Below are 130,932 nucleotides of genomic sequence, written 5' to 3'. Positions count from 1 at the left end.
GAGAGCAACAGAAATGATGAAAGGTTGAGAGAACCTGAGCCATGGGGAAAGGTCAAACAAACTGGGCATGTTTAGCCTTGAGAAAAGAGACTGAGGGGGGACCTGAGAACAGCCTTCACGTATGTTCAGGGGTGTTATAAAGAGGACGGGGATCAATTGCCTCCATGTCCAGAGAAGGCAGGACAAGCAGCAATGGGCTTAATCTGCAGCAAGGGAGAGTTAGGTCAGACATTAGCAGAAACTCTCTGACTCTCAGGGCAGGGAAGCTCCGGAACAGGCTCCCAAGGGAGGTTGTGGATTCCCTGTCACTGAAGGTTTCTAAGACCAGGTTGGACAGACACCTGTCAGGGATGATGTAGATTTACTTGGTCCTGCCTCAGTATGGGGAGTGGGCCTGGACTAGGTGACTTCTGGAGGCCCCTTCCAGCCCCACATTTCTATGATTCTCTGATAGCTGAGGACCCATAGCGGGAAGGGAAGGCAGAGAGCTACTAACAGATGGGTGTGGGAGGGATTAGCAGTATGTGGAGTAACTGCAGAGATTTGTGGGGCTAAGTAAGGAATGGGTTCAGGGGGAGAGAAATAGTCTGTGATCCCCGGATTTTGTTTTGGAGGGGAGAAGGAAGGAAGGTTTTGGGTTATCAAAAGCAGAGGGATCAAGTTGACGAAGAGGCACCATTCTGAGCCCAATGAAAAGAGAAGTGACTCATTTGGGACATTTTCCCCACATTCTGTTCCCTGGGTAGGACGGGACCCCCACCGGGTGAGGAAAGTCATTCCCTAGGCAGCAGCAGGAGATGGGGGCAGGTTTAGCTCCCAGCCTGTCTCTCACACTCAGCCCCAGGAGGTCTCAGGGATTCCCTCTGCACTCAAGCCAGGGGCAGCAGGAAGCAGCCTCTCTCCTCGGGCAGGTGCTGCGCTGCTGGGTGGGGTCTGGATTAATGGGCTTGGTGGGGAAGGGGCTCTGGGGACACAGCTGTGGTGGCTTCTCCAACATGGTGGGGCTGGGGCCCCCTGAGTGAAATGAATTCACTTCCTATTGAGGGCAAACAGCACCTGGGGGCTCCAGCACCGGGGGCCGGGCAGGGACTCACCTGCCAGCGAGGGGCTACAGATCAGGCAGCCGAGGAGACAGAGGCTGAAGTAGGCGACTGGCCGCATCTTCTCGCTTCCCCTGGGGGGAAAACACACCAGGGAGATGGGCCACGAGAGCCTGAGACAGTCCCTAGAGCAGCCCCCCTTCTCCCAGGGGCATTTCACAGCGGGAGGTGCTTTGGAGCTGAGGCTGCTTGCTAAGGGGCCTGGCTGGGCTGGAAGGGCCCCAAGAGGGATCCCATCCCTGCCCTGAGGGACCCACCTTGGAGCCCATGTCCCTGGTTCCAAAGGGCCCTTCTGCCTCTAGTCCTCACCGAGCCGTGCCCCAAGGACAGAACTGGGCACCCAGCAGGGAGCCAGACCCCAGCTCCTCAGTAGCTGGGCTCTGCAAGCAGCACCACCAGGGACTCCCCAAACCAGGGCTGCAGATGGGAGGGAGCTGGGGGTCAGCAGGGAGAAGAGGTCTCAGGCAACAGGGTCCCATTTGCAGAGCAAAGCAGTTCTCAAAAGGGGCATTTGCCATCTCCCGCTGTCCCTCTCTACCCAGTGCTGGGGCTGGCAGGTCCCCACGGTAGCAACTTACATGGAACTTGGAGAGAGGAGCACAGCTGGGAGGAGGGGAGAGTTTGGAAGAGGCACCTGTGTCACCAGGAGGGAGGTCAGTCTGTGTGCACGTGGCTGGAATGCCAGCCGCAGGTGCAGCACCTCTGCAATAGTTCTCTGACTAGAGACCAGTTTAGTGTTAGAAACTTGGAGTCCTCTCGTGTTATCACCCAGCACCTGGTACATGAAACATGCACTGACCCCACCCCCGGGGCCTTTCCCCCACTAACAGGTGTTTGAATCACACTCATATTTCTATCTCCATGGACACTGAGTGTCTGGAAAGCCAACACTGTGTGGTTGGGCAGGGGTAATAGTTACTGCAGCCCATGGTGGGGGCTGGGATCCCCGTTGCATCATTATTAGGAGAAAGGATCCAATGGGAGAGCCGCCCTGCAGGGCAGCGATCCAGCAGGGACTGGACACAGGACTGGATGTTGGGCCCAGCTCCCGGAGGGGCAGAGAGCTTGCACAACTCTGCAGGGCATTAGGGTGCCACGTGCAGGACTGGCCTGGGTGGGAGGAAGGGGTGAGACAGACACAGCCCCAGGGTCGGGGGGACACACAGGACAAGCTTGGCCACCCACCGCATTAACAGAAAGAAAAGGAGTACTTGTGGCACCTTAGAGACTAACCAATTTATTTGAGCATGAGCTTTCGTGAGCTACAGCTCACTTCATCGGATGCATACTGTGGAAATTGCAGAATATCATTATTATATACACAGACATATACACATATAATAATGATATTCTGCAATTTCCACAGTATGCATCCGATGAAGTGAGCTGTAGCTCACGAAAGCTCATGCTCAAATAAATTGGTTAGTCTCTAAGGTGCCACAAGTACTCCTTTTCTTTTTGCGAATACAGACTAATACGGCTGTTACTCTGAAACCTCGCATTAACAGAGTAGCTGTCACCGGCCACCCAGATCAGGAGAAGAAAGAAGCTGGAGGAAGCCAGGGTCTCACCTGATTGTCTCTCTGGGTAGCTACTCTAGTGCAAAACCAGTTCCAGTGCAGCCTGTAGGAGAGACTGGCCAGGCCCGGGGCATTTATAGACCAGTCCGGGGAGGGGACCAGGTGTCAATACTGAACATGCAAATCTGTCCTGATGGCAGCTCCAATCATTTAATCCCCAGGCAAACAGATAAGAGGAGCTATGACCCAGCCACCAGCCAGGCTGCGACCAGGAGAAAGCATTTGTCAGGGCTGAGATAACAGATAAAATGAAAGCTATTTCCTCACCCGCCACCCCCAGCCCCCTCACCCCATCTGTCAGGACTGAGATCAGTGTGGCTGTAGGGAGCCCTCGTGCCCTGGCCCTGACTGAAAAGTTCCGAGCAGATCCCCAGGGAGTGTAAATCAGCTGGAGTCCCGCGGAAGTCAGTGGGCGGGATCCCCAGTGGGTACGGTCTGGTGTAGGGCGATTGGAGTCACTGGGGTCAGACCCCCAGCGGGTGGGCATTGCTCAGATTTGTTAGAATCACCGGGGCTAGAACCGCACCGAGTGTAAACTAGCCGCAGCTCCATGGGAGTCACACCAGCTGGGGATCAAGCCCTCATCAGTGCAGGGTAAAATGGCAACTTCCAATTCCTGGCCCTCAAGCCCGGGGAGGCACTTGGCCCATCATGCACCCTGTGCTTGGCTCATCAGTGCCCTGCATTGGGTGTTGTCATTTACACCTGTGCAAAGAGACTCAGAAATGCACCATCCTCCCTGGGTGATGATTTACACGTACCGGACGCTGGTGTAAATGGTGACGTGTGGTGCCAGGGACAATCAGGCCCATGAGAATTGGTCTATAACTTGAGGGTGCTGCCGGTGTCCAAAGTATTGGCCCTGTTCTGGGCTGCCCACGCTCCCTTGTGTCTGTCTCTCTGCTGCGTTTCAAGGGAGCCCATTACCAGGGTATGTAGGTGCTGACCATGGCCAAATGAAAGCGGCGTAAGACTTGCACCCGAAGTGATTCTGTTCTCACATTTCTGTTGCTTGGCTGCTTGTATCTGGGGCGACTGAGACTGTTTATAGGCCGGGCATAGCACGGACCCTGTGAAGCATGGCACCTGGCAACTTCACTCATCTCATTTCCAAGCACCAGCTGACTCCTAATGTGAATTTTATGCATAGATTGCAAGGCCAGGAAGGACCATTGTGATCACCTGGTCTGACCCCCCATAAAACCCAGGCCAGAGACCTGCCCCACAATAATGCCTAGAGCAGAGCTTTTAGAAAAACATCCAATGTTGATTTTAAAATTGCCCATGATGGAGAATCCACCACGACCCTGAGGAAGTTGTTCCAGTTACTCTCACTGGTAAAATTTCTGCCTCATTTCCAGTCTGAATTTGTCTAGCTTCAGCTCCCAGCCATTGGATCATGTTCTACCTTTGTCTGCAAGACTGGTGAGCCCGTTGCTAAATATCTGTTCCCCATGTAGGTACTTATAGACTGGAATTAAGTCACCCCTTAACCTTCTTTTTGTTCAGCTAAACAGATAAGGCAGGTTCTCTAATCCTTTAATCCTTCCCTTGGCTCTTCTCTGACCCCTCTCCAAATTATCAACATCCTTCTTGAACCATGGACACCAGAACTGGGCACAGGATCCCACCAGCAGTCGCACCAGTGCCAAACACAGACATAGATTAACCTCTTTGCTCCTACTTCAGATTCCCCTGGTTTTGTATCCCAGGTTTGCATTAGTCCTTTCGGCCACAGCATTGCAATGGGAGCTCATGTTCAGCTGGTTATCCAGCCCCACCGCGAAATCTTTTACAGAGTTCCTGGTTCCCAAGACAGAGGCCCCCATCCTGTAAGTCTGGCCTGTGTTGTGTGTTCCTAGAGGTCGGCATTTAGGGCCCCTGTGTTACCGCATATTGGAACCCCCGACTAGAGTCCTGAGTGGGACCTTTTTTTTAATCCTGCCATTCCACCCCATGGGACGGGAATGGGATTAAAAGAATAGTTCTCCCACACCGCAAACAACGTGAACGCCCTGGCAAGCAGGCACTGCTCTCCGTCCGCCGTGCTCTGAAGGCAGCGCCGCCACCATCAGCTGCACAGAAGTACGGGTAGGCTACGCCAGCCTTATTTGTGGGCTGCCTTCAGAGCTGGATGGCTGGAGAGTGGCGGCCGCTGGATGTCTGCCCCGCTCTGAAGGTAGCGCTGCAACAGCTCGGACGTCCAGGTGGCGAGGTATTCTATCGGCACCCTGACTTCTGCGCCCAGAGCTGGGTGGCCGGAGAGCCGTGGCTGCTGGCTGGCCACCAGCTCGGAAAGCAGCACCGCGGCCAGCAGGAGCTCAAAAGTAAGGGTGGCGTTGTACGGCGATGCCGCACTTCCTTCGGTGCCCCCGCCCGCAGCAGCGCGGAAGGCAGGGAGGGAGGGTGGGAGGGACTGGTACGGCTGCTGTTTCTTCTGCACTGCTTCTCGATGTGGCGCGGCCCTCAGAGAAGGGCGGCCAGGTAGCCGTGGCCACTGCCTGCCCACCCACCTCTGAAGGCCGCACGGTAGCCAGCAGCACGGTCAGAAGAGTGGCCCGGGACGTATCGCTCTCTTTATCTCCACACTGCTGCACGTGGGGGTGCTGCCTTCAGAGCTGGGCAGCTGGATAATGGGGGCCAGATCTGAAGCCAGAAGCAGCAGGGAAGTAAGGGTGGGCTGGGTTTAGCTTTGAAAATTCATGGCAATCAGGGGAGGTCCTGGACAACTGGAAAAAGGCTAATGTAGTGCCCATCGTTAAAAAAGGGAAGGAGGAGGATCCTGGGAACTCCAGGCCAGTCAGCCTCACCTCAGTCCCTGGAAAAATCACAGAGCAGGTCCTCAAGGAATCAATTCTGAAGCACTTAGAGGAGAGGAAAGTGATCAGGAACAGTCAGCATGGATTCACCGGGGCAAGTCATGCCTGACTAATCTAATTGACTTCTATGACGAGATAACTGGCTCTGTGGATGAGGGGAAAGCAGTGGACGTGTTGTTCCTTGACTTTAGCAAAGCTTTTGACACGGTCTCCCACAGTATTCTTGCCAGCAAGTTAAAGAAGTATGGGCTGGATGAATGGACTATAAGGTGGATAGAAAGCTGGCTAGATCGTCGGGCTCGACGGGTAGTGATCAATGGCTCCATGTCTAGTTGGCAGCTGGTATCAAGTGGAGTGCTCCAAGGGTCGGTCCTGGGGCTGGTTTTGTTCAATATCTTCATTAATGATCTGGAGGGTGGTGTGGATTGCACCCTCGGCAAGTTTGCAGATGACATTAAAGTGGGAGGAGTGGTAGATGTGCTGGAGGGTAGGGATAGGATACAGAGGGCCCTAGACAAATTAGAGGATTGGTCCAAAAGAAATCTGATGAGGTTCAGAAGGACAAGTGCAGAGTCCTGCACTTAGGACGGAAGAATCCCATGCACAGCTACAGACTAGGGACCGAATGGCTCGGCAGCAGTTCTGCAGAAAAGGTCCTAGGGGTGACAGTGGGCGAGAAGCCGGATATGAGTCAACAGTGTGCCCTTGTTGCCAAGAAGGCCAAGGGCATTTTGTGCTGTATAAGTAGGGGCGTTGCCAGCAGATCAAGGGACGTGATCGTTCCCCTCTATTCGACACTGGTGAGGCCTCATCTGGAGTACTGTGTCCAGTTTTGGGCCCCACACTACAAGAAGGATGTGGAAAAATTGGAAAGCGTCCAGTGGAGGGCAACAAAAATGATTAGGGGACTGGAACACATGACTTATGAGGAGAGGCTGAGGGAACTGGGGATGTTTAGTCTGCAGAAGAGAAGAGTGAGGGGGGATTTGATAGCTGCTTTCAACTACCTGAAAGGGGGTTCCAAAGAGGATGGATCTAGACTGTTCTCAGTGGTAGCAGATGACAGAACAAGGAGTAATGGTCTCAAGTTGCAGTGGGGGAGGTTTAGGTTGCATGTTAGGAAACACTATTTCACTAGGAGGGTGGTGAAGCACTGGAATGCGTTACCTAGGGAGGTGGTGGAATCTCCTTCCTTAGAAGTTTTTAAGGTCAGGCTTGACATAGCCCTGTCTGGGATGATTTAGTTAGGGGTTGGTCCTGCTTTGAGCAGGGGATGGGACTAGATGACCTCGTGAGGTCCCTTCCAACCCTGATATTCTATGATTCTAATTGACCCGTTGAGAGAAGGCAGACACGCCTTGGGACTCAGCAAGGTATGCGGGGACGTGCCTATGGACAGAACTCTGAAGTGTTTCCAGGCCGTGTGATGGGCAGCTTGTCCTTGGGACACAGCAAGCAGAGACCACACTGCAAAAGACTATAAAAAGCTGCTGCAGCTCCTCCATCTTGTCTTCAATCGTGCTTCTGACCTCTGGAGGGACTTGGCTACACTAAAGCTTTGAACCACTGACTGAATGACCCCTCCCAGCTGGGGATGTTCTCCAGAGACTTGATTTGAACCTGCCGTTTATTCCATCACTGCTACAAGCCTGAACCAAGAACTTTGCCATCACTGTCTGTCATCGATTCCATTTAACCCTGTCACGGAGTCCAATGGCGATGCTCTGGAACTGCTCCCCATGAAGCCAGTCAGGACTCTGGGGCGGTCGCCTTCCGGTCAGCAGCCTGTCTGCAGGACACACAGCTCACACGGCTTCCACCTTCCTGGGTCTGACCTCGGAGCATTCAGCATCCTCTGCCCCTCCGTGTGCTTCCCACAGCGAGTCCGCTCAGGCAGGGCTCCTGGGGAAGCCAGAGGTTCCTGCACCCCAACTTCGCAGTCAGACTTGACTCTCAGTCGGCCAGTAAAACAGAGGTTTATTAGATGACAGGAACATGGTCTAAAACAGAGCTTGCAGGTGCAGAGAACAGGACCCCTCAGCTGGGTCCATTTTGGGGGGCAGTGAGCCAGACAACCACGTCTGCCCTTCACTCCATGTCCCAGCCAAACTCAAACTGAAAGTCCCTCCAGCCCCTCCTCCTCTGGGCTTTGTTCCTTTCCCGGGCCAGGAGGTCACCTGATTCCTTTGTTCTCCAACCCTTTAGCTCTCACCTTGCAGGGCGGAAGAGCTCAGGCCATCAGTTGCCAGGAAACAGGGTGTTGGCCCTTCTGTGTGTCCAGACCCCTGCACACACCTGCCCTCTAGGGCTCTGCAATGATCATACACCCTTACCCCACCCCCTAGATACTTAAGAACTTCATAGGGGAACTGAGTCACCCCCACACTATTCAGAGGAAACATTAAGAACAGTCCCACTTTGTCACATCTCTCCCCCCTTCGAGATCGAACTGAGCGGGGTCACTTTAGCCAGTGACCTGGGGAAGTTCGAAGCCACCAACGTTCCCATGGATGCCCCAGCATCTCTCCCATTCCTTGGTAGGAGTTACACCAGGCCCTTCCAGTTTCACGCCCTCCCTTAGGTCGGGGGTGGTCGATAGCACTCACAGGCCGCATGTGGGAAGGTTTATGCGGCCCGTGCCCTTTGGCCACCCCAAAACCCCAGGGGGTCAAACTGGGATTGGGTCTTCTCCCCATCAAGCTGGCCAAACACAGCCACTTGGTTATAGGACGGTTTAACTTTCTTAACAGCTTTCACTTCATCTGAGACCTTCTCAAGGCTCTCCACACTGGATCTTTCAACAGGACAGTCAGTGGATCCATTCACAACAGAAAATTTCTGGCTGTTAGGAACTGAAACTGTCTTGATTAAATCACTTTCACACCCTTCAGTTGCAGTAAACTGCTTGCAAAGACTCCATGAGGATTCCTTTCCCTAGGGCTTTTCTATGCAACAATTCACCCCTCACAGAAATTCTGCCCTTACCCTCTTTACCTAGGGCTTGCTCTAGAGGAACACTTTCCTGAGCAACAACAGACCCTTTCTGGGTCTCCCTTACATCCAGAATTACCTCTGGCCCATCCGGTGGATTCCTACACAATCCCCTTTCAGGCAAACTGACAGACTTCCTAGAGAAAAGGTCAGAAGCATTCTCCTTCCCTTTGCCACACACAAGCTCAGGAATCTTTTCCTTCTTGCTACAGGTTTCCACACCCTCAGTAGGTAACACAATCACACACCTTCATGCTCTCCTTGTGCCCTGGCTAGGATCTCACCCTGACTAGACAGAGTTGCTCCACCCTTTCCCAACAAAACACTAGCAACAGGCAAAATACAAGCACCAGAATTGTCTGGGCTCTGGGATTTTACATAGACACTAACTGGATGCGACCTAGTTACAGGGCCATTCTCCTGAGCAGACCCAAACTTAGGACCCTTCCCTTCCTGGGCTTTAGCTGAATCCAGAACCAACTCTGAGACAACTGCACGACCCTCAACCATCACAGGCTGAAAGGCCCCTTCTGTCTGCTTCACAGACAAAGAAGAGCCGGACACACTTTCTCCTTTCCTAGACACCCAGCTTGGGATCTCATTCCCCTTGTCCCAGCACACAAGGCTGGTCACAGACAACTGCTTGGAGATCAGGGTAGCTCCCTCCATAGGCAAGTCAATACCCCTGACAGACACAGGCACATTTCCTTCCCTGTCCCAATTCTCCACCCAGCTAACAGGTAAGGTCCAGGGACACTCATCTTCCACTCTCCTCGCCTTCCCACCCTGCTGACTAGACACAGCCATCGGCTCACAAGGCTGCCTAGGCTCATCCAGACTTTCCTTACCAACACCTTGCCACTCCCCACAGATCCCCTGCCCTGCCTGTGTCTCCCCCCACTCAGCTGGGGTCTTATCTTCCCCCTTGCTCAGCACTGCCCTTGCTGTCCCAGTGAGGGTAGGCAGCGAGCTCGCTGCTTTCCTCACAGCATCAGAGCCAGCGTGAGCCCCTTCTCCAGTGTGCAAGGGCACAGGGAGCATCTCTCTGTCCCACCCAGCCCCAGGGGTCTGGTTACAGGCAGGCAGGTAGCCTGAGCCTAGCCGCTCCTCCCTGCTGCCAGCCAGGTCATCTGCATTTTCACTGACCATTTCCCTCTCCACCGATTGGTTCCCTGGATTCAAATTCAAACCCTTGGCAGTTACAGGAGCAGGGTCTGGATCCTGTCCCAAAGAGACACAGTCACCCCACAACAGGGTCTCGCAGCCGATATCCCGGAGAACCCCAACAACCAGCCAGCCTGACCCCTCCTGGGTCTGCACAGGGATCTGGGCAGTAGGCAGGGCGAGGGGCTTCATCCCTGGGACCCTTACCCAGCTCACCCAGCCCCTCAGCCTCTGAGACTGCACCACCCAGGGCCTGACAACAGTTCTCTCTGTCCCAGGATCTCGCCACCCCAGGAATGTCTCCCCATTGACCATCACCTTCCGCTCCCCCTGGGGGTCCGAGGGGCCCGACCCCAGGAAACTCCACACAGACACATAGGTTGGGACCAGGACTGGGAGCCCGTCCACCTCCCCATCCATCTGGCTGACGGAGTCTATGGCCTTGGGACCCAGCGAGGAAGCTAGACACCGGGGCTTTTCCGCAGGGTCCCCCTGGTTCAGATCTCCAGCCTGCTCAAAGGCAGTGAGGTGGGCATCCACATCCCCCCACTCCTTAACCAGGGGCAGCAATTTAGTCTCGAGGTTCCCTGCGGAACTGGCCCCCCAGGGTCTATCCCCACTCACCCCTGGGAGGTCCCCTAGGCCTCTCCGCTCCCCCACCGCCAGTTCATGCTGCTGCTGCTTCTGCAGCTCTTTCTCCGGCTCTCGCTGTCTCTCACAGTCCTCTTGCTCTCTCGGACTCAGCTCCAACCCATGCATCTCCGATCCCCGGATGGGGAACCCGATCGTGAAGACCCTCGTCTGGTCGGGGACAGGAGTCTTGGCGATGCCTGGCTCCCACTCCAGCTGCTCCCAGATCCTGCTATCGCCCCATTTGGGTCAGGAATCTGTTCCTAGAGCGGTCATCCTCCTCCAGCTGCACGATTAACTGTGCCTTGGTGAACTTTCCAATGCTCAACCCTCGCTTTCTGCACAGGGTTACAATGTCCTTCTTAAGGAAACAGTGACAGGCCGTCACTCCGCTCTTCCCACGTTGTTGTGGACTCACAAGCCTGTGTGCTCTCAGCTCCCCACGGTTTCCAGGGAGAACCCCAAGTATGCCAGCTTTTTCGAGGTCACCACCTCTTTGCCAGGGTCGAGCCGCAGACTCCTCCGCCCCTTGGACTGCTCGCTGCAATCCCCAGGGGAACCCTGTTACTGCAAAAGTCCTTCTCTCTCCCAGGGCCAAGCCGCAGGCTCCTCCACCCCTGAGCCTGCTCACTGCAGTCCCCAGGGGGACCCCATTACTGCACAGTCCTTCTCGCTGGTCACACACTCCCAGGGGTTTACCGCCCCCTGAAACCGCTCCTCTCTGAGCCTTCAGCACGCCTGGTCCTCGTCAATCCCCCTTCGTTTTATTGCTCCCCAGTCACTTACTGCAGGAAGCGCCATCCACGGGGTGCAGTGCATCCCACCACTGCCACCAGTTGTCACGGAGTGCCCGGCGATGCTCTGGAACTGCTCCCCATGAAGCCAGTCAGGACTCTGGGGCGGTCGCCTTCCGGTCAGCAGCCTGTCTGCAGGACACACAGCTCACACGGCTTCCACCTTCCTGGGTCTGACCTCGGAGCATTCAGCATCCTCTGCCCCTCCGTGTGCTTCCCACAGCGAGTCCGCTCAGGCAGGGCTCCTGGGGAAGCCAGAGGTTCCTGCACCCCAACTTCGCAGTCAGACTTGACTCTCAGTCGGCCAGTAAAACAGAGGTTTATTAGATGACAGGAACATGGTCTAAAACAGAGCTTGCAGGTGCAGAGAACAGGACCCCTCAGCTGGGTCCATTTTGGGGGGCAGTGAGCCAGACAACCACGTCTGCCCTTCACTCCATGTCCCAGCCAAACTCAAACTGAAAGTCCCTCCAGCCCCTCCTCCTCTGGGCTTTGTTCCTTTCCCGGGCCAGGAGGTCACCTGATTCCTTTGTTCTCCAACCCTTTAGCTCTCACCTTGCAGGGCGGAAGAGCTCAGGCCATCAGTTGCCAGGAAACAGGGTGTTGGCCCTTCTGTGTGTCCAGACTCCTGCACACACCTGCCCTCTAGGGCTCTGCAACGACCATACCCCCTTACCCCACCCCCTAGATACTTAAGAACTTCATAGGGGAACTGAGTCACCCCCACACTATTCAGAGGAAACATTAAGAACAGTCCCACTTCGTCACAAACCCATTCTTGCTCTCATCTCTATCATTTTTCTTTTATGCATAAACCTTTAGATTTTAGATGCTAAAGGATTGGCAAAAGCATGATTTGTGGGTAAGATCTGATTTGTATATTGACCTGGGTTGGGGGCTTGGTCCTTTGGGATCGAGGGAACCTTTGTTCTTTTACTGGGGTATTGGTTTTCATAACCATTCGTCCCCATAACGAGTGGCCCTGGTGGTGATACTGGGAAACTGGGGTGTCTAAAGGAATTGCTTGTGTGACTTGTGGTTAGCCAGTGGGGTGAGACCAAAGTCCTCTCTGTTTGGCTGGTTTGGTTTGCCTTAGAGGTGGAAAAACCCCAGCCTTGAGCTGTAACTGCCCTGCTCTGAGCAATTTGTCCTGAATTGGCACTCTCAGTTGGGTCCCACCAGAACCAGCATCGTTACACCCGGATCACTTTTTTTCCTTTCTTAAAAACAGGGACTATGTTAGCAATTCTCCAGTCATATGGTACAACCCCTGAGTTTACAGATTCATTAAAAATCCTTGCTAATGGGCTTGCAATTTCATGTCCCAATTCCTTTAATATTCTTGGATGAAGATTATCTGGGCCCCCTGGTTTAGTCCCATTAAGCTATTCGAGTTTTGCTTCTACCTCGGATGTGGTAATATCTACCTCCATATCCTCCTTCCCATTTGTCATCCTACCATTATCCCTAAGATCCTCATTAGCCTCATTAAAGACTGAGGCAAAGTATTTGTTTAGATATTGGGCCATGCCTAGATTATCCTTAACCTCCACTCCATCCTCAGTGTTTAGCGGTCCCACTTCTTCTTTCTTTGTTTTCTTCTTATTTATATGGCTATAGAACCTTTTACTATTGGTTTTAATTCCCTTTGCAAGGTCCAGCTCTACATGGCTTTTGGCCTTTCTCACTTTATCACTACCTGTTCTGTCCTCAATAAGGTAGCTTTCCTTGCTGATCCCTCCCATCTTCCACTCTCTGTAGGCTTTCTGATTTTCTTAATCACCTCTCTGTGATGCTTGCTCATCCAGCTTGGTCTACAACTCCTGCCTATGAATTTTCCCCCCTTCCTTGGGATGCAGGCTTCTGATACCTTCTGCAGCTTTGACTTGAAGTAATTCCAGGCCTCCTCCTCATTTAGATCCACAGGTTTTCAGTCCAATCCACTTCCCTAACTAATTTCCTTAATTTTTTAAGTTAGCTCTTTTGAAATCAAAAACCCTAATCACAGATCTGTTTTTGTTTATCCTTCCATTTAGTTTGAACTGACTTAGCTCATGATCACTTGAACCAAGGCTGTCCCCTACAACCATTACTTCTGTGAGGTCCTCACTACTCACTAAAACCAAATCTAAAATGGCATCCCCTCTTGTTTGTTCAGGAACTACTTGCTGAAGGAATCCATCAGCTATCACATCCAGGAAAATCTGAACCCTATTATTATTACTAGCACTCGTCCTCCAGTCTCTACCTGGGAAGTTAAAGTCTCCCATGATCATACAATTCCCATTAGTATTTACTTCATTAAAAACATTAAAGAGGGCTCTATCCATATCCACATCGGATCCCGGCGGTCTATAGCACACCCCAAGCACTATCCCAAGGGAGGCTCTAGTAGCTTTCTTCCCCCCAATGTGACTTTTGCCCAGACAGACTCTGTCTTATCCATCACTTCTTATTTCTTTACAGTCTACCTCCTCATTGATAGACAATGCTACTCCACCACCTTTGCCTTTATTTCAGTCTTTCCTGAACAGCACATACCCTTCAATACCTGTAGTCCAGTCAGGACTACTATTCCACCATGTTCCTGTTATCCCTAGAATATCTGGTTTCCCTTCCTGCACCAGTAGCTCTAGTTCCTCCGTTTTGTTACCTAGGCTCCTCGCGTTAGTGTACAAACATCTTAATTTTTGCTGTTTGGCCTCGCTCACATTCTTTACACAATTAGGCACAGACATTCTACTGTCAGTATCACCTTTTAGACTGGTATCCACACTACCCTTCCTCCTGATGTCCATTCTCCTACCCACGGCTGTATCCTCTCTTACTTTGTTTTCTTCCCTCTCAATGTTAAAATCCGGCGTGGAGATTACCTGGACATCTCCCAACCATCTCCTCCAGATTCCTAGTTTAAAGCTCTCTTAATCAGTTGTGCCAGCCTCCATCCTAGAAGTCTATTTCCGTTCCTACTCAGATGAAGTCCATCCCAAGAGAACAGTCCTCTGTCCATGAATGCTTCCCAGTGGCCATACATCTCAAAGCCGTCCTTATAGCACCAGTGCCTGAGCCATCTGTTGATAGTCATAATCTTGTCACACCTTTGTTGCCTTTCTCTAGGAACAGGCAGAATCCCACTGAAGATCACCTGAGCCTCGATTTCCTTAAGCGTCTTCCCCAGTCTGGCATAGTCTCCCTTGAAATGTTCCAGCGAGAATCTAGCCGTATCATTTGTCCTTCATAGAATCATAGAATATCAGGGTTGGAAGGGACCTCAGGAGGTCATCTAGTCCAACCCCCCTGCTCAATGCCGGACCAATCCCCAACTAAATCATCCCAGACGGGGCTTGGTCAAGCCTGACCTTAAAAACTTCTAAGGAAGGAGATTCCACCACCTCCCTAGGTAACGCATTCCAGTGTTTCACCACCCTCCTAGTGAAAAAGTTTTTCCTAATATCCAACCTAAACCTCCCCCACTGCAACTTGAGACCATTACTCCTTGTTCTGTCATCTGCTATCACTGAGAACAGTCTAGATCCATCCTCTTTGGAACCCCCTTTCAGGTAGTTAAAAGCAGCTATCAAATCTCCCCACATTCTTCTCTTCCGTAGACTAAACAATCCCAGTTCCCTCAGCCTCTCCTCATAACTCATATGTCCCAGTCCCCTAATCATTTTTGTTGCCCTCCACTGGACGCTTTCCAATTTTTCCACATCCTTCTTGTAGTGTGGGGACCAAAACTGGACACAGTACTCCAGATGAGGCCTCACCAATGTCGAATAGAGGGGAACGATCACGTCCCTCGATCTGCTGGCAGTGCCCCTACTTATACATCCCAAAATGCCCTTGGCCTTCTTGGCAACAAGGGCACACTGTTGACTCATATCCAGCTTCTCGTCCACTGTAACCCCTAGGTCCTTTTCTGCAGAACTGCTGCCGAGCCATTCGGTCCCTAGTCTGTAGCTGTGCATGGGATTCTTCCGTCCTAAGTGCAGGACTCTGCACTTGTCCTTGTTGAACCTCATCAGATTTCTTTTGGCCCAATCCTCCAATTTGTCTAGGTCCCTCTGTATCCTATCCCTACCCTCCAGCGTATCTACCTTTCCTCCCAGTTTAGTGTCCTCTGCAAACTTGCTGAGGGTGCAATCCACACCATCCTCCAGATCATTTATGAAGATATTGAACAAAACTGGGCCCAAGACCAACCCTTGGGGCACTCCACTTGATACCAGCTGCCAACTAGACATGGAGCCATTGATCACTACCCGTTGAGCCCGACAATCTAGCCAGCTTTCTATCCACCTTATAGTCCATTCATCCAACCCATACTTCTTTAACTTGCTGACAAGACTACCATGGGAGACCGTGTCAAATGCTTTGCTAAAGTCAAGGAACAACACGTCCACTGTTTTCCCCTCATCCATAGAGCCAGTTATCTCATCATAGAAGGCAATTAGATTAGTCAGGCGTGACTTGCCCTTGGTGAATCCATGCTGACTGTTCCTGATCACTTTCCTCTCCTCTAAGTGCTTCAGAATTGATTCCTTGAGGACCTGCTCTGTGATTTTTCCAGGGACTGAGGTGAGGCTGACTGGCCTGTAGTTCCCAGGATCCTCCTTCCCTTTTTTAAAGACGGGCACTACATTAGCCTTTTTCCAGTCGTCCAGGACTTCCCCCGATTGCCATGAGTTTTCAAAGATAATGGCCAATGGCTCTGCAATCACATCTGCCAACTCCTTTAGCACCCTCGGATGCAACGCATCTGGCCCCATGGTCTTGTGCTTGTCCAGCTTTTCTAAATAGTCCCGAACCACTTCTTTCTCCACAAGGGGCTGGTCACCTCCTCCCCATGCTGTGCTGCCCAGTGCAGTAGTCTGGGAGCTGACCTTGTTCGTGAAGACAGAGGCAAAAAAAGCATTGAGTACATTAGCTTTTTCCACATCCTCTGTCCCTAGGTTGCCTCCCTCATTCAGTAAGGGGCCCACACTTTCCTTGACTTTCTTCTTGTTGCTAACATACCTGAAGAAACCCTTCTTGTTACTCTTAACATCTCTTGCTAGCTGCAACTCCAGGTGTGATTTGGCCTTCCTGATTTCACTCCTGCATGCCCGAGCAATATTTTTATACTCATCCCTGGTCATTTGTCCAATCTTCCACTTCTTGTAAGCTTCTTTTTTGTGTTTAAGATCAGCAAGGATTTCACTGTTAAGCCAAGCTGGTCGCCTGCCATATTTACTATTCGTTCTACACATCGGGATGGTTTGTCCCTGTAACCTCAGTAAGGATTCTTTAAAATACAGCCAACTCTCCTGGACTCCTTTCCCAGTCATGTTATTCTCCCAGGGGATCCTGCCCATCAGTTCCCTGAGGGAGTCAAAGTCTGCTTTTCTGAAGTCCAGGGTCCATATTCTGCTGCGTTCCTTTCTTCCCTGTGTCAGGTTCCTGAACTCGACCATCTCCTGGTCCCTGCCTCCCAGGTTCCCATCCACTTTTGCTTCCCCTACTAATTCTTCCCGGTTTGTGAGCAGCAGGTCAAGAAGAGCTCTGCCCCTAGTTGGTTCCTCCAGCACTTGCACCAGGAAATTGTCCCCTACCCTTTCCAGAAACTTCCTGGATTGCCTGTGCACCGCTCTATTGCTCTCCCAGCAGATATCAGGGTGATTGAAGTCTCCCATGAGAACCAGGGCCTGCGACCTAGTAACTTCTGCGAGTTGCCGGAAGAAAGCCTCGTCCACCTCATCCCCCTGGTCCAGTGGTCTATAGCAGACTCCCACCACGACATCACCCTTGTTGCTCACACTTCTAAACTGAATCCAGAGACTCTCAGGTTTTTCTGCAGTTTCATACTTGAGCTCTGAGCAGTCATACTGCTCCCTTACATACAGTGCAACTCCCCCACCTTTTCTGCCCTGCCTGTCCTTCCTGAACAGCTTATATCCATCCATGACAGTACTCCAGTCACCAAGTCTCTGTTATTCCAATCACATCATAATTCCTTGACTTTGTCAGGACTTCCAGTTCTCCCTGCTTGTTTCCCAGGCTTCATGCATTTGTGTATAGGCACTTGAGATAACCCGCTGATTGCCCCTCATTCTCAGTATGAGGCAGGAGCCCTCCCCTCTCACGCTTTCCTGCTTGTGCTTCCTCCCGGTATCCCACTTCCCCACTGACCTCTGGGCTTTGGTCTCCTTCCCCCGGTGAACCTAGTTTAAAGCCCTCCTCACTAGGTTAGCCAGCCTGCTTGCGAAGATGCTCTTCCCTGTCTTCATTAGGTGGAGCCCGTCTCTGCCTAGCACTCCTCCTTCATGGAACACCATCCCATGGTCAAAGAATCCAAAGCCTTCTCTCTGACACCACCTGTGTAGCCATTCGTTGACTTCCACGATTCGACGGTCTCTACCCCGGCCTTTTCCTTACACGGGGAGGATGGACGAGAACACCACTTGCACCTCAGACTCCTTTATCCTTCATCTTCCTCTTGCTTCTAAAGTTTTTATAGAATGTTTTGTTGTTACCCTTTATGTCTCTAAGTAGTTTAATTTTGTATTGCAGCTTGGCTTTAATAATTTTTTCCCTGCATATTTATGTTGTTTGTTCATATTCATCCTTTGTAATTTGGCCTAGTTTCCACTTTTTGTAGGACTCTTTTTTGAACTTCAGGTCACTGAAGATATCCTGGCTAAGCCAGGGTGGTCTCTGGACAGACTTCCTGCCTGTCCTACACAGTGGGATAGTTTGCTCTTGTGCCCTTAATAATGTCTCTTTGAAAAACTGCCAACTCTCTGGAACTGTTTTTCCCTCATGCTTCCCATGGGACTCACCGACTAAATCCCTGATTTTGCTAAAGTCTGCCTTCTTGAAATCCATTATCTTTATTGTGCTGTTTTCCCTCCTACCATTCCTTAGAATCATGAACTCTACGATTTAATCATAGAATCATAGAATATCAGGGTTGGAAGGGACCTCAGGAGGTCATCTAGTCCAACCCCCTGCTCAAAGCAGGACCAATCCCCAATCAAATCAAGATCACGTTCACCTAAGCTGCCTTCCACTTTAAAATTCTCAACCAGTTCCTCCCTATTTGTCAAAATCTAGAACAGCCTCTCCCCTAGTAGCTTCCTCCACCTTCTGAACTAAAAAATGGTTGAGATAATGAAGAACTTTCCAAGAACTTGTTGAATAATCTGTGCCCTGCTGTGTTCTTTTCCCAGAAGATGTCTGGGTAGTTGAAGTCCCCCATCACCACCATGTCCCGTGCTTTGGATGATTTTGTTAGTTGTTTGAAAAAAGCCTCTTCCATCTCTTCTTCCTGTTTAGGTGGTCTGTGGTAGACCCCGACCATGACATCGCCCTTGTTTTTTACCCCTTTTATCCTTACCTAGGGGCTTTCAACAAGTCTGTCTCCTACTTCCATACAAATCTCAGTCCAAGTGTGTACATTTTTAATATATAAGGCAACACCTCCTCCCTTTTCCCCCTGCCTGTCCTTTCTGAGCAAGCTGTACCCTTCTATACCAATATTCCTGTCATGCGTATTATCCCACCAGGTCTCTGTGTTGCCAACTATGTCAGAGTTTTGTTTATTAACTAGCATTTCAAGTTCTTCCTTCTTATTCCCCATACTTCTTGCATTAGTATACAGATATCTAAGATACTGATTTGATTTCCCCCTGTGTTCTCTGTGTTCTCTCCCTTATCCCTGCTATAATGGACCATGCTCCCCCCTGATTCTGACCCTTCTCCCAAGTCTCCATGTCTTAGGCTTACCTGTGGGCTTTTGTCACCTGCCCCCTTCGTACCTAGTTTAAAGCCCTCCTCACTGGGTTAGCTAGTCTGTATCCAACTATGCTCTTCCCCTTCCTCGATCCATGGATCCCACCTCCGCTTAGCAGTCCTTCTTCCTGGAACTGCATCCCGTGGTCAAGGAAGCCGAAGCCCTCCTGGCCACACCATCTTCGCAGCCAGGCATTCACTTCCAGGATGCATCTGTCTCTGCCCAGGGCCCTACCCTTCACCAGAAGGATTGAAGAGAACACATCCTGCACTCCCAACTCATTCACCCTTACTCCCAGAGCCCTGTAGTCATGTCTGATCTGCTGAGCGTCATTCCTCACAGTATGTTAGTGCCCACATGGATGAGTAGAATGGGGTAGTAGCCAGAAGCCTGGATGGTCCTCGACAATCCCTCCATAACGTCTCAGATAGGGGCCCTTCACAGGCAGCATACCTCCCGAGATGCCATGTCAGGTCGACAAATGGCTGCCTATGTCCCCCTCAGAAGAGAGTCACCAACCACCACTATCTTATGTTCCTCCGGGGCGTGGTGGCTGCGATCCTCATCACTCGTTGCCAGGGCAGCATATAGGTGTGGCAGGCTGTTCATCCAAGCAGCTCTCTATCACCTTTGCCCGGCTTGTCCTCGTCCGTCCCTCCACGAACTCAGTCGACGCCAGACCATTTCTTTTTGTTGCGAGCACGTTCTTTCTATTTCTGGCCAAAGAGCTTTGTCATGGGGTCAGCCCAGCGTGTTTTTGGTATTGCCAGGGGTCGCTTGTGGCTTCTGGTTTTCCAGTCTCAGATGCAGGTTGTCCACCTATTGTTTTGCCTGCGGAATACACGACCCACCCTTCTCCGCTTCACGTCGCACATCGTCTGCACTACATCAGTCACCTCTCTACACCTTCTGATCTCCTTATTCAGTATGTGATCACAGAGCAATATCTTACACATTCGCCTTTCCATAGCTCTCGGGGTGACAGTGAATTTTTCTTCCTCTGCTTTTGTCATTCACCAGCTTTCCGCTCCGTATATAATTGCTGGAAGAACAGTGGAGTTAAACAGTTCTTTCCTTTTCTTCATGGGAAGTTCATCACCCATTAGAGATGTCTTTATTTTGTTGAAACTTGCCCACCCCACCTTTCTCCTCCTACTGCATTCCCCTTCGAATGAGTTGTCTCTGTTCAGCTGCTGACCGAGATAAATATATTTGTCACACTCCTCAACTACTTTCCCGTTTACAGTGATGATTCCTGCTGCACAATGCTCATATTTCCAAAAAAGCATGCCATGGAAGATATCATATGGAAGGTCATGATCTGCTGAAACCCATTGTTTTGTCCAAACATGTGTATGAAGGTATGAGATTCTGCTGTATGGTTGTTACTGAAATATGTTGTAAGTTTGACAGTCACTACTACTAGTTCCCCAGTGACAACAAGGGCGGTGATCCAGTCCCAGGAGGGTGTTAAGCAACCATTAAGCAGCAGGGGTGTTGTAAACAAGGGCTTTTACAGTGCTGTAAGAGGGCCGTGCAAGCATCACACAATAGGGAATTGCTCAAATCCGTGACACAGCAAAGCCCACCAGGACATGTCTGGGCTGGTGTTTTCCGGGCACATCGCCTGAGGATATAAAATAAGGGACAGTGGCATCATGCTTTTGCCTTTCTCCTCCCCCATCTACACTGGAAGTGACAAGAACACTGGGAAGACAAAGACTTGAACTGAGGAGACTAATCCCAGGCTTAAATGGAAAGCCCGTGTATTAAAATCTATCATTTACCGGTAACATCCAGTGGGGTGAGAAAAATTGCTTGATACAAATACTGCCTTGTATAATAAGGTTTAAGATTTAAACTGTGTGCTTACCTTTTGTTTTCTTTGGTAACTATCTCTGACCTTTTATGCCTACCACTTATAATTAAGGCTCACTTTTTATCATGGATATTTTTAGTAAAAGTAATGGACAGGTCACAGGCAATAAACAGAAATTCACAGAAGCCTGTGACCTGTCCCTGACTTTCACTAAAAATATCCCTGACAAAGGGGGTAGGCAGGTTCAGCACCCACTGCTGCTGGGGCTCCTGGGTCCCACACCACTGGGGTGCCTGGTAGCTCCAAGATCCCTGTGCTCATGGGGCTGGGCTGCTGTAGGGTCCCCTCGCCCCCCAGGCAGCTGGTAGCTGCAGGGAGTCCCTGCTTCCCATTGTGGGCGGGAAGCTGCGGGGGTCCCTCACTCTTTGTGGCGGCTGGATAACTGCAGAGTCCGCCAGCCTCCCTGCCACGGCTAGGCAGATGCAGGGTCCACCAGCAGGCTTCTGACTAGGGAAATACAGTATATTCCAGAGGTGCAAGTCTGGTGGCTTGTCATATTGCTGGTGCCCTTGTCTGTGTGATTTGTGAGTGGCTCTGGGAGCATTCACGCAATCTTGCTGTGTGTGGGACTCCACCTGCTGCTGTGTTAAGTGATCACTTGACCTGGAGGGGTTTGTTGTTTGTCACTACCAAAGCATTGTGAGAAGCAGCTCAGACTGGGGTCACAGTGGTACCCCAGTTCCAGGTTGTACCCCGGGGATCCCATCACAATGGATTCTTCATCAGTACGTTGGGTTGGTCGGGAGTAGGGGTGGAGCACTGCCTGTCTCCAGAAGAAAGCAGCAGCCAGTGTCATCCCTGTGACAGAGCCACGTCCTCCCCCGCTGGTGGCCTGACAGTCACTGGGTCACGTTCATCCGCTCTCTGCTAAACTGATGAGCCCAGTATTAAACATCTGTTCCCTATATCCATACTTAGAGACTGTAATCAAGTCACCCATTAACTTTGTCTTTGTTAAGTGAAATAGATTGAACTCCCAGAGGTCTGTCACTCTATTGCAGCTTTTCTAATCCTTTCATCTTTTTAGTGGCTCTTCTCTGAACCCTCTCCAATTTATCAGCATCCTCCTTGTATTGCGAACACCAGAACTGGACACAGGATGGCAGCAGCAGTCACACCAGGGCCAAATACAGAGGTAAAATAACCTCTCTACTCCTGCTTCAGATCTCCCTGTTTATACACCCCAGGATTAGAATGGCCCTTTTGGCCACAGAGTCACACTGGAAGCTCATGTTTGGCTAATTATCACCCATGACCCCCAAATCTCTTTTAGAGTCACTGCTTCCCAGGATAGAGTCCCCCATCCTGTAATTATGGCTGACATTCTTTGTTCCTTTTCCCTAGAGATCACGATGGCTGGCGATGGGGCAAGGACTGTTGGTGGCCAGCGCTCTGGGGTGATTCTGAAAATTCTCTTTCTCAGGTCTTGTCTACACTGCAATGTTCTGCCAGCAAAAGTTTTGTTACTGATCAAACGGCAGCATAAGAAATTCAGTCTTGTATGTTCACAATACACAATACACAATACACTCCCTCCGTGGGCAGAGCCCATCCGCACTTAGCCAGGAATAGGGCACCTGGCTCAGAACCAGAAAAAGTTCAGAAAAGAGCAACATGGAAATGATTTAAGGCATGGAACAGCTTTTGTGTGAGAAGAATGAATACGATCGGGACTTTTCAGCTTGGAAAAGAAACGACTAAGGGGGATATGATTGAGATCTATAAAATCATAACTGGTGTGGAAGTGTTATTTACTCCTTCTAATAATACAAGAACTAAAGATCACCCTCAACTCACTGGAGTGTTGGAACCATGTCCCATGCCTTGTGAGTGCCATTTAGTTGCAGGTGAGTCCTTCACTCAGGACATGCCGAGTACAGTTCTGCTGTCCTTGGTTCACACAACAATGATAACAAGGCTTTATTACTCCTGCCCCAATAACAAGGAGCCTGGGGATCGCACACCAGCCGAAAGTGACCACTTGGGCAAGCAATCCCATCCTGCTGAGCACCTAGGCAGGGTGGGAGTGCCCATGCAAGGGAGATCAGCTCCTGAAGTCCTTTTCCCCAGCTCACCACTCGATGTCAGGGGAGAGCTCATCCAGACGCAGCTTACACCAGTAACGCTGGAGCCAAGCGCGGTGAGCAGCTGGGCAGAGCGAGGGGGCCCTGGGCAGTGGACCCAGCACAGGGAGACGTCACCAGATCAGAGGCCCTGGCAGGCCAGACTCGGGGGGGCGGGGGGCAATGCTGGGGAGAAGGGTCCCAGCACCTGCAGCCTGAGGGCATCTGGGCACTGCCAGAGCAGGTGTCTGACCCGCAGTGTCACCGCAGCGCAGCCAGGGCCTGGAAATGTAGGGACAGGCTGTGAATCCCAGAGTCCCAGAGCCCCTAGTCTGTGGTATCCCCAGGCCCATCAGGCAGGTTCCTGGATCCTTCCACCTTTTCCATTTCCCCCTCATTTTTTTGCAGTTGCTGTTTAATAAGTTCTGTGTGGTTTAAACTCAATGCAGCGATTGCTGGGTCAGGGAAGTGGCTGGTGAGCAGAGATTACCCCTCAGAGGGGATACACGAGCTCCGTCCTGAGTCTCCCATGGTCAAGTACCCCAGGGAATCTGGGCCCAGCCTTGTCAGGGTGACAAGGACTCTGTCGCATGGGAGAGGGAAGTGGAGTCCTTGAGGGCATAAGAACATAAGAACGGCCAGACTGGGTCAGACCAAAGGTCCATCCAGCCCAGTATCCTGTCCTCTGACAGTGGCCAGGGCCAGGTGCCCCAAAGGGAATGAACAGACAGGTGATCATCAAGTGATCCGTCCCCTGTCACCCAATCCCAGCTTCGGGCAAACAGAGGCTAGGGACACCATTCCTGCTAGCTCCCTTTTGAACCCCATCATAGTGTTAGCCTTCACAGCACCCTCTGGCAAGGAGTTCCAGAGGCTGACAGTGTGTTGTGTGAAAAAATACTTTCTTGTGTTTGTTTTAAACCTGCTACCTATTAATTTCATTTGGTGGCCCCTTGTTCTTGTATTATAAGAAGGAGTAAATAACACTTCCTGATTTACTTTCTCTATATCACTCATGATTTTATAGACCTCTATCATATCCCCCCTTAGCCGTCTCTTTTCTAAGCTGAAAAGTCCCAGTCTTATTAATCTCTCCTCATACAGAAGCTGTTCCATGCTCCTAATAATTTTTGTTGCCCTTTTCGGAACCTTTTCCAAGTCCAGTGTATCTTTTTTGAGATGGGGCGACCACATCTGCACGCAGTGTTCAAGGTGTGGGCGTCCCATGGATTTCTATAGAGGCAATGTGACATTTTCTGTCTTATTATCGATCCCTTTCTTGATGATTTCCAACATTCTGTTGGCTTTTTTGACTGCCGCTGCACATTGAGTGGATGATTTCAAAGAGCTATCCACAATGAGGTCAGGCAGGCATCCGGGGTGGGGACTCAGATCCGTTCACTGTCCAATTCCATCAGGGTAGCACAGAAGCCAGGAAACTTCCCCACGAGAGTGGGACCATTCCCTGGGTACATTTGCCTCAGTTTCCCACCTTGCAGTCTGACTGTTGGATGGACAAATGTCCCTTAATGCACACTGCCCCATCCCCTCCACGCCCCATTGGTTTCCCACGTCAGAGAAGTCCCACAATTCAGGGGTGTCTTCGTGTGGCTTCACCTCCCGCCCCGGGGGTGCTGCGCAATGGCCCGGCTGCTGCTGCTCTCACTGTCGCTGCTGTCTCTGTCCCAGCCCCTTTGCCGTGGGCTCATCGCTGGCTCTGCCACATTTGCTGTTTCCCGCTTCTGCCTCGAGCTGCGATGCTGAGTTCTGAGGCTCTGCCAATTAGCCCGGCGCTTAGTGATTTCTCTGGGTAGTGGGGGACCCCCCTGCTGCTGCATCCTGTGTTGTCTTTGATCACGTTGTCTTTAAACAGAGTCCCCAGCCCCGGTAGGAGAGAACACCTGGCCCCACCTCCTCGGGCTCCTCCTGGATTGGGGTCCCTCGCCCCGCTCCGCGCGTGAGGGTCGATCAGGCAGGGTGAGTACGGTTCTGCCGCCTTGGATTCGTACAATGAGGATAACAACGTTTCACACCCCGCGTCCCAGACTAACCCGGAACAGCCCAGCTGAGCGCTGTGGTAAAGCAGGTCTGTCTGCCGAGCACCGAGGCAGCCCAGGCGTGTCAGATACGGTCTGCTCCTGAGGTCTGCTCCCCAGCTCATCCCCACAGGGCAGAGGGGAGCCATTCAGATCCCGCTCACATACACAGGGCTGAGTTTGTCCAGCTTGTGCTAAACCAATGGATTCTTGAAAGGAGCTGTACTGTGGGGGTCCCCTGCCTCTGGTACCCCGAACAGGCCTCATGTTTGTGGCTTTGCCAGGAGGCCAGTTAGGTTTTAAAGCTGAAATCTAACAAACTTCGTTTGCCAGTTTGGTGACTATTCTAGCTGCTATTTGAACGGGATTGAATCAGGAGAGCCCCTTTTCCTGGAGGAAAGACCTGGGGCCAGCACAATAAGGGGACGCTCTGTGAGAGGCTGTATGAAGGCTCGGGGCAGAGGAGGCCCCGTCAGTCAGGGACAGAGATAAACATGGCAGGGGAGAGGGGAAGGGATGTTCCCCAGGTCACGCAGAAGCCTCCGGCAGAGCTGGGACTGGAACCCTGGAGTCCTGGCTCAGTCTTTTCGGTTCTGTATTCCTGCTCTCGCCACAGGCTTTAAAATGCCGGGCGGACGGACCAGTGACTCTGCTATCCACAAAGACACTTCAGCAGGAATCCCGGGGACGCAGACAAAGGCACCGACGCCAGCCTTCTCATCAGACCTGCTGCCCGCACCGTCTCCTGGCCTTCGTCATCCTCATCCTGAAAACGTCCTGACCAGAGTGGGCCTAAAACACCATCCCAAGTGCCTCTGGTAACTCCAACCACCCCCTGGGATCAAACCAAACTTGAACAGGAGCAATAACAGCTCCAGCCCATCTCCACTAACGTCTTCTCTTTTACCCCCAAAACAGGACAGGAGGGATGAGCGCCCCGGGGGGGGGAGAGGGGAGCAGGATGAATGGGCCGTGTCTCAGGGGTAGCGATGTTTTCACAAGAAGGCCAGGCCCTCCTCATTCTTAATTCATTCCCTTTCCTGCCCCTGAAGCCCTAGCTCTGGGGTGCTGAGGCTGGAGTCAGGCGACACATGGAAGTGTCCAGGCCAGGATCAGGAACAGGAGGAAGGAGACACACACTGAGCTGAATGCTCCAGGGAAAGTTTCTTATCACGTCACTGTGCTGAGATCGCTGAGAAGAGCAGAGCATGGGTGCGACAGGGAGAGAAGGGGGCACAGCAGAGCAGGAGTGACACAGCGTAACACAGCGATGCTTTGCCAAAGGGGCTTTGCAGCCGGGGACACAGGACCTGGTCCTCCAGGGCAGCCAGAGGGACCGAATCCCCAGGTGCAGGCGAGCTGCCTCCCCTAGGGTTTGCGCTTACAAATGAAAGAGTGTCTGTGTTCACAGGGATAATCATGCCATTTCTGAAAACCTAGAAAGAAAAACAGAAATGACCCATGGGGTGGGGCAGGATGGGCCATTTCTGCTCGTACAGTGACCCCAACCCTGCCACATTCCATGTCCCTCGGAGAAGATCCCAGCTCCTGTGCACAGATTGGGGCAGCCCCATCCTGCTCTAGAACTGATCAATGAAATTGTTTTTAATTGTTCACTTTATTCATATAACTTCATAAGCAAAGTTTATGAATTAAACAACATTCATTCATAAAACCGGTTATCCCAATAACTGGCTAATTGAGTTTCACTTTCAATCCAATTGCTTCTTAAATCACTGAAATTTGCACTGCTTCAACATTGTAACTTCTGCTCACTGTTTGTCATTCCTTTAACTTGTCCCAAACTCCATTTTGAAATGCTCACTCCATTTTTGCAAAACCCTGCTGTAATCTGATGAGTGTAGTTTAGATGTGGGAATGAGGTATGTATGGATGATGGAATCAACCTCCAGCCCCAGCCTGTCCTGATGAAAGAAAGTGTAAACACCCAAGGGCTGAAGATGCAGACAACAGCCCTGACAAAGGAAGAGGAGTCCACCCTCAAAAGAAAAGAACAAAAGTACAATTGAAGAAACATCAAAGCCAGGTCCTAGGCTGCAAGTCATGTCTGCAGTTGACGGGGGATCAGTCACACCGGACCCAGAGGCAGCGTGACACAGCAAGACCTGTAGACTCTGGATTCAAACTAAAGCCTACGAAAAGGATGGGGGAGTTGGAAGACTTTGGAGGGGAACATTCTGCTGCCAACATGGAAGGGCATCGGTGCATGCCCAACAGAGACCCGGCCCTCACTTGTGCTCGGCTTTCCTGGCCAGTTAGCTGCCACGAGCCACGAGCCCAAGCCATGAACCCAAGCTACATTCAGGACTGGTAGCTATTCAGCAGCTGCAGAATATTTGGGTGTGTGTGTGTGTGTGTGTGTAAGTATTAGCTATTAGCTAGTGGTTATAGATCAAATTGTGTTATAATAAACGTGACATCTTGTCTTGTCCCCTGAAACAATCCTGTGTGGTTTTGTCTGCATAACACTGCAAAGAGATGCCGAGGCTCAGCGTGAAAGGGGAGACGCCTGGGCCATGCGCTACTCCTCCTACCTCCCCCACCCCACGTGCCCCCCACCCCAGCAAAGGGCAGAGGAGAGAGCGAGAGCCCTGCCCCGGGACTGGGGGCACCCGCTCAGGAACCGGGCTGCTGCCTCCTCCCTGCTGAGCAAGCTGCCCCACAACCAGGCCCCCTCCCTGTCCTGCCCGCCTGGGTCTGGCTACACCCATGGGAACATCTGTCCCAGGCCGGGCTCAGCCGCCATGCAGAGGGGATGTGTCCCTGCCCAGGAGTCAGTGTTCCCGGCTGCTGTGCGCAGAGCAGCACGTTCCCCCTTCAGACTCCGTGACCCCTCTGCTCTGGGGGTGTCTGTGTCCTGCCCCGGGCTGCCCCGGCAGTCGTATTCCTGCTGAGTCAGGCCAGAGAGCGCCTAGGGGAGGACAGTCCTGGGGCTGGGGTGGGTGGGCTCAGCCCCTCAGCAGCACCCCAGGGCCAGCAGGGAGCTCCGCGGCGGGGATAGGCCGCTCTCAGGGCCCTGTTCTCATGGGTGCGGGTTTCTGCTGCTGTTTGGCTCTATCCCCCGTCCAGTGACTGCGGCCCTGGCTGTGCCCATCTGCTGGCATCAGGCCTGACAGACAGTGAGCCTGTAACTCAAGACCGTATCATGATGCACACGTACCAGGGGCTCCGTTAAGGTTACATAGGCAGCCTTAGTCTGGCACTTTCCTTGGCTTTGGGACTTTCATGTTCCTTTAACATAATTTTATGGGTGCAATTTAGGAATAGTTTATAAAAGTAACAAAGAATTAATGTTTTAGTAAACTGTTAATCAATTATTACAGAGCCCAATGGTCAATTGGCTGCTTGTTACCATAGCGTGTGACTGTCTACCACACCCGGCTTATGGCAAGCCCAGGCCTGTCCCAGTGATAAATGGAATTGGTCTGAGCCCCGACCCTGCCCCTCACTCCCCACACCCACTGGCACTGCAGGCCCCACGTGGACACAGCACTCAGTGATCAGGGCCAGGCAGGGGATTCGTTGTGTATTTCGCTTCTCTCCTGTTCAAAACCTGCCTGCAAAGCGACCCCTCGTTATCCACCAACACTGACCAGTCCAGAGGTTCTCAAACTTGGGATCTGGACCCCTCATGGGGTTGCAAGGTGGTTACATGGGGGTAGGGAGCTGTCAGCTCTGTGGGGCTGACAGCCCCGAGCCCCATTACATTAAATGACCCCTCTCATTGTGAACGTATAACGGGGGGTCACACTGAGAGGCTTGCTGTGCAGAAGGGGTCACCAATACAAAAAGGTTGAAAACCACTGGGCTAGTCGCTGTCGCCGTCTGGGCTATCTGGAACTTCTTCCCCTCCCCACTGGCGCCGTGAGTACCCGGTCACGTACGCTACTGCCACGGGGTCTGCTCCCTGGCGGCAGCTTCTGCGAACCATCCCCTCCCGGTGCCGTTTTCCTTGGGAACAGTCGTTCGTGCTCAGTCTGTGAACATTCCGAGATGGTGCAGCACTTTCACAAGCAGCCGGCATGTGTGCAAATGCTTGTGAGTAACACGACCCCGCAAGGGGGCCAAATGCAGCGCGGGTGCCACATCATTGTGTGGATCAGTGTTTGCACAGCAGGGGTGCAACAGTGACTCAGAGCCATCCCCGTTTAACAGCTCAGCAGAGTCCCCCTCTGGGGCCAGGGGGGTGTGTGTGTGTGTGTGTGTACACATGTCTCTCTTGCCTGTGGCGCCAGGGGTGTGTGTGTGTGTGTGTGTGTACACACATGTCTCTCTTGCCTGTCACTGGAGCAGAGATGTGAACTGACGCAGGGGATCTGGTAAGTAGGAGTTTTACCAGGTCAGACAAGGGGTTCTCTCCTGACTGCCCTCCCAGAATGGGGCAGGGAAGAGAGAGGAGCAAGGATCGGCACCCCAGAGCGCACTGGGGACAACTCGGATCAGTATCTCAGGACCTGTGCGGTCAGAGAACTGCCAGGGTTCCCCTTGTACGCATGTGGGTCTGATCCACCGACTTACCTGGACTTTCTAACACTACACAGGCCTCGTTTAGGTTCTGATTATCAGGTTGCCCGTTATCCCAAGCATTGAAGCTGACCAGGGATTTATCGGCCCATCTCCAGCTTTGATTCTGCAGAGACAAAGGAGAGCAGAGCCCCTGTAAAACCCAAGATTACACAGCTAGGGACATGCCCCAGAGCCGAGGGGCCAGGGGAAGGGCACGGGCAGAGGCTGCCCAGTGACACTGGAGACAATGATCATTGCTATGAAATGTCAGCGCTGACAGCCAGGGCTACACTTACTGGCAGCTGAAGTTACACCAGGACCAGCCCAAGCCCTCGGAAGCATGAAAATAGCAAGTGAAGGGAGAGTCTCCAGCACCCCCTGCCCCTGCCATCCCCACTTCGCCAAGGGGAGTGCACCCTGTCACGGAGTGTGGGGGAGTCCAGGCCCTGCACCCCTCTTCCTGGGATTCACTGAGACTCTCAGCCAGCCAGTAAAACAGAAGGTTTATTGGACAACAGGAACACAGTCCAAAACAGAGCTTGTGGGTACACCCAGGACCCCTCAGTGAAGTCCTTCTGGGGGAGCAGGGAGCTTAGACCCCAGCCCTGGGGTTCCCTGTGTTCCTCCACCCAGCCCCAACCTGAAACTAAACCCACCGAGCAGGTTCCCTGCTGCAGCCTCCGTCCACATTCCTGGGCAGAGGTGTTACCTCCCCCTCCCCCTCCTGGCTCAGGTGGCAGGCTCTCAGGTCTCCCGTCCCCAGGGCACATTCCCAGGTCAACACTCCCCCCTCCCTGCTGTGTCACATCGTCACATCTCTCCCCCCTTCGAGACTGAACTGAGCGGGGTCACTGTGACCAGTGACCTGGGGAAGTTCGGGGCCCCCTCTCCGGGACAGCGCATCTGCTATCAGGTTGGCACTTCCCTTCACGTGGACCACGTCCATGTCGTAATCCTGCAGGAGCAGGCTCCACCTCAGGAGCTTGGCGTTGGCTCCTTTCATCTGGTGCAGCCAGGTCAGGGGAGAGTGGTCGGTGTAGACGGTGAAGTGTCGCCCGAAGAGATAGGGCTCTAGTTTCTTGAGGGCCCACACCATGGCCAGGCACTCCTTCTCGATGGCCGCGTAGTGTTGCTCCCGGGGTAGCAACTTCTTGCTCAGGTACACGATGGGGTGTCTCTCCCCCTTTTCATCCTCCTGCATTAACACCGCCCCCAGTCCCGTGTCGGAGGCGTCGGTGAACACCACAAAGGGCTTGTCAAAGTCTGGGTTTGCCAGAACTGGGCCACTGACCAGAGCCTCCTTCAGCGCCCGGAAAGCCTCCTGGCACTGCTCGGTCCAGACCACCTTGTCTGGCTTCCCCTTCTTGCATAGCTCAGTGATGGGGGTGGCTATGGCGCTAAAGTGGGGCACAAATCTTCGGTAGTATCCTGCCATCCCAATAAAGGCTTGGACCTGCTTTTTGGTGTGGGGAGCGGGCCAGTCTCTGATCACCTCCACCTTGGCCGGTTCCGGCTTTAGGCGGCCGCTCCCCACCCGATGGCCCAGGTAAGGTACTTCAGCCATCCCCACCTTGCACTTCTCCGCTTTGACAGTCAGCCCAGCCCCCTGGAGTCGGTCCAGCACTTGTCTAACCTGGGACACGTGGTCCTCCCAGGTCTGGCTAAAGACACAGATGTCGTCAATATACGCCACGGCAAAACTCTCCATCCCCCTCAGGAGCTGGTCCACCAGGCGCTGGAAGGTGGCCGGCGCTCCCTTGAGGCCGAAAGGCAGGGTCAGAAACTCATAGAGCCCCAGAGGGGTGATAAAGGCCGATTTCAGCCGGGCATCTGCATCCAGCGGCACTTGCCAGTAGCCCTTTGTAAGGTCCATGGTGGTAAGGTACCGAGCTCCTCCCAGCTTGTCGAGGAGCTCGTCTGGCCTGGGCATGGGGTAGGCATCCGATACAGTGATGGCATTGAGCTTCCGATAGTCCACACAGAACCGGACCGACCCATCCTTTTTGGGGACCAGCACCACCGGCGAGGCCCAAGGGCTGGCCGATGGCTGGATCACCCCCAAAGCCAGCATGTCCCGGACCTCTCTTTCCAGGTCCTGAGCAGTTTTCCCTGTGACTCGGAAGGGGGAGCATCTTATCGGCGGGTGCGACCCTGTCTGCACCCGGTGGACAGTCAGATTAGTGCGTCCAGGCTGGTTGGAAAACAGCTGTCGGTGCGGATGCAGCACCCCCCTGACCTCAGCTTGCTGGGCAGGGGTGAGCTGATCCGAGAGGGGAATTGTTTCCAGGGGGGAACCAGCTCTGGTCCCAGGGAACAGATCTACTAAAGGGTCATCTCCCTGCTCCTCCCACTGACCACACACAGCTAACACCACATTCCCCCTGGCATAATATGGCTTCATCATATTCACATGGTACACCCGGCGGTGGTGGGCCCGGTTCGACAGCTCCACCACATAGTTTACCTCATTGAGCTGCTTGACGACCTTGAATGGGCCCTCCCAGGCGGCCTGTAGTTTGTTCTTTCTCACGGGGATGAGAACCATCACCTGATCCCCGGTGGCGTAGGCCCGGGCCCGCGCCGTGCGGTCATACCAGACCTTCTGCTTCCTCTGGGCTCTGGCCAGATTCTCCCTGGCCAGGCCCATGAGTTCAGCCAGTCTCTCTCGGAAGGTCAGGACATACTCCACCACTGACTCTCCATCGGGAGTGGCCTTCCCCTCCCACTCGTCTCTCATCAGGTCCAGGGGGCCCCTCACCCTCCTTCCATATAACAGTTCGAAAGGCGAAAATCCGGTAGACTCCTGGGGCACCTCCCTGTACGCGAACAGCAGGTGAGGTAAGTACTTGTCCCAATCCTGCGGGTGCTGGTTCATAAAGGTTTTTAGCATCATCTTTAGCGTCCCGTTAAACCTCTCCACCAGCCCATTGGACTGGGGGTGATACGCTGAGGCCCAGTCGTGCCGGACCCCACATTTCTCCCACAAGCACCGGAGCAGGGCCGACATGAAGTTGGAGCCTTGGTCTGTCAAGACCTCCCGGGGGAACCCCACTCGGCTGAAAATGGTCAGGAGCGCATCTGCCACGGTGTCTGCTTCAATGGAAGCTAAGGGCACTGCCTCGGGGTAGCGGGTGGCGAAATCTACCACCACCAGAATGTATTTCTTCCCCGACCGGGTCGTCTTGCTGAGAGGCCCCACGATGTCCATGGCCACCTTCTGGAAAGGCTCCTCTATGATGGGCAAAGGTCTCAAGGCCGCTTTCCCCTTGTCCCGGGCCTTCCCCACCCTCTGACAGGGGTCACAGGATCGGCAATACTGCCGGACCGTGGTAAAGACCCCAGGCCAGTAAAAGTTCTGTAGCAACCTCTGCCGGGTGCGCCGGATTCCCTGGTGCCCTGCGAGGGGGATGTCATGGGCCAGGGACAGGAGCTTGCGGCGGTACTTCTGGGGGACCACCAGCTGCCTCCTGACCCCACAGGACTCCCCTTCCCCTGGGGGAGCCCATTCTCGGTACAGGAACCCCTTCTCCCACAGGAACCTCTCCTGGCAGCCTCTCCTCATGGTCCGTCCCACACTGAGGTCGGCCAGGTCCCTGAGCTTCTGCAAGGAGGGGTCTTTCCTCAACTCGGCCTGGAACTCAGCGGCTGGGGAAGGGATGGGGCCCGGTTCCCCCTCCGTGGCCAGGTCTGAGGCCGCAGCCTCTCTGAGCCGTGCCCCTCGGCGCTCCCTCCCCACCCGAGTAGGGTCTCGCGCCTCCAGTGTGGTACCCTCCCCAGGGTCAGGTCGCAGTGCCCCTCGCCGGCTCTGGCTACGGGTCACAACCAGGGCGGTCTGGGGATCACTTGGCCAGTCCTCTAGGTCTCCCCCCATCAAAACTTCAGTGGGCAAATGGTGGTGTACCCCCACATCCTTGGGGCCCTCCTTGGCCCCCCATTTCAGGTGTACCCTTGCCACGGGCACCTTAAATGGGGTCCCGCCCACCCCCGTCAGGGTCAGGTAGGTGTTGGGCACCACCCGATCTGGGGCCACCACCTCGGGCCGGGCCAGCGTCACCTCTGCGCCCGTATCCCAGTATCCATTGACCTTCCTCCCATCCACCTCCAGGGGAACAAGGCACTCTCTCCGGAGGGACAGCCCCGCACCCACCCTGTAAACCGAGCACCCTGAGTCCAGAGCCTCCAGCCCTCTGGCGGGGCTGGCTGGGGGTACTCTTCCCTCCTGAGCAGGTGGCAAACTGGTAGCCCCCCTTTCCTGGGTCGCCTGTCCCTCGTCCAGCTGAGTCCCTACCCAGTTAACCCTGGGTAGGTTGGGTCTGCTCAGTTTGTCCCTGAGCCCGGGGCACTGGGCCCGTACGTGGCCTCTCTGGCCACAGTGATAGCAGCTCAGGTCACGTTGGTCCCCTTGAGCAGGTCGGAGGGGCCCGACACCAGGCGTTCCCCTCGGGAGGGGGTTCTCCCCATTTCCCCGCTGGGAGGCCCCATGGTGACTCTCTCTCTGCATCGGGGGGGGCCTGTTCTTTTGGGACTCCTCCCGGCTACCCCCGACCGACTGTTCACAAACTCGTCGGCCAGCTGCCCTGCATGCTGGGGGTTCGCGAGCTTTTTGTCCACCAGCCACAGCCTCAGGTCGGAAGGGCACTGCTCATACAGGTGCTCCAGTACGAACAGGTCAAGCAGGTCCTCTTTAGTTTGGGCCCCCGCTGTCCACTTGCGGGCACATCCCTGCATCCTGTTGACCAGTTGTAGGTAGGTGACCTCAGGCGTTTTACGCTGACCCCGGAACCTTCTCCGGTACATCTCGGGGGTCAGCCCAAACTCACGGAGCAGGGCCTGTTTGAACAGTTCATAGTCCCCTGCCTCCGCCCCTGTCATCCGGCTGTACACCTCCACGGCTTTGGGGTCCAGTAAGGGGGTGAGGAACTGGAGCCTGTCTGCAGGGTCAACCCTGTGCATCTCGCAGGCATTCTCAAAGGCCGTCAGGAAGCTATCGATGTCCTCCCCCTCCTTCCGCTGGGCCAGGAAGCACTTATCAAAGCTCCTTGCAGTCTTGGGTCCCCCCTCACTCACCGCAGCCGGGGCCCCACTGCTCCTCAGCCTGGCCAGCTCCAGTTCATGCTGTCTTTGTTTCTCCTTCTCCTGCTGCTCATGTTGACGTTCCCTCTCCTTCTCCTGACGCTCCCTCTCCTTCTCCTGACGCTCCCTCTCCTTCTCCTCCTGCTCATGTTGACGTTGTTTCTCCTTCTCCTCCTGCTCATGTTGACGTTGTTTCTCCTCATGCTGACGTTGTTTCTCATGATCCTCCAGCTCCCTCATTTTCATCTCCCTCTCCCATTCCAGCCGCATCCGCTCCAGGGATGGGGAGCTCCGCCGGGAGGATCCCCTGCTGACTGCTGGGGTCAGGGTGCCCTCGGTATTCGCTGGGCTTCCCCCAACCCCTCCCCCAGGCATAGGTAGGGAGGGTCTCGGGATGTCCTGGGCAGCAGTCTGACCCCTCCCAGCCTGGTCAGGCCCCAGGGCCCACGCTGCGTCCGCCGGGCGGCTTCCCTCAGGGACAGGGATCGGGTCATCCAAGCGATCCCTCTCCTCCAGCTGGGCAATCAGCTGTTCCTTGGTGGACCTCCCGATGCGCAGCCCCCTCTGCCTGCACAGCTCCACCAGGTCGCTCTTAAGGCGTTTAGCGTACATCTCCCTGCTGGCCACTCGCAGGCCGGGCAGCTGTCCACGGTTTCCAGGAAAAGCCCCTAGTGTGCCAGTCCTTCTTGAGGTCACCACCTCTTTGCCAGGGTCGAGCTGCAGACTCCTCCGCCCCTGGGACCGCTTGCTGCAATCCCCCGGGGGACCCTGTTACTGCAAAAGTCCTTCTCTCTGGTCACACACTCCCAGGGGTTAACCGCTCCCTGAAACCGTCTCTCTCTGAATCTTCAGCACACCTGGTCCCCGTCAATCCCCCTTCGTTTTACTGTTCCCCAGTCACTTACTGCAGGAAGCGCCGTTCACGGGGTGCAGTAGATCCCACCGCTGCCACCAGTTGTCACGGAGTGTGGGGGAGTCCAGGCCCTGCACCCCTCTTCCTGGGATTCACTGAGACTCTCAGCCAGCCAGTAAAACAGAAGGTTTATTGGACAACAGGAACACAGTCCAAAACCGAGCTTGTGGGTACACCCAGGACCCCTCAGTGAAGTCCTTCTGGGGGAGCAGGGAGCTTAGACCCCAGCCCTGGGGTTCTCTGTGTTCCTCCACCCAGCCCCAACCTGAAACTAAACCCACGGAGCAGGTTCCCTGCTGCAGCCTCCGTCCACATTCCTGGGCAGAGGTGTTACCTCCCCCTCCCCCTCCTGGCTCAGGTGGCAGGCTCTCAGGTCTCCCGTCCCCAGGGCACATTCCCAGGTCAACACTCCCCCCTCCCTGCTGTGTCACATCGTCACACACCCCAACCTGCCCTCAGCTTCCACGTCCATCTCCAGCCCAGCCCGACAGGCAATCGCGGCAGCGTCATCCCACGCGCTGTCCCGCGGACCCACGCTGCTGACCCGTTCTCTCCCGTGTGCACCGACCAACACGACGACGCTCCCAAAGCCCATCCACAGGAGAGTTACTCTGCTCCCCGCTGCAGAGATCACGGAGTTAGTTCTGGGGGACGGGGGCGCTGGATGAAGCTGGGGTTCGCACTGCCGGGGATCAGGGCCTGCGGCCGAATTAGTCACCTGGCAACCCAACCAGCGCAGCCAGCCGGCTGCAGGCCACCGGACTGACTGCACCACCTGCCTGGGCAGGAAGGGCAGCTGGCCGGCTCTTAGCCCAGCAGCTCTCTGGCTGCTCAGTGTGTTCATGCCACGGCCGCGATCCTCCCTGTGCCTGCTGCTCCTCGCCGTGCTCCTGTCCTGCTCCAGCCCTGCTCCATGGCCTGCTCCTGCTTGTTTCCCAGCCTTGCTCCTGCTCAGTCCTGGCCGCCTCAGCTTGCTCCTGGTTCTGGCTTCCTTACCCTGACCTTTCCCTGACATTAATTCCCCAGGCTTTTGTATGGGGCCGTGTCCCTCGGTGGGCAGCTCCTCAGTGGGTGGGTGCAGGGGGAGCTGCCCAGGGGCAGAGGCCGTGCTGACATTGCCCCAGGCTCTGTTAACGCCCCGAGGGGTGACAGGCTGCGACATGGACCAGGAGGTCTCTGTCTCTGGCATTTGATCACAGTGAGAAGTGAGGAAGCCAAGAGCAGCCGGGCGTGTTTAGCAAGTGACAGCCTGTCGGCTGCAGGGAGCCTGGGGCAGGAGTCTGCTCCGTCGCTGCCCCCCGAAGCACCAGCCTCTCCCGTGCTCTGGTCCAGACAGGAGCGGCTGCACCAGGGAGCGTCTGTGCGGCCCCGCAGTGCTGCCCACAGAGCTCCCCCGTCTCCCATCGGTACCACCGGCGGCATTGCCCTCCGGCTTCCCGCCGGGCAGCAGGGCCAGCCGCACCCCCCACGAGCCACCAGCCCAGAGCTCTCAGAAATGGCCCATTCAGCCTCCGCAGCTGGTTGTGTGGATTACGTAGAAGATTTGTCCTCATGCACGTCCCACGTCACACACACGACCATACACAGCATCCCTGCCGGCGTCCTGCCCCTGAGTCCATGGGGGAGCAGCAGCAGCTGGGCAGGACCCCAGGGAGAGACACTAATTGATCCTGTCCTGGAAACCAGCCTCTTTGCTGGGCTAGAGACTGGACTGGAGCGCTTCCCCCCGCTGCCCCCCTCCCCCCGGCACTGGCCTGCAGAGCCCTGACTCGCAACTGGCCTGGCCCAGGGGCCAAACAAGAACCGCGGTTGCCCACTTTGAACTGTAAGTGATTACGCCTCTGTAGCTAGGGGTATCTGCCACCTTCCCGTTCCTACCAGCCCCAGGAACTGCCTTGTCCTGAACCTGTGTTGGGTGGGTATCGGGCCCCACCAGGGATCCCACTACAGGCCTGGAGCTGAAGCGCCTCTGGCCAGGGGATCCCCCCATCACTAAGCCCACTCTGAGGATGAATACACCCAGAGCGACAGCACTCCCAGGGCTCGGCTGCCCTGGCATTGTTCGCCCTGCCCGTGTGGCTGCCCCTTTCCCCGAGCCCTCGTCTAGACGTCTCATCCATGTGGGGCTGGGGCTGACTCTCGTGCCGGGTGTGTAAGGTCTGAGCACAACGGGCCGGTGTCGGGGTCCCTGGGTGCTTGTGTAACGAATGTGAATATTAATACCAGCAGTTTATACTCTGCCCCCGGTGCTGGGGATTGATCCGGTGACTGAAAACCCAGACGGTTACAGCCCCTTTTCACCCCGTTCCAATGGAAATCCTGCTCTGGTGGCACCCCCCCCAAACAACCACCTCACTGAGCAGAGAAACAGAACCCGGGGCACAGGGGGGCTGCCAGGGGCCCAGCGGGCACCGGGCACTCACCTGCTCAAGATCCAAGAGTCCGATCCAGACGGGACTGTTCTTTCTGTGGTACCGCTTGACATAAAGGGCCAACACATTATTTTCTCCCGTACTGTGAATGGAGACGAGATGGGCCCCGTTCCCATGGTGCCGGCACTCCACCTGGGCCAAGAAGAAAGAAAACCAGTTACCCCCCAGCCCCACTGCAGGGAGCAGCAGGAGCGAGTCCAGCCCTGTTCTGGGGCCCTGCCTCCCCCAGGCAGCAAGGGCTGTGAGGGGACAGGACCCCCTGTTAGCGCCTCTCCCCACCCCCAGCACCAATAGGAGAAGCCTCCCTCCTCCTGTGAATGTAGATGACAGGAACCACAGTTTCCCCAGCCCCTCCAGAGCACGAGCACAGAGAATTCCCAGCCCCATGGTCACATCCACATGCACCCAGCGCCCCCCCAGCATTACACGGGGCCACAGCCCCGCCATGAGGTCCCGGGCAGTGACTCCCTGGCCACATGCCAGCCAGCAGTGGGGATGGAACCGGAGACCTTCAGCACAGCCCTGCCCCCGGAGCCAAGGGAGCTGCTCTGGTAACACCGAGTAAGGAGCAGGCCCCTCGGAGCCGGGACCCCACTTGGCCCAGGCCGTCCCTGGCAGACACAGCACAGGACAGGCGCGTTGGGTCCAGAGGAGATCGCGCCCCACCGGGAGCTACGTTTACATTGTACTCTGCTCCCCAGCCTGGCCAGGGCAGGTTGATCCCTCATAGCCTGTTCCCGGGGCTCTGGCTGGGGCAGTGTGAAATGTGCCAGCCCTGGGCTCCCACCCCTCCCACCGGAGCTGATTCCCCAGCCCAGCCCGGCTCACTGACTCCGATACTGAGCCTAACCCTCCCCATCCCCGCAGCCTCCGGCTCCAGCCCAGCGCCCCTGAGCCCCGCTACTTCCACCCCCCGTCACCGCCTCTCACCTCAGCCTCTATCCAGGTTTTCTCTTGGAAGAAGTATCCATAGCAGTTGCCTTGGAAGGGCAGCCAGCCCTCGGGACAGGTCACATCTCGTGCCCCTGCAGAGAGAGGGGATTGAGGGGGGCAGTGGTGGGGACAGGACACCGCGGTTAGAGGCTGTTTCAGAGGCACAGCCGTGGCTTTCCCATTAGCACGAAAAACATCGGGAGCCCGTTTGGGGCTGCGTCTGGCAGGCAGGACCCTCCTGGCTCTGGGGCTGCAGGAAGAAGCTGGGTTTGCCCAGACCCCACGCTGGCAGAACGGAGGCCCAGGAACCCAGCAGGGCAGGACCTCTGGGTCAGAATGGGGGGTGGGCTCCTTTCCCATGGCTTCCTGGAGAAAGGAAGGAGCCCCCATATTATGGGGTGACTGATAGCTCTTCCCTGCCCTTGCCCCTGCCCCAGGGAGCCCCTTGGACTCCCAGCCCAAGGGAAAGGGGGAAATATGTAGCTGCCAGCCACAGTGGCCCACATTCTGGTGCAGCCCTTGGGCAGAGGGAATTCCTGCCACCCTGAGCTTCTCCCCCTCTCCCTTTGGGCCACGCGGGACAGTGGGGGCAGGGAAGCTGGAATGGAGGGGGAGGGGCAGGAAGATGACGGGAACAGCCAGGAGCAAGGGGTGAAGCTGAGGGAGTAATGAGGTTGGCACAGACTGGGATCAGAGAGGAAATTGGGAGCAGGGGCCCAGTACTGGATGGAAGGAGCTGGGGGATTGTAGGAGGAGGAAAGGAGAGAGAGGTGCCTAGGGAGATGCAATTGGGGCATAAAAAGGAGAAATAGCAGGGATCATAGAATCATAGAATGATAGAATCATAGAATCTCAGGGTTGGAAGGGACCCCAGAAGGTCATCTAGTCCAACCCCCTGCTCGAAGCAGGACCAAGTCCCAGTTAAATCATCCTGTGGTGCTGGGGCAGAGGGGAGGGGAACACTTGTGAAGGCATTTCTCTTCGCAGTTGGGGGGAAAGACAAGAACAGAAAATGTGGAAATGGCTTAGTGTCTTTTGTTTCAGTTTTCACCAAAAAGTTTAGTAACAATCGGACATCTAACTTAGAATGATAGAATCATAGAAGATTAGGATTGGAAGAGACCTCAGAAGGTCATCTAGTCCAAACCCATGCTCAAAGCAGGACCAATCCCCAACTAAATCATCCCAGCCAGGGCTTTGTCAAGCCGGGACTTAAAAACCTCTAAGGATGGAGATTGCACCACCTCCCTAGGTAACCCATTCCAGTGCTTCACCTCCCTCCGAGTGAAAAAGTTTTTCCTAATATCCAACCTAGACCTCTCCCCCTGCAACTTGAGACCATTACTCCTTGTTCTGTCATCTTCTACCACTGAGAATAGTCTAGAACCATCCTCTTTGGAACCCCCTTTCAGGGAGTTGAAAGCAGCTATCAAATCCCCCCTCATTCTTCTCTTCCACAGACTAAACAATCCCAGTTCCCTCAGTCTCTCCTGGTAAGTCATGTGCCCCAGCCCCTTGATCATTTTCGTTGCCCTCCGCTGGACTCCCTCCAATTTGTCCACAGCCTTCATGTAGTGTGGGGCCCAAAACTGGACACAGTACTCCAGATGTGGCCTCACCAGTGCTGAATAGAGGGGAATAATCACTTCCCTCCATCTGCTGGCAATGCTCCTGCTAATGCAGCCCAATATGCCATTGGCCTTCTTGGCAACACGGGCACACTGCTGACTCATATCCAGCTTCTCGTCCACTGTAATCCCCAGGCCCTTTCTGCAGAACTGCCGCTCAGCCAGTCGGTCCCTAGGCTGTAGCTGTGCCTGGGATTCTTCAGTTCTAAGCCCTGGTCTACAGTAGGAGCTGAGGTCGAATTTAGCAGCATTAAATCGATTTAACCCTGCACCCGTCCACACGACAAAGCCCTTTTTTCGACTTAAAGGGCTCTTAAAATCGATTTCCTTACTCCACCCCCGACAAGGGGATTAGTGCTGAAATCAGCCTTGCCCAGGTCGAATTTGAGGTACTGTGGACACAATTAGACGGTATCGGCCTCCGCGAGCTATCCCAGAGTGCTCCATTGTGACCGCTCTGGACAGCACTCTCAACTCAGATGCACTGGCCAGGTAGACAGGAAAAGGCCCGTGAACTTTTGAATTTCAATTTCCTGTTTGGCCAGCGTGGCAAGCTGCAGGTGACCATGCAGAGCTCATCAGCAGAGATGACCATGATGGAGTCCCAGAATCGCAAAAGAGCTCCAGCATGGACCGAACGAGAGGTACGGGATCTGATCGCTGTATGGGGAGAGGAATCCGTGCTATCAGAACTCCGTTCCAGTTTTCAAAATCCCAAAACCTTTGTCAAAATCTCCCAGGGCATGAAGGACAGAGGCCATAACAGGGACCCGAAGCAGTGCCGCGTGAACCTTAAGGAGCTGAGGCAAACCTACCAGAAAACCAGAGAGGCAAATGGCTGCTCTGGGTCAGAGCCCAAAACATGCCGCTTCTATGATGAGCTGCATGCCATTTTAGGGGGTTCAGCCACCACTACCCCAACCGTGTTGTTTGACTCCTTCAGTGGAGATGGAAGCAACACGGAAGCAGGTTTTGGGGACGAGGAAGATAGCTCACAGCAAGCAAGCGGATGTGACGAAGTGGAACTGTTCTTAATGTTTCCTCTGAATAGTGTGGGGGTGCCTCAGTTTCCCCTAGGCAGTTCTTAAGTATCTAGGTGGTGGGATAAGGGTGTATGATCCTTGCAGAGCCCTAGAGTGCAGGTGTGGGCAGGGGTCTGGACACAGAGAATGGCCGACACCCTGTTTCCTGGCACCTGATGGCCCGGCCATTCCCCCCTGCAAGGTGAGAGCTAAAGGGTTGGAGAACAAAGGAATCAGGTGACCTCCTGGCCCGGGAAAGGGACAAAGCCCAGAGGAGGAGGGGCTGGAGGGAGTTTCACCTCCCTCCAGCTGGCTGGGGACATGGAGTGAAGGGCAGCCGTGGTTGTCTGGCTCACTGCCCCCCCAAAATGGACCCAGCAAAGGGGTCCTGTTCTCTGCACCTACAAGCTTTGTGTTAGACCATGTTCCTGTCGTCTAATAAACCTTCTGTTTTACTGGCTGGCTGAGAGTCACATCTGACTGCGGAGTTGGGGGGCAGGACCCTCTGGCTTCCCCAGGACCCCGCCTGGGCGGACTCGCTGTGGGAAGCGCACGGAGGGGCAGAGGATGCTGAATGCTCCGAGGTCAGACCCAGGAAGGTGGAAGCTGGGTGAGCTGTGTGTCCTGAAGACAGGCTGCTCACAGGAAGGCGACTGCCCCAGAGTCCTGACTGGCTTCATGGGGAGCAGTTCCAGAGCATCGCCCAGGGACTCCCTGACAGCGGAGAAGCTGGTTTTCCCGACTGCCAGGAACTGTTTCTCACCCTGGACCTGGAGCCAGTACCCCCCGAACCCATCCAAGGCTGCCTCCCGGACCCGCCAGGTGGAGAAGAGACCTCTGGTGAGTGTACCTTTTAAAATACTATACATGGTTTAAAAGCAAGCGTGTTTAATGATTAATTTTCCCTGGCATTCGCGGCCAGTACAGCTCCTGGAAAAGTCTGTTAACGTGTCTGGGGATGGAGCAGAAATCCCCCAGGGATATCTCCATAAAGCTCTCCTGGATGTACTCCCAAAGCCTTTGCAGAAGGTTTCTGGGGAGGGCAGCCTTATTCCATCCACCATGGTAGGACACTTTACCACGCCAGGCCAGTAGCACGTAGTCGGGAATCATTGCAGAACAAAGCATTGCAGTGTATGTTTGCTGGCATTCAAACAACATCCTTGCAGTTTATGTACTCACTGCCCTGGTGGTTCGATCCCAAGATAGGGATATGGGTTCCGTCTATGGCCCCACCACAGTTAGGGAATCCCATTGCAGCAAAGCCATCCAGTATGACCTGCACATTTCCCAGGGTCACTACCCTTGATACTGGCCGATCTTTGATTGCGTTGGCTACTTCCATCACAGCAGCCCCCACAGTAGACTTGCCCACTCCAAATTGATTCCCGACTGACCGGTAGCTGTCTGGCCTTGCCAGCTTCCACAGGGCTATTGCCACTCGCTTCTCAACTGTGAAGGCTGCTCTCATCTTGGTATTCTTGCGCCTCAGGGCAGGGGAAAGCAAGTCACAGAGTTCCATGAAAGTGACCTTACGCATGCGAAAGTTTTGCAGCCACTAGGAATCGTCCCAGACCTGCAACATGATGCGGTCCCACCAGTCTGTGCTTGTTTCCCGAGCCCAGAATCAGCGTTCCACTGCATGAACCTGCCCCATTAGCACCATGATGCCCACATTGCCAGGGCCCGTGCTTTGAGAGAAGTCTGTGTCCATGTCCTCATCACTCTCGTCACCGCGCTGACGTCGCCTACTCGCCCGGGTTCGCTTTGCCAGGTTCTGGTGCTGCATATACTGCTGGATAATGCGCGTGGTGTTTAATGTGCTCCTAATTGCCAAAGTGATCTGAGCGGGCTCCATGCTTGCCGTGGTATGGCATCTGCATGGAAAAAAGGCGCGGAACGATTGTCTGCCGTTGCTCTGACGGAGGGAGGGGCGACTGACGACATGGCTTACAGGGTTGGCTTACAGGGAATTAAAATCAACAAAAGGGGTGGCTTTACATCCAGGAGAAACAAAAACAACTGTGACACAGAATGGCCCCCTCAAGGACGGAACTCAAGACCCTGGGTTTAGCAGGCCAATGCTCAACCCACTGAGCTATCCCTCCCCCAGGTATTTCAGGCAGGACCGAATCTCCATTAAACTTTTCAAGGTGCCCCTGACAGACCTCACCAAAACGATTGTCGGCCGTTGATTTCACGGAAGGAGGGAGGAGCAAATGAATCCAAAACAGATCTGGTCTATTTCTTGTTTTGATCCACTCCATCCATCTTTTACATCTTTGGCTGGCAGCAGACGGTGCAATAGGACTGCTAGCCGTCCTCATCTCCTGGCTGCTTGGCAGAAGATGGTGCAAAAGGACTGCCGGCAGGACTAAAGAGAATGACCTGGTCGAGTCACTCCTATTTCAGTCCCTGTGCCCATGTCTGCCCAGGCGCTCCTGACCGACCTTACCGAGGCGGCCAGGAGCACCTCGAACACGATGACGATGGTTTTCAGGCCTATTGCACCGTCTGCTGCCACAAGGCAATGGGTTGCTGCTGCGGTGTAGCAATGCAGTCCCACGTCTGCCAGCACCCAGGAGACGCACGGTGATGGTGAGCTGAGCGGGCTCCACGCTTGCAGTGGTATGGCGTCTGCACGGGTAAACCAGGAAAAAAGGCGCAAAATGATTGTCTGCCATTGCTTTCACGGACGGAGGGAGGGAGGGAAGGGGGACCTGATGACATGTACCCAGAACCACCGGCGACAATGTTTTTGCCCCATCAGGCATTGGGGTCTCAACCCAGAATTCCAATGGGCGGCGGAGACTGCGGGAACTGTGGATAGCTACCCACAGTGCAACGCTCCGGAAGTCGACACTAGCCTCGGTACAGTGGAAGCCCTCCGCCGAGTTAATGCACTTAGAGCATTTTGTGTGGGGACACACACAATCGACTATATAAAAACAATTTCTAAAAAACTGACTTCTATAAATTCAACCTAATTTCATAATGTAGACATACCCTAAGTGCAGGACTCTGCACTTGTCCTTGTTGAACCTCAGAAGATTTCTTTTGGCCCAATCCTCCAATTTGTCTAGGTCACTCTGGACCCTATCCCTACCCTCCAGCATATCTACCTCTCCCCTCAGCTTAGTGTCATATGTGAACTTGCTGAGGGTGCAATCCATCCCATCATCCAGATCATTAATAAAGATGTTGAAAAAACGTAGTGAACACTGGTGAAAATGAGGTAGGATCTGAGGCTAAAAGGGGAAAGAACAAAATTACTTAGACAAGTTACGTGTCTTCAAGTTGCATGGGCCTAATGAAATACTTCCTAGAATACTCAAGGAGCTGACTGAGGAGATATCTGAGCCATTAGCGATTATCTTTGAAAACTCATGGAGGACGAGAGAGATTCCAGAGGACTGAAAGAGGGCAAATCTAGTGTCCATCTATAAAAAGGGAAATAAGGACAACCTGTGGAATTACTGACCAGTCAATTTATCTTCAGTGTCCCAACAGATAATGGAGCAAATAATCAAGCAATCAATTTGCAAACGCCTAGATGATAATAAGGTGATAAGTAATCGTCAACATGGATGTGTCAAGAACAAATCCTGTCAAACCAACCTGATAGCTTTCTTTGACACGGTAACAAGCCTTGTGGATGGGAGCAAGTGGTAGACGTGCTATATCTTGACTTTAGTATAGCTTTTGATACTGTCTCGCATAAACAAACTAGGGAAATACTATCTAAATGGAGCTACTATAAGGTGGGTGCATAGCTGGATGGAAAACCATTCTCAGAAAGTAGTCATCAGTGGTTCACAGTCAGGCTGGAAGAGCATAATGAGTGGGGTCCCACAGGGATCAGTTCTGGGTCCAGTTCTGTTCAATATCTTCATTGGTGGTTTAGATAACGGCATACAGAGTACACTTATAAAGTTTGTGGACAGTACCAAGCTGGGAGGGGTTGCAAGTGCTTTGGAGGATAAAATTAAAATTCAAAATGATCTGGACAAACTGGTGAAATGGTCTGAAGAAAACAGGATGAAATTCAATAAGGACAAATGCAAAGTCCTCCACTTAGGAAGGAACAATCAGTTGCACACATACAAAGTGGGAAATGACTGCCCAGGAAGGAGTACCGCGGGAAGGGATCTGGGGGTCAGAGTGGACCATAAGCTAAATCTGAGTCAACAGAGTAACACTGTTGCAGAAAAAGGGAACATCACTCTGGGCTGTATTAGCAGGAGTGTCATAAGCCAGACACGAGAAGTCATTCTTCCGCTCTACTCCGCACTGATTAGGCCTCAGCTGGAGTATTGTGCCCAGTTCTGGGAGCCACATTTAAGGAAAGATGTGGACAAATTGGAGAAAGTCTAGAGAAGAGTAACATATATGATTAACGGTTTAGAAAACATGACCTATGAGGGAAAATTGAAAAAATTGGGTTTGTTTAGTCTGGAGAAGAGAAGACTGAGAGGAGACATGAGAACCGTTTTTAAGTACATAAAAGGTTACTACAAGGAGGGGAGAGACAAATTGTTCTCCTTAACCTCTGAGGACAGGACAAGAAGCAATGGAAACTTCCTAACTGTCAGGGTGGCTAAGCACTAGAATAAATTGTCTAGGGAGGTTGTGGAATCTCCATCACTGGAGATTTTTAAGAGCAGGTTAAACAAACACCTGTCAGAGATTGTCTAGTTATTATTAAGTCCTGCCTGGTGTGCAGGGGACTGGACTAGATGATCTCTCGAGGTCCCCTCCAGTTCTACATTTCTATGATTCTCAGGGTCAGGGTCACAGAGGGATGGGGTAGAGTTGTATCCCAGCAGGAGTAGGGAATGGGACAGTCTAGAGGAGAAGGATGTGATGGACAGATGATGTGCTGAGAATGAGACAGCCCAGCTGGAATCAGAGGCCGGATGAGGGAGAAGCCGGGGCTGGAGCAGAGCCATGACCAGCCCTTGGAAAGGGACCCCGTGGGGACACATCCAGCCAGTGGCAGGGGACCACGGGAGGGCAGGGTGGGAGCCTGTAGCTGATGGGGGCTGAGTGCCCGTTGCCCAGGGACTGGCCCCACCCAACCCTCATGGGAAGAGCCGACCCTGGGGGGCATTTTATCCACCTTCTTTCACCCACTCCCTGGGGAGGGGGCTGCAGGGCTGGGCTCCCCCTGGGGCAGTGACCCCGAGCAGCATGAGACGGGCAGTGGCTCTGGGAGCGACGAGGGAAATTAATTAAATTCCCAAAGGGCCGGGCAGGGACTCACCTGCCAGCGAGGGGCTAAAGATCAGGCAGCCGAGGAGGCAGAGGCTGAAGTAGGCGACTGGCCCCATCTTCTCGCTTCCCCTGGGGGGAAAACACACCAGGGAGATGGGGCCATGAGAGCCTGAGACACCCTGGGAGTGACCCCATCCTGCCATGGGGCATTTCCTGGGGGGAAGCGCTCCGGAGCTGGGCTGTTTGCTAAGGGGACTGGCTGGGCCGGAAGGGTCCTGAGGGATCCCAGCCCCCAGACCGAGGGGTCCAGGCTCACAGCCCCCCATGGGACAGGGGAGCTGTGTGGGGCCCGTCTCCCTGGGCTGGTTCCCACGGGCCCATCAGCCTGCGGCTCTCCCTGCCCGTCCTCTCCAGCCACGCAGGGCAGGGCAGGGCAGGGCAGGGCAGGGGCGTGGGGAGCTGAGCCCCAGGGAGAGGATGCTCAGCACCGACCCGGGGGACAGGGTGCGGGGGCCGCGCTGTGGGGGAAGGGGTGGGGCAGAGACGGCCCCAGGGACTCACCCAGGGCAAGTCCGGCCATGAGGCCCCATCACGGGCTCGGCTGCCACCCAGCGAGGAGGAAGGAGGGACGGGAGGGGCAGGGACTCACCTGTCTGTCTGTCTGGGTGGCGGGTCTGGAGCGATGAGGATCGGAGCTCAGCCTGTACAGGGTGCTCTCTCTCAGGGGTATTTATAGACCTACTGGGGGTGTGGTGTGGGGGAGAGAAAGGGGGGGAGGATGCTGAACATGCAAATCAGCCCGGCTGGCAAATACAAGGATCCCAACCCAGAGCAAACAGAGACTCTGTGACCTGCCCTTCAGCTGAACTGGGACCATCAGGAAGCCTTTGTTAGGGTGAGATCAAAGGCAGAGGCTTTGGGTAACGGGCCCATCCTTAGCCTCTGCAGAAACCTGATTCCTTCCTCCCCCCACATCGCTGCCGTCTCCCTCGGCCAGGCTGCAGCCGGTTCTTTCCCATCCCGGGGGTTCAGGGAGGATCAGGCCGGGGCTCTGTAGCCCAGTCTCCTGTCTCTGGCCATGGCCAGGACCAGCTGCCTCATGGGATGGGGCAAGAATCCCAGCAGTGGCAGCGAGGAGATAACCTGCTTTGGTGAAGACGCTGCCTGACCCCCAGTGCTCAGCGCCCAGCTCATGCCCTGAAGCAGGAGGGTTTATAGGCCATCCTGAGCTCTGGGATAGTTTTATCCTCACTGTTAGAGCTCTGCATGTTCTTGTTATCCAGGTGAATATCGAGACATTTTCTGAACCCTGCTAAGCTATTGACCTCAGTAATATACTGTGGCAGTGAGTTCCACAGTCTAATTACATGTTGTGTGAGAAAAGTATTTCCTTTCTGGTGCTTTTCAGTACTGGCCTGTCCCCGTGTGCTTGTGCTAGGAGACGGGCTGAACAGACATTCCCAATCTCCCTTCTCTAGAGCAGTGGTTATTCTGTATATTTTGCATGTCTCCTGTCATGCGTCACCTCTGTCAGGTAATCTGTCAATCTCTCTCCATGTGGACGTTGCTCCACCCTCGGGGCTGACCCAGACTGCGCACAGTGTCCAGATGAGGCCACGCCATTGATTTATAGAGCAGCACTGTAATGTTTCCGTAGTATTTTCCATCCCATCCCTCGTGCATCCCAGCAGCCTTTGCTTTTTTGGCCACAGCTGCACATTGAGTCTCTTCTCCTGACTAACCGCGATAACTCTGTGCTGTCTGCACGTTTTCCCGCCTCGCCGCGCACCCCCCTTTCCAGATCATTAAGAAATGTAGGAAACAACACAGGACCTAGTCGGGAACCCTGAGGCCCTGCTGTTAATCTCCTGTCATGGTGAACGTTGCCCAGTTAACCCTGTTCTGGGTTTCCCATCCCTTAGCCAGTGTCTGACCCATGACAATACTTCACCCCTCACCCCAAGGCCACTCACCTTCGTTAGGGCTGGGCCAGGAGCCTGGGTGAGGAGCCAGGGAGTCTGTCTGTGCCGTCAATGAGTTCTATAGTAAGTGACAAACGCTTTGGATGTACCTTCGCCAAGCTGCAATCTCTGTTCTGAGTGTGAGCGCCGGTTGTCGTCTCTCTTCTGTGTCTGCCCCTGTGTGTTGGACTGGAATGCCAAAGGGGGTGGCAGAAAGCTAACCAAAGGATGCCACCAACTTTGTGTCCAACCGCTGGCGTGTAACCGCTGTCGACAAAAGGCAGAGGGACCAGCTTAGCAGGGCAAAGGCTGCCTAGCACCACGGTCGCCTAGTGGGACTGACAGCAGGTCTGGCTGGTCACAACCTAGGTGATGCATCTGCGGGGGCACGCAGGGTCAATTGAGCCCGAGATTTGTGCTCGGCCTGCCGGGGGGAGAGAGAGGGGCTCCATTCTCCCGCCACACCTGCCCTCCGTCACCCTCGACCTCTGTCCCCAGCAGCGGGGCCTGAGGGGGAAGCAGAGACTGTGGTCTGCCACTGGCACCTCTCCAGCCGGGCTCTCTCAGGCGTCAGCTTCAGCCCTGCGAGAAGTGGCTGTGTCCCACTCCCCACCTGGGCCTGCCTGCCAAGGAGAGCAGCCAATCGCGCTGGCAGGAGGCACGAAAGCAGAAAGACAGAGCCCCTGCCCGACAGATAAGTCTGGTGGGGTGGGGAGAATGCGGTGGGCCCTGAGCTGGGCACAGGGTGGGGTGGGGGTTAGTGCCGGGAGCAGGTTCCTTGGACTCTGCTCAGCCGGTGCTGGCCCCAGCCATGCCCAGAGGCAAGTGCTCCCCACTCCTTTGTCCCCAGCTCCCTCAGGAGCCAGCGGAATTGGCTGCCCTGACCCAGGGAGGTGGGGCTGGAAGTATAATCAGTCATCACAAACCATAACAAACACAGATCAGTTTGTTTTCATGATAATCATGGACATTATTACAGGTGGGGTTATGCCTTTTCAGCCATGCAGGGCTCTGCATTGATTTGGAAACTGAGGTTTAACCTCCAAAAAGACCCAAACGCTCCCTGGTCAGGCCTAGATAATCAAACAAGTTTGGGGTTTGGAAGTCCAAGTCACGCTGGAGCCAAGAGGAGCTAAGAAAAGCATGGGAACAATTTGCAAATTGGGATCCTGCTGATTTTGAAAGTTGAGGGCTCTTCCTCATCGATTCTAGCACGTCTTCTGGATGTTTGCATGGCAATAAATACTTGGAGATTAAAGGATATTTAAAGGAGGCTTCCTCGGAATGTTTGCAAAGTGGCTAATGTTTCCCTTTCACCCTTCCAGCTGCCCTCAGGTCCCATTACACCAGGTACTTTGAAACGGGTCCATTTCTGACATTGATTTAGGTAAGAGGAAGTTTTAAAGGGCAGAACCAGTAAACCACTTAAGTAACTGATATTATCTGAACCCCTGACACAATTCTCTTTCCGGGACACTTATGGAGCTAAGAACCTGCAGAAGATTTTCATTGTCAACTTCTAAACTGGCCAGGGCTACTTCGCAAAGGAAATTCTGGGGTGAAATTGCTTCTCCCCCCACAAGCTCCTCCTACCCAGCCCTGTACAGACACTGTCAGTAGGAGAGGCACAGAGCCAGAGAGCTTGCTAAACATTGTTCAGGAAGGTCGGGGTGGACCTGGGAACAGGACCCTGATCTCCGACATGGCAGACCCATGTTTCAGCCACCAGACCACGGGGCCCTTCATCCAGCTGTGCCAGGCTCTGTGCTTTCCCAAACCAGCTGTAAAATGGGGATAATGATGTGACACTACACCCCATATTCATCATACTGGTATCATTATGATCTGATTATTACAAAGTTATGATGCATCTTGTACAAAATGTGCCCTGTGCGGTGTCTATGGAAAAGTGATGATTTCCTGTATATGATTATCCTATTTGCATGCATGTATCATTTTTGTATCTGAAGTTATGAATATTGACTGTGTGTCTGTATTTCAAATGAGCTTACTCTGCATAACACCCACAACGAGCCTTTCAGGTTCAACAATGAAGAAGCTAGACCAGAGATGGGCAAACTATGGCCCAAGGGCCACATCCGGCCTGTGGAAACATCCTGCCCGGCCCCTGAGCTCCCGGCTGGGGCGGCTAGCCCCCGCCTCTCCCCTGCAGCCATGCCACCATGCAGGGAGCACTCTGGCACTCCTGCCGGGCAGCACGGCTTGTGCCTGCCCACCTCCCAGGCTTTCCAATAAGCCTGTCCTGCCGCTCTGAGCGGCCTGGTAAGGGGGCAGGGAATCCTGGGGGGCAGTCAGGGAGCGGTTGGATGGGGTGGAGTTTTGGGGGGGCGGTCAGGGGATGGGGAACGGGGGGTTGAATAGGATGTGGGGGTCCCTGGGGGGGCCTGTCAGGGGGCAGGGGTGTGGATAGGGGTCGGGGCAGTCAGGGGACAGGGAGCGGGGGGGGAGTTGGATAGGAGGCGGGGTCCCGGGGGGCAGTTGGAGCGGGGGGGTCCCAGGAGGGGGCAGTCAGGGGACAAAGAGCAGGGGGGGTTGGATGGGTTGAGGGCTCTGAGGGGGGCAGTCAGGGTGCAGGAAGTGGGAGGGAGCAGGGGCCAGGCTGTTTTGGGAGGCACAGCCTTCCTGACCTGGCCCTTTGTACCATTTCACAACCCCCACGTGGCCCTGGGGCCAACAAGTTTGCCCAGCCCTGAGCTAGACAGTGCTACAATGGACCATGGAAGAACGTAGCCTTCCTGGGAATGCTTCAGACAACCTGTGGATAACGGCTGCTATGACTCAGCAAGACATGCCAGGGCATGTGACCAGACCACATGACACTGAACTCCATTTTGGTACCTGTATTTTTCCATAAACTGGGCTGGGAACCTGGCTTGCTGAAACAAAGGGTTCCTGCCATATGGAGATACTATATAAGGCAGGGAGTGACATCATGATTTGTCTTCATTCCCCCACAACTCAACACCTGAAAGAAGCTCTGGAAGACAAAGGACTTGAAATGGGGGAGGGGAACCCAAGCTGCAAGGCTGATGCAGCTTGTGCCTTAAGAATACGCAAGCCTGCTTGTATCATCAGTCAGGGTGAACTATTGCTAATTCAAATCCCATCTATCTAGTACATTAGAGTAGCTTGCGTTTTTGTTTATTTGCTAGGTAATCTGCTTTGATCTGTTTGTATCACTTATAATCACTTAAAATCTATCTATCTATCTTTCTACTTGTTTTATGTTTTATCTTAACCAGTGTGTTTTGAGTGAAGCGTATGGGAAAATCTCAGCTTGGTTAACATAGACTTGCTGCATATCTTCCCCACATCGAGGGGGAGCAAACTATATTAATAAGCTTCCACCGAATAGATCCCTGTGCAGTGCAAGACGGTATAATTCTGGGTCTATACTCCAGTAGGGGTGCAAGGCTGGGAGCTGGGAAATTGGCTGGTGTCTTCTGTTTGTCCATAAGTGGCTTAGGTAAAGCACTCAGGTAACTCAGTTGGGTGTGTGGCACCACCTGCTGTCATGTTGGGTGATAACAGTCCCTGGAGAGGCTGGCTGTGTATCATCAGCGGAGCAGCATAAGAAAGGCTAACCCAGCTGAATTGTTAGGGGGCACAGTGGTTCCAATAGCTCCCAGACTGCATCCCAAGGATGACAACCTGTCACAAATGATGCTTAGCTACCTTATAAGGTCAAGAGACTCATAGCATATGAGGCCAGATAATCACCTAATCATCTAGTCTGAACTCTTGTATATCACACACCAGGTGACTTAATGTAGCTACTCCCAGACTGAACCCAACAACTTGTGTTTGGCTAAAGCATCTTCCATAAAGCAGCCAGTCAGAGGTGACGCATGGGGTCACATTCCCCCCAGATTTTTGCCAGGGTTTGCTGTCCCCGCTTGGTCACATGGTGTGGCTGGGCCCCCTCCCCGCACAGCAGCTTCTGAAGCTGACAAGCTGGGAGTTGTGACTACGGGGAGAGGCAGCAGGAAACAGCTGGGAGCTGCAGAGAGGGGCCACTGAGGGTAAGAGGGGGGTGTGCCTGTGGGGCCCATGACTTTTCTGCACCCTCTCCAATTTTTCAACATCCTTTTAAACATACGGAACACAGGACTGGTTGCAATATCAGCCTCACCAGTGCCATATAGAGAGTAAAACACTCTCCTTGCTTCTACCCACTACTCCCCTGTTCATACACCTAAGGGTTGCCTTAGCCCCTTTTGCCACAGCAGCACCCTGGGAGCTTGAGTTGAGTTGCTTGTCTGCTATGGCCCCTAAATCCCTTTAGAGTCTCTGCTTTCCAGGACACAGGCCCCCATGCTCTAGGTGTGGCTGGCAGTCCTTGTACCTAGATATATGAATTTGCATTTGACCCATTTTGTTTGAATGGGCCCAGCTTACCAAACAATCCAGATCACTTTGTATGACTGCCATGTCCTCATCAATATTCACCACACGGACAATCTCCGTGTCATTCACAAGTTTTATCAGCTCCTGCCTCATACTGAGAAAGCAGGAAGATCAGCCAGTTATCTCAAGTGCCTATACACAAATGCAAGAAGCCTGGGAAACAAGCAGGGAGAACTGGAAGTCCTGGCACAGTCAAGGAATTAGGATGTGATTGGAATAACAGAGACTTGCTGGGATAACTCATATGACTTGAGTACTGTCATGGATGGATATAAACTGTTCAGGAAGGACAGGCAGGGCAGAAAAGGTGGGGGAGTTGCATTGTATGTAAGGGAGCAGTATGACTGTTCAGAGCTCCGGTATGAAACTGCAGAAAAACCTGAGTGTCTCTGGATTAAGTTTAGAAGTGTGAGCAACAAGGGTGATGTCGTGGTGGGAGTCTGCTATAGACCACCTGACCAGGGGGATGAGGTGGACGAGGCTTTCTTCAGGCAACTGAGGGAAGTTACTAGATCGCAGGCCCTGGTTCTCATGGGAGACTTCAATCACCCTGATATCTGCTGGGAAAGCAATACAGCGGTGCACAGACAATCCAAGAAGTTTTTGGAAAGCGTAGGGGACAATTTCCTGGTGCAAGTGCTGGAGGAACCGACTAGGGGCAGAACTCTTCTTGACCTGCTGCTCACAAACTGGGAAGAATTAGTAGGGGAAGCAAAAGTGGAGGGGAACCTGGGAGGCAGTGACCATGAGACGGTCGAGTTCAGGATCCTGACACAGGGAAGAAAGGAGAGCAGCAGAATACAGACCCTGGACTTCAGAAAAGCAGACTTTGACTCCCTCAGGGAACTGATAGGCAGGATCCCCTGGGAGAATAACATGAGGGGGAAAGGAGTCCAGGAGAGTTGGCTGTATTTTAAAGAATCCTTATAGAGGTTACAGGGACAAACCATCATGATGTGTAGAAAGAATAGTAAATATGGCAGGCGACCAGCTTGGCTTAACAGTGAAATCCTTGCTGATCTAAAACACAAAAAAGAAGCTTACAAGAAGCGGAAGATTGGACAAATGACCACAGAAGAGTATAAAAATATTGCTCGGGCATGCAGGAGTGAAATCAGGAAGGCCAAATCCCACCTGGAGTTGCAGCTAGCAAGAGATGTTAAGAGTAACAAGAAGGGTTTCTTCAGGTATGTTAGCAACAAGAAGAAAGTCAAGGAAAGTGTGGGCCCCTTACTGAATGAGGGAGGCAACCTAGTGACAGAGGATGTGGAAAAAGCTAATGTACTCAATGCTTTTTTTGCCTCTGTCTTCACGAACAAGGTCAGCTCCCAGACGGCTGCACTGGGCAGCACAGCATGGGGAGGAGGTGACCAGCCCTCTGTGGAGAAAGAAGTGGTTCGGGACTATTTAGAAAAGCTGGACGAGCACAAGTCCATGGGGCCGGATGCGCTGCATCCGAGAGTGCTAAAGGAGTTGGCGGCTGTGATTGCAGAGCCATTGGCCATTAGCTTTGAAAACTCATGGCGATCCGGGGAAGTCCCGGACGACTGGAAAAAGGCTTATGTAGTGCCCATCTTTAAAAAAGGGAAGAATTAGGATCCTGGGAACTACAGGCCAGTCAGCCTCACCTCAGTCCCTGGAAAAATCATGGAGCAGGTCCTCAAGGAATCAATTCTGAAGCACTTAGAGGAGAGGAAAGTGATCAGGAACAGGCAGCATGGATTCACCAAGGGAAAGTCATGCCTGACTAATCTAATTGCCTTCTATGACGAGATAACTGGCTCTGTGGATGAGGGGAAAGCAGTGGACGTCTTGTTCCTGGACTTTAGCAAAGCTTTTGACATGGTCTCCCACAGTATTCTTGCCAGAAAGTTAAAGAAGTATGGGCTGGATGAATGCACTATAAGGTGGGTAGAAAGCTGGCTAGATCATTGGGCTCAACGAGTAGTGATCAATGGCTCCGTGTCTAGTTGGCAGCCGGTGTCAAGTGGAGTGCCCCAAGGGTCGGTCCTGGGGCCGGTTTTGTTCAATATCTGCATAAATGATCTGGAGGATGGTGTGGATTGCACCCTCAGCAAGTTTGCAGGTGACACTAAACTGAGAGGAGAGGTAGATACGCTGGAGGGCAGGGATAGGATACAGAGGGACCTAGACAAATTAGAGGATTGGGCCAAAAGAAATCTGATGAGGTTCAACAAGGACAAGTGCAGAGTCCTGCACTTAGGACGGAAGAATCCCATGCACCGCTACAGACTAGGGACCGAATGGCTAGGCAGCAGTTCTGCGGAAAAGGACCTAGGGGTGACAGTGGACGAGAAGCTGGATATGAGTCAACAGTGTGCCCTTGTTGCCAAGAAGGCCAATGGCATTTTGTGCTGTATAGGTAGGGGCATTGCCAGCAGAGCAAGGGATGTGATTATTCCCCTCTATTCGACATTGGTGAGGCCTCATCTGGAGTACTGTGTCCAGTTTTGGGCCCCACACTACAAGAAGGATGTGGAAAAATTGGAAAGCGTCCAGCGGAGGGCAACAAAAATGATTAGGGGGCTAGAACACATGACTTATGAGGAGAGGCTGAGGGAACTGGGATTGTTTAGTCTGCGGAAGAGAAGAATGAGGGGGGATTTGATAGCTGCTTTCAACTACCTGAAAGGGGGTTCCAAAGAGGATGGCTCTAGACTGTTCTCAGTGGTAGCAGATGACAGAACAAGGAGTAATGGTCTCAAGTTGCAGTGGGGGAGATTTAGGTTGGATATTAGGAAAAACTTTCTCACTAGGAGGGTGGTGAAACACTGGAATGCGTTACCTAGGGAGGTGGTGGAATCTCCTTCCTTAGAAGTTTTTAAGGTCAGGCTTGACAAAGCCCTGGCTGGGATGATTTAGTTGGGGATCGGTCCTGCTTTGAGCAGGGGGTTGGACTAGATGACCTCCTGAGGTCCCTTCCAACCCTGATATTCTATGATTCTAAGAGATAACATGATTATGGTCTGTAAGTACATAAGAATGGCCACACTGGGTCAGTCTGTTTCCCAGGGTTTTCAGAACCCACAGTAGTGATTACTTAACTGTTTCACTCCAGGCGGTGTCAAGAATAAATCAATGGGAACACAGCAATTCTGTCTCATAAAAAGATTAAAGAAAGTAAGCGTGCTCTATCTAAAACTGCAGTTTCTTAGATTTAAGCACGCACAGACATAAGCTATAGGTTCAGAACATCCCAGATATCTACCTAAAATCTGCCACGATATTGAGTAATTAACAGTGGGTACATAATGTCCAGTTTCTCACCCACCAGGGAGAAAAGGTCTCAGGAAAACCCTCTTCCAAGATGGCTTCAGAGGACTGCTCCAAAGTACACTGCATTAGCTAGTCTGTTATAACTAATTTCTTCAAGACACATTGATCATAATGACCCCTATTGGCTCATCACTTTTCCTAACTTTCAATGAACTACTTATCAACAAACATTCCTAACAATCTTAATTATAATACTTCTATATCAAGGGCACCCAGATTCAAGGTTCTCATCCACCAAGGTTTTCATTCTCAATTGCTGACTTTTCTTTCCCCTCCTCCCATAGTGATTAGCAGAAATTGCCAGCTAGTTTTGACTTTGCCTCTAAAAGTTTGCTTTCAAATGAACACTCTGCTATGTGGTGTTCTAGTTTATTAATTCATGGTGGCTGAGTACACATGATATAGTTGCAATTAGCTTACTCACATTCTGGGGTACACACACTGCTCAAATCCAGGGCAGCAAGACCATCTAGCCCAGTGTCCTGTCTTCCAACACTGGCCAGTGCCAGATGCTTCAGAGGGAATAAACAGAACAGGCCAATTATCAAGTGATCCATCGCCTGTCGTCCACTCCCAGCTTCTGGCAAACAGAGGCTAAGGACACTTCAGAGCATGGTTTTGCATCCCTGCCCATCCTGGCTAATAGCTAGGGCCCTACCAAATTCAGGGTCCATTTTGGTCAATTTCATGGTCATAGGATTTTTAAAATCGTAAATTTCACGATTTCAGCTATTTAAATCTGAAATTTCAGGGTGTTGTAATCGTAGGGTCCTGACCCGAAAAGGAGTTGAGGGGTGGGGGGGTCACAAGGTTATTGTCGGGGGGCTGTGTTACTGCCGCCCTTCCTTCTGCGCTGCTGTTGGCAGGTGCATGGCCATCAGCGCTGGGCAGCCGGAGAGCGGCGGCTGCGGGCCAGGAGCCAGCTCTGAGGGCAGAGCCGTCACCAGCAGCGGGGCAGAAGGAAGGGTGGCCTGGTCTGGTATCGCCGCCCTTCCTTCTGCCCTGCTGCTGGTGGGGTGCTGCCTGCAGAGCCAACCGCTGCCACCCTGCATCTGCCCAGCGCTGAATGCAGTGCACAAGTAAGGGTGGCAATACTGTGACCCCCCCAAAATTATCTTGCGACACCCCCCCCACACACACACACACACACCCTCCTTTTGTGTCAGGATCCACAGTTTGAGAAACACTGGTTTCCCCCGTTAAAACTGTACAGTATAGAGTAAAAGCACACACAAGACCGGATTTCATGGGGAGACACCAGATTTCATGGTCCATGATGCATTTTCCATGGCCATAAATTTGGTAGGGCCCTACTCATAGCTATTGACGGACCAGTCCTCCATGAATTTATCTAGTTCTTTTTTTAACCCCATTATAGTTTTGTCTTTCACAGCATCCCCTGGCAATGAGTTCCCCAGGCTCCCAGTGTGTTGTGTGAAGAAATACTTCCTTTGTTTGTTTTAAATCTGCTGCCTATGAATTTAATTGGGTGGCCCCTAGTTCTTGTGTTATGAGGAGTAAATAGCACTTACTTTCTCCACCCCAGTCGTGATCTTATAGACCGCAATCCTATCCTCCCTGAGTCTCTTTTCCAAGCTGAACAGTCCCAGTCTTATTAATCTGTCCTCATACGGCAGCCGTTCCATACCCCTAATCATTTGTGTTTCCCTTTTCTGAACCTTTTTCAGTTCCAATGTATCTTTTTTGAAATGAGGTGACCATCTGCATGCACTATTCAAGGTGTGGGCATTCCATGGATTTATATAGAGGCTGTCACGGAGTCCCTGGGCCATGCTCTGAAACTGCTCCCCATGAAGCCAGTCAGGACTCTGGGGAAGTCTCCTTTCTGGGAGCAGTCTGTCTGCAGGACACACAGCTCACCCGGCTTCCACCTTCCTGGGTCTGAGCTCGGAGCATTCAGCCTCCTCTGCCCCTCCGTGTGCTTCCCACAGCGAGTCCACTCAGGCGGGGCTCCTCGTGACCCAACTCCGCAGTCAGACGGGACTCTCAGCCAGCCAGTAAAACAGAGGTTTATTAGACGACAGGAACATGGTCTAAAACAGAGCTTGTAGGTGCAGAGAACCGGACCCCTCTGCTGGGTCCATTTTGGGGGGCAGTGAGCCAGACAACCCCGTCTGCACTTCACTCCGTGTCCCAGCCAGCCCCAAACCGAAACTCTCTCCAGCCCCTCCTTCTCTGGGCTTTGTCCCTTTCCCGGGCCAGGAGGTCACCGGATTCCTTTGTTCTCCAACCCTTTAGCTCTCACCTTGCAGGGGGGAAGGGCCCAGGCCATCAATTGCCAGGAAACAGGGTGTCGGCCATTCTCTGTGTCCAGACCCCTGCACACACCTGCCCTCTAGGGCTCTGCAACCATCATACACCGTTACCCCACCCCCTAGAGACTTAAGAACTGCCTAGGGGAAACTGAGGCACCCCCACACTATTCAGAGGAAACATTAAGAACAGTCCCACTTCGTCACAGAGGCAACATGATATTTTCTGTCTGTCTTATTATCTATCCCTTTCTTAATGATCCCCAAAATTCTGTTTGCTTTTTTGGCTGCTGTTACACATTGAGTGGATGTTTTCAGAGAACTATCCACAATGACACCACGATCTCTTTCTTGAGTGGTAACAGCTAATTCAGACCCCATCATTGTATATGTATAGTTGGGATTATGCTTTCCAATGTGCAATGCTTCGCATTTATCAACATTAAATTTCACCTGCCATTTTGTTGCCGTTACCCAGTTTTGAGAGATCCTTTCGGAGCTCTTCGCAGTCTGCCTGGGACTTAACTATCTTGTAGTTTTGCAGCTGCAAATTTTGCCACCTCACTGGTTACCCCTTTTTCCAGATCATTTTATTTGGGGTATACATTTAATCTGAGCCTCTATCGTGTTTTTAAGAAAGTTTAAATGCAGCTTGCAGGCATTTCACTTTTGTGACTGTACCTTTTAATTTCCATTTAACTAGCTTCTTTATTTTTGTGTAATTCCCATTTTTGAAGTTAAATGCAACTGTGGTGGGTTTCTTTGGTATTCCCCCCCCCCCAACTGGGATATTAAATTTAATTACATTATGGTTACTATTACAGGGTGTTCATCTGTATTCACCTCTTGGAACAGATTTTGTGCTCCACTTAGGACTAAATCAAGAACTTCCTCTCCTGTTGTGGGTTCCAGGAGTAACAGCTCCAAGAAGCCGTCATTTATGGTGTCTAGAAAATGTATCTCTGCATCCCATCCTGAGGTGACATGTGCCCAATCAATATGAGGATAGTTGAAAACCCCAGCAATGCCCCTCTGCCATGTACATTGGCCAAACCGGACAGTCTCTACGCAAAAGAATAAATGGACACAAATCAGACATCGAGAATTGTAACACTCAAAAACCAGTCGGAGAACACTTCAATCTCCCTGGACACTCAATAACAGACTGAAAAGTGGCAATTCTTCAACAAAAAACATCAAAAACAGACTCCAACGAGAAACTGCAGAACTGGAATTAATTTGCAAACTGGACACCATCAAATTAGGCCTGAATAAAGACTGGGAGTGGCTGGGTCACTACAAAAAGTAATTTTCCCTCTGCTGATATTCACACCTTCTTGTCAACTGTTGGAAATGGGCCACTGTGATACAGCATGGCCAGAGGGCAGCAGGAGAGAGTCAGAAGGGAATCCACTTATTCCCTGCAGAGGGAAGAAAGTTTGCTATAAATTAATTAAAGTACCTGAAGCCAATTAAAGCACCTGAAGCCAGTCACCTGATAAAAACCCCCTGCTTCAATCAGCCAGGGGAAGGAGTTGAAGCAGAGTGGATTGGTGCTGGAGCAGAAAGCAGTTTGGAGGGAAGCAGAGAAGAGTTTGGAGAAGTGCTGAGGTGGGCTAAGAAGACCAAGACCCTAGGTAAAGGGACACCTGGTTAGTGCAGAGGGAGGGCAGGAAGCCCCACAAGGTGAAGGGCCGGAGAGGGAAGTAGCCCAGGGGAAGGAACCGCTAGTTCAAGTGGTTTATGGCTATCCCTAGGGCCCCTGGGCTGGGACCCGGAGTAGAGGGTGGGCCCGGGTCCCTCCCTCTCCACTCCCCTCCTCTAGGACACTAGTGGGGCAGTTAATTCCCCAGTTCAGGGGCAAGAAATGGTGCCCTGAATCCCCGCACAGAAGAGAAAGTGCGAGACCCATTATGGTAGTGCTGGCAATTTGCCACACCACCTTGATTACCTTGACCTCGTTAGCACTATAAAGGTAATTTTCCCTCCCTTGGTATTCACCCCTTCTTGTCAATTGTTGAGAATAGGCCACTTCCACCTTAATTGAATTGGCTCGTTAGCACTGACCCCCTCCCCCCCCCCCCCCCGACACACACTTGGTAAAGCAACACTCATCTTTTCATGTGCTATACTATATGTATTCTACTTACTGTATTTTTCACTCCATGCATATGATGAAGTGGGTTCTAGCCCACAAAAACTTGTGCCCAAATAAATTTGTTAGTCTCTAAGGTGCCACAAGGACTCCTTGTTGTTTTTGCTGATACAGACTAACATGGCTACCCCCCTGAAACCTGTATTTTTGTAGCCTCTCTAATCTCCTGGAGCATTTCACAGTCACCATCGTGGTCAGTAATATATAACCCTACTGCTGTATTCTTATTATTGAAGCATGGAATTTCTATCCATAGAGATTCTATGGTACAGTTTGGTTCATCTAAAATTTTTACTTCATTTGACTCTATGCTTTCTTTCACATACAGTGCCACTCCCCCACCAGCACGACCTGTTCTGTCCTCCTTATTTATTTGTACCCTGGTATTATCATGTCCCATTGATTATTTTTGTTCCACCAAGTTTCTATAATGCCTGGTATATCGGTATCCTCATTTAATATGAGGCACATGAGTTCAGACATCTTAATATTTTGATCTCTAGCATTTGTATACAAGCACTTCTAAAATTTGTCACTTTTTGGCTGTCTGCCATTATGTGATGTAATTGAATGGGACTCTCTTTTTTTTTTTATTTGTCTGTTTCTCTTCACTTCCTACCAGTACTTCATGAACTTCTATCCTCTCCTCTTTACTAGGACATAGAGATTCCCCATTAACCGTTCCTACATGGGGGAGAAGATTTCAGAGGTATAAGATGTATAGACATTGAAATATGCCTTAGAAATTGTGACATTCTATATCTTGGGGGAGCGTACTGTAACCCCATATTCCTCATTTTCATATAATCATGATCTTACCTACAAGGCATGCCTTATATATATCAGGGGAAAGGTTATGACCTGCTGAAAGTCATGTCTCTGTCCATAGATGTCTATCATTAATGCATATAAAGTTATGAGAATTGTGTTGTACGGTGGTCACTAAAACATGCTGTAAGTTGGGGAATCAGCCAGATACTAGCTCCCCAAAGGCAACAGCAAGGAAAGTCACCAACTCCTGGGCAGGGTGTGAAACAACCACCAACAGCCATTGTCCAGCCAGGGAGTAACAATGCAATGACTCACCTGCATGAGGCCACGCCAGGGGAATTGCTTAACCTTGCCTGGAGAGACTCGGCAATGGCCCCAGACATGACTGGACTTGTGCTCCCCAAGCACATGGACTGAGGGTATAAAACAGGCAGAGTGGACACATACTGGGCCCTTCTCCTGCCCCCACCTTTGCCGCAAGCAACCAGGACACTCAGAAGACAAGACTCCAACAAAGGAGATTGGCCCAGGTTTAAGGAAAAGACTTGTATACTATGGACTGCAATATCCAGTGCGGTGAGAAAAACTGCTTAATCTAGATGTTGCCCAGTCTAATAGGGTTGAGAGTTTAGACTGTGGGCTTATATTTTATTTTGGAAACCACTTTGACTTTTTCCCCTATCACTTATATTCACTTAAAATCTATCTTTGTAGTTAATAAATTTGCTTTTTTTTATTCTACCTGAAGCAGTGCATTTGGTTTGAAGCATGTCAGAGTCTCACCTTGGGATAACAAGCCTGGTACATAACCTTTCCCCTGGTACCTTACAAGGCATGCTTTATATGTAAGATCACAATTATATGAAAATGAGGAATATGGGGGTGACAGTACATTCACCCAAGGTATAGAATGTCACACCTCCCCTGTTAGTTTACTGCAAGAGGGTTAGTCACTGCGTAGCTCAAAGGCAGTTTGTGTTATAGTTCTCTGGGCACGTAATCAGCAGCCAGGTGATTTGCCTCAGCCTCTCACCCCACCATAAATGTCTCCCCCTTACTCTCACAGATATTGTGGAGCACACAGCAAGCAGTAATAACAATGGGAATATTGGTTTCACTGAGGTCTAACTGAGTAAGTAAACTGCGCCAGCGTGCTTTTAAAAGCCCAAATGCACATTTTACCACCATTCTGCACTTGGTCAGCCTGTAGTTGAACAGCTCCTGACTACTGTCCAGGCTGCCTGTGTATGGCTTCATGAGCCATGGCATTAAGGGGTAGGCTGGGTCCCCAAGGATAACTATAGGCATTTCAACATCCCCAACAGTAATTTTCTGGTCTGGACAGTAAGTCCTTTGCTGCAGCTTTCAAAACAGACCAGTGTTCCTGAAGATGCGAGCGTCATGTACCTTTCCCGGCCATCCCACGTTGATGTTGGTGAAATGTCCCTTGTGATCCACCAGTGCTTGCAGCACCATTGAAAAGTGCCCCTTGCGGTTTATGTACTTGCTGCCTTGGTGCTCCGGTGCCAAGATAGGGATATGCGTTCCATCTATCGCCCCACCACAGTTAGGGAATCCCATTGCAGCAAAGCCATCCACTATGACCTGCACATTTCCCAGGGTCACTACCCTTGATATCAGCAGCTCAGTGATAGCGTGGGCTACTTGCATCACAGCAGCCCCCACAGTAGATTTGCCCACTCCAAATTGATTACCAACTGACCGGTAGCTGTCTGGCATTGCAAGCTTCCACAGGGCTATTGCCACTCGCTTCTCAACTGTGAGGGCTGCTCTCTTCTTGGTATTCTTGCTCTTCAGGGCAGGGGAAAGCAAGTCACAAAGTTCCATGAAAGTGCCCTTACGCATGTGAAAGTTTTGCAGCCACTGGGAATCATCCCAGACCTGCAACGCTATGCAGTCCCACCAGTCTGTGCTTGTTTCCTGGGTCCAGAATTGGCGTTCCACAGCATGGACCTGCCCAACTGACACCATGATGTGCACATTGCAGGGGCCCATACTTTGTGAGAAGTCTGTCCATGTCCTCATCGCTCTCGTCACCGCGCTGATGTCGCCTCCTCCTCACCTGGTTTCGCTTTTCTTGCAGGTTATGGTTCTGCATATCCTGCTGGATAACACGCGCGGTGTTTATAGGCTTATAATTGCTGCGGTGATCTGAGCGGGCTCCATGTTCCCAGTGCTATGGCGTCTGCGCTGAAAAAAGGCGCAAAACGATTGTCTGCCGTTACTCTGACGGAGGGAGGGGCGACTGACAACATGGCTTACAGGGTTGGCTTACAGGGAATTAAAATCAACAAAGGGGGTGGCTTTGCATTAAGGAGAAACAGAATGGCCCCCTCAAGGATAGAACTCAAAACCCTGGGTTTAGCAGGCCGTTGATTTCATGGAGGGAGGGAGGAGAAAATGAATACAAAACAAATCTGGTCTATTTCTTGTTTTGATCCACTTCATCTATCTTTATACACCTTGCTGGCAGCAGACTGTGCAGTACGACCGCTGGCCATCGTCATCTCCTGGGTGCTCGGCAGAAGACGGTGCAGTACGACCGCTAGCCATCGTCATCTCCTGGCTGCTCATTAGAAGACAGTGCAGTAGGACTGCCAGTAGGACTGAATCGCCATGAAACGAAACTTAAAAGGGAAATGACCTGGCTGAGTCACTGCCATGTTTGCCCAGGCGCCCCTGACCTCACCGAGGTCGGTTAAAAGAGCACCCAGGACTACGGCGTCGATGGCGACCAGTCATACTGCACTGTCTGCTGCCAACAGGCAATGAGTGGCTGCTGTGTAGCAATGCAGTACCACGTCTGCCAGCACCCAGGAGATGTACGGTGATGGTTAGCTAAGCGGGCTCCATGCTTGCCATGGTATGGCATCTGCTCGGGTAACCCAGGAAAAAAGGCGCGAAACAATTGTCTGCCGTTGCTTTCACGGAGGGAGGGAGGGAAAGGGGGCCTGACAATATGTACCTAGAACGACCCGCAACAATGTTTTTTGCCCCATCAGGCACTGGGATTTCTACCCAGAATTCAAATGGGTGGTGGGAACTGTGGGATAGCTACCCACAGTGCAACGCTCCGGAAGCCGACGGTTGCCTCGGGAGTGTGTCCACAGTACGCCGACTAAATTCCGGATAAATGCACTAAGACCATTTGTGTGCGGGCACACACAATCGACTATATAAAAACGCTTTCTACAAAACCGACCTCTATAAATTCAACCTAATTTCATAGTGTAGACATACCCTTTGTTCAGCGCAAGCTTGACATTACTTTTAATCACAGATGGGTCACTACAAAAACTAATTTCCCCCTGCTGATACTCTCACCTTCTTGTCAACTGTTTGAAATGGGCCACCTTGATTACACTGGCCTCATTAGCACGACAAAAGTGATTTCCACCCCTTCCTGTCAACTGTTGAGAACAGGCCACTTCCAGCTTAATTGAATTGACTCTTTAGCACCGATCCCCCACTTGGTAAGGCAACTCCCATCTTTTCATGTGCTGTGTATTTATACCTCCCTACTGTATTTTCCACTCCATGCATCTGATGAAGTGGGTTTTAGCCCATGAAAGCTTATGCCCAAATAAATTTGTTAGTCTCTAAGGTGCCATAAGGACTCCTCATTGTCTTTGCTGTTACAGACTAACATGGCTACCACTCTGAAACCTGAACCCACACAGAAGCTGCAGACTCCAGAAACATGACTGGTTGTGAGGAGCAGTCTGAGCCTGGTGAGTCATTGGAGATAATGCCCTGGAAATCCTAGCTATCCAACCAATCCACAGACAAGGGTCTAACCAGGTTACCCCAAGGCAGGCTCCTAATGAAGACAACTACTTCAGTCTGCTCAATGTCGCTTCTTTGTTGGGGCTACTCCCAGCTACCTGGTAGTTCTGACAGTCTGTTCCTACTCCAGCCACGGCCAGTGACCTGGCTGTCCTGACACTGACACCCAGACCAGCCGTGTGGAAATGACTCTCCCCATTCTAGGGCTACGGGACTAAGGAGTTCTGATGGGATTTCATTGCAAAGATCACATCACTATTCCCGTCCTTTAATATATATATAACTTCTGTTTATCTTGTTGAGTAGTGAGACATCAAGGGACCATATTCTGACCTTTCACTAACTAATGCTGTATGCATTCCCTCCTTTCTGGGTCCAAGCAAACTAGCCTGAGAGAGATTTTAGCTATAACTTGACGCAATTGGCTTTGAGCAGAGAGTCTTTATTTAATCTCTGGGCAGGGGCACTGGAACAATGTGTACAGTGGGGGTGCTGAGACCCACTGAACCAAACTGTAAACTCTGGATATAAGGGAAACCACTTCAAGTGAGGGGGTGCGGCAGCCCCCCCAGCACCTATGCCTCTGGGGTGTCAGAGCCCCTCACGACTCCATTCCCTTAACTAAACAGCACAGAGCCTCCCCTCTGGGCCTGGCAGCACTGTGGGCAGTAGGGGGCAGGGGTGTGCATGGGTTTGGGTGTGCATAGATTTGTGTGTGCGCACATGTGTGTATGTGGGCGTGTGCGGGTGTTGGTTTGTGTGTACCCATCTATGCTGCGTGTTTCTGAAGCTTATGAGGAGTGCTAGTGATAATGCAAGATGCAGGCCTGTGTTTTCGCCAGAGATAGAACTTTGGGTCTTGTTTGCCCCTTTGATTTTAGATACTCTTGTATCTTATACTAATATGTGTGAACAAAGGACAAAGACACTGTGGGTGTTGCTTCTGCCTGGGGACAGGCATTTGTACCTTATGGTATGGGACCCTTCTGAGGGCCCTAAATGCCAACTGTACCTTCTCCTCTCTCCACGGTGGAATATCAGAGCTAATTTTGATTCCATTAGGAGTCTAGTCACAGGCTGCTGAGCTGAATTCACTTTGGGCCAATGGTGCACCAGCCCTGAGGCTCCCCTCCTACAAGCTGAAATCACTAAAGAGCTAGACGGGTTTGTCAGTATAATGGGAAGAGATAAGGGACAAGGGCTAAAGTGTTACTAGGTATGGTGGGAGTGTAATATACGAGCAGACACTGGAAGGCTGCCTGGCCCCTCTCTCACACCACGGTCAAGCCACCAGTTAGGAGAGATGGGACGGGGGGAGGCATAAGAAACAGTAAAAGCCAAAGAAAAGCCTGGTCTTGACCAGAACCCAACTAACTCCTTACCCCTCCCATGGGATACAAAAGAGATGGGATGAAGACCCCAGGGTCACCACCCTCCAAAGTGGAGCACAACCATAAGTTGTAAGGGGTGTGACTAGGAGCATGCACTGCAGGCATATCTGGGCCTGCTAAGGAGGAGGAGGTGGGAATAAGAAATGGGGACATGGGCAAAGGCTCTGTGGTGTCAGATCTATGGACAAGCTTGCTTGAAACTAACCCCAGTAAACATCACATTGCCTGCACTTTGGACTTCCGGTCCTCTGCTTCCTGTCTGCACGACAAGAACCAGGGGAGGGGGTGAAGGGAAAGCCCCTAACAAAGCTATGCCTCAAACTGGGCCCCGTGGGGTCTGGAGGGAGCAGCTGTGCCAGGTGAGATGCGGGATCCCCAGAGAGCACTAGGACTAGGGGGAAAGCAGCAAGGGCCTGTCCCCCGGGGCACTGGGGCAGTACATCGGAGCTGCCATGGTTCCCTGGATGGTGCACGTGGCACTGAGGCCCTGGCTCCCCTTCTCCAAGCAGCTCCACACGGGGCAGCTTGTTCTGTACCTGGTCAGGTTGCCCATTGTCCCAGGCCACGTACCTGAACCGGCACCATCGGCCCATTCCCAACCTCTGTTCTGTAGGGAGGAGTGTAGTGTAGTGGGGTGGCTGCCCCACTGCTGGAGAAGAGGGGTTAAAAGCAGTCCTGGAGAGGGCTGTGGCTGGGAAAAGCTAGGCTAAGAGGGGAAGCAGTTAAGGCCCAGCTGGCCTTGATAAGAGGCCTGTGGGCTAAAAGCTGAAGGAGTCCCTCTCTAGCTATGGAGAGAGAAGGGCTAGCTGCCTGGGAGTAAGGTACTTGAAGTGGAGCAGTGCTAGGGAAGGGCAAAGGGAGCTGGGGAGCTCCAGCCTGGTAAAACCCCAGGCTGCAGGCCTTGGTGAAGGCCTATGGAGGTACTGGGGTTGCAGAGGTGCAGCCTGGGGTTAGGCAGAGGCAGCTGGTCCAAACCCCCCTTGCTGATAAGTGGCCATTACAGACTGCAGTCTGCCCCAGTGAGCAGGGGCTAGATGGTGACTGGCAGTAGCCACTGAGGCAAGGTGGGTTTAGAGGGTTGGGGTCTCCCCTGGGAGGGGAGACCCAGAGCCTGTGGGGTGCTGCTGGGGCAGAACCCTGAGGTAAAGGGTAGCGGGGTCTAGGAGGGACATGGGGGCCTGCAGCAGGTGAGCCACCGGCCACTAGGAGGCGCTCCAAGGCTGGAAAGGAGCTAATTCCCAGGACGACCAGCAGGAGGCACCACACTGGTGAGTCTCACTTTGCTACAGGGAGGTTCTGGGGATCAGCCATGGCTGTCCTGTAGGGGTGGAGAGGGGAGCGTCTGACAGGCAGTGGCAGGGGGAAGAGCCCTAGACAGGCTGTGAGGAGAGGGGGCAGGCTCAGGTCACAGGCACCCCAGGCCTTGAGGGAGCTATTCAGCAGCAGTTAGCATATACAGGTTGCTTATTCCTGCTCCACTGGGCCAGGCTGTGTCAGCTTCCCCGGTGTCCAGCTCACAGCGAGGCAGGGATGAGAGCGACCTGGCCTGAGCTGGGGCTGGCGAAGTCTGTGCAAAGGCTGGTGGATTGGGGGACAGTCACTACCTGGCTTCGGTCCCTTGTTTTGCGGTGCAGGGTCCTGGTGGCTCCTCGGCTGCTCTGCGACCCCCAAGCAGTAGCCGTGGCCAAGAGCATTTCCCTGTCACTTAGCCAGCTGAGCAGGCAGACCAGGGCCCAGTGATCCCTTGTCAGCACCAGGCGGGATGTGTCTGCCCCTCCCTGAGGGAGCTGCCCCCAGCTAGCACATTGCCGTGTACCCATGCTCCGCACCAGCAGGTGACGCACTTCTGGATGCAACGGAGTTCAATACCAACGGCCTAACCATTGTCAAGTTTCCTGTCGTTGCCCCGGCAAAGGAGAGTTTTCAGGAGGGCTTTGAAGGACAGTGACAGGGCTTGGCGGGTATTAATGAGGAGCTCCTCCCAAGCATGGGGGCTGCGTGGGGGGGAAGCACAAAGCTCTTTCTTAGAACATTTTACAAGTGGGTGATGGAGGCTGACACCATGGGCCGATTGGAGGTCGGAGTCGATAGCGTGAGTGTGGGTGAGAGACGATAGGTAGGGTGGGGTTGATCCTGAAGGGCCTTGCAGCTGATGCTTGATGCTATGTCAAAGGGAAGCCACTGAGCAGTGATCTCCTCAAAGGGCCGGGCTAGGAGAACGATCTTTGCAGCAGCATTCACCTGCAGGAATCGAGACGATGGGAGCCAGGACAAGAGCTCTAGCTCTGTGGATGGATAGAAAAGGCCACGTCTTAGGGACGTAATGCAAAAAAGAATTGTCGGGATTGAGACCTAAACCTCCCTCTAGGGTCTCACAGCTAGGCTGAGTCAAAGATGGCTCTTAGGTTATGGCTCAGCATGACCAGCATGGTGGGGTGGGGCCCCAGGGATTAAGGAAGGAGGTAGTGGGGAGAGTGTGGGGTGGGGGGGAAGAGTAGGAGATCTGTGTAGTCAAGTGGGGCTTGAGCTGATGGCTAGAATTCATGGGGAGCTGTCAGCGGGACAGGCTGAGATTCCCCTTTGAGCAGAAGACGACCGGTCTGGGCACAAAGGTAGATCCGTGAGGTGTCGGCAGAGATGGCGGTTGGGTTGGGGTTTGTGGATGAGTTTACCCAGAGATACGGTGCAGAGGGAGAAGAGAAGGGGATGAAGGACAGAGCCTGTGGAATCCCCATGGAAAGCTGGAGGGCGGATGAGGAGGATCCTCCAAAGGACACATGGAAGGAGCCATTAGAAAGGCAGGAGGAGAACCAGGAGAGGCTGGAGTCAGGGAAGCCAAGGTTTCAAGAAGGGCATGGTTGACTGTGTGGAAAGTGACTGGCCGGGCCCGGAGGGTGGAGGACTGGCTCTGAGCTCTAGCTAGGCAGAGGTCACTAGAGACTTTGGTGCCAGGCCAGTGGTGTCGGTGGGGTGCAAGAGGCAGAGGCTGGACCGGAGAGGGGCTCGGCTGGAAATGGAGGAGAGGAACTCCAGAGAGCGACTGTAGACAGTGCATTCATCGAGCTGAGCGAGACGTAAAGGAAAAGAGTAAGGGGGGGCTGAGAGTGGGTGTGGGGGAGATCAGGGTCACTGGGGTAAGCGGGGGTTACAGCAGGTGAGACACTGCTACGTCTGACTGGGGAGAAGGAGGCGGGAGCTGTGAGATGGGAAGCAAAGGCCGGACGAGGGGAGGGGGAAGGTCACGTTGTATTTTCTCTCGGAAGGGAAAGCTGTGCACTGAACCCTCCCGGAACCACCCCCAAGCAGGCGGCACCGCCGTCCTCCCACGGGAGCCGCTCCTTGCAGTGGGCAGCTCTCCACTCTCCTTGTCCTGCCTGTCCCAAAGGCATCTCCTCCTACAGCAAATCCTGGGAACCCTGGACACTTAAACCAGGAACCGCTAACCTGAGCGAGGGAGAGACCAGACTGGCCAACCAGCTCCACTCCCTAGAAACCACGGCAACCCCTCTGGAAATCACCATCTCCACCTCTGAGTACCCTCACCTGGAAAAGGGAGGGGAGTTTGTCTGAGGGACCTCAGGGTCCAAGGTACTGGAGGGAGGCTGGTGCCTCTTCCATCTCCCTCCCCTGGGGCGGGGTTGAAGCGCTGGGAGGTCTGGATGGGCTGTGTGTCCTTCTGGGATTAGTTCGAGTAGGTGCAGCTGTCTGGGGTCTATTCAGTGAAATTCTGTGTCTCTGTTGAAGTGAGCGCTGGGATTGCCCGGCTAGATCAGCACTGAGGGCCATCCGTGGCTGTTCTAACTCTGGAGAGTCTCGCTATTCGCAGCAGAGTCCGATCCTTTTTGGTATCTAAGTTCTTGCCCTTGGTGAGCCGGGGGCATCTCCTGCAGCAAGCTTGCCCTGATTTCCCAGCAATAAGTCGATATTTAACTCAATAGGCCACCTGAGCTTTACATTCTAAAACATGAAATGGTCTCTTTCTGGCTCAACCCAAGAGCTTCCAGCCAGGCTCTGGAGTTGAGACGAGAAGAGCCCCCCGCCCCAGCTTCACCCAGAACTGGCGTTGGAATGAGCAGCAAGCCCTTTTATCTTGCCTTTTGGGCCCTGATTGGCTTCTGTCTGGCCCTGGCCCTTCTAGTCACTAGAGGACCAGACCTTGTTGGTTCCCTCAACATCTGAGCCTGGGTGGCTGCTCTAGCAGGGGTGCCATTTAGGGGGGTTCCTCCCCTCCGAGTGTCATACAGGAGGTGGGTGAGCTCCCAGGTGGAACTCTTAACCACAGCACAGCGTTAATGGGAATGTAGGCTCTGCAGAGGAGCAGTGCCCCTGGGGCAGGGAGCCAGTGTTTCTTTTACAAACAGAAGCAGGAGGATTACCATACGAAAGGGCTGGTGATTAAGGATCTAGAAGTCTAGCCTGTAAAACAGGAATCCCTGGAGGGGAGGGAGGAGGGTTTGTTTTAGAGAGAACACAGGGGACTCAGGATAAATGCAGCCAAGCCCTCTGAGCCAAGGTTCCATTCAGAAAAGGGGGAGATTTGGAGGTCTGGGTGAAAAGAAGGGGCCAAAAGCAAGGGAAGGGCCAGCAGTGGTACAGAGAGGTTCCCACTCTACCTGTGGCATTTATGTGGCCCCATCACTGTAGTATCTGAGCCTCACAAGGTGTAACCGATTTCTCCTCTCAGCCCCTCGGTGAGGTAGAGCAGTGCTGTTATCCCCATTGTACAGGTGGGGCACTGAGGCACACACAGACTAAAGGCCAGATTTTCAAAGGTATTTAGTCACTTAGTGGGATCTTCAAAAGTGCCTAGAAGGTCAGGTGTTTTGTAAACCCCATTAGATGCCTAGCTGCATCTTTGGGTGCCTAAAATGTTTTGAAACTCTGTCCTTAAGGCACTGGCCTGAGGTCCTACAAGAAGGCCATGCAGGGAGTAAAACTCAGGTCTTTCAGGATTAGCTCCCTACCTATCTCTCTGCTGCCTGCTGTGAAAAGAGGACTCTGATAGCTGGGAGCAAAACCAAGGTGGCCAGTTCTGAGACTCCAGCAAACAATCCCAGGAAGCTGGATGGAGGTCCTGGCTGACAGCATGAAAAGCAGCACAGAGGTCAGGAAGGATGGAGCAGGTGAGATGAGAGGAGATCACTTAACTCCCAAGGGGTGGCAGGTTCGGCCCCAGGCTGGGTTGTACAGCAATGGCTGCTGAGCATTTTTACATTTCAACTGAAAACTATTGTTTGGTCATTTTTTGCTCTGAGCTTGAAGAAAGGAAGGAACGAGAAAGTGTCGTATAAGTATCAGAAGTGTTTAAGCCTCAAATTCTTAGGGTTTTGGTTGTATCCAGGCCAATTCCCAAACAAAGAATAGAAACTGCATCCACAGAGTCCATAAAGTCAATGATTGTTGTCCAGATCTGTATTATTCACTAGACATCGTCTGTGTGCTGGGCACTGTTCAGAATATGCCAGTGAATGCAGTCCCCTAGGGTACGTCTACACTACCAGCTGGATCGGCGGGTAGTGATGGATCGGGGATCGATTTATCGCATCTCGCGTAGACGTGATAAATCGATCGCTCTGCCGTCGACTCCTGACCTCCACCGCAGCGCGAGGCGGAAGCGGAGTCGACGGGGGAGCGGTGGCTGTCGACCCCGCGCCATGAGGACGCCAGGTAAGTCGACCTAAGGTACGTCGACTTCAGCCACGCTATTCTCTTAGGTCGATTTCTCCCCCGCAGCGTAGACCAGGCCTTAAGTCCATGTGTCTAACCTGTGGAGCCCTGGAAAAGACGGCACAAATATTTAAGTATGAAGTGTGTCGTTATTAAGCACATATTAATATCCATGAGCGGAGGCGCTGATGGCAACAGACGTTTTACTGGATTAAGGACTTGAAGATTTGACCCTCCAACTTTCTTTCAAGAGGAAGAGCTGCCTGGAGCTCCTCTGCCCATTCGTTTTCCTTTCCTGCCTGCTGCGGCCCTCAGATACCACGGACGGCCTAACTTTTTATCTCAACTTTAAAAGGTGGAATCTTCTTGGTGTTTGGTTTTAAGTGTTCTGCTGTGAGAACTGCAGCTCAGTCACTGGAGAGTTGTGTTTCGGAGCCTTCGGGGGAGTAACTTGCCTTTAAACAGAAGGGAAAGCATGTTGCCAACTCTCGTGGTTTTGTCATGAGTCTCATGATGAGGATTGCTTTTCCTTAAAGCCCCAGCTCCTGGTGTCAAGTGATATGTGGTGATTTCAGCCTTCCTTCTTAAAGAAAAATAAAGTTTCTTGGCCTTGTGGCTGTGGAGAAAGCTTTGAAATGTGACCCCAGGACACCCGAAAGGCTCAAAAAGCAGAAGGCAAATAGAAAGAACCTTAAATCTGTTGTTTTTTACATGATCTCGTGATTTTAAAGCCAATCTCATGATTTTTGGGGAGCCTAATTCATGATTTTTGAACATTTTTGGGGTTGGCAACGCTGTGGAAGTGACCTGAAAGGGTCAGTTTCCCTCCTGTTCAGGGTCAGTTTCTAGTCTGTTATTTGTAGTGAGAGAACACCTCTAGAGCCCCAGGCAGGTGCAGTATAAACTCACGGGGCCTTGCCCTAGTAGGATGTTTCCAAAGTTAAATGATCTAGTCCATGCTTGGTCAACTGCAAAAAAGTGATAGAAAGTCCTCCAGACTTTTCTACAATTGCTCCAATTGTTGTATTCAAGAGTTAGTAACAAAGTAAGAATATACATTAAAATTTTAAACCTAACCAGTGTCCATTAAGTGACTTCTCACAAGATGTGAGAACATCTTAGTATTCGAAGGGAGTGGGTCTAATATTTATTTATTTCTCTTTTTATATTAAAAAAAAAAAAAAAAAAAAAAAAATAGGAATTAGATCGGGGTGGGCAAACTACGGCCCATGGGCCGGATCCAACCCATCAGTGGTTTGGATCTGGCCCACGGGATTGCCAGCCCCGGACCGGTCCTGGAAGCGGCCCGCACTGCGGCCCCTGTGGGGAGGAGGGGACGGAGGGCTCTGCGCGCTGCCATCGCCTGCAGGCACCGCCCCCCACAGCTCCCATTGGCCAAGAACCGGGAACTGCGGCCAATGGGAGCTTTGGGGGAGGTACCCGCAGGCTACGGCAGCGTGCAAAGCCTTCTCCCCCGCCATCCCCTCAGGGGCCGCAGGGATGTGGTGCCAGCCACTTCTGGGAGCAGCGCGGGGCTAGGGCAGGCAGAGAGCCTGCCTTAGCCCCGTTGCACGCCGCTGCCACTCCGGAGCCCCTCCTGCACCGTGCACCCTAAACCGCTCCTGCACCATGCACCCCTGCCCTGAGTCCCCTGCCACACCCCACACACCTCCTGCACCCCAACCCCTTGCCCTGAGCCCCTTCCTGCACACCACACCCCCTCCCATACCCCAACTCCCTGCCCCAGCCCTACATTCATGGCCCTGCATGCAATTTCCCCACCCAGATGTGGCCCTCAGGCCAAAAAGTTTGTCTACTCCTGAATTAGATACAGTGTTCCTTTCAGCTAATTTCTAAGTTATTATCGGGAGGGGAAAAAAAAAAACCCTAGAGTTTTTTTCAGGTGCCTAAGTAGCCCCTGCAATCATGGTTAAAGTCCTCCTTTCCTCCCCTCCCCCCCGCCCCCAGCAAAATCTGAAATGGTGCCCCAGCGCTCCAGGCCATTCTTGGATGTCTGAACTCACTGTTTGCCCTGGAAAGAACATCTTCTTTGGGCAACAGGGCCTCCATCAGGGGCAGCAGAGGCCTGGTGCACCCCTGCATACCCCTCCTGGGCAAACTGAATGGCCCACACTTAAATCTGAAAACTAGTGTAGAGGGCCAGATCCTCAGCAGGTGTAACCCACCATCAGCCCAGAGCACTTGGCTGCTCACGCTGGCTGGGGAGCAGCCCCATGCATGTGCTTTAGTGTTTGTAACACAGGCGTGAGCTGAGGGGAAATAACTGGCCATTTTCGTCAGGTGTGGCAGGGTTAAACGGCACTTTTCGCATTGGTACACAAGGAAGGATTGAGTTTCTCATGGCTGTTGGGGCGACATGCAAATGCTGAAGCTAAGGGGAGCAGAGTTCCTGTTACCGAAGTAAACTACATTTCACTTCCCCGTCCCCAGGCGCAAGCTCCTTCTCAGCAATGTTCATGCCTCTGGCCCTTCCTCCTGCAGGCACGGCTTTCTTAGGAATTACCTGGCATGAGTCAGCCCAAGTCAGGAGGGAAGCAGGGCTCTTTGGGGGACATAAGGCGTTTCCCTCACCTTCCCCAGTTGTTTCTCCGCATTGGGGTGGGTCGGCCCCCCCTTGGCTTCATCCTTAGAACCCCCCTAATTCCCTCCCGAGGCTGCATGGGAACAGGCTGAATCTGACTTGTAACACTGCTTTATGCTGCAGCCATATTACTGTGGGGCCGGAGCTTTGTCCCCTGTAATCAGCCATGTGTGACCATCTTTTTTTTTTTTTCAACTTCTTCTGCAATACCTTCCCCCCCCCCCCCCCTTTTGATGTGGATATTCGTGAAATCTATAGAGCACTAAATGGGGTCTGGAATACACCCTGGGGGCACTGGATGGGGCCTGGGACACTATTGACTGATGCTTGGAGCAGCTAGTCCTGGAACCCACAAGGGGAGAGGCAGTTCTTGATTTAGTGAAGCCCACAATCTGGTCCAAGAGGCAAATATAGCTGCATTCCTCGGTAATAGCAACCCTAATATAATTAAATTTAACATCCAGTGGTGATGGGGAAGAATGCCAAAGAAACCCACCACAGCAGCATTTCACTTCAGAAAAGGGAACTACACAAAAATGGGGAAGTTAGTTAAATGGAAAATAAAAGGACCAGTCCGAAGGGTGAAATGCCTGCAAACTGCATGGAAGCTTTTTTAAAAACACCCTAATAGAGGCTGGAATTAAATGTATACAATTTTGTTTTTAATTTGGGGTAAGAGGGTCAAAAAAGTGGCACCATGGCTAAACAGGGTAAAAGAGGAGGTTCAAGGCAAAAAGGCATCCTTTAAAAACTGGAAGTCAAATCCTACTGAGGGAAAATAGAAAGGAGCAAATATAAAAACATAATTAGGCAGGCCAAAAAAGAAGTTGAAAAGCAATTAGCAAAAGACTCAAACTAACCACGACTTTTTTAAATTATGTCAGAAGCAGGAAGTCTGACAGACCATCCATGGGGCCGCTGGATGATTGAAGTGCTAATGGACCACTCAAGGAAGACAAGGCTGTTGCGGAGAAGCTAAATGAATTCTTTGCATCCATCCATCTTCACGGCAGAGGATGTGAGGGAGATTCCCACACCTGAGCCATTCTTTTTAGCTGATCGATTTGAAGAACTGTCCCAAACTGAGGGGCCGAGAGAGGAGGTGGTTTTGAAACAAATTGATAAACTAAACAGCAATAAGTCACCAGAACCAGATGGTATTCCCCGAAGAGTTCTGAAGGAACTTGTTAAGGAAAAGTTAGCACATGTGACTCCATTTTGATTTGGGGCCCACCATTGTCTAAAAGCAAGCACATCATGCACCAGGAGGCGTGTTCCTTAGCTACTGCATTCCTGTGAAAATCCTCCTCCTTGTCTCCAGCCTGCCTTGACTCCCAGTATCTGTTCTTTGTCAGTCCCTAAACTCCCTATCTCCTGGCCTTTATTGTGAGGCCTCTCATCCTGATAATAAAGGTTACTGATGCATTGCTTTAGGACCATGCTGTGTAATTAACATACTGGTTTAGCACGAGGAATGCACCAAGCAGGGATAGGTGGTAGATAAGACAAGGGTTTGTTTATTGGCTAAGGTTTCCAATGCACGAGGGCAACATGCTTTGCTAAGAGGTATATAACCTTTGTATAATCTGTATTCGGGCTCCCCTCCTGGCTAGCAGGGGAGCACCACGCTCGAGCGTAATAAACTTAGTGTCTTTTGGGAACTCTGCAGTTGTGGACTTTGTTTATGTGCCTCAGCCTAGATTCGAACTGTGCGTGACCTACCAGGTGTAATTCGCAGCATTTGTGTGTGTGTCCTCTCAGGTATAATTCATAACAAACTCAAATGTGAAATTGCAGAACTACTAACTGTGGTATGAAACTTATCATTTAAATCAGCCTCTGCACCAGATGACTGGGAGATAGCTAAAGAGACACCAATTGATTAAAATTGATTCCAGAGGTGATCCCGGCAATGACAGGCTGGTAAGCCTAACTTCATTATCAGGCAAATTGGTTGAAACTCTAGTAAAGAACACAATTAGCAGACACACAGATGGGCACAATATGTTGGGGAAGAATCAACCCAGCTTTTGTAAAGGGAAATCATGCCTCACCAATCTATTACAGGGGTCAAAAAAACATGCACACAAGGGTGCTTCAGTGGATATAGTGTACCTGGATTTTCAGAAAGCCTTTGACAAGGTGTGACGAAGTGGGACTGTTCTTAATGTTTCCTCCGAATATTGTGGGGGTGCCTCAGTTTCTCCTATGCAGTTCTTAAGTATCTAGGGGGTGGGAGAAGGGTGTATGATCATTGCAGAGCCCTAGAGGGCAGGTGTGTACAGGGGTCTGGACACAGAGAATGGCCGACACCCTGTTTCCTGGCAACTGATGGCCTGAGCCCTTCCCCCCTGCAAGGTGAGAGCTAAAGGGTTGGAGAACAAAGGAATCAGGTGACCTCCTGGCCCGGGAAAGGAACAAAGCCCAGAGGAGGAGGGGCTGGAGGGAGTTTCAGTTTGGGGCTGGCTGGGACATGGAGTGAAGGGCAGACGTGGCTGTCTGGCTCACTGCCCCCCCCCCCCAAAATGGACCCAGCTGAGGGGTCCTGTTCTCTGCACCTGCAAGCTCTGTTTTAGACCATGTTCCTGTCATCTAATAAACCTCTGTTTTACTGGCTGGCTGAGAGTCAAGTCTGACTGCGAAGTTGGGGTGCAGGACCCTCTGGCTTCCCCAGGAACCCTGCCTGAGCGGACTCGCTGGGGGAAGCGCACGGAGGGGCAGAGGATGTTGAATGCTCCGAGGTCAGACCCAGGAAGGTGGAAGCTGGGTGAGCTGTGTGTCCTGCAGACAGGCTGCTCCCAGAAAGGCGACTTCCCCAGAGTCCTGACCGGCTTCGTAGGGAGCAGTTCCAGAGCATCGCCCAGGGACTCCGTGACAACTGGTGGCAGCGGTGGGATATACTGCACCCCGTGGACGGCGCTTCCTGCAGTAAGTGACTGGGGAACAGTAAAACGAAGGGGGATTGACGGGGACCAGGCGTGCTGAAGATTCAGAGAGAGACGGTTTCAGGGGGTGGTTAACTCCTGGAAGTGTGTGACCAGAGAGGAGGACTTTTGCAGTAACAGGGTCCCCCGGGGGATTGCAGCGAGCGGTCCCAGGGGCGGAGGAGTCTGCAGCTCGACCCTGGCAAAGAGGTGGTGACCTCGAGAAGGGATGGCACACTAGGGGTTCTCCCTGGAAACCGTGGGGAGCTGAGAGCACATAGGCCTGTGAGTCCACAACAACTTGGGAAGAGCGGAGTGATGGCCTGTCACCATCTCCTTAAGAAGGACGTTGTAACCCTGTGCAGAAAGAGAGGGTTGAGCATTGGAAAGTTCAACAAAGCAGAGTTAATCGTGCAGCTGGAGGAGGATGACCGCTCTAAGGGACAGATTCCTGACCCAAATGGGGCTATAGCAGGATCTGGGAGCAGCTGGAGTGGGAGCCAGGCATCGCCAAGACTCCTGTCCCTGACTAGACGAGGGTCTTCACGATCGGGTTCCCCATCCGGGGATCGGAGACGGACGGGATTAGAGCTGAGTCCGAGAGAGCCAGAGGACTGTGGGAGACAGCGAGAGCCCGAGAAAGAGCTGCAGAAGCAGCAGCAGCATGAACTGGCGGTGGGGGAGCGGAGAGGCCTAGGGGACCTCCCAGGTGTGAGTGGGGATAGACCCCGGGGGGCCAGCTCCGCAGGGAACCTCGAGACTAAATTGCTGCCCCTGGTTAAGGAGGGGGGGGAATGTGGATGCCCACCTCACTGCCTTTGAGCAGGCTAGAGATTTGAACCGGGGGATCCTGCGGAAAAGCCCCGGCGTCTAGCTCCCTTGCTGGGTCCCAAGGCCGTAGACTCCGTCAGCCAGATGGGTGGGGAGGTGGACAGGCTCCCACTCCCGACCCCAACCTATATGTCTGTGTGGAGTTTCCTGGGGCCAGGCCCCTCGGACCCCCAGTGGGAGCGGAAGGTGATGGCCAGCTTGTCGGGGAGAAGACCCAATCCCAGTTTGACCCCCTGGGGTTTTGGGGTGGCCAAAGGGCAGGGGTCGCAGAAACCTTCCCACATGCAGCCTGCGAGTGCTATCGACCACCCCCGACCTAAGGGAGGGCGTGAAACTGGAAGGGCCTGGTGTAACTCCTAGCAAGGAATGGGAGAGATGCTGGGGCATCCATGGGAACGTTGGTGGCTTCGAACTTCCCCAGGTCACCGGGTAAAGTGACCCCGCTCAGTTCGATCTCGAAGGGGGGAGAGATGTGACGAAGTGGGACTGTTCTTAATGTTTCCTCCGAATATTGTGGGGGTGCCTCAGTTTCCCCTATGCAGTTCTTAAGTATCTAGGGGGTGGGAGAAGGGTGTATGATCATTGCAGAGCCCTAGAGGGCAGGTGTGTACAGGGGTCTGGACACAGAGAATGGCCGACACCCTGTTTCCTGGCAACTGATGGCCTGAGCCCTTCCCCCCTGCAAGGTGAGAGCTAAAGGGTTGGAGAACAAAGGAATCAGGTGACCTCCTGGCCCGGGAAAGGAACAAAGCCCAGAGGAGGAGGGGCTGGAGGGACTTTCAGTTTGGGGCTGGCTGGGACATGGAGTGAAGGGCAGACGGGGTTGTCTGGCTCACTGCCCCCCCCCACAAAATGGACCCAGCTGAGGGGTCCTGTTCTCTGCACCTGCAAGCTCTGTGTTAGACCATGTTCCTGTCATCTAATAAACCTTCTGTTTTACTGGCTGGCTGAGAGTCACGTCTGACTGCGAAGTTGGGGTGCAGGACCCTCTGGCTTCCCCAGGAGCCCTGCCTGAGCGGACTGGCTGTGGGAAGCGCACGGAGGGGCAGAGGAGGCTGAATGCTCCGAGGTCAGACCCAGGAAGGTGGAAGCTGTGTGAGCTGTGTGTCCTGCAGACAGGCTGCTCCCAGAAAGGCGACTTCCCCAGAGTCCTGACCGGCTTCGTAGGGAGCAGTTCCAGAGCATCGCCCAGGGACTCTGTGACACAAGGTCCCTCACCAAAGGCTCTTAAGCAAAGTAAGCCGTCATGGGATAAGAGGGAAGGTCCTCTCATGGATCAGTAACTGGTCAAAAGGAAACAAATGGTAGGAATAAATGGTTAGTTTTCAAAATGGAGAGAGCTAAATAGCAGTGTCCTCCAAGGGTCTGTACTGCGTCCAATGCTTTTTCAACATATTCAAAATGATGTGGAAAAGGGGGTGAATAGTGAGATGGCAAGCTTTGCGGAGAATAGGGTTGTAAGCATGCTCCGCATGAGCTCTCTCCTGGCAGCTAGAGCCAAGCTGGGAGAAGACTTCGGAAACAGACACACACGCTCTGCCGAGGCGTTCAGCAGATGGCGCTGAATTACCAAAGCGATCAGATTTGGCTGGTGTTGGGCTACAAACCACTTTTAATGCCGGGGTGATGAAACGTTTTGATCCTTATTGGATGCATCCAGGGCAGCAGAATGATAGTTAGCCCGGATGGGGGGGTTCACCTTAGAAACTGAAGCTGGCTTGCGAAGCCAAATCCTAGTGGAGAGGAGAGGGGTGGGGATAGGTGTTCCCACCGTGGGGTGTGGACTCTGCATACAGAGCCCTAGACAGCATTTGATTCCCCTTCTCCCGTGTGTAAAGACAGAGCAGGTTGGACCCAGCTGAGAGTTCTTGTTTCTGTTCAGGGGTTGCTGGAGATGAATGAGGGGAACGTCTGCTGAACGAATGGCCCTTTAACACATCGCTCCCCTCTCCCTCCAGGGCCCCCACGCGCAGTTGGCCGCCTTGGCTAGTGAAGTGGGGAAGTCCACATCTGTTGGTTGCTAGGTGTCAATGTCCTGGTGACTGGATTTGCCATTGTCTTCTCAGATGCTCCATTGATATGGGGACTAAGGCCCAGACAGCCGGGCGATACCCACACCTGTGGGTATGAGCCTGCCTGGAGAGAAAACAATCCCCTTTCCACCCACGGGGGAACAATGCAGCATGTTGGGGAAACTGAGGCACAAATGGGACTCATAAAAATATTACAAAACCCATTGCCGTGTCAGCACAGCTATGTTCAGATTGTTTGAAAAGATTCAACAGCTTGAAAAAGATACTAAAGCTCCACCGTCCCGACACCTGCAGCTGAGAAATGTTTCATCCCCACCGGCTCAGAAAGGCAAAGCTAAGCAGGAAACCGCCAGAAAAACGTGGCGTCACACGAGGGTCTGCTTGCCACCTTCCCTAGCGTTAGTTTAAATTGTTACGTCGAGGGGAAAAGCACGGTCATGGGGCGGGGGAAGGCAGACGTGGGAATTAAATCAAGTCCAAAGGATGAGACAGGATCTGGAGTTGTGGCCCCCACGTGCCCGCTCATAAAAGAAAACTCCACTGAAATCCCTTACCAGGGTGTAAGACGGGAGCAGCTCCTCAAGCCCCTCCCTGGCGTCAGGCCCGGGGCACAACCCATACCCGACTCTCAGTGTCCCCTTTGTTTGGGCACAAAAGGAAGATAGTCCCTCAAAGCCCAGTTCACTTCTGGGCATAGTTATTCCTGTCCACGTACGAGAGTGCTTGTGATAAAACCGCTCCTCCACCCGCAAAGTACAACCGGTGCCGTCCAGCCATTCTCCAGCCTCCCTGCAGGGACGGCATTTCGGGGGCAGCCAGCCGAGAGCCAGGCTCCCCTCTGGACACAGTTTCTTAGCTCCTGTTTCAGGGCCCCACACTCCCACCCAGGCACTGGAGTTACCCAAGTCGCTCCTCTCCCATGACTCTGCTACCATAGCTCTCAAGCCGGGTCCCTGCGGGGTTCCACTCCCCAGCCCTCCCTGCCTGTGAGCCCTGCCCAGGGATCCCCCCCTCCAGCATCTCTTGTTCCCAAGCTCGGCTTCCCCGGACAAGGCTGGGTCTTTGCCCAGAGGCCTCTGCACGAGCTCTCCTGGAGCTTGGCAGGACTCCCCGGCTGTGGCCAGCTTCCACCAGCTCCGGCTCTTGTCACGGTTAGCTCTGTCCTGGAGCTCTGTCCCCGAACCCTTCCCAGCTCTCCACTGCTCCTGTCTCCAGCAGCTCTCCCCGCTGCTTGCTCTCTCCAGGGCTCCTCTTTCCTCCTCGTCAGCTCCCACCCACCTCTCCTGCCTCTTTCTATGGCCCCGGTGCCTTCTCCTAAGCCCAGCTAGGATGCAGCTGATATTCACAGATGCACTGGCCATGTCTCTCTTAAAGGGCCACTCACCCAACAGTACCGAACCTCCCTTCACTTTGAATACTTCTATGGTGCCGGGCAGGTAAATGCTGAAGAGTGTAAAAAAATGGGTGGATTTCGTCACACATGGTGGACCTGTCCAAAGATTAGGACTTTACTGCCAGGTAATCCACCGGGGGGAGGGTGCTGAATTTCCCCAAATATTCTGCACTGTATAAAAGCCACCAGAAGCCAATAACCCTCTGCTAGAGAAGTCAAGGTGGTGGAAGAAAGGGGCTTCCTCTGTATCTAATGCCTAGTTCCTAAACACACGAGCAATCCTGGCATTCGACAAGCTGCCCCATCCGGGCAGAGTTCTACAGGGAACAAGGAAAATGATTCTTACCCAACAGCCTGGTGGAATTTGCTGGCCAGACTCATCCCCCCACCAAGCCTGAGGACTTGTACCAAGGGTGGGCGAAAGCGCCACATTGCTCCCTGGCTCGCTGCCCACCGGCCTCGCTTCGCAGAGGCTGAAGACAAGTTTCTGTCGTGGACCGTGCAGGTGACCAGCCTGTTCTTGGGGGGACTGGCCAGTTAGTGCTGAGAATGTTTCTCTAATGGTTTATTGGAACTGCGAATAAATAAAAATAATTGAAAAAAAAAGACAAGACAGCATCATCCAGAGCCTGGGGAGGACTCAGGAGCAGGACCCAGCTCAGCTGCGGGGCCAGCAGAGGGGCAGAGGCCACAACAGATCAGCGGGCTGCGAGATCCCAAGGACAGTGAAATCCCAGAGGGAGGCAGGGACAATAATGCCTGGCGTGTACGCAGTCCCAGATGCTGCCAGCCCGGTACAGCAGGTTACCGAGGTGAGGTCAGACCCTGACGGGGGCCCACGAGGCGCTGGTCCAGGCTGGCAGGTTCTGGGTGCTCAGGTGACTCTTGCTCGGACCGATGTAGCAGACCCAGATACAATTTGGCCCCCAGTTAGGGAAACCCCCGTTACCAGTACCCAGAGCACGGATCTATCTGAAGTGGGGGGAAGGGGAGGATTTCAGGGGGCACAAACACCCACCCATGGAGAGGATGCATGAGGATGATTTGGACACGTTAAAAACGACTGGAAAAATGTTGTGGGGGGAGCTGGAGAGACACGAGCAGCCACCGTGATGCCACCACCACTGAGGGTGGCTACGGATATCGTGGGACCCCTCAGCAGAACGACCTGGGCAGGACAGACAGCCACACCCCACTGCCTGCCCACCCCTGGCAGAGGCTGTTTCTCCTGGGGCTGGCAGCCCGAATGGCTGGTACCCTTTTGACAGCATTCTGCTGGGTGGGCTTCCCCAGGGAGCCCTCACACACCAAGGAGCCCCTTCCCCAGGGCTTGTGGGAGAAGCAGGGTACCCGTGAGAGGATTCAGAGTCACCTCGGACAGGTGCGCCTCTGCGGGAATATCTACTATGCCTTAAATCCACACTCTGTCTTCATCCACATTAGCTTTCGAGGCCTGGTCTACACTACAAAGTGATACTGATGGAAACTGCCTTGTATCAGCGTAGTGTCTACACTTACATTGATCTCCCGCCAGTGCCCCATTACGCCGACACAACACCACCCCCACCTGCGGCGCTGAGCCCCGGTCGATGTGCGGAGGGTAGACGAGCCCAAATCTCCTTCCACACTAGATACGAGGAGCGAGTGCGACAAACAAGGGGGGGGACCCTGATAACGTGACATGAACTGCGCTGTGTGGAACGTGCTGGTTCTGAACTATTCAAACTATTGTTTGTGGTGGGAAACAGGAGCCAGTGGATGCAGTCAGGCCCTTGGGTGAGGCTGAGGATCTGAGCAGCTGCGCTCTGGGAGAACTGGACGGGTCGGCTGGGTGCCAGAGCAGCCAGAGAGGAAGAGGCTGAAGCAGTAAAGGCAGAGGATGAGGAGGGAGCGGGGCAAGCAAGGGAAAGACGCGGCAAGATGCCCCCCCACCCTGGAGCACCACTTTGTGGAGCAGGGGCACAATAGCAAGCCAGTGGCCTCAGGCTTGAGGCTCTCACACAGAGCCCTGCCCGGCCCTGAAAACCACGGGGTCAGAGGAGCATCTCCTGTCACTCCTGCAGGTGCCAAAAGCCAGGGACTCACAATCAGTTCACAAGAGTTGGCAACACTGTTGATAAGGAATCTTCCAACTATTGTTAGTTCCTCAAAACAAAAGCCTCCCGTTATTTACTTATGGATAACATTTTACAAGTTTACAAAATTGCTCCAGACTCATTGAGCCTCGTCATCAACTCGTGTAACGCCCCAAGCAGCCCCCTTGCTTGCCTGTGACCCCTTCTTTGGGGTGCAACGTCAACACAACTCAGGGCCTGCTTCCTCTGACCCCCAGAAGTTTCTGCCTGTGCGCCGCAGGGTCAGCTTGTGCTTTTGCAGCAGGGCTTGTTTGCAGGGCGCCGAGAGACGCCAGCCAGGGCCACTGCCTGGGATCTGGTCGGGCACATGGTGCCCAGTGAGGCTGGTGCCAAGCCCACCAGCCTGAGACATGTGACTACCAACGACTGGGATATCAGAGAGGGGAAGGGCTGTTCTCCAGGTCACACAGGAGAGCAGGGAAGGGAACACAGGAGTCCTGGCTCAGTCAGTTATCCCTGCTCTGTAAGATGTGCCTGGTGCATTGAAGGCAGGCTAGACAGGCCCCTCCCCAGAGAGCGCTGAGATGAGGCCAGGAGGGCTGAGTGCCCAGGGAGGGGCAGAGGGGAGTGGGATGGAGGGGCCGTGACTCAGGGGCTAATGCACGCAGAGGAGGATGCCAGTGTCCTGCGCTGTAGCGAAAAGGCCAGGGCCATGCTCCCTCCTGTTCATCCCCTGTCCGCCCCCGGGGGGCTGGCTCTGGGGTGCTCAGGACGGAGGCGGGGGCACATGGAACTGTCCATTCCAGAGACCAGGAGACGCACACAGGACTGAATGCTGAAGGGAACGTTTATTCTTGCTTCACTGTGTTGAAGAGGTGGAGACGAGAGAGCGAGCGGGACAGCCATGGTTCAGTTACTTCGGGGGAACGGCACCCGGCTGTGAGTGCTCGGGCTAGCCTAGCGCAGGTCTGAGCATCCCCACTGCAAAGCTCGACCGTGTGCTCCTTGTTCCTGCCCTCGTGTGCCTTGGGGCATGTCCCAGGGGGTTGGGCTGAGATGCTCCAGGGTTCATTCCCAGCCATTTGTGTCAGTCATGGGGAGCTGTGGGAAGGGCACTGCGGGACGGTCAGCACCCGGCCTGCGCCTTCACTGCAAAGGGGGCGGGTGGGAGCCCAAGCTGAGGCACCACTCGGGCTTCACCCCGCAGTCGCAGCCCTGCGAGCCAGCAGGGGTTCAGAGTGCAATGCTGGACATGCGGGAGGGCTCAGGGTGTGGGTGGTAGCAGGGTTTGGGCAAAGACAAGAGGGGGAGCCCAGGGTAAAACTACCCAGTCGATGCCCTCCTCTCCCAAGAAGGGGGCAGAGCAGAGCGGGAGTGACACAGAGTAACACAGCGATGCTTTGCCAAAGGGACTTTGCAGCCAGGGACACAGGATCTGGTGTCCCCGGGGAGACGGAGGGACCCAATTCACTCACAGCCCAGGTGCTGGGAGCCCCCAGGTGCAGGCGCGCTGCCTCCCCTAAGGCCTGTACTTGCAGACAAATGTGTTTCTATTTTTACAGAATTCGCTGACCCAGGTCATGAAACCTAGAAAGAAAAACAGAAATGACCCATGGGGTGGGGCAGGCTGGGCTGTTCCTGCTCGTACAGTGACCCCAATCCTGCCCATTCCGTGCCCCTCGGAGAAGATCCCAGCTGCTGTGCACGGCCTGAGGAAGAGGAAGGTGGAATGGAGCCCTGAGCACCCCAGATTGGGGCAGCCCCATCCCACAAAGAGATGCCGAGGCTCAGCGTGAAAGGGGAGACGCCTGGGCCATGTGCTACTCCTCCTACCTCCCCCACCCCACGTGCCCCCCACCCCAGCAAAGGGCAGAGGAGAGAGCGAGAGCCCTGCCCCGGGACTGGGGGCACCCGCTCAGGAACCGGGCTGCTGCCTCCTCCCTGCTGAGCGAGCTGCCCCACAACCAGGCCCCCTCCCTGTCCTGCCCGCCTGGGTCTGGCTACACCCATGGGAACATCTGTCCCAGGCCGGGCTCAGCCGCCATGCAGAGGGGATGTGTCCCTGCCCAGGAGTCAGTGTTCCCGGCTGCTGTGCACAGAGCAGCACGTTCCCCCCTCAGACACCGTGACCCCTCTGCTCTGGGGGTGTCTGTGCCCTGCCCCGGCTGTCACAGAGTGTGAGGGAGTCCGGGACCTGCACCCCTCTTCCTGGGATTCACTGAGACTCTCAGCCAGCCAGTAAAATGGAAGGTTTATTGGACAATAGGAACACCGTCCAAAACAGAGCTTGTGGGGACAACCAGGACCCCTCAGTCAAGTCCTTCTTGGGGGCAGGGAGCTTAGACCCCAGCCTTGGGGTTCCCTGCGTTCGACCACCTAGCCCAAAACTGAAACCAAAACCCCCGTGATGAAGCGGGACTGTTCTTAATGTTTCCTCTGAATATTGTGGGGGTGCCTCAGTTTCCCCATGGCAGTTCTGAAGTATCTAGGTGGTGGGATAAGGGTGTATGATTGTGACGATGTGACACAGCAGGGAGGGGCGAGTGTTGACCTGGGAATGTGGCAGGGGAGTTTCGCTGGGGACGGGAGACCTGAGAGCCTGTAACCTGAGCCGGGAGGGGGAGGTAACACCTCTGCCCGGGAATGTGGACGGAGGCTGCAGGAGGAAGCCTGCTGGGGGGGGTTTAGTTTCAGTTTGGGGCTGGGTGGAGGAACGCAGGGAACCCCAGGGCTGGGGTCTAAGCTCCCTGCTTCCCCAGAAGGACTTGACTGAGGGGTCCTGGTTGTACCCACAAGCTCTGTTTTGGACTGTGTTCCTGTTGTCCAATAAACCTTCTGTTTTACTGGCTGGCTGAGAGTCATGGCGAACCCCAGGAAGAGGGGTGCAGGCCCCGGACTCCCCCACACTCCATGACAATGATCGTTGCAGAGCCCTAGAGGGCAGCTGTGTGCAGGGGTCTGGACACAGAGAATGGCCGACACCCAGTTTCCTGGCCACTGATGGCCTGGGCCCTTCCCCCCTGCAAGGTGAGAGCTAAAGGGTTGGAGAACAAAGGAATCCGGTGCCCTCCTGGCCCGGGAAAGGGACAGAGCCCAGAGGAGGAGGGGCTGGAGGGGGAGTCGGTTGGGGCTGGCTGGGACGTGGAGTGAAGTGCAGACGTGGTTGTCTGGCTCCCTGCCCCCCAAAATGGACCCAGCTGAGGGGTCCTGTTCTCTGCACCTGCAAGCTCTGTGTTAGACCATGTTCCTATCGTCTAATAAACCTTCTGTTTTACTGGCTGGCTGAGAGTCACAAAGTTGGAGGGCAAGACCCTCTGGCTTCCTGAGGAGCCCGCCTGGGAGGACTGGCTGTGGGACGCGCACAGAGGGGCAGAGGAGGCTGAATGCTCCGAGGTCAGACCCAGGAAGGGGGAAGCCGGGTGAGCTGTGTGTCCTGCAGACAGGCTGCTCACAGAAAGGAGACTTCACCCAAATCCCAACTGGCTTTGTAGGGAGCAGTTCCAGAGCAGCGCCCAGGGACTCTGTGACACCCACTTCCCCCATCTCACTCCTCCTCCTCCCGCTCCTCCTCCAGCCTTTGTCCAGTTTCCCAGGCAAAGGTGTCACCTGGGTCCAACCCCCTCCTGGCTCAGGTGACAGGCTCAGGTCTCCTCACCCCAGTGGAGTCAGCCCCTGCTCTCCCATCCCCCGTGCAGACAGTCCCAGCAGAACTAGAGGACATCCCCGGGTCAGTCCACCCCGCTCCCTGCTGCCCCGGCAGTCGTTTTCCTGCTGAGTCGGGCCAGAGAGCGCCGAGGGGAGGACAGGTTTCAGAGTAGCAGCCGGGTTAGTCTGTATCCGCAAAAAGAACAGGAGGACTTGTGGCACCTTAGAGACTAACCCATTTATTTGTGCGTAAGCTTCCGTGGGCTACAGCTCACTTCATCGGATGCATCCAGTGGAAAATACAGTGGGGAGATTTATATACATAGAGAACATGGAACAAGGGGTGTTACCATTTCCCCATGTTTATCCCCCCCACCCCCCTCTCGCTGTTCCTCAGACATTCTTGTCAACTGCTGGAAATGGCCCACCTTGATTATCACTACAAAAGGTCCCCTCCGCCCCCCCTCTCCTGCTGGTAATAGCTCACCTTACCTGATCGCTCTCCTTACAGTGTGTATGGTAACACCCATTGTTTCATGTTCTCCGGGTATATAAATCTCCCCACTGTATTTTCCATGGTATGCATCCGATGAAGTGAGTTGTAGCTCACGAAAGCTTATGCTCAAATAAATGTGTTAGTCTCTAAGGTGCCACAAGTCCTCCTTTTTTTAGGGGAGGACAGTCCTGGGGCTGGGCTGGGTGGGCTCAGCCCCTCAGCAGCACCCCAGGCCCAGCAGGGAGCTCCATGGGGGGAACAGGCCACTCTCAGGGCCCTGTTCCCTTGGGTGTGGGTTTCTGCTGCTGTTTGACTCTATAAGAACAAAAGAACGGCCAGACTGGGTCAGACCAAAGGCCCATCTAACCCAGTCTCCTGTCTGCCGACAGTGGCCAGTGCCGGGTGCCCCAGGGGGAATGAATAGAGCAGGGAACGAAGTGATCCGTCCCCTGTCGCCCATTCCCAATCCCCGTCCAGTGACGGCAGCCCTGGCTGCGCCCGTCTGCCAGCACCAGGTCTGACGGGCAGCAGGCCTCCTGGAACTGCTACTTGTGCACAAGCTGCAGAGCAAGGCCTCTCAGGTCCTGGTCTGGGGATGTGCCTGGGGGCACTGAGCTCTGGGATACACCCAGAAACATTGTGCCCCCTTGATCGGCCAGGGCTCCCATGCCACACGCCCCATGATTCGTTCAGCTTCACCAGGCAGCTGGGCCAGCCGCTCTCCCGGTTCAGATCGCTCGTGGGTTCTGAACTCCGACGGCGGGCTCGGGGCATGGCCGCTCACCAGCGCCGCACGCCCGGTCTCTGCTCCCTGGCTGGGTGACGGAGACGTTAAGCAAGCGACTGGGACGAGCCCCTTGTGAGTTTCATGGGAGCCCTCGTTCATGCTCAATTCCTGACCATGCTGAGACTTCGGGGCATTTTCCTGAGCAGCCTGCGTCTGTGTCAATGCATGAGTGACCTGCCCCCTCCCCGGGCGCGACGCAGCCCCCCAGGAGCAACACCCCCCCCCAGGAGCGACACAGCGAGCACTCGTGAGCAACACCACCCCCCCACCATCCCCCAGGAGCACCATTTGGTGGAGTAGGGGCACAATAGCTGCTCCTGGCCATTGCCCTAAACACATCAGCAGAGTCCCTCAGCAGGGATCAGGGCCTGTGTACGTGCCACACCCACACACTGGGGACCGGGACCAGCACCCGGTCAGCATCTCAGAGGCCGTGTGGCCAGACAGCTACCTGGGCTCCCTCACTGACACACCTGGCTCTGAGCCTCTTCCTTACCTGTGCCTTCCTCCAGCGCCAGACAGCACTCCGCCTTCAGGGAAGGGAAAGAGTAGCTTCTGTGGCTATCCCAAGCATCGAAGTCCACTTCTGAGTCATCTGTCCATGACCATCTTCGCCTCTGCAGTCACATGGGTGAGAGGAGACCACAGTGACGCACCTTCTCGATCACAGAACCAGCCGAGCGTCTGGCCAGCAGGGATCTTGAGAGGTCATCTAGTCCAGTCCCCTGCGCAGAGGCAGGGCCATGTAACCCTAGACCATCCCTGACAGGGGTTTGTCCAGACAGTTCTTAAAACCCTCCAGTGACGGGGAATCCACAACCTCCCTTGAGAACCTGTTCCAGAGCTTCACTGCCCTCGGAGTTAGAAAGTTTCTCCTACTATCAAACCACCCCTGCTGCAGATTAAGCCCGTTGCTTCTTGTCCTACCTTCAGTGGACATGGAGAACAACTGATCACCGTCCTCCTTAGAACAGCCCTTGACATATCTGAAGGCTGTTATCAGGTGCCCCCTGCAGTCTTCTTTTCTCAAGACAGAATTTGCCCAGGTTTTTAACCTTTCCTCACAGGTCAGGATTTCTAAACCTTTGATCAGTTTTGTTGCTCTCTTCTGGACTCTCTCCTGGACTCTCTCCAATTTGTCCACATCTTGCCCAAAATGCGGCACCCAGAACTGGACACTATACTCCAGCTGAGGTCTCACAGCTGCTGAGCAAAATGGGGCAATTAGCTCCCATGTCTGACATACGACACTCCTGTTAACGCACCCCAGAATGATATTAGCCTTTTTCACAGCTACTTCACACTGTTGGTTCATATTCCATTTGTGATCCACTGGAACCCCCAGATCCTTTTCAGAAGCACTGCTGCCTAGCTGGTTATTCCCCAGTTCACAGTTGTGCATTAGATTTTTCCTTCCTAAGTGAAATACTTTGCACTTATCTTTATTGACTTTCATCTTGTTGATTTCAGACCAATTCTCCAAATTGGCAAAGTCATTTTGAATTTTAATCCTGTCCTCCAAAGAGCTTGCAACCCCGCCCAGCTTGGTGTCATCTACAAATATTATAAGTGTAAGCAGGGCTGAATGAGCTTTCCCCTGACATCTAGTGACAAGCTGGGGAAGAGGACTTCAGGAGCTGATCTTGTTTGCATGGGCACACCCACTCTGCCTAGGTGCTCAGCAAGATGGGATTGCTTGCCCAAATGATCACTTGTGGCTGGTGTTGGATCCCCAGTCTCTTTGTTATTGGGACAGGAGTAATAAAGGGTTGTTATCCTCATTGTGTGAATCAAGGGCAGCAGAACTGTACTTGGCAAACCCTGATTGAGGGACTCACCCACAACTAAATGGCACTCGCTAGCCAGGGGACAGGGGTGCCAAAGCTCAATGAGTTCTGAGGAAGGATGGGGAGGGGAAAGATACTTGTATCAGGAAGAGGGTGGGTGTCTCTCTCTCCTGCCTAATAGTCCTTCACTACTACCTAAGGCTAAGTATCGGACCTGTTTTATGCTAGTGTCTCTAATGCAAGAGAATGCCTGGTGTGCATTAGCAGGGAGGCCTCCCCCACTAACAGCTGAAATTACTGAGAGCTGGGTTAGGTGGTGGGACTTGGAGACATCCTGGTAGAGAGAAGTGGGTGGCTGGCAAAGTGAGCAAGGTGCAACATAGACACTCAAGCCCAGGATTCCCTAATGCAGGTCAGCTGACTCCAGTCCCACTAACCCTAGGTTCACAGAGCTCAGTAGACATAACCTCGGTGCTTACAAATTGAGGGTTTAATTATTTGTTCCAGCAGCTTCCTAGGTATTGAAGTTATTCTGACTAGTCTCTAATTCCCCAGGTCGTCTGTTCCCCTTTCTAAAGACAGGTGCTATGTTTGCTTTTCTCCAGGTCTCTGAGATCTCATCCATGTTCCACGAGTTCCTGGAGATAAATCTTAATGGTTCCGAGATTGCTTCAGCTAGTTCCTTAAGTACCCTAGGGTGAATTTCACCACGCCCTGCTGACCTGAATACATCTAATTTATCTAAATATTTTCTAATCTGTTCATGCTCTGTTCTGGCTCGTGTTCTTTCCCCTTATTGTTTATATTAATTGTGGTAAGCAGCTGTTCAAAATTAACCTTTTTAAAGAAGACTGAAGCAAAAGAGGCATGAAACACCTCAGCCCTCTTGGTGCTGGCGGTTGTTAGCTCTCCTTCCCTGCTATGTAATGGACCTACAACTTCCTTTGTCTTGCTCTTGCTCCTAATGTATTTATAGACCCTCTTCTTACTGCCTTTTCTGTCCCTTGCAAGGTGTAACTCATTTTTACCTAAACTCTCTGATTTTGTCCCTACGTGCTTGTGATATTCTTTTGTATTCATCTTTAGCTATTTGTCCATGTTCCCACTTTTTGTAGGATTCCTTTGTGAGTGGAAACTAAGATTAGTTAGAGAAGAGCCAGGGCCAGGCATGGCAGGGCCATGGGAAGTGGTCAAGGCAGAGGCTGGCAGAGGGTCACGGGCACCAGAGACTCTGATAGAGCCGACATTTACTAACTGTGATAACTACCCTGCTAACCGCACAGCAAGGAAACAATCCGCAGAGATAAAGGGGAGTCACTGCCAGGGCAGGCACCAGGCACTCACCCTGCCGTAGGTAGAGAGTCCGATCCAGACATTGTCACCGTCATCGTCGTCATGGTGCTGAGAGCGGGCAATGAAACCAGCGACTGCGTTGTGCTCTTCCTCGCTGTGAATGGAGGCGAGATGGGCCCCGCTGACATAGCTCTGACACCAAGCCTGTGACAAGGACGAGGCCAGTGCCCTCCATTGCTCCCACGGCTGACGGGAGCTGGAGAGCACCTGGCAGGAACCTGTGGCCCTGCCTCCCCCGGGCAGCACCTCGAGCAGAAGGGCTGTGAGGGGAGAGAGCCCCCAGTGCCTCTCCCCAGCCCCTAGCCATGGCCTGCTCCTGTGCACATCCCTCCTTGCACCCCACTCTGCAGAAATACCCCAGAGCCAAACCCCTCCTGACCCCAGCTGCCCAGATGCTGAGCACCGCGCCCTGCCCTCAGAGGGGGCCTGCTGTAGTAATTCAGGTGGAATATATGGGATAAAGGTTTTCACATGACCCAGTCACTGTCCAACATGAATCAGTGCTACACATGGTCCGGGGATCTGTCCCCAGAGACCTCCCCCTGCTTGGCACCGTGGAAAATGCTCTGTGCGACCCATGCCCTGGGCTGGGAACGTACTGACTGAAAACCACAGAAGGAAAAGAATCCCCCCGAGACACAGGTGCTGACTTCTATTTTCCCCAGTCGCTTCTCGGCCCCCGCTGTGCCACTAGGCCCCGCCCCCTCTCCACCCCCTCCCCCAAGGCCCCGCCCTCCCTCCACCTCTTCCCACCCCCGCTCCGCCCCCTCTCCCCACCCCCCTGCCTGCCCGCTGCTCGCTGCTTTCTGCTCTCCAGCCTCCCCCGAGCGCCTCCAGCCATCCGCCAAACAGCTGATCAGTGCCCCTGCCCAGCGGCTGTGGTCGGGTGGCCAGGCGTCCGGTTTTCGACGGGGACGCCCGGTCGAAGAGGGACCCTGGCGGGTGCTGACCAGGTCATTAAAAGTCCGGTCAGTGGTGCACCGGGGCTAAGGCAGGCTCCCTGCTTGCCCTGGCTCTGTGCGGCTCCTGGAAGCAGCCGGCATGTCCCTGCATCCCTAAGCGCAGGGGCAGCCAGGGAGGCTCCTCGTGCGGTCCCCATCCCGAGCACCGCCCCCACAGCTCCCATTGGCCCAGAACCACAGCCAATGGGAGCTGTGGGGCTGGCACCTGCAGGCGAGGGCAGCGTACGGAGCCTCCCTGGCCGCCCCTGCGCCTAGGAGCCAGAGGACACGTTGTGGTTCTGGGAGCCGCCTGAGGTAAACTCCGCCCACAGCCCACACCCTGAACCCCCTCCCACACCCCAGGCCCCTGCCCCAGGTTGGAACCTCCTCCCGCACCCAAACTCCCGCCCAGAGTCCACACCCTGCACCCCTCCTGCACCCCAACCCTCTGCCCCAGCCCTGAACCCCCTCCCACATCTCAGACCCCTCATCCCCAGCCCCACCAGAGCCCGCACCCCCAGCCTATGGCCCTCACACCATAGATCAGAGACACAGAGCACCCAGCCCCCCTATTGCCCCCCCACCACAGAGCAGAGACATAGAGCACCCAGTCCCCCATCGCCCCCCCCTGCCCCACACACACCACAGAGCAGGGACACAGAGCACCCAGCTGCCCATCAACCCCGACTGCCCCCCCACCCCACAAAGCACCCTGCAGCGCCGTTATGGCCAGGCTGAAGTTACCAGGCAGAGCCCAGCGTGACTCTCAGCTGCCAGGCTGTGTCTGCGTCTGGCAAGCAGAAAGCCATCACGTCACCAGAGCTGCAAGCACATTTGGTCTGGAAACCGGCCAGAGACGATACCCGTGGGGCCCAGAAAAGCCCCTTCTAGACCCTTTCTGGAGTATAAACACCCGCAGAGCTGCTGCTTAGCTCCATTCCTGTCCGAGCTTCCCCAGCCCGGGTCAGTTTGCCTTTCTCTCTGTCACTAGCCCAGCGATGGCGGTATGCTCTGCAGACTCTATCTCCCCGCCACGGGAAAGGCGGCTGCCTTTGAAACACCTCCTGGGGAACAACTCCCTGGCCACCTGCCCTGAAACCAGCCAGCAATGGGGATCGAACCGGAGACCTTAGCACAGCCCTGCCGACGGAGCTGAGGGAGCTGCTCTGGTAACACCGAGTAAGGAGCAGGCCCGTCCTGAGCGGCCTGCTAGAGGGAGACATGACCCCACCCGGGCCCAGGTCGTCCTGGGTATCCCTGTTAGACGCAGCGTGTGCCAAGCGTGTGGTGGCCAGAGGACAGAAGGGGCTACGTTCCCCAGCAGCCCCCTTCCCACGAGTGATGGGGAAAGCAGCCGTGGCCTGGGGATCCAGGAGCTGCAGGGAAGCTGGATTCAAAGCAGAGCGCCCAGGAGTCGTGGACAGAGCCACGTGTGGGACCGGCTGTGACTGTCGGACACTGCAGCCAGGGGCAGGGATATATGGGGCTTATGGGGGAGCAGCAGCAGCTGGGCAGGGCCCGAGGGAGAGACGCTAATTGAGCCTGGCCTGGAAACCAGCCTCTTTGCTGGGCTAGAGACTGGACTGGAGGCTCTCTCCCCTGGCGCTGGCCTGCAGAGCCCTGACTCGCGACTGGCCTGGCCCAGGGGCCAAACAAGAACTGCGGTTGCCCACTTTGAACTGTAAGTGATTAAGCCTCTGTAGCTAGGGGGTATCTGCCACCTTCCCGTTCCTGCCAGCCCCAGGAACTGCCCTGTCCTGGGCCTGTGTCGGGCCCCACCGGGGATCCCGCTACAGGCCTGGAGCTGACGTGCCTCTGAGTCGTGGCACACCGGGCACAGGACGGGCGCCCCAGGGCGTGGTGTGCTCTAGCACTGAGCAGCCCTAAGACCTAGGGCCCTAACGCTGAGCCCTCCTGCACCCCAGCTGGGTCCCCAGACCCTCACCTCAGCCCTTCTCCAGGTTGCCTCCTTGGGGAAGTATCGATAGCAGTCGTCTTGGAAGTGCAGCCAGCCCCTGGGACAGGATGGAGCTCGTGCGCCTGCTGAGAGAGGGGCCCGGGGAGGGGGGGGGGGGGCAATGGTGCGGACAGGACACCGCGGTTAGAGGCTATTTCAGAGGCACAGCCGTGGCTTTCCCATTAGCAGGAAAAACATCGGGAGCCCGTTTGGGGCTGTGTCTGGCAGGCAGGACCCTCCTGGCTCTGGGGCTGCAGGAAGAAGCTGGGTTTGCCCAGACCCCACATCGGCAGAACGGGGCCCCTGGAACCCAGCCCTGAGCAGGGATCCCAGCAGGGCAGGGCCTCTGGGTTTGAATGGGGCGTGGGCTCCTTTCCCCCTGGCTCGCTGGAGCAGGGAAGGAGCCAGTGCATTAGTGGGGTGGGGAGGGGGGATTGAGAACCCCTCCCTGCACCTGCCCGAAAGAGCTCCTGGATTCCCAGCGGAGGGGGAGATACAGACCCCAGACCCCATGGTCCCGCACCCTGCTGCATCCCTTGGACAGAGGCAATCCCAGCGAGGAACGAGCAGCTCAGTTCTCACCCCGCTCCAGGGTAGCAGGAGGCAGCGTGTCTCCCAGGGTGGGTGCTGAGCCACTGGCTGGGCTCCTGGTTTACGGACTCAGTGGGGAAGGGGCTCTGGGGCAGGGCAGTGACGTAAATTCACTTCCCACCACGGCAACCAGCCCCCAGGGCTTCCAGCGCCGGGGGCCGGGCAGGGACTCACCTGCCAGCGAGGAGCTAAAGATCAGGCAGCCGAGGAGGCAGAGGCTGAAGTAGGCGACTGGCCCCATCTTCTCGCTTCCCCTGGGGGGAAAACACACCAGGGAGATGGGGCCACGAGAGCCCGAGACACCCTGGGAGTGACCCCACCCCGCCATGGGGCATTTCCCGGGGGGAGACGCTTCGGAGCTGGGCTGTTTGCTAAGGGGCCTGGCCGGGCTGGAAGGGTCCTGAGGGATCCCAGCCCCAGGGGAGACCAGGCTCACAGACCCCCATGGGGCAGGGGAGCTGTGTGGGGCCCGTCTCCCTGGGCTGGTTCCCATGGGCCCGGCGGCCTGTGGCTCCCCCTGCCCCTCCTCTCCAGCAGGGCAGGGCAGGGCAGGGGCGTGGGGAGCGGAGCCCCAGGGAGAGGATGCTCAGCACGACCCAGGGGACAGGGTGCGGGGGCCGCGCTGTGGGGGAAGGGGTGGGGCAGAGACGGCCCCAGGGACTCACACAGGGCAAGTCCGGCCATGAGGCCCCGTCACAGGGCTCGGCTGCCACCCAGTGCCCAGCACCCAGGGAGAAGGGACGGGAGGGGCAGGGACTCACCTGTCCTTCTGTCTGTCTGTCTGGGCAGCTGGCCCGTAGAGCTGGGAACTGGAATTCAGCCTGTGCTGGGCGCTGGTCTCGATGAGTTTATAGCCCAGGAGGAGGAAGGGGGTAGGGAGGGGGCTGAACAGGGAAACTGAACTATCTGCCAAACCAGGTAATCCAAGCCCAGCACAAACAGAGATTAAGGACATTTCCCCACCCATCTGCTCTGCTGGGGGGGAAAGGGGGGAGGTGCAGGGCTGGGGGGAGGGGGCAGCTGGAGAGGCGTTATCACCCTCGGCTGCTCCCCACACTCTGCTGATGGGTCGGGCAGTCCCAGCCCTGGGGCCCAGGGGGAGCAGGCACCAGGCAAGTCTCATGCATCAAGGGGTCTGGTCTCGGCTTAGCTCCCCCCTGCTCCCCGGCCGCCAGCACTGCCCTGCACTGGGGGGAGCCCATGCTGCACCCGGACACGAGAGGCTGCTGCAGCCAGGTGCCTCTGGGCAGGGCCTTAGAGGGGCTGCGTAGGCCGCAGGGGGGGACAATCATTGTGGGGTGCAGGGACGGACATGGGGAGCCACGGGGGGATTGTGGGCAAAGGGAACCGAGGCTGACGATCAGGAGGATCTGTGGGGCTGAGGCACCGTCCCCCAAGGGAAGGGTGGGAGCCCTCGCCTGGACGGGTCAAACCCGGCACCGCCTGAGGCCAAATCTACACTTAAAACTTTTGCCATCAGCAACAGTGGTCAGGGTGGTTTTTATGGCACTTTAACTCCAGCCAAAGCCCCAGTGCGGACGCAGTTATTCCAGCTGAGCAGGGAGCCGGTAGCCTGTATTTCCGTCCAGGAATCAGTATAAACTATATCAGGAGACGAACATTTTGCTGGTCTAAGCTGTGGCTGCAGCTACACTAGGGGGTTTGCAGGTACGTCTGCGGCTGTACCGTCACCCCGGCAAACCTTCTCCGGTATAAACTAGGCCCCGGTCTCGACCAGGCGACACGCCACCACCAGCCGGGCGGGAGTGAGACCCAGAGCCAAGGGGATCCCAGGGTAGCCCGAGGGGCCGGCAGAGCAGAGCTCAGCAAAGCATCGCACTTGTGAATCCGCAGGGCGGGTGGGGCCAGCGGCAGCCTCGCTACGTGACATTGTGCGGCTGCAAGAGGCAAATCAACGTGCCCCTTCTGGGTCCCCTCAGGAGGCGCTAGCAGAGGCCCCGGCCAATCCCCTCACTCAGCGGTTCGGGAGCGAGCAGCAGCCTGTGCTCCCACCCAGGTGAGGGCTGGTGCTCCCAGGCTGGTGTGACACCCTCCCGCAGCCGCGCCCCAGCCCCCAGGAGGAGACGGTCTGACGCTGGCAGGAGATTGGCTCTGCGCCCTCCGTCGCCAGGCTCGGGGGGGGCACCGTGTGTGCGGAGCCGCCTGGGACATGACCAGCCGGCCCCGAGGACCCTCAGGGTGCACACAGCACTGAGCCTTGGCGACCTCTGGGAGCAGCTGGGCCGCGCTCGGTCGGCTGGGCCGGGAGTCTAGATGTAACGGGGCCGGCTGCATCCCCTGGCTACTCCCAGACCGACCCTGCCCTCGGCCTGATCCGGGAGCAACCGTCCTTTAACGCAGCCAGCAAGGCTGCTCCGCCTCCCCGCCCGCTCTGCACGCCCGCTGCACCTGTGCCAGCTGGAGGTGATGAGCGAACACAGGGCCAGTCCCTGCCAGGGATCCGCCCCCTCCCCCGGCGCCTACTCACCAGGGGTCTGCTCCCCGCCTGTCTCCCTCCCACAGCGAGCAGAAACACGCTTGTCATGGCTGACTTGCATTGCACATCGTGAGCTGGAGCACGGGGTCTCTGCTAGCAGGTGCTCTATGCCCCTGAGATGGGGCGCCCTCAGGAGGCCTGTGGACTCCCCACGAGCCTGTATCTGAGGGGTCTCCAGCCAAGTGTGCCCCTGCCCATCACACTGGAGTCAGGGAGCCCAATTCGCCGGGGCCGGGGCCTATCCAGGGGGAGGTAGTTTAGCTCAACCCTTTCGGTCGCCCATGGGTCACAAGCAGCTCAGAGCATGGCTGGTCCCTGAGGGCCACCAGGGTGAAGGTTCCTGTCCCAGATATCCTGCTGCCCCAAGGGCTCTTCACTCTCTTTCTGCACAAATATTTGCTCTCTTCATGCTGTTAGAAATTCTTTCCCAGTCACCCATGTCAGCTGCTTGCTGGGATTATGCCGTGTACTCCCCAGAGCCAGCCCTGGCATCCCTCCAGACCCTCTCAGGGAGGCCGTGTGAACATTCACAAATGCCTGCGAGGCCAGAGGCAGGTCCAGGGGAAAGTAATCGTAAGAAATTCCCTAATGCATCGTTAGCCTCCATAACTGGGATTGTGTGGCTGCAAATGGGGGCAGGGGCTAGAGGGGGCTGTGAGGAAGAGGGGCTACCTCTGAATAACACAGGCATTCCGATTGCTCTTGGGAAGTGGTATTATGAAAGACGGCTGTATCCTGAGTTCCTACGTGTATGTGAATCGACAGGGCCGGTAGCACGTACACCTCGCACAGGCGCAGAGGGAAATGCTTAAGATTAATAATGGTGCTTAAAGCTCACAAAAGCTAGGCTATAACAAGCAGTTGCAGCCTTAGAAAACCCCGTTCAGCTGATTGCGCTGGAGGGCAGGGAAGGTAGGTGCAGTGTAACGTTACCGGGAGGAGAACAAAAGAGGCCACGTGCTCGGGAGTGGGTAGGGGTGATGCTGGCAGGCCAGGTGCCAGCTCACGCCAAGGTCCCCATGCATCAATTGAACACTGACAAATACATGGTTGTAGTCAGCCTGGCTCACCTGCTTTAATCTTCTGACTAGCTCTCTTGTTCCCTTTTCCGATTCATAAATCGGTGGATAGTTTATTATAGGATTGGCTACAAGCCTTGTCTTCGGTGTGAGGTCTAAAGTGCAAGTGACTTGGAGTAAAGGACTGGTCCTTTGGGACTGGGAGTAACATGAATATTGCTGTGAGTTTTGGTGTAAGGGACCATCTTTCACGAGGCAGGCTCCCCTGGGTGGCATGACGGATCGGAGTACTCACGGGGACTGTCGGTGAGTCTGTGTTAAGGATGTTATAATGCCTGAGGAGTTCACACTTGGCGAACTCTATGACAGAACTCACTGCCAGTCTGGGGTTTGTGCTGGTTTAAACCCACAAGAAAAGGGGCTGGACAGGAAGAGGACGGAAGCATGGGCAGGAGATGGCAAGGACACCGAAGCAAGATGAGGGGCTCCAGGAGGGACAGGTCACCCAGTATGTAGCAGCTTCCAGGGGAAGAGGGAGCTGCTTGCTTTCCTGAGCCCAGATCACTCCAAGGGCTCTGGACAACCCAGGGGAGTCGGGCCCCTGCCCTGAGTGGTGAGGAGCCAGAGGCAAGGATGTACACTTCGTGTGTCTTGTTTGGGGTGCTCTGTACTCTTCTGTGCTTTACATGATTAAGTGTAAAAGATCACAAAGGTGTCTGACCGGGCCAAGTGTGGGCATGGCTGAAAAGCCCCGTGTCTGAGACGGGGCAACAGGTGGAGAGTTGGTGCCCAGGAGTGTGCCACAGAGACCAAGGGAGGAGCTTGTGCTGCAGCCTGCTGAAGCTCCAGGAGCGTAACACAGCTGGGGGGTGCTGAGCACGGGGGCCTGGCTTCCCCTCACAGCTTCCTCATGGGTGGCCAGCAAGGGGTGTCTGCTTGGATCTGTGAGAGGCCACTCGCAGTGCCCGGCGTGCTCTGTCCCTCGGCGGTTACTCGCTGGATGGATGATCTGCAGGGGCCGTGCTGCGGGCCCCGTGGGATGCGTGATGGGAAGTCAGGCTGGCGAGTGCACAGAGAAGGCGGCAGGGTTAGCTAAGGGCGGGGAGGCTCCCAGTTCCTAGTGCCACCCCTGACAGGACAGAGGTTGTGTGGAACCGTAGGTACCCTCACAGAGCAGGGTCTGGATGAGGGACCCTCAGCTCCGCACCACAGCCCCCTGCCACTTGTGCCAGCCACCCCGCTGTTAGCTGGCGAGCAGGAGGATGCTGGGAGCCAGGACTCCTGGGTTTCACACCCGGCGCTGGGAAGGGAGTGTGGGCGAGTTGCTAGGGCAGTGCTTCTAGGTGGGACAGCCAAGCCCATAGAATTGACATACTCCCAAGTGGCTACCCAAGTGACTGAGCCGTGAGTCCACGCCAGGCCCTGACCTGGCCTACCAAATTTCAAGCCATTCTGACTAGGCTTGTGGATTTTAGAGAAGATGCTCATTTCAGCACTGAAGAGATACTCGGATGCAAGTTGGACGGTGGAAGAGGCTATTGCCTTCCCTTCGATCCTGGCCAGCCCTGGCACAGAGTGAGGGGCTCACCCGCTGTTCACCGTTTCCAGGCTGAAAGCTGACTGCCCATTCCCTGGCTTTAGGGAGGGGTGGGGGGAAGGCTGGAGGGGGTGATGTGCATTCGGGGTGGATGCACCGGTGTTCTTGGTTTCGGGGGGGAGCAGCCCTTCCTGTCGCACTGTAACACGATGTCTAGGCTAGTTTGTGGCGCAGCGGCTCAGAGGAGAGGATGGGCAGCTCAAGGGCCAGGTCCTCAGCTGGTGGCCGGGAGCTCTGCGGGTTTACTGCAGTGGAGTGTCACTGTCTGACACCGGCCGGGGATCTGGCCCAGGAGTTGTACAGAGCAGCTTATTCCGCTGCCTTGCTGGCTTTGGCTCTCCCCTGCTGCCGGGACAGGCGCCGTGCTCTCATTTGGTCACCTCTCTCCTCCTCCACAGCAGGTTTTGGTCCTCAGACCCCTGGGGGCCCTCTGGACGCCCCGCTGCGGCTGGTGGTGGTGGTTCTTCTTTTTCTCAGAAAGCACCTTCAGGGCTGCCTTAATTGGTGCCTCTTGGGCCATGAAGCCCTCACCCTTGGAACTGCCTGGATTTCAGACGGGAAAGTCAGATTTGCCATCCAGAGCAGAGCAGTGACCCCTCTACCCCAGGGGCCTGTCTCCTGCCCATACTGCTCAGACCCGCGTGTGCCAGAAGACTGTCCCGCGGATGTGAGGGGTTACGTGAGCAATGAGCGTGTGACAATTCTGGAGCTGCCCATAATGGTTTATGTACACTGTTCCGATCACTGTGTGCAGGGATTAAGTTATTCAATAGCAGGAAAGGGGAGGTGGAACCCGATACAACACTGCCAGGGACAATGCACACACCATTCACTTTGAGGCCCTATCTCAGCCCTGCCAGACCGGTTTCCCCAGGAAGGACACAGTCCCTGTGCAGAGAAGGGATCCAAGACCAGTTAAAGAGACACTCCCTCCCTCAAGGAGTGAGGTAGGTTTTAGAGACTGGGAACCCAGAGCAGAGGGCTCGGTTCAGTATGGCGTCCTGGTAAGAAAATGACCACCGGTACACAGCCCACCTACCGGCAGGGCCACTGATGGGGGGCTGGGGCAAAAGGCATGCAGGAGTGAAATCAGGAAGGCCAAATCACACCTGGAGTTGCAACTAACAAGAGATGTTAAGAGTAACAAGAAGGGTTTCTTCAGGTATGTTAGCAACAAGAAGAAAGTCAAGGAAAGTGTGGGCCCCTTACTGAATGAGGGAGGCAACCTAGTGACAAAGGATGTGGAAAAAGCTAATGTACTCAATGCTTTTTTTGCCTCTGTCTGCACGAACAAGGTCAGCTCCCAGACTGCTGCACTGGGCAGCACAGCAGGGGGAGGAGGTGACCAGCCCTCTGTGGAGAAAGAAGTGGTTCGGGACTATTTAGAAAAGCTGGACGAACACAAGTCCATGGGGCCGGATGCGCTGCATCCGAGAGTGCTAAAGGAGTTGGCGGATGTGATTGCAGAGCCATTGGCCATTATCTTTGAAAACTCATGGCGATCGGGGGAATTCCCGGACAACTGGAAAAAGGCTAATGTAGTGCCCGTCTTTAAAAAAGGGAAGGAGGAGGATCAGGGGAGCTACAGGCCAGTCAGCCTCACCTCAGACCCTGGAAAAATCATGGAGCAGGTCCTCAAGGAATCAATTCTGAAGCACTTAGAGGAGAGGAAAGTGATCAGGAACAGTCAGCATGGATTCACCAAGGGCAAGTCATGCCTGACTAATCTAATTGCCTTCTATGATGAGATAACTGGCTCTGTGGATGAGGGGAAAGCGGTGGACGTGTTATTCCTTGACTTTAGCAAAGCTTTTGACACGGTCTCCCACAGTATTCTTGCCAGCAAGTTAAAGAAGTATGGGCTGGATGAATGGACTCTAAGGTGGGTAGAAAGTTGGATAGATTGTCGGGCTCAACGGGTAGTGATCAATGGCTCCATGTCTAGTTGGCAGCCGGTATCAAGGGGAGTGCCCCAGGGGTCGGTCCTGGGGCCGGTTTTGTTCAATATCTTCATTAATGATCTGGAGGATGGCGTGGATTGCACCCTCAGCAAGTTTGCAGATGACATTAAACTGGGAGGAGAGGTAGATACGCTGGAGGGTAGGGATAGGATACAGAGGGCCCTAGACAAATGAGAGGATTGGGCCAAAAGAAATCTGATGAGGTTCAACAAGGACAAGTGCAGAGTCCTGCACTTAGGACGGAAGAATCCCATGCACCGCTACAGACTAGGGGCCGAATGGCTCGGCAGCAGTTCTGCAGAAAACGACCTAGGGGTGACAGTGGACGAGAAGCTGGATATGAGTCAACAGCGTGCCCTTGTTGCCAAGAAGGCCAATGGCATTTTGGGATGTATAAGTAGGGGCATTGCCCGCAGATCGAGGGACGTGATCGTTCCCCTCTATTCGACATTGGTGAGGCCTCATCTGGAGTACTGTGTCCAGTTTTGGGCCCCACACTACAAGAAGGATGTGGAAAACTTGGAAAGCATCCAGGGGAGGGCAACAAAGATGATTAGGGGGCTGGAACACATAACTGAGGAGAGGCTGAGGGAACTGGGATTGTTTAGTCTGCAGAAGAGAAGAGTGAGGGGGGATTTGATAGCTGCTTTCAACTACCTGAAGTGGGGTTCCATTGAGCTCAGCTGTTCTCAGTGGTAGCAGATGACAGAACAAGGAGTAATGGTCTCAAGTTGCAGGGGGGGAGGTCTAGGTTGGATATTGGGACACATTATTTCACTCGGAGGGTGGTGAAGCACTGGAATGCGTTACCTAGGGAGGTGGTGGAATCTCCATCCTTAGAGGTTTTTAAGGTCAAGCTTGACAAAGCCCTGGCTGGGATGGTTTAGTTGGGGTTGTTCCTGCTTTGAGCAGGGGGTTGGACTAGATGACCTCCTGAGGTCTCTTCCAACCCTGATAGTCTATGATTCTATGAAAAGAGGAAGCTGCCACGGGGCTCTGGCAGCGATTTAAAGGGTCCAGGGCACAGCAGGGCACAGCAACTGTGAGTGGGGTGCACGGAAGGGGCAAGCACATAAAAGGGACTTTTGGGTTGCTGGACTTAAGACCCAGAGGGGAAAAGGACACTGCCTATCTTACTTGGGGGTGGGTCTTTTGCTCATGGTTTGTATTTATGAACCCTAGGTGTGTGACGAAGCGGGACTGTTCTTAATGTTTCCTCTGAATAGTGTGGGGATGCCTCAGTTTCCCCTAGGCAGTTCTTAAGTATCTAGGGGGTGGGATAAGGGTGTATGATCATTGCAGAGCCCTAGAGGGCAGGGGTGTGCAGGGGTCCAAGGGTATCTGGGAGGTATCTGGGCCTGAGGACCTCTGGTGTGAGTCCGGTGCAATGAACTGTAATCTGTTGGGGTCTTGGGGCAGTTGGCCTTTACATGCCCCGGCTCGTTACATTTAAAACATCGTCCAACTGACGGGTCACTGGGGCGAGGTGAATTGCTGGAGAACAGAGTGGTGGGACGATAAGGTGTCTGGAGGGTTCCTTGGGGGGTAGTTGGGGCCTTGGGCTGCCCCTGGTAGTAGGGTGTGGTCTGAGGTTGTCCCTTCTGGTATCCGCTCCAACTGCAACCGGTTTTTTTCTTTTCTGCCACCTCCACCCATTTGGCTCCAATCTCCGCCGCCTCGATTACAGTTTTGGGCTTCCCATCTAGGATGTATCTTTCTATTTCCTCAGGAACATCCTCTAAGAACTGCTCCATTTGCATTAGGAAGGGCAAATCTTCTGGAGATTTAACACTTGCTCCCGATATCCAGGCATCCCAATGTTTCACAATATGGTAGGCATGTCGGGTAAATGACATGTCTGGTTTCCACCTTAGGGCTCTGAACTGCCGACGGGAATGCTCGGGGGTTAGCCCCATTCTGACTCTCGCCTTGGCTTTAAACAGTTCATACTGGTTCATTTGTTCCTTAGGCATTTCAGCCGCCACCTCAGCTAAGGGTCCACTGAGCTGCGGCCTGAGCTCTACCATGTATTGGTCTGTAGAGATGCTGTACTCAAGGAAGGTCCTTTCGAAGTTTTCTAAGAAGGCCTCAGTATCATCGCCTGCCTTGTAGGTGGGAGGAACTTTCTGGGATGGGAAGTGGTACCTGGAGAAGGATTGCTAGGGTTTGTTGGTATATTCTGCTGAGCCTTTGCCTCCCCAAACCCTACATCCCCTTTCCTGGGGAAGGCTTGATAAAAATCCTCACCAATTTGCCTAGGTGAACACAGACCCAAACCCTTGGATCTTAAGAACAATGAAAAAGCAATCAGGTTCTTGAAAGAAGAATTTTAATTGAAGAAAAAAATAAAAGAATCACCTCTGTAAAATCAGGATGGTAAATACCTTACCGGGTAATCAGATTCAAAACATAGAGAATCCCTCTAGGCAAAACCTTCAGTTACAAAAAGACACAAAAACAGAAATATCCATTCCATTCAGCACAGCGTATTTTCTCAGCCATTTAAACAAAACAGAATCTAACGCATCTCTAGCTAGATTACTTACTAAGTTCTAAGACTCCATTGCTGTTCTGTCCCTGACAAAAGCATCACACACACACACACACACACACACACACACACACAGAGCTCGAGCCAGCTGTCGCGGTTGTTGTAGGAGAGCCATAGCCAGGGTAACGCATTCCTTCCTGCGTTGTGTGTAGGAGAAGTGCGTATCCGCCGCACAGCCGACCAGCTCCAGCTTCCCCTCCCGACACCTGGCTGTGGAGACAGCATCCACGAGCTCGGGCTCAGCGCTAACATCAGAGCCTGTTCTGGCCCACGCTGCAGCAGTCTCTGACCCAGACAGCGCAGTCCAGTCCCAGAGGCAGCCCCCACGGCACCCCAGGACCTGCATGCAGAATAGAGAGGTCTGGTGAACCAGGGGGTACCTGTGAGAGGATTCAGAGTCACCTCGGACAGGTGCGCCTGTGCAGGAATATCTACTATGCCTTAAATCCACACTCTGTCTTCATCCACATTAGCTTTCGAGGCCTGGTCTACACTACAAAGTGATACTGATGGAAACTGCCTTGTATCAGCCTAGTGTCTACACTTACATTGATCTCCCGCCAGTGCCCCATTACGCCGACACAACACCACCCCCACCTGCGGCGCTGAGCCCCGGTCGATGTGCGGAGGGTAGACGAGCCCAAATCTCCTTCCACACTAGATACGAGGAGCGAGTGTGACAAACAAGGGGGGGGGACCCTGATAACGTGACATGAACTGCGCTGTGTGGAACGTGCTGGTTCTGAACTATTCAAACTATTGTTTGTGGTGGGAAACAGGAGCCAGTGGATGCAGTCAGGCCCTTGGGTGAGGCTGAGGATCTGAGCAGCTGCGCTCTGGGAGAACTGGAGGGGTCGGCTGGGTGCCAGGGCAGCCAGAGAGGAAGAGGCTGAAGCAGTAAAGGCAGAGGATGAGGAGGGAGCGGGGCAAGCGAGGGAAAGATGCGGCATCACGCTTTGGACACCGTCTGGATGTGCAGGGCAGGGGAGGGAAGTCAGAGGGGCCTGAGGGACAGGATGGGTGCAGGTGCATGAGGGGGTGCAGATGAAAGGTGAGTTTGGCAGATTGGACGGGAAGAGATCCCAGACAAGTTGGGGGGCGCCCGGTACCTCACTACCATGGATCTCACCGAAGGCTACTGGCAGGTGCCCTTGGACCCGGAGGCCCGGGCGAAGTCTGCCTTCACCCCCCAATAGGGCTCGTCGAGTTCCTGGTCCTGCCTTTCGGCCTCAAGGGGGCACCTGCCACCTTCCAGCGCCTGGTGGGTCAGTTACTGAGGGGGGTGGAGGGCTTGCTCTGGCGTCATGGACGATATCTGTGTCTTTAGCCAGACCTGGGAGGACCATGTGTCCCAGGTGAAGAGGGGGCCGGGCCGCCTCCGAGACGCAGGACTGACTGTAAAGGTGGAAAGTGCAAGGTGGGGATGGCAGAGGTGTCGTACCTGGGCCACAAGGTGGGGAGCAGCCACCTGAAGCCGGAGCCGGCCAAAGTGGAGGCAATCAAGGACCGGCCCACTCCCCAGACAAAGAAGCAGGTCCAGGCTTTCACTGGGATGGCTCCGCTGACCATTCTTTGTGGGAAGGGCAAGGCAGACAGGACCGAGCCGTGCCAGAGAGCTCTCTGTGCGCTGAAGGAGACACTTATCCAAAGCCCGGTGCAGTTAACAAGCCCTTCCTGGCGTTCACCAACGCCTCAGACGCCGGGCTGGGTGCAGTGCTCATGCAAACTGATACTATGGGGGTGACACCCCATCGTGTACCTGCGCAAGAAGCTGCTGCCCCGGGAGCAGCACTATGCGGCCATCGAGAAGGAGTGCCTGGCCATGGCATGGGCCCTTGAAAAGCTGCAGCCGTATCTATTTGGGTGGCACTTCACCGACCATTCGCCCCTCATGTGGCTGCACCAGATGAAAGGGGCTAATGCCAAGCTCCTGAGGTGGGGCCTGCTCCTCCAGGGGTATGACATGGAGGTGGTCCATGCGGGGGGGAGTGCCAATGTTATAGCCGATGCTTTATCATGGAGCGGGAGCCCTGAACTTCCCCGGGTCACTGGCTAAGTGACCCCGCTCAGTTCACACTCGAAGGGGGGAGAGATGTGATGAAGTAGGGGATTTTCTTGTTTTTTCCAATGGTTTGCATGCAGAGGAGGTGGGACTCAGTTTCCCTGGGTGTTCCTAGTTTAATGAGGTGATGGGAGAGGGAGTTTGTTGTTACAGAGGACCAGCAAGGGAACTTGGGACCCCAACCACTGGCGTGGAGAATGGAGACCCAAGCGACTGGCGACCTGGAGGCCCAGCTTGGGAGTCACAGCCGGTTCTGGCCAGTGGGAGGACAAAGGGCTGTGGGGAGAGGACCCGGGTGACATGATCAGCCAGTTCCAGCCAGTGGGGAACAAAGGACGGAAGAGAGGAGAGGCTGAGAGGAGGCAACCCTGTTTACCTGGACCCTGTTTACCTGGACAAAGGACAGAGGTGGGGCTTGGGGGCCAGGTGACATCAGATGCCCAGCTGGGAAGCAGGGGGGGCTCGGGACTCAAGAGAGGAAGCAGGCAGAGCCCACCTGGATACAAGGGAGACTTAGATGTACCGTGCTGAGGGAGGCCAGGCCTGAGGCCCGGAGAGTTTCCTGTGCTGGGTTCAGATGCTCAATAAACCTTCCTGTTTTACCCTGCCCGAGAGTCACTCCAGTCTAAAGATCAGAGTTGCATTATTCCCTCTGGGAGTGGAGGCCTGGGGGTCCAGAGCCAGGGGACTCCCTGAGGGGGCCCACGGCGAGAGACAGGCGTGCTAAGGCTCAGAGAGGTGTGGTTCCAGGTAACCCCCTACAGAGAGAGGGCTGTCACACTGAAGGGGGTTCCCCCCAGAGACCATACGGGGCCAAGAGTGGGCACGACCTGTGAGTCCGTGACACCTGGATTCCAGGCGCCTCTTTCACACAGTTCCACCCAACCCACCTCTGTACCCTAACACTCGTGCGGGTGAGAGCCGTCCCACCTTGGGATGATCCCACTGAGAAGGCAGAGGACCAGGGAAGGGGCCTGTCCCCGCAGCCTGGCAGTGGCGTGAGCCAGGGGGCTTTGGGCCTCTAACGGTGCTTTCCCCTGCTCCTCGGCAGGTGTCTCCTGGGTGTTTCCCCTGGCCGCTCTGAGCCAGAACCCAGTTTTGGGGGCTGTGTTCCCAGGGGTACAGGGCACTAAAGAACACCCAGAAGCTGCCAGCGTGAACTCACTTCCACTGCCACAATGTATTTATTACATTTGGGATTTCCCAGTCAGGCCCTACCAGCCCCGGCAGCCGGCACATCCTCTGCGCCCTCAGTGCTCCCGCCCGCCCCGGAGCCCAGTGCAGGAGGCACTTTCTCTCGGGGTGCTGGCCCTACTGCTGACCTGCAGCTACCAGGCTGCTGAGCCGGGACAGTGGCAGCAGCCCAGCAGGTGTGTCTCGTTCCCAGAGTCCATGGCACTTAGTGTCTAGCCACCGCAGGGCTGTCCTCAGGCTGGGTGTCTCTCCTGGGTCGCTTGGCCTGCGCCCCCGGCACCGCTCACACACCGCCAGCTTCCCTGGGAACCACAGGAGGGAGAGAATGCATGAACTCAGCCGATTCTTTTCAAACTCTTGGGTGCAAGTTATCTGGTCCTGATGATTTAAAAATATTCCACTTTCCTAGTTCATAGAATCACAGAAATGTAGGGTTGGAAGGGACCTCAAGAGGTTTGTGCTGAGGCAAGACGAGTAAACCTAGCTCATCCCTGACAGGTGTTTGCTTCACCAGCTCCTAAAATCCTCCAGTGATGGAGATTCCACAGCCTGCCTTGGGGGCCTGTGTCACGGAGTCCCCGGGCGATGCTCTGGAACTGCTCCCCATGAAGCCAGTCAGGACTCTGGGGCAGTCGCCTTCCAGTGAGCAGCCTGTCTTCAGGGCACACAGCTCACACAGCTTCCACCTTCTTGGGTCTGACCTCGGAGCATTCAGCATCCTCTGCCCCTCCGTGCGCTTCCCACAGCGAGTCCGCTCATGCGGGGCTCCTGGAGAAGCCAGAGGGTCCTGCACCCCAGCTTCGCAGTCAGACGTGACTCTCAGCCAGCCAGTAAAACAGAGATTTATTAGACGACAGGAACATGGTCTAACACAGAGCTTGCAGGTGCAGAGAACAGGACCCCTCAGCTGGGTCCATTTTGGGGGGCAGTGAGCCAGACAACCACGTCTGCCCTTCACTCCATGTCCCAGCCAGCCCCAAACTGAAAGTCCCTCCAGCCCCTCCTCCTCTGGGCTTTGTTCCTTTCCCGGGCCAGGAGGTCACCTGATTCCTTTGTTCTCCAACCCTTTAGCTCTCACCTTGCAGGGGGGAAGGGCCCAGGCCATCAGTTGCCAGGAAACAGGGTGTCGGCCATTCTCTGTGTCCAGACTCCTGCACACACCTGCCCTCTCGGGCTCTGCAATGATCATACACCCTTACCCCACCCCCTAGATACTTAAGAACTTCATAGGGGAACTGAGTCACCCCCACACTATTCAGAGGAAACATTAAGAACAGTCCCACTTCGTCACATCTCTCCCCCCTTCGAGATCGAACTGAGCGGGGTCACTTTAGCCAGTGACCTGGGGAAGTTCGAAGCCACCAACGTTCCCATGGATGCCCCAGCATCTCTCCCATTCCTTGGTAGGAGTTACACCAGGCCCTTCCAGTTTCACGCACTCCCTTAGGTCGGGGGTGGTCGATAGCACTCACAGGCCGCATGTGGGAAGGTTTATGCGGCCCGTGCCCTTTGGCCACCCCAAAACCCCAGGGGGTCAAACTGGGATTGGGTCTTCTCCCCATCAAGCTGGCCAAACACAGCCACTTGGTTATAGGACGGTTTAACTTTCTTAACAGCTTTCACTTCACCTGAGACCTTCTCAAGGCTCTCCACACTGGATCTTTCAACAGGACAGTCAGTGGATCCATTCACAACAGAAAATTTCTGGCTGTTAGGAACTGAAACTGTCTTGATTAAATCACTTTCACACCCTTCAGTGGGAGTAAACTGCTTGCAAAGACTCCATGAGGATTCCTTTCCCTAGGGCTTTTCTATGCAACAATTCACCCCTCACAGAAATTCTGCCCTTACCCTCTTTACCTAGGGCTTGCTCTAGAGGAACACTTTCCTGAGCAACAACAGACCCTTTCTGGGTCTCCCTTACATCCAGAATTACCTCTGGCCCATCCGGCGGATTCCTACACAATCCCCTTTCAGGCAAACTGACAGACTTCCTAGAGAAAAGGTCAGAAGCATTCTCCTTCCCTTTGCCACACACAAGTTCAGGAATCTTTTCCTTCTTGCTACAGGTTTCCACACCCTCAGTAGGTAACACAATCACACACCTTCATGCTCTCCTTGTGCCCTGGCTAGGATCTCACCCTGACTAGACAGAGTTGCGACACCCTTTCCCAACAAAACACTAGCAACAGGCAAAATACAAGCACCAGAATTGTCTGGGCTCTGGGATTTTACATAGACACTAACTGGATGCGACCTAGTTACAGGGCCATTCTCCTGAGCAGACCCAAACTTAGGACCCTTCCTTTCCTGGGCTTTAGCTGAATCCAGAACCAACTCTGAGACAACTGCACTATCCTCAACCATCACAGGCTGAAAGGCCCCTTCTGTCTGCTCCACAGACAAAGAAGAGCCGGACACACTTTCTCCTTTCCTAGACACACAGCTTGGGATCTCATTCCCCTTGTCCCAGCACACAAGGCTGGTCACAGACAACTGCTTGGAGATCAGGGTAGCTCCCTCCATAGGCAAGTCAATACCCCTGACAGACACAGGCACATTTCCTTCCCTGTCCCAATTCTCCACCCAGCTAACAGGTAAGGTCCAGGGACACTCATCTTCCACTCTCCTCGCCTTCCCACCCTGCTGACTAGACACAGCCATCGGCTCACAAGGCTGCCTAGGCTCATCCAGACTTTCCTTACCAACACCTTGCCACTCCCCACAGATCCCCTGCCCCGCCTGTGTCTCCCCCCACTCAGCTGGGGTCTTATCTTCCCCCTTGCTCAGCACTGCCCTTGCTGTCCCAGTGAGGGTAGGCAGCGAGCTCGCTGCTTTCCTCACAGCATCAGAGCCAGCCTGAGCCCCTTCTCCAGTGTGCAAGGGCGCAGGGAGCATCTCTCTGTCCCACCCAGCCCCAGGGGTCTGGTTACAGGCAGGCAGGTAGCCTGAGCCTAGCCGCTCCTCCCTGCTGCCAGCCAGGTCATCTGCATTTTCACTGACCATTTCCCTCTCCACCGATTGGTTCCCTGGATTCAAATTCAAACCCTTGGCAGTTACAGGAGCAGGGTCTGGATCCTGTCCCAAAGAGACACAGTCACCCCACAACAGGGTCTCGCAGCCGATATCCCGGAGAACCCCAACAACCAGCCAGCCTGACCCCTCCTGGGTCTGCACAGGGATCTGGGCAGTAGGCAGGGCGAGGGGCTTCATCCCTGGGACCCTCACCCAGCTCACACAGCCCCTCAGCATCTGAGGCTGCACCACCCAGGGCCTGACAACAGTTCTCTCTGTCCCAGGATCTCGCCACCCCAGGAATGTCTCCCCATTGACCATCACCTTCCGCTCCCCCTGGGGGTCCGAGGGGCCCGACCCCAGGAAACTCCACACAGACATATAGGTTGGGACCAGGAGTGGGAGCCCGTCCACCTCCCCATCCATCTGGCTGACGGAGTCTACGGCCTTGGGACCCAGCGAGGGAGCTAGACACCGGGGCTTTTCCGCAGGGTCCCCCTGGTTCAGATCTCCAGCCTGCTCAAAGGCAGTGAGGTGGGCATCCACATCCCCCCGCTCCTTAACCAGGGGCAGCAATTTAGTCTCGAGGTTCCCTGCGGAACTGGCCCCCCGGGGTCTATCCCCACTCACCCCTGGGAGGTCCCCTATGCCTCTCCGCTCCCCCATCGCCAGTTCATGCTGCTGCTGCTTCTGCAGCTCTTTCTCGGGCTCTCGCTGTCTCTCACAGTCCTTTTGCTCTCTCGGACTCAGCTCCAACCCATGCATCTCCGATCCCCGGATGGGGAACCCGATCGTGAAGACCCTCGTCTGGTCGGGGACAGGAGTCTTGGCGATGCCTGGCTACCACTCCAGCTGCTTCCAGGTCCTGCTATCGCCCCATTTCGGTCAGGAATCTGTTCCTAGAGCGGTCCTCCTCCTCCAGCTGCACGATTAACTGTGCTTTGGTGAACTTTCCAATGCGCAACCCTCGCTTTCTGCACAGGGTTACAATGTCCTTCTTCAGGAGACGGTGACAGGCCGTCACTCCGCTCTTCCCAAGTTGTTGTGGACTCACAGGCCTGTGTGCTCTCAGCTCCCCACAGTTTCCAGGGAGAACCCCAAGTATGCCAGCTTTTTCGAGGTCACCACCTCTTTGCCAGGGTCGAGCCGCAGACTCCTCCGCCCCTTGGACTGCTCGCTGCAATCCCCAGGGGAACCCTGTTACTGCCAAAGTCCTTCTCTCTCCCAGGGCCAAGCCGCAGGCTCCTCCACCCCTGAGCCTGCTCACTGCAGTCCCCAGGGGGACCCCATTACTGCACAGTCCTTCTCGCTGGTCACACACTCCCAGGGGTTTACCGCCCCCTGAAACCGCTCCTCTCTGAGCCTTCAGCACGCCTGGTCCTCGTCAATCCCCCTTCGTTTTACTGCTCCCCAGTCACTTACTGCAGGAAGCGCCATCCACGGGGTGCAGTACATCCCACCGCTGCCACCAGTTGTCACGGAGTCCCCGGGCGATGCTCTGGAACTGCTCCCCATGAAGCCAGTCAGGACTCTGGGGCAGTCGCCTTCCGGTGAGCAGCCTGTCTTCAGGGCACACAGCTCACACAGCTTCCACCTTCCTGGGTCTGACCTCGGAGCATTCAGCATCCTCTGCCCCTCCGTGCGCTTCCCACAGCGAGTCCGCTCATGCGGGGCTTCTGGAGAAGCCAGAGGGTCCTGCACCCCAGCTTCGCAGTCAGACGTGACTCTCAGCCAGCCAGTAAAACAGAGATTTATTAGACGACAGGAACATGGTCTAACACAGAGCTTGTAGGTGCAGAGAACAGGACCCCTCAGCTGGGTCCATTTTGGGGGGCAGTGAGCCAGACAACCACGTCTGCCCTTCACTCCATGTCCCAGCCAGCCCCAAACTGAAAGTCCCTCCAGCCCCTCCTCCTCTGGGCTTTGTTCCTTTCCCGGGCCAGGAGGTCACCTGATTCCTTTGTTCTCCAACCCTTTAGCTCTCACCGTGCAGGGGGGAAGGGCCGGGCCATCAGTGGCCAGGAAACAGGGTGTCGGCCATTCTCTGTGTCCAGACTCCTGCACACACCTGCCCTCTAGGGCTCTGCAATGATCATACACCCTTACCCCACCCCCTAGATACTTAAGAACTTCATAGGGGAACTGAGTCACCCCCACACTATTCAGAGGAAACATTAAGAACAGTCCCACTTCGTCACAGCCTGTTCCAGAGCTTAACCACCCTGAGAGTTGGGAACTTTTTCCTGATATCGAACCTAGCTCTCCCTTGCTGCAGATTAAGCCCATTGCTGCTTGTCCTGCCTTCAGCGGGCGCGGAGACCAATTGATCCCCGTCCTCTGTATAACAGCCCGTAACATACGTGAAGACTGTTCTTGGGTCCCCCCTCAGACGCTTTTCTCAGGACTAAACGTCCCCAGTTTGTTTGACCTTTCCCCATGGCTCAGGTTCTCTAAACCTTCCATCATTTCTGTTGCTCTCCTCTGGACTCTCTCCAGTTGGTCCCCATCTTTCCTAAAGTGCGGCGCCCAGCCCTGGACACCGAATCCAGCTGAGGCCTCCCCAGTGCCAAGCAGAGCAGGACAGTTACCTCCTGTGACTGACGTACCACACTCCTGTTAATACGGCCCCGGACGATATTATCCCTCTTCGCAACCACATCCTGCTGTTGACTGATATTTAGTTTGTGAGCCGCTGGAACTCCGGACCCTTTGCAGCTGCTGCTGGTTAGCCCTCGTGCCATCCCTTGGACAGCCCAAGCCGCCAGAAGCATGGCGTGCCATGTAAGAGGGCGGCACTCACCTCTCGTGAGCGCCCTCGGTCCGAGGACATGTGCCTGCACGCTCTCTCTCAGTTCCCTCCGGCCGAGTCTGTATGGGAAATACAAATCAACCCCCTTCTGGGGTAACAGGGGTCCTATCTCCGTACCCCTCCATTGGCCTTCCTCTCCCTGTAGCCCTCCCTGGGCTCAGGTCCTTACTTAATCCAGCAGTCTGTAAATGGTCTCGGGCCTGGTCTCGAGCCGTACCCCCAGCGCTCCCTCCCTGGAGGCGATGTCTTCGCCCGCTCCGGGCCTTTCTGGCCCCAGCTCTCCAGCTGGGCCACTCAACAGTTCAGTTCCCCTTCCAGGTGTGCATCAAAGTCCAGGCCACTTCCCCGGTAGCCCAGGGACCCTAAGAATAGCAGCCATCTGCCACATCGCTTTAACTAAACTGCTGCAATTCCCTGGGCCATTTTCCTGCGGCCCCAGCACCTTCTCCACCCTTCCTTCAGGGCCTTGTCCTGGCTGAGTCCTAGCAGCCAGCCCGGAGCTCCCTCTTGCTCCCCCGGTCCTGGAGGTCCTTCGGGCAGCCAGGAGCACCAGCTCAACGTCTCTGGCTCGTGGCAGAGACTGCTCTCTGCTCTGCACTGCAGCTCCTGTTATATGGGCCTGCTGGGCCCCGATTGGCCGCCCCCTGCAGCCCCCTCGGGTGGGCTGCATCCCACGCAGCCTCTCTAGGCCACTTGCAGGACTCACTTCCACTGCTTCTTTCTGGGATGGGGTGTGGTAGGACCCTGAGGCCTCTAGCACGGTCACATGCCTCCATGATGTTCTGTCCTGAGTCAAGTCTGGGGTAGGGTGCTCGTGAGGGACAGGTGTCTGACGCCATGCAGCCAGCCTGGTTTTGGTTTTCCAGAGGGTCTTTTCCTGCCTTCTTTCATTGGATCAAAGTTGAAGATGGCTCTCACAGAGAAGTTGGCAGGCATTTGGAGTAGACGAACATACCACCTTAGACTGTTTGAGAGAGCAGGGCTTGGATTCATACCATTTGAGGGGTTTGATTTTTTGAAGATGCTTCTTCTAGATGGTGTCCAACTTCACTCAGCTATTCCCCATTTTGTATCTGTGCATTTGCTCTTTCCTTCCTAAGTGCACTTATCGATAGTGAATTTCATCTTGTTGATTTCAGACCAATTCTCCATTTTATAAAGGTCATTTTGAATTCTAGTCCTGTCCCCCAAGTGCTTGCACCCCCTCCCAGCTTGGTGTCACCCACAAATTTTACAGGCATACTCTCTGCTCCATTCATTAATGAAAATATTGAATAGTCCTGGCCCCAGGACTGACCCCCACTAGAGACATCCTCCCAGTTTGATAGCTAACTGGTGGTTCTACTCTTTAAGTATGGTTTTTCAACCACTTCTCCACCCACTTATCAGCATTTCTCCTGGACCCATTTCCCTAGTTGGCTTATGAGAATGTCACATGGGATGGTGTCAAAAGCTTTACTCAAATCCAGATAAGTCCTGTCTGCTGCTCCCCGCTCATCCACTAGGACAGTGACCCAGCCAAAGAGGTTGGTTTGGTGTGATTTGCTCTTAACAAATTCACGTTCGCTCTCACTTATCACCCTCTTACCCTCCAGATCTCTGCTGGCTTTTAATGCAGCCAAAGGCTGCTGCAGGGGTTTCGCTCCATTTCAAGGGCGGCGTGACAGTCACACTCTGCGCCAGGGCTTGGCCGGCCCAGCCGCCCTGTGACGGGCAATTTGTGAGTCTGCGTTCAAGCTTCGTCCCTGCATGACCTGCCCCGCTCCTGGCAGAAAGGGCTGAAGTGGGGGAACCTCTTACCTCCTGACCAGCTTGGGGCACCCGAATCCTCTTCCCTGGCAGGAGATTTGCTCCGAGCCGTAAGATTCCAGGAGAAGAGTCTCGGGAAAGGGAAATGACATTGGTTCGTGTCTGTGCCAGGGCCTGTTTGCCCCCCTGGGCTGCACTGCGGGGGGGGCAGCGCGGTCGGACCATCTCGGCCCTTTCGTGCCCCGTCCTGTACGTGTAACCGCCAGCCTCGGTTCCTCCCACCTAGCTCAGGCCGGGTTGCTTTCAGCAGGCGCGACCGGCTCCTTCACTCGCTGGCTGGAGAGAGGGGCTTTGGGAGGGGAGTTCGGGATATTTGATGGGAGTCCCTTTACCTTCTCTGGACCGAACTGTCTTTCTCCGTTTTCCCCAAGGCTGCTCCTGAGAGATGGGAGAGCGTTCCCGACAAATGCTTGCCCATCCTCGCCACCACGCTGCGACTGGCTCCCAAGGGCGGCTGGGAATCAGGCACCAGCTGCAGGGGGAGACCACGGGGTAACGCTTACCATGACGTGTGTTTGTAAGGCAGCCGTCGCTGTGCCGCCAGGGCACAGTCTATGTGGTTTGGAGCAAGAGAAATTAGCACTCTCCAGACGCAGGGCTGAGCTCTCCGCTCGGTGCTTACCTGTCCCTGGGGGTCCCCCAGGGGATGTCCTGGGATGTCTCCAACTCCAGTTTCGACTTCAGACTCGACCCCCAGATCCCCTACAGGTCCCACAGAACATGGGGATGGAGAGGAGCCCCCAGGGCATCCCGGCCCCTGGCATGTGGGGACAGAGAGGGGCCCCCAGGGCATCCCGGCCCCCAGCACGTGGGGATGGAGTGGGACCCCCAGGGCACCCCAGCCTTTGGAACGTGGAGACAGAGAGGGACCCCCGGGGCATCTCGGCCCCCAGCAAGTGGGGACGGAGAGGGACCCCCAGGGCATCCCAGCCTCTGGAACGTGGGGACGGAGAGGGACCCCCAGGGCACCCCGGTCCCTGGCATATGGGGACGGAGAGGGACCCCCAGGGCATCCCGGCCCCTGGCACGTGGGAATGGAGAGAGACCCCCAGGGCACCCCAGCCTCTGGCACGTGGGGACGGAGAGGGGTCATAAGACCTCCTGTCCCTCTCCCTGGCCCCAGAGCCCCAGATGGGCTGCCCTCACAGCCCAGGAGTTATGAAGCCAATGCCCCCCTGTGCCTGGCCATCAGGCTCAGCCTTCAGGCAGGGCAGTTGAATGCCCTGCACCCCTCGGGCCCGTCGCTGGCCTGGGGCTGCCGCTCGCCTCACGCCCGGGCGACGTACCTGTGTGGGGGAGCTGGTGGAGGAGCTGCCCACACTCAGCACCAGGCTGTGTGGGACGTGGATGGAGGGGTCCTTGGTGGTGATGGAGAGCCCCCGCTGCAGGATGTCTGCCAGCCGGCTCCAGAGCGTGAACACGGCGTCAGGGTGCGCCTGGTGCAGCCGCAGGTAATAAACCTTCCCCGTCACCACCTGCACCCGCAGCAGGCGCCGGCCGCTGTCCTGGACCGACAGCCTGACGTACCTCAATGGGAGGAGCCTAGGGCCAAGGGGAAGCACAGGTTGCCCGAGTCCCCAGGGACAGGAGCGAGCGGCTGGAGGGTGGCTGGGGCCCAGCGCAGGCTCTGGGGTGTGGACAGGGTCTGGCAGCGGGAGGGCCACGCCTGCCCCACAGAGAGCTCAGAGGAAGGGGGCCTCAAAGGGGCTGGCTGCAGAGCCCCGTCCCCCCGCACAGGGACCGGCTAATGAGGGAGGGGACGTGGCATGAATGGCCAGACGGGCTGGCTTACAAAGGGTTAATGGAAACGCCACTCCCCCATCAGCATGGCAGTGACCCAACTTGGTGCCTGGGGGGGGGTCTGGGCTTCCTCTCTGCAGGAGCAGGATGAGGGGGTGCTGAGGCCCCCCGGATTTAGCAGCACAGCGGCAGCGCCCCCAGAGACCCCAGCCATGTGGGGCCGGAGCCGCAGAGTGTCCCGGGGGACACAGGTGACAGACACAGTGTGTGCTCCCCCAGGCCCCATGGCCGGAGCTGCTGGCCAGGGCAGCGCTCGGCACGCCAGGCCCCCAGACTCACGCACTCTGCCAGGGCACTGGAGTCAGCAGGCTGCATGTGGGAGAGGGGCAGGGGCTCGCCCTGCCCTAGCCCCAGTGGGGCGGGATTCGGTGGGACCCAACGGGCTTTTCCACCTCAGATGTCTAGCAGCTAAATCCCAGCACCTGAGAGCTCCCGGCTAGGCTCCCCACCCCAACCCCGTTCCCCACCTGCGAAGGGCCACGGAGGGCTCCTGGGCTGGCCTGCCCTCCCGGGGGGGCTTCTCCCAGCACTGAGCCAGAATTAGCCCTTAGCCTGTCTGTGCCTCCATTTCCCACCTGCACGACAGGGCTAAGAGTAGCTCACCCGCCTGCCGCGGCCTGGGAGGAGACGTTAGTGAGGGTGTATGAAGGTCTTGGGAGCTATGAACACAACAAGAGTTGTCCTGGGGAAGGGCCGGGGCCGGTCACTCCCTGACAGGGGGATGGATCCGGGCGGGAACTGCCCCCAGGGGGAAGGGCCGGGACCCATCGGTCCCTGACAGGGGGTGGATCCAGGCAGGGCTCAGCCCTGGGGGAAGAACTGGGGGCCCTATTGTTCATGTCACTTAGGCTTGTTTGGGGTCCCGCTCTGGCGATCACACTCGAGGGGCTCGTCCTGCCCTGGCCCAAATGGGCCGGGATTCAGTGGGACCCAATGAGCTTTTCCACCTGAGATGTCTAACAGCTAAATCCCAGGACCAGAGAGCTCCCTGCTTGGCTCCCCATCCCCGCCCCACCCCGTTCCTCACCTGCTTAGGGCCATGGAGGGCTCCTGGGGCTGGCCTGCCCTCCCAGGGGGGGTTTCTCCCAGCACGGCGAGCCTGGCGATCAGAAGCACGTTGGGGAGGGGCAGGCAGGGGTCCGAGGACGTCACCCCCAGGGTCACCAGTGTGGGAGCGTTGTGGATATCCACCCAGTTCCCCTGCTTCGTCACCTGCAGCAAGAAGGCCCTGGGTCAACAGCAGGAGACGGAAATGTACCCTCATTGAGACGCTGCAGAACCCCCCCACCTCCGTTCCCTGCCAAGCCACCGGTGCCAGGCCCCGGTGGAGGGGACGGAGCCCATCACCGGCGCCAGGGTGCCTTTCCTCCAGGTGCTTCCACGGGCTCTGAGAGCTCGCTGCTCCCCTGGGTCTGAGGCTAGTGCCCAGTGAAAAACCATCACCATCGCAAAGCTGCTGGCAGCCCTGGCACTAACCGGTCCCCTTGGCCTGCTGACAGGGAAGGTGGAGGCTCAGCTCCTCTCTCCCTGGGACTGGGACATGGGGGGAGTGGAGGTTCAGAGCATTTATAAAGCTTTGGTTACTTATCCGCATCCCCACAGCCGGGGTTTGAACCCCGTACCTTCAGCACCACACCACAGGCCTATGACACTTGTGTGCAAAGAGTAACTCCACTCCCTACAGCAGCAGCAGCAGTAGGCTGTTATCCTCTAGCGGGCCAGCCACTAGAAAGGGATGCTAGACACGCTGCAGCGCCACTGCTCCCGGGGCCATTCTCAAAGGATCGCTGGGCACCTCTGGGCTGTGAGTCCCTCCCACCAAACGGCCCCAGCAACCGGCTCTGAACTGGTTACCAGCTGGGTTTCCGACGTGGCCCCTCATCTAGGCTGCTAGAAGGGACAAGACAGCAGGCTAATGCATGCCCTCGGTGTGTCCCACGGCTGCTGCCACCTTGCAGCCCTGGAGATCTTCATCTGTGTCCGTTCCCCAGCACCAAACTTGGCGCATAGGTGATACCCATGAAAGGGTTAATTCACCACACCCCAAGGCTCACTAATTAGCCGATGACAGTGGGTTCTGATGATCTCATCCTTCTAACTTGTGTTTTCATTGCCTGCCATGCATGTGTAATGGATTTAGGTCGGTTACAAGGGGAGGTGTGTGGGCTGCACTCGGGAGAGGGGAACCCTCCCCCCCTCCTTCCCCCCCCCCCCCCCCCGGTCAGCGTGAGCTCCTGGACCTGCCCTAGCCAGCTAGCGTGTGTGAGGGAGGAGAGCGCGAACACCTGGGGCTGGGGCTGGCTATGTACAGGGGCGCAGAGATAGATACAGAGGGCTAGAGGGCTGCTGGAGGGGGATGGACAGATCTTCCTACAGACCACACTCACATTCCGTTTTTGACCCACCCCCAACTGCCCCCAAAGAACCCAATCCCCCGGAAACTGGGCCTGCCCCCTCCGTCCCAGGGGAGGGTCCCAGTGCAGCCCAGAAAAGGCCTTTACTCCCCCCATGCCCTGTGCTGTGGGCAGAGAGCTCCCCCTAGGGGGTACTTGGGCTGCATTTCCCCCACTGCCCTAGGGGCGCAGACAACACCCCGGGACAGCTGCAACCCTCCTCCAAGCAGGGCCGGGGAGACACAGCTGCTGTGCCCAGGGGGACTCCTAATGCCACCGCAGCAGAGCTCCCGCCACCCACCCCAGGGACTCTGCCAGGCCTGGCGAAGGAAGCACAAGGCCCTAGAGCAGGACGCCTGGCCAGTGAGTTCAGATCCTAGCTCTGCCCCAGCCTTTGGGACCGTAACGCAAACGGGGGTAACATCTGCTGGAGCACAGGAGTTTGCTGGACACCATCCAGCCCCGAAAGGGGAGTTTGAGCCTGGGACGGCTTGCCATTAATTTACGGCTAGTGCCACAGCCCGGCAAAGGCGGTTAAAGCAGCAGGAGGCCGTCTGGGCCAGCTGGAAGTACCTGGATGAAATTACTTTCAAACACTGCCGACTTGGGGAAAAGGTTGTAATCTGGAGATCGGAGGAGCTGGCAGAGTATCCCACCTTCCACCCCGAGGTGCACGCCCGAGGCTGGGTCATGGGCCAGGAACGTGCTCACGCGGAAGCGCCTGCCGCCGGCCATGCAGCCCTCGGGAGCAGCTCGTTAGAGAGACAGCATGCTGCTTCTGTCTGCTACGGCCCCCCGGCTTTCCTAGTGCTCCTCTGCCCCACAGCCGGGGACAGGACTACGCTGAGCATGTCTGCAGACCGGCAAGGCCCCATCTGCCACCTGCCTGGGAGCCGGCAGGCAGCCGAGTTTGTGATGTCACAATAACTGGCAGGTGACCTGCCCTGGCTAGGGCCTGGGAACGGCCTGAACATCTGCAGGGCCCGGGAGTGGCTTGGCCGGCCGGCTGCAGCTCCCCCCACCCCTCCACTTGCAGCAGGGCAAACAGCAGCCCCAGCAGCTGAGGGGCCAAGCTGGGAGGGAAGGCAGGACGGGGGGGTGGGGGCAGGAGCGCTCTCCACTGGATTCAGCAATGAGGCGGCTGGTGGAAGAGACGCGAGGGGCAGCAGGGCAAGGGGAAGCCCCCCTACAGGCGTGTGTGGGTCTAGCCAGCAGCTTTATCCGCTACAGGGCAGGAGAGACCCATTAACAGCCGCTCCCAGGCTGCTGGAGGGAGTCTGGCGGGGCACCAGGCCACACCTGCACCTGCGGGCCCCGGCCTCGGGGCCGGCTCCAGGGCTCACCGCGAGGTGGGGCCATTCCTGCGTCAGGAGCCTAGAGCAGGCGGGGTGCAGAGCCCCACAGCCAACAGAGCAGGGCATAGGCACTGCCAGCTGCATACCAGCGAGGCCAGGAGCCTGGGTGCAGCTTGGGGGGCATGGAGCATTGGCCTCCCCCCACACTGCAAGCCTCAGGCAGGTGCAGAATTCCCCCTTCCCCCACACCCAACATGCAGCCCCATTGGCCTGACTGGACCTGCCCCCGCCATACAGAAGTCACACTACACCTACGGCAGGGGCTCAGCTCCCAGCCAGACCCAGGGACCCCAGCCGCCGTTAGGGAGTCCTCCAGCTCTGTGCATTAGAGGGAGCCACTAAGTCCCACCCCCACCATGGGGTATAAACCTCGCGTTACAGCCCCCACCCCGCAACGGAAACAAGTCTCAAAAGCCTTCCCCAGAACTAGAGGCAGGGACCCCAGACCCCAGCAGCACTCAGTCAGTGCACAGGGTGGGGGAGCAGAGGGGCCGGGGACAGCACCAGACAGCTGCAGCCACAGCCCACGACAGGCTCTGCAGGGCAAGAGACAAACGATCAGTGGATCCAGGCCTCGCACACGGCTTCCCCTGCGCTGACCCCCTGCCGAGAGTCCTCCCCCACCCAGGGGAGCCTCCCCACACCCAGGCGGGTGCCAGGAGCTCGGCTTCAGGAAGCTTTGGAGCAGCAGCTGGTACAGCATTCAGACACCAGCCGTTTTACCTTTGGCCAAGGTCCCTCTACTGGGAACCTCCCTCCCTCCCTCCCCCACCCCGGCCTGAAACCACCACACATTATCCCCCTACTCAGAAAGCAAAGAACCACCCCCAAGTCTGCTGAGAGTCCAACCCTGCCCGAATTCCTAGGCACTAGGGCTTGGAATGGGTCCTCCTGTCCCACGTCAATGGGACAGAATGGGGCCAGGGCCCCCCACTGCCAACCAGCCCTGCCCACCCCATCCTGCACAGGAATGGGGAAAGGGTGCTACAGCAAAGGCATTTCCACCCCACCCACCAACCAACCATGAAAACTGTCAGTGTTTGCTCTCGTGGAGCAGATCCCCTGAGCTGCACGAATGGACGCCCAGCCCTGCCAGGCCCCAGCGGGAGGGCAGCCCAGAGGCAGAGCTGGAGGGGCTCCAGCCAGCCCTTTCATTCAGGGGAGCTGCCACTTAATGATCACACTGAGGAGGTGAAAACAATGAGGAGTCCTTGTGGCACCTTAGAGATTAACGAATGTATTTGGGCATAAGCTTTCCTGGGCTCGAACCCACTTCATCAGATGCATGGAGTGGAAAATACAGTATGCAGGTATAAATACACAGCACATGAAAAGATGGGAGTTGCCTTACCAAGTGGGGAGGTCAGTGCTAATGAGGCCAATTCAATCAGGGTGGATGTGGCCCATTCCCAGCAGTTGACAAGAAGGTGTGAGTATTAACACAGGGAAAATTACTTTTTGTAGTGACCCAGCCACTCCCAGTCTTTATTCAGGCCTAATTTGATGGTGTCCAGTTTGCAAATTAATTCCAGTTCTGCGGTTTCTCGTTGGAGTCTGTTTTTGATGTTTTTTGTTGAAGAATTGCCTCTTTTCAGTCTGTTATTGAGTGTCCAGAGAGATTGAAGTGTTCTCCTACTGGTTTTTGAATGTTACCATTCTTGGTGTCTGATTTGTGTCCATTTATTGTTTTGCATAGAGACTGGCCGGTTTGACCAATGTACATGGCAGAGGGGCATTGCTGGCACATGGTGGCATATATCACATTGGTGGATGTGCAGGTGAACGAGCCTCTGATGGTGAGGCTAATGTGGTTAGGTCCCATGATTGTCTGCATATCTATTCAAGGGACACCGAGTTGGCAGCGGGGTTTGTTGCAGGGCTAGGTTCCTGGGTTAGTGTTTTTGTTGTGTGGTTGCTAGTGAGTATTTGCTTCAGGTTGGGGGGCTGTCTGTAGGCAAGGACTGGCCTGTCTCCCAAGAGCTGTGAGAGTGATGGGTCGTCCTTCAGGCTAGGTTGTAGATCCGTGATGGTGCCCTGGCTACTTTCTTTGTTGGGCCTGTCCTGTAGCAGGTGACTTCTGGGTACCCTCCAGAAGCAAAAGCCCAGCCTTGGGCCTCTTGCTGCTGGCTAGCGAGGCCAGGGAGTTCCCAAGCACAGCCAGCCTGGGGCTCGCAGACATGAGCAGAGGGAAACCCGCAGCCTTGTCTAGAGCAGGGCTCTCGCTGTGGCTCCCATCCCAGGGCCGAGCCAGTGTGGGCAGGCAGGCAGCTTCTGCAACCCCCCCCAGCATGTACAGAGCACAGGGACGGAGCATGTGGTGGGGAAGGGGCCGGGCTGTCCAGTGGCACCTGGAAACACCATGAATACAGGGCATCTGGGTTGGTCACTTGCCGCAGCCCCTCCAACAAGCAGGGGCACACGTGCTCTGGGCACGCCCCAGACTCTAGCAACCCCAGGCCGCAGCGTTCTGGAGGTCACATGTAGTAAGAGACTCAACGTCCTTCCAGGCAGAGAGAGGCAAGCACATGCTGCGGCCAGTGGGGCAAGGGGGTAGACGCCTTTGTACAGAAATCCTGCCCCCCAGAAAGCAGGTAGGGCCCCTCTTCCCTCTGAAAAGAGAATCTGGAGCAAATGGATCAAGGGCTCCAGGTCCCAGAAGGCCACTGCCCCAGAGACAGGAGAGCTGACCCCTCACAGCTGGGCAGTGGGGAGCAGCGCTGCTAAGAGAGGAGGCAGGTGGGCAGGGAGTGGGAGGTTCCTCGTGCAGCTGTCCCTCCCTTGCTGGCTCACAGCAGGCCCCAGGGGGAGGGGAGGCCTCCCAGGCCAGGTAGGAGGCACATTAACAAGGGCTGCTTGTTCCATCTCCCCCGCACAGCGCACACCAGCTGCAGACTCCTCTCTTCCAGCCCCAGCCCAGCGCCCACAGGGGGAGCAGATCAAGGCGTCTCCAGCCTTGGAGAGCACTGGCTAGCTTTGCAGCTGGGGCTGAAGGACTAGAACAGCAGATCAAGATCATCGCCCTTGGAGAGGCCTTTCATTAGGGCAATACCAGCGCCTCGAAGAGCTCAAGATTCCTCCCCCCCAAACACACACACACACACACACACACAGCTCCCTCCCCACAAACCCATGCCAGGCCCCTGCTCTGCAGCAGCCCCCACCGCCCTCACTGCTCAAAATTCACTCTAAGGGCAGACACGAAGCCTCCCATTCCCCACTGCCCCAGGACATTCTGCATGGTAGGGGTGCAGAGTTGGAGAGGGATCTGTGCGCAGGACACCTCCCCAGTGGCTCATGGTGGCCCTGCCATCAGCATAATTTTAGCAGGGACGTTATCTGAGTAGCCACCACCAGGCCAGAAGCTTGGTGCCCTCCGTCTCACAGGAAGGGCCACACCAGCAACGCAGCCCTGAAGAGCCAAAGCCAGAGTCCAAGCACCACGGTGAGCCCTCAGGGAGTAGTCCCTGTGCCCCCCCAGAGCTCAGAGGTACGAGCCAAAGGCTTTGTTTGTCCTTCGCTTCGCCTGTCCTTGGAGGATCTTCGGCTGCCCCTCAGCAAGGCTGCCCCCCGGTTCCATCCATGGGCTGGAGAGGCACCGCTCCAGGCCCTGAGGGGCCATCAGGCTGTCCAGGGAGTCCATCAATCCAAAGAGAACCGACAGCAGGGACAGCAACGCACCCAGCAAGTAGAGCTTCACCACCCACTGCATGGCTGGGCAGGAACAACCAGGAGAGCCTGCGCGGTTCTTGGGGGAGGGAAGGACTCTGCTCCCAGTCCCCGGAACACCACCAGTCTGCTCCTGGGAGGACAGAGAGATCAGTGTAAGCGACTAGGTGAAATCACTGCACGTTCAATGGCAAGGACCCACGTGTAGTCAGTGGATCACAGCTATCAGCTAGCAATATAAACTCGGCCTAGGCTTCTGGACCCTTTCGTGGGGGAGTGTGAGCCAAGCCTTTCTGGCTTACCAGATATCCTGTGACTGCGTTCTTGGAATGGCCCTGATTCGGTTACAGGGCAGAGGAAGAGGGGATGTGGCTTGCTAGAGCATACTCAGGATAACCAAGGAAAGTCCCATTCAAATAGGCTTTAGAGTTGTTGCTAATAAGTACGTAAACATGGTCTACAATCCAGTGTGTAACATGGAATTTCATATTTGCCCCTAAGTAATTACAGAACAAGCCAGAGGGGGTGTTGATAAAAGTAGGGGGTTATCTTGGGTATAAAGGGAATGCAGAGACTTCACTGGCCTGCTACACTGCAGCTGATCAGTGGAGTGTGGCCTTCTGTACTGACACGGACGTAACCCTGCTCCTTGGATGGGAGCTCCGAGTAGCATGGGTCTCATCTGCTACAGCAAGCAGTGCAGGTCTGCTTTGCTAGGTCCCTAAGGTAGCCTGTGAGCCGTCTGGAAATATTCTTACAGTCAGCAAGTTAGATCAGGGGTCTTGTCCTAGGACCACAGCAATGCCTTCCTCCTGCCCTGCCGCTCCCCTCTGGGCTAGCCTGCACAACAATGCAGTGAAAGACAATGGTCTGAAGTAAACAGGATAAAATTCAATAAGGACAAATGCAAAGTCCTCCCCTTAGGAAGGAACAATCAGCTGCACACATACACAATGGGAAACGACTGCCCAGGAAGGAGTACCGCGGGAAGGGATCTGGGGGGTCATAGTGGATCACAAGCTAAATCTGAGTCAGTGTAACAAAACAAGCAAATATCGTTCTGGGCTGTATTAGCAGGAGTGTTGTAAGCGAGACAAGAAGTAATTCTTCCGCTCTGCTCAGGCCTCAGCTGGAGCATTGTGTCCAGTTCTGGGCACCACATTTCAGGACAGATGTGGACAAACTGGAGAAAGTCCAGAGAAGAGCAACAAAAATGATTAAGGGGCTAGAAAACATGACCTGTGAGGGAAGATTAAACAAACCCAGTTTTTTCAGTCTGGAGAAGAGAAGACAGAGAGGGGACATGAGAACAGTTTTCAAGTACATAAAAGGTGGTTACGAGGAAGAGGGAGGAAAATTCTCCTCCTTAACCCCAGAGGGCAGGACAAGAAGCAATGGGCGTAAATTGCAGCAAGGCCGGTTTAGGTTGGACATTAGGAAAAATGTCCTGACTATCAGGGTGGTCACGCCCTGGAATAAATTGCCCAGGGAGGTTGTGGAATCTCCGTCATTGGAGATTTTTAAGAGCAGGTTGGAAAACACCTGTCAGGGACAGTCTAGCTAATACTCCGTCCTGCCAGGAGGGCAGAGGACGGACAGGACCTCTCCTGGAATTGTAGGGCTAGAGTGTCTCCAGCTATGGACTTCAATAAGCCCCCACCAGGGTAACAGCAGCCACTGGCCTGGGCCAAGCTGCCACTACAGATCTTCAGAGAGCCCTACCAGGAACCCCTGAATGTTTGTGGGCCCTTTACAATGGGCTCAGCCTGGGAAGCTTTTGTAACCATGTTCTCTCCGTTTCGGAGGTTCCACCCCCATTACAGATTCAGGCTTTGAAGACCCCTTTTCCCCAGGACAGTGGGAGAGCGGGCTGGTGTGGCTGCCCTGCCAGCCTGCGAGGCAGGGGGATTTACAGTCAGACCCGAGCTGGTCTTCGGTCACGTCTGCCACCGCAACGGCACGGAGCGACCCAGCGGCTGGGACAGCCCTGCCCCGCACCGGCGCCATTAGCCCGCCCCGCATCCCCGCTCAGCGGAGGCAGGAGCAAGAGACACCGTCCCCCAGGGCAGCTTTTGAAGCCTTCCAGCCCTCAGCTGGGGGGGGTCCCCTGCACTCCGTGTACCCCGCAGCACCAGTCAGGGGGCAGGGCCCCACGGCTGGGCGAGCAGAGGAACGGGCCCTGCAACGCAGAGAGCAGCAGGGACCAAGGCGACCAGCCCAGCAGCATCCCCCGGGACAGAACGGGGGGGCTGCCACGGGTCGCCCCGCAGCTCCCACCCTGCGCCCCGCAGAGTCTCCGTCGCTTCGCGGACAAGCGGCCGCCCCACTCACCGGCACCGGCTCCGGCTCGGCAGCCCCCGGGCAGCACCGGCAGCCCGGCCCCCCCGGGGCAAGCGCTCGGGGCGAGGCGGCCCCACGGGCCAGACCCCCCAGCCAGCGGCAGCCGGCTTCCCTCCCCGAGCCCGCGCGCTCCGCACCCCCAGGCTCGGCAGCCGCTCACCCGCCGGCCCGACGCGGGTCCCTCCGCAGCGCGCCCCGACCGCGGCGCGTCCAGCAGCGCCGAGCGCGACACTCAGCGTTCCAGCGCCGAGCGCCGAGACTTTATCCCCCGCCCCCCCGCTCTGCCTCGGGGGCGGGGCCAGCCAGGGGCTCCGCCCCTCCCCCAGGTCCGCCCTCCGGCGGTGGGGGTCACCCAGGCGAGCGGCCGGGGGGGCTGGCCCCGAGCTCGGCGCCTCCCACCTCCCTGCCCTGCGCCGGGGCCGGGGCCGGGGCCAGCCCCACCTGACCAGCACAGGTGTCCAGAGAAGGGAGCCCGCCAAGGGCGTGTGGGCCCCGGGCCCCTCTCCCCAGGGCGCAGGCTGGTCCCTGGACACTGCTCGGTTACATTCGCCCCTTGCCAAGTTTCCTCCCGCTCCCTCGTTCTCCCGCAGCCGCCTGCTGGCCCCCGGGCCGCTCCCCGGCTGGGGCCCCTGGGCACCCTGGCAGTGCGAACACTCCTCCCTGGCAGGCCCCCAGCCTGGCACCTGTGGGGGACTGGGAACAATGTCCCTGGAGTGAGCTTCTATCCACCCGGCCTGGCTGCATCGCCAGCTCAGCCCCTCAGAAGCCGGCCACCCCCCGGGGAGCAGCTGCCGGTGGGCCGGGGGGGGGGATGGATCCTGAGCGGTGGTGAGGCCCTGCCAGTCGCTCCAGCTTCCTTCTGTCCCTTCCTTTCCCTTTGCCTGAGTCTGCCTTGCTGGGCTGGTGTGGACGAGTCGCTCCTTGCTGCGAAGGGATTGCCTGCGGCGGGAGTAAGAGCGGACCAGGGTTAACACTGCACCTAGACCAACGTCCCCCACCTCTTTTCTCTCGCCAAGGAATCGAGTCCTAGTGCCAAGCAAGACGCGGGTAGAGTCGGCTACAAACCCCTCGGTGAGCCCCCCTCTTTTTCTTCACTTCAGCTAGGGCCTAGCCTGACCCAAGACAGGAAGAGATCCCAGCTGGGCACAGGGCGATAAATTCGGGTGCTCTGTGAACCGACAGCACCTTCCACCCAGAGATCTCAAAGCACCGCGAAGCTCTGATACCCGCTCACAGCCAACTCCCGTGGACGGGGTACCGTTAGCAGACCCATTTCACAGAGCGGGAAATGAGGGGCAGAAAGGTGACATGGCCGTAGTGCGGGTCTAGGGCAGGACCCAGGCAGCCTGCCCCCCACTCCTGTGTTTTCACCAGTGATTTATGGGTGGGCTCTTCAAATAAAAGGAGTCCAGACACAATCGGGGCAGGCAGATGCAGTCCCCTTCGCTGCAGTACAAGGGGCACATTGCCACATGCCGTGTGCGTGCACCGATGGGGTCAGGACGCCCCAGCTCATCTCCTTGGGCAGGGGAGGGGAGAACAGGAGGAGGTGGGACCCCCCCGAGTCAGGCAGCACGCACAGGCCAGACACATTACAGAGACCCCCCCACACACACACGCTTACTTTAACTCGCTTCCCCCCACTGCCCTGCAAGTGTGTGCGTGACGCTTGTGTTGCACACCTGCTGAATGCCAGATGACTGCATGTTACATTCCTCGGCACCCTTTGCATCAGCCGCAGCTGCCAGTCATGGCTCGCTTTCTCACGTCACACACAAGCCACGGGCCCTGCTTTCCTGGGACTTCCCTCTGCTGCGACCTTTCACCTACTGAGCTGGGCGGTTGCGTGGGAGGAGGTTTGGGGTCTCTCCCTTAGCAGGGGGAGCTGGGGAGACCGGCCGCAGGGGGCGGCACAGCCCCCTCCCATTGGGCTGCACAAAGGGGTCCCCTGAGCAGGGGCTGAGGCCCTGGGTTCTGAATTTTCTCCTTGTGTTTGCCCTGTGGGGGCCCCTGCAAAGCTCAGTTCTGGGGCCCCACCCTGGAACTGGGAGGAAGATGGGCCCCGTGGGGGAGTTGGGAGAGGCCCGGGGAGCAGGAGGTGACCTGCAGAGCCCATCCCGTCCCTGTTTGTGCCCAGTTCCTGCCCCCCGCAGGGCGCTCCGCTCTAAAGGTGGCCTCACTTCCCAGCTCCAGCTGGCCTCAGGCTCCAGCCCTTGTGCTCCCTATCTGACCCATTCCTTCCTGGCTGCAGAACGTCCTCGAGCCAGCGGGGCGATGGGGGTCAGCATGCAGTGCGGCAGCCGGGACCGGATCTGGCTTTCGGGGGGCCCTCTTGCTGCCTCGGGGGCCCCTACGACTGTGAGCTGCCTCTCCCAGGTCACCATGACTTCCTTTCAGGACAGCATGTGTACCATGCCTCCTGGACGAGCAGCAGAGTGCTCCCTGCCCTCCCCCCCAACTGCCCCAGAGCTTCAGGCCTGGGAAGTGGGGAAGGGGAAGGAGGCCCTGCCTGGCCCTCCTGCACCCAGCACTCACCTTTTACCTACTTCCAGCCTGCCCCTCAAGGTCCAATGCCCCAGAGCGCAGCCCGCCCCTCTGCTCCCCCTCTCCAGGGCACCAGCCCCGGCCCGCCTCCCAGGGCCTGACCCCCGGCCCATTCCTGCTCCAGGGAACAGCTTAAAGCAGGGTGACGGGACTATGGCACAGCCCCCTGTGGGGAGGTGGTACTGGACTGGCCGGGTGCTGGCACAACTTTGCACTGGTCACCCAATTGTGTCCTGTCACACAGATGCCACATGGCCCCATTCGGAGCTCCCTGGTTCTGACCTCCTGCCCACTGGAGGGCCTGGGCAGGGCAGGGCAGGAAGGGGCATTCGGGGGAGTGGGAGCCCTTGCCAAGAGCAAAGCGCCGGGGTGATATGGTGAACACTGAATCAGCAGCCACGTAACTGGAGCGAGTGGGAATAACATCCCGATCACTCAGCCCTGAGTCATGCCTGCCCGCGTAGACAGCCTGAGCAGCAGGTTCTCCCTCGGAGCCAGGCAGCTCCCTTCAACTTTCCCCCACAAGGCGGGCCTGGCTGCAGGGCTGTAGTCTGCCTGCGAGCTTTGTTGTTTGCACCTGTTGCAG

The 130,932-nt window shown here is 55.1% G+C and overlaps 3 protein-coding genes and 3 long non-coding RNA genes across 6 annotated transcripts; 1 reads left to right on the top strand and 5 right to left on the bottom strand.

Annotated features, from left to right (window-relative positions):
• Window positions 1-25,985: 25,985 nt before the first annotated feature.
• LOC119566741 (C-type lectin BpLec-like) lies at window positions 25,986-47,227 on the bottom strand. The gene is made up of 6 exons (XM_043522001.1): window positions 47,219-47,227; window positions 46,619-46,698; window positions 38,703-38,797; window positions 37,764-37,904; window positions 29,367-29,478; window positions 25,986-26,263 (listed from the first exon to the last, which is right to left on the bottom strand). Exons 2-6 carry the CDS (start codon window positions 46,683-46,685, stop codon window positions 26,196-26,198), a joined length of 483 nt encoding a protein of 160 aa, XP_043377936.1. The 5' UTR covers window positions 46,686-46,698; window positions 47,219-47,227; the 3' UTR covers window positions 25,986-26,195.
• A 12,898-nt stretch (window positions 47,228-60,125) lies between these two features.
• On the top strand, window positions 60,126-76,083 carry LOC122461601. Its single transcript, XR_006283603.1, has 3 exons — window positions 60,126-60,165; window positions 65,117-65,206; window positions 75,806-76,083. It is a non-coding gene; the product is annotated as an uncharacterized LOC122461601 (long non-coding RNA).
• On the bottom strand, window positions 72,748-76,985 carry LOC122461602. Its single transcript, XR_006283607.1, has 3 exons — window positions 76,976-76,985; window positions 75,543-75,545; window positions 72,748-73,009 (listed from the first exon to the last, which is right to left on the bottom strand). It is a non-coding gene; the product is annotated as an uncharacterized LOC122461602 (long non-coding RNA).
• A 7,405-nt stretch (window positions 76,986-84,390) lies between these two features.
• Window positions 84,391-95,981, bottom strand: LOC119565108 (dromaiocalcin-1-like). Its single transcript, XM_037889506.2, has 5 exons — window positions 95,909-95,981; window positions 95,132-95,226; window positions 92,237-92,389; window positions 89,602-89,722; window positions 84,391-85,764 (listed from the first exon to the last, which is right to left on the bottom strand). The coding sequence occupies exons 1-5, from the start codon at window positions 95,973-95,975 to the stop codon at window positions 85,697-85,699; spliced, it is 504 nt and encodes a 167-aa protein (XP_037745434.1). The 5' UTR covers window positions 95,976-95,981; the 3' UTR covers window positions 84,391-85,696.
• Window positions 95,982-105,348: 9,367 nt separating this feature from the next.
• On the bottom strand, window positions 105,349-122,505 carry LOC102931805 (protein FAM71F2). The gene is made up of 7 exons (XM_043521980.1): window positions 121,015-122,505; window positions 119,076-119,260; window positions 117,535-117,790; window positions 116,581-116,720; window positions 116,240-116,319; window positions 108,744-108,917; window positions 105,349-105,699 (listed from the first exon to the last, which is right to left on the bottom strand). The coding sequence occupies exons 1-7, from the start codon at window positions 121,174-121,176 to the stop codon at window positions 105,611-105,613; spliced, it is 1,086 nt and encodes a 361-aa protein (XP_043377915.1). The 5' UTR covers window positions 121,177-122,505; the 3' UTR covers window positions 105,349-105,610.
• A 1,384-nt stretch (window positions 122,506-123,889) lies between these two features.
• On the bottom strand, window positions 123,890-128,072 carry LOC122461599. Its single transcript, XR_006283601.1, has 2 exons — window positions 127,963-128,072; window positions 123,890-125,595 (listed from the first exon to the last, which is right to left on the bottom strand). It is a non-coding gene; the product is annotated as an uncharacterized LOC122461599 (long non-coding RNA).
• Between the last annotated feature and the right edge of the window lie 2,860 nt (window positions 128,073-130,932).

This window comes from Chelonia mydas, chromosome 1, assembly GCF_015237465.2.
Source record: "Chelonia mydas isolate rCheMyd1 chromosome 1, rCheMyd1.pri.v2, whole genome shotgun sequence".
NCBI classification, from domain to species: Eukaryota; Metazoa; Chordata; order Testudines; family Cheloniidae; genus Chelonia; species Chelonia mydas.
The sequence above is the reverse complement of the archived record's forward strand: the minus strand, read 5'-3'. Positions and strand labels throughout refer to the sequence as shown.

Coding starts and splice junctions, on each gene's coding strand:
- LOC102931805 (XM_043521980.1), bottom strand. CDS start 121,176: ATGGCCGGCGGCAGGCGCTTCCGCGTGAGCACGTTCCTGGCCCATGAC. Junction 119,261..121,014: donor TTGAAAGTAATTTCATCCAG/GTACTTCCAGCT, acceptor TTCTTGCTGCAG/GTGACGAAGCAGGGGAACTG. Junction 117,791..119,075: donor CCCTCCATGGCCCTAAGCAG/GTGAGGAACGGG, acceptor CCTTGGCCCTAG/GCTCCTCCCATTGAGGTACG.
- LOC119565108 (XM_037889506.2), bottom strand. CDS start 95,975: ATGGGGCCAGTCGCCTACTTCAGCCTCTGCCTCCTCGGCTGCCTGATC. Junction 89,723..92,236: donor GACTCTCTACCTACGGCAGG/GTGAGTGCCTGG, acceptor ATGTGACTGCAG/AGGCGAAGATGGTCATGGAC. Junction 85,765..89,601: donor GGCGCTGGAGGAAGGCACAG/GTAAGGAAGAGG, acceptor TTTTCTTTCTAG/GTTTCATGACCTGGGTCAGC.
- LOC119566741 (XM_043522001.1), bottom strand. CDS start 46,685: ATGGGGCCAGTCGCCTACTTCAGCCTCTGCCTCCTCGGCTGCCTGATC. Junction 37,905..38,702: donor AAACCTGGATAGAGGCTGAG/GTGAGAGGCGGT, acceptor TTCTTGGCCCAG/GTGGAGTGCCGGCACCATGG. Junction 26,264..29,366: donor TGTAGTGTTAGAAAGTCCAG/GTAAGTCGGTGG, acceptor TTTTCTTTCTAG/GTTTTCAGAAATGGCATGAT.